This window comes from Ovis canadensis, chromosome 4, assembly GCF_042477335.2.
Source record: "Ovis canadensis isolate MfBH-ARS-UI-01 breed Bighorn chromosome 4, ARS-UI_OviCan_v2, whole genome shotgun sequence".
In the NCBI taxonomy this organism is placed as follows: Eukaryota; Metazoa; Chordata; class Mammalia; order Artiodactyla; family Bovidae; genus Ovis; species Ovis canadensis.
Window position 1 is genome coordinate 5,977,748 of NC_091248.1, and position 142,192 is coordinate 6,119,939.

The window sequence follows — 142,192 nt, forward strand, 5'->3', positions numbered from 1 at the left end:
GTCGAGAGCACCTGCCGCAACTCGAGAAAATCCAGGAGGTTTTGCCCTCCAGGCGAGACGAGGCCCATTTCCGCTGAGGCTTCTCGAGGCCAATCACGTCTAACCACTGGAACTTCCAAAGGGTCCTTCACACCCTTGCTGCAACTCAAGAAGTTCCCCGACATACCCGTCTCCTCTCGAGATGAAGCACGTGGTGTCCCGCACACATCCAGGGGAGCCCCGTTTCCGCCTCCTAGCTCGAGATGAGGGATCCTTTCCCTGTTTCGTAGGGAAAGAATTCCCGGCGTTCCCGTCGCATCTCAAGAGGAGGCGCTCTCCACACGAAAGGCGAGAGGAACTCCAGGGTCGTGCCACCATTCCAAGAGTCCCCCAGATGTGTCAGTCCATTCCAGAGGAACCTGTTTTCCCTGCACTGCCTTGACGTTCAAGCCAAGGATCGACTCCCACCACGTGTGCACGTGGGACAGCCCTGTGGGAAAGCCTCGTGGGAAAGCCTCGTGGGAAAGACTCGAGGGAAAACCATAGATCCTTTGATCCACGCAGCGGACTGCGTGACACTGCTGCTACCCCTCTGGAGGAAAGCGCAATTGCATGCCCGCATTCGAGACGAGGACTGACTCCCCTGGGGAGACTCCAGAAGTACCCCAAGATCCATGTCAGCACTGGAGAGAAATCCTCAGGTTCCGGCCCCGACTCCACACAAGGTCTTAGGCCACGGCATCGACGGAAGAGGAATCTCGAGAGGCCCCCGAGGAAATCGCATGGGGACTGGCCTTTCCTGAGGCCACCAGAGCGGGTCCCTGAGGTCCCCGTCGTAAGTCGAGAGCACCTGCTGCAACTCGAGAAAATCCAGGAGGTTTTGCCCTCCAGGCGAGATGAGGCCCATTTCCGCTGAGGCTTCTCGAGGCCAATCACATCTAACCACTGGACCTTCCAAAGGGTCCTTAACACCCTTGCTGCAACTCAAGAAGTTCCCCGACATACCCGGCTCCACTCGAGAGGAAGCACGTGGGGTCACGCACACATCCAGGGGAGCCCCATTTCCGACTCCTTGCTCGAGATGAGGGATCCTTTCCCTGTTTCGTAGGGAAAGAATTCCCGGCGTTCCCGTCGCATCTCAAGAGGAGGCGCTCTCCACAGGAAAGGCGAGAGGAACTCCAGGGTCGTGCCACCATTCCAAGAGTCCCCCAGATGTGTCAGTCCATTCCAGAGGAACCTGTTTTCCCTGCACTGCCTTGACGTCCAAGCCGAGGATCGACTCCCACCACGTGTGCACGTGGGACAGCCCTGTGGGAAAGCCTCGTGGGAAAGCCTCGTGGGAAAGACTCGAGGGAAAACCATAGATCCTTTGATCCACGCGGCGGACTGCGTGACACTGCTGCTACCGCTCTGGAGGAAAGCGCAAGTGCATGCCCGCATTCGAGACGAGGACTGACTCCCCTGGGGAGACTCCAGAAGTACCCCAAGATCCATGTCAGCACTGGAGAGGAATCCTCAGGTTCCGGCCCCGACTCCACACAAGGTCTTAGGCCCTGGCATCGACGGGAGAGGAATCCCGAGAGGCCCCCGAGGTACTCGCATGGGGACTGGCCTTTCCCGAGGCCACCAGAGCGGGTCCCTGAGGTCCCCGTCGTAAGTCGAGAGCACCTGCCGCAACTCGAGAAAATCCAGGAGGTTTTGCCCTCCAGGCGAGATGAGGCCCATTTCCGCTGAGGCTTCTCGAGGCCAATCACATCTAACCACTGGACCTTCCAAAGGGTCCTTCACACCCTTGCTGCAACTCAAGAAGTTCCCCGACATACCCGTCTCCACTCGAGAGGAAGCACGTGGGGTCCCGCACACATCCAGGGGAGCCCCGTTTCCGCCTCCTAGCTCGAGATGAGGGATCCTTTCCCTGTTTCGTAGGGAAAGAATTCCCGGCGTTCCCGTCGCATCTCAAGAGGAGGCGCTCTCCACAGGAAAGGCGAGAGGAACTCCAGGGTCGTGCCACCATTCCAACAGTCCCCCAGATGTGTCAGTCCATTCCAGAGGAACCTGTTTTCCCTGCACTGCCTTGACGTTCAAGCCGAGGATCGACTCCCACCACGTGTGCACGTGGGACAGCCCTGTGGGAAAGCCTCGTGGGAATGCCTTGTGGGAAAAACTCGAGGGAAAACCATAGATCCTTTGATCCACGCGGCGGACTGCGTGACACTGCTGCTACCGCTCTGGAGGAAAGCGCAAGTGCATGCGCGCATTCGAGACGAGGACTGACTATCCTGGGGAGACTCCAGAAGTACCCCAAGATCCATGTCAGCACTGGAGAGGAATCCTCAGGTTCCGGCCCCGACTCCACACAAGGTCTTAGGCCCCAGCATCGACGGGAGAGGAATCCCGAGAGGCCCCCGAGGAACTCGCATGGGGACTGGCCTTTCCTGAGGCCACCAGAGCGGGTCCCTGAGGTCCCCGTCGTAAGTCGAGAGCACCTGCGGCAACTCGAGAAAATCCAGGAGGTTTTGCCCTCCAGGCGAGATGAGGCCCATTTCCGCTGAGGCTTCTCGAGGCTAATCACGTCTGACCACTGGAACTTCCAAAGGGTCCTTCACACCATCGCTGCAACTCAAGAAGTTCCCCGACATACCCGTCTCCACTCGAGAGGAAGCACGTGGGTCCCGCACACATCCAGGGGAGCCCCGTTTCCGCCTCCTAGCTCGAGATGAGGGATCCTTTCCCTGTTTCGTAGGGAAAGAATTCCCGGCGTTCCCGTCGCATCTCAAGAGGAGGCGCTCTCCACAGGAAAGGCGAGAGGAACTCCAGGGTCGTGACACCATTCCAAGAGTCCCCCAGATGTGTCAGTCCATTCCAGAGGAACCTGTTTTCCCTGCACTGCCTTGACGTTCAAGCCGAGGATCGACTCCGACCACGTGTGCACGTGGGACAGCCCTGTGGGAAAGCCTCGTGGGAAAGCCTCGTGGGAAAGACTCGAGGGAAAACCATAGATCCTTTGATCCACGCGGCGGACTGCGTGACACTGCTGCTACCGCTCTGGAGGAAAGCGCAAGTGCATGCCCGCATTCGAGACGAGGACTGACTCCCCTGGGGAGACTCCAGAAGTACACCAAGATCCATGTCAGCACTGGAGAGGAATCCTCAGGTTCCGGCCCCGACTCCACACAAGGTCTTAGGCCCCGGCATCGACGGGAGAGGAATCCCGAGATGCCCCCGAGGAACTCGCATGGGGACTGGCCTTTCCTGAGGCCACCAGAGCGGGTCCCTGAGGTCCCCGTCGTAAGTCGAGAGCACCTGCCGCAAATCGAGAAAATCCAGGAGGTTTTGCCCTCCAGGCGCGATGAGGCCCATTTCCGATGAGGCTTCTCGAGGCTAATCACGTCTAACCACTGGAACGTCCAAAGGGTCCTTCACACCCTTGCTGCAACTCAAGAATTTCCCCGACATACCCGTCTCCACTCGAGAGGAAGTACGTGGTGTCCCGCACACATCCAGGGGAGCCCCGTTTCCGCCTCCTAGCTCGAGATGAGGGATCCTTTCCCTGTTTCGTAGGGAAAGAATTCCCGGCGTTCCCGTCGCATCTCAAGAGGAGGCGCTCTCCACACGAAAGGCGAGAGGAACTCCAGGGTCGTGCCACCATTCCAAGAGTCCCCCAGATGTGTCAGTCCATTCCAGAGGAACCTGTTTTCCCTGCTGTGCCTTGACGTTCAAGCCGAGGATCGACTCCCACCACGTGTGCACGTGGGACAGCCCTGTGGGAAAGCCTCGTGGGAAAGCCTCGTGGGAAAGACTCGAGGGAAAACCATAGATCCTTTGATCCACGCGGCGGACTGCGTGACACTGCTGCTACCGCTCTGGAGGAAAGCGCAAGTGCATGCCCGCATTCGAGACGAGGACTGACTCCCCTGGGGAGACTCCAGAAGTACCCCAAGATCCATGTCAGCACTGGAGAGGAATCCTCAGGTTCCGGCCCCGACTCCACACAAGGTCTTAGGCCCCGGCATCGACGGGAGAGGAATCCCGAGAGGCCCCCGAGGAACTCGCATGGGGACTGGCATTTCCTGAGGCCACCAGAGCGGGTCCCTGAGGTCCCCGTCGTAAGTCGAGAGCACCTGCCGCAACTTGAGAAAATCCAGGAGGTTTTGCCCTCCAGGCGCGATGAGGCCCATTTCCGCTGAGGCTTCTCGAGGCTAATCACGTCTAACCACTGGAACGTCCAAAGGGTCCTTCACACCCTTGCTGCAACTCAAGAAGTTCCCCGACCTACCCGTCTCCACTCGAGAGGAAGCACGTGGGTCCCGCACACATCCAGGGGAGCCCCGTTTCCGCCTCCTAGCTCGAGATGAGGGATCCTTTCCCTGTTTCGTAGGGAAAGAATTCCCGGCGTTCCCGTCGCATCTCAAGAGGAGGCGCTCTCCACAGGAAAGGCGAGAGGAACTCCAGGGTCGTGCCACCATTCCAAGAGTCCCCCAGATGTGTCAGTCCATTCCAGAGGAACCTGTTTTCCCTGCACTGCCTTGACGTTCAAGCCGAGGATCGACTCCCACCACGTGTGCACGTGGGACAGCCCTGTGGGAAAGCCTCGTGGGAAAGCCTCGTGGGAAAGACTCGAGGGAAAACCATAGATCCTTTGATCCACGCGGCGGACTGCGTGACACTGCTGCTACCGCTCTGGAGGAAAGCGCAAGTGCATGCCCGCATTCGAGACGAGGACTGACTCCCCTGGGGAGACTCCAAAAGTACCCCAAGATCCATGTCAGCACTGGAGAGGAATCCTCAGGTTCCGGCCCCGACTCCACACAAGGTCTTAGGCCCCGGCATCGACGGGAGAGGAATCCCGAGAGGCCCCCGAGGAACTCGCATGGGGACTGGCCTTTCCTGAGGCCACCAGAGCGGGTCCCTGAGGTCCCCGTCGTAAGTCGAGATCACCTGCCGCAAATCGAGAAAATCCAGGAGGTTTTGCCCTCCAGGCGCGATGAGGCCCATTTCCGCTGAGGCTTCTCGAGGCTAATCACGTCTAACCACTGGAACGTCCAAAGGGTCCTTCACACCCTTGCTGCAACTCAAGAATTTCCCCGACATACCCGTCTCCACTCGAGAGGAAGCACGTGGTGTCCCGCACACATCCAGGGGAGCCCCGTTTCCGCCTCGTAGCTCAAGATGAGGGATCCTTTCCCTGTTTCGTAGGGAAAGAATTCCCGGCGTTCCCGTCGCATCTCAAGAGGAGGCGCTCTCCACAGGAAAGGCGAGAGGAACTCCAGGGTCGTGCCACCATTCCAAGAGTCCCCCAGATGTGTCAGTCCATTCCAGAGGAACCTGTTTTCCCTGCACTGCCTTGACGTTCAAGCCGAGGATCGACTCCCACCACGTGTGCACGTGGGACAGCCCTGTGGGAAAGCCTCGTGGGAAAGCCTCGTGGGAAAGACTCGAGGGAAAACCATAGATCCTTTGATCCACGCGGCGGACTGCGTGACACTGCTGCTACCGCTCTGCAGGAAAGCGCAAGTGCATGCCCGCATTCGAGACGAGGACTGACTCCCCTGGGGAGACTCCAGAAGTACCCCAAGATCCATGTCAGCACTGGAGAGGAATCCTCAGGTTCCGGCTCCGACTCCACACAAGGTCTTAGGCCCCGGCATCGACGGGAGAGGAATCCCGAGAGGCCCCCGAGGAACTCGCATGGGGACTGGCATTTCCTGAGGCCACCAGAGCGGGTCCCTGAGGTCCCCGTAGTAAGTCGAGAGCACCTGCCGCAACTCGAGAAAATCCAGGAGGTTTTGCCCTCCAGGCGAGATGAGGCCCATTTCCAATGAGGCTTCTCGAGGCCAATCACATCTAACCACTGGAACTTCCAAAGGGTCCTTCACACCATTGCTGCTACTCAAGATGTTCCACGACACACCCGTCTCCACTCGAGAGGAAGCACGTGGGGTCCCGCACACATCCAGGGGAGCCCCGTTTCCGCCTCCTAGCTCGAGATGAGGGATCCTTTCCCTGTTTCGTAGGGAAAGAATTCCCGGCGTTCCCGTCGCATCTCAAGAGGAGGCGCTCTCCACAGGAAAGGCGAGAGGAACTCCAGGGTCGTGCCACCATTCCAACAGTCCCCCAGATGTGTCAGTCCATTCCAGAGGAACCTGTTTTCCCTGCACTGCCTTGACGTTCAAGCCGAGGATCGACTCCCACCACGTGTGCACGTGGGACAGCCCTGTGGGAAAGCCTCGTGGGAATGCCTCGTGGGAAAGACTCGAGGGAAAACCATAGATCCTTTGATCCACGCGGCGGACTGCGTGACACTGCTGCTACCGCTCTGGAGGAAAGCGCAAGTGCATGCGCGCATTCGAGACGAGGACTGACTATCCTGGGGAGACTCCAGAAGTACCCCAAGATCCATGTCAGCACTGGAGAGGAATCCTCAGGTTCCGGCCCCGACTCCACACAAGGTCTTAGGCCCCAGCATCGACGGGAGAGGAATCCCGAGAGGCCCCCGAGGAACTCGCATGGGGACTGGCCTTTCCTGAGGCCACCAGAGCGGGTCCCTGAGGTCCCCGTCGTAAGTCGAGAGCACCTGCGGCAACTCGAGAAAATCCAGGAGGTTTTACCCTCCAGGCGAGATGAGGCCCATTTCCGCTGAGGCTTCTCGAGGCTAATCACGTCTAACCACTGGAACTTCCAAAGGGTCCTTCACACCCTTGCTGCAACTCAAGAAGTTCCCCGACATACCCGTCTCCACTAGAGAGGAAGCACGTGGGTCCCGCACACATCCAGGGGAGCCCCTTTTCCGCCTCCTAGCTCGAGATGAGGGATCCTTTCCCTGTTTCGTAGGGACAGAATTCCCGGCGTGCCCGTCGCATCTCAAGAGGAGGCGCTCTCCACAGGAAAGGCGAGAGGAACTCCAGGGTCGTGCCACCATTCCAAGAGTCCCCCAGATGTGTCAGTCCATTCCAGAGAAACCTGTTTTCCCTGCACTGTCTTGACGTTCAAGCCGAGGATCGACTCCCACCACGTGTGCACGTGGGACAGCCCTGTGGGAAAGCCTCGTGGGAAAGCCTCGTGGGAAAGACTCGAGGGAAAACCATAGATCCTTTGATCCACGCGGCAGACTGCGTGACACTGCTGCTACCGCTCTGGAGGAAAGCGCATGTGCATGCCCGCATTCGAGACGAGGACTGACTCCCCTGGGGAGACTCCAGAAGTACCCCAAGATCCATGTCAGCACTGGAGAGGAATCCTCAGGTTCCGGCCCCGACTCCACACAAGGTCTTAGGCCCCAGCATCGACGGGAGAGGAATCCCGAGAGGCCCCCGAGGAACTCGCATGGGGACTGGCCTTTCCTGAGGCCACCAGAGCGGGTCCCTGAGGTCCCCGTCGTAAGTCGAGAGCACCTGCCACAACTCGAGAAAATCCAGGAGGTTTTGCCCTCCAGGCGAGATGAGGCCCATTTCCGCTGAGGCTTATCGAGGCTAATCACGTCTAACCACTGGAACTTCCAAAGGGTCCTTCACACCCTTGCTGCAACTCAAGAAGTTCCCCGACATACCCGTCTGCACTCGAGAGGAAGCACGTGGTGTCCCGCACACATCCAGGGGAGCCCCGTTTCCGCCTCCTAGCTCGAGATGAGGGATCCTTTCCCTGTTTCGTAGGGAAAGAATTCCCGGCGTTCCCGTCGCATCTCAAGAGGAGGCGCTCTCCACAGGAAAGGCGAGAGGAACTCCAGGGTCGTGCCACCATTCCAAGAGTCCCCCAGATGTGTCAGTCCATTCCAGAGGAACCTGTTTTCCCTGCACTGCCTTGACGTTCAACCCTAGGATCGACTCCGACCACGTGTGCACGTGGGACAGCCCTGTGGGAAAGCCTCGTGGGAAAGCCTCGTGGGAAAGACTCGAGGGAAAGCCATAGATCCTTTGATCCACGCGGCAGACTGCGTGACACTGCTGCTACCGCTCTGGAGGAAAGCGCAAGTGCATGCCCGCATTCGAGACGAGGACTGACTCCCCTGGGGAGACTCCAGAAGTACCCCAAGATCCATGTCAGCACTGGAGAGGAATCCTCAGGTTCCGGCCCCGACTCCATACAAGGTCTTAGGCCCCGGCATCGACGGGAGAGGAATCCCGAGAGGCCCCCGAGGAACTCGCATGGGGACTGGCCTTTCCTGAGGCCACCAGAGCGGGTCCCTGAGGTCCCCATCGTAAGTCGAGAGCACCTGCCGCAACTCGAGAAAATCCAGGAGGTTTTGCCCTCCAGGCGAGATGAGGCCCATTTCCGCTGAGGCTTCTCGAGGCCAATCACGTCTAACCACTGGAACTTCCAAAGGGTCCTTCACACCCTTGCTGCAACTCAAGAAGTTCCCCCACATACCCGTCTCCACTCGAGAGGAAGCACGTGGGGTCCCGCACACATCCAGGGGAGCCCCGTTTCCGCCTCCTAGCTCGAGATGAGGGATCCTTTCCCTGTTTCGTAGGGAAAGAATTCCCGGCGTTCCCGTCGCATCTCAAGAGGAGGCGCTCTCCACAGGAAAGGCGAGAGGAACTCCAGGGTCGTGCCACCATTCCAAGAGTCCCCCAGATGTGTCAGTCCATTCCAGAGGAACCTGTTTTCCCTGCACTGCCTTGACGTTCAAGCCGAGGATCGACTCCCACCACGTGTGCACGTGGGACAGCCCTGTGGGAAAGCCTCGTGGGAAAGCCTCGTGGGAAAGACTCGAGGGAAAACCATAGATCCTTTGATCCACGCAGCGGACTGCGTGACACTGCTGCTACCGCTCTGGAGGAAAGCGCAATTGCATGCCCGCATTCGAGACGAGGACTGACTCCCCTGGGGAGACTCCAGAAGTACCCCAAGATCCATGTCAGCACTGGAGAGAAATCCTCAGGTTCCGGCCCCGACTCCACACAAGGTCTTAGGCCACGGCATCGACGGAAGAGGAATCTCGAGAGGCCCCCGAGGAAATCGCATGGGGACTGGCCTTTCCTGAGGCCACCAGAGCGGGTCCCTGAGGTCCCCGTCGTAAGTCGAGAGCACCTGCCGCAACTCGAGAAAATCCAGGAGGTTTTGCCCTCCAGGCGAGATGAGGCCCATTTCCGCTGAGGCTTCTCGAGGCCAATCACATCTAACCACTGGACCTTCCAAAGGGTCCTTCACACCCTTGCTACAACTCAAGAAGTTCCCCGACATACCCGGCTTCACTCGAGAGGAAGCACGTGGGGTCCCGCACACATCCAGGGGAGCCCCATTTCCGACTCCTTGCTCGAGATGAGGGATCCTTTCCCTGTTTCGTAGGGAAAGAATTCCCGGCGTTCCCGTCGCATCTCAAGAGGAGGCGCTCTCCACAGGAAAGGCGAGAGGAACTCCAGGGTCGTGCCACCATTCCAAGAGTCCCCCAGATGTGTCAGTCCATTCCAGAGGAAACTGTTTTCCCTGCACTGCCTTGACGTTCAAGCCGAGGATCGACTCCCACCACGTGTGCACGTGGGACAGCCCTGTGGGAAAGCCTCGTGGGAAAGCCTCGTGGGAAAGACTCGAGGGAAAACCATAGATCCTTTGCTCCACGCATCGGACTGCGTGACACTGCTGCTACCGCTCTGGAGGAAAGCGCAAGTGCATGCCCGCATTCGAGACGAGGACTGACTCCCCTGGGGAGACTCCAGAAGTACCCCAAGATCCATGTCAGCACTGGAGAGGAATCCTCAGGTTCCTGCCCCGACTCCACACAAGGCCTTAGGCCCCAGCATCGACGGGAGAGGAATCCCGAGAGGCCCCCGAGGAACTCGCATGGGGACTGGCCTTTCCTGAGGCCACCAGAGCGGGTCCCTGAGGTCCCCGTCGTAAGTCGAGAGCACCTGCCGCAACTCGAGAAAATCCAGGAGGTTTTGCACTCCAGGCGAGACGAGGCCCATTTCCGCTGAGGCTTCTCGAGGCCAATCACGTCTAACCACTGGAACTTCCAAAGGGTCCTTCACACCCTTGCTGCAACTCAAGAAGTTCCCCGACATACCCGTCCCCACTCGAGAGGAAGCACGTGGGGTCCCGCACACATCCAGGGGAGCCCCGTTTCCGCCTCCTAGCTCGAGATGAGGGATCCTTTCCCTGTTTCGTAGGGAAAGAATTCCCGGCGTTCCCGTCTCATCTCAAGAGGAGGCGCTCTCCACAGGAAAGGCGAGAGGAACTCCAGGGTCGTGCCACCATTCCAAGAGTCCCCCAGATGTGTCAGTCCATTCCAGAGGAACCTGTTTTCCCTGCACTGCCTTGACGTTCAAGCCGAGGATCGACTCCCACCACGTGTGCACGTGGGACAGCCCTGTGGGAAAGCCTCGTGGGAAAGCCTCGTGGGAAAGACTCGAGGGAAAACCATAGATCCTCTGATCCACGCGGCGGACTGCGTGACACTGCTGCTACCGCTCTGGAGGAAAGCGCAAGTGCATGCCCGCATTCGAGACGAGGACTGACTCCCCTGGGGAGACTCCAGAAGTACCCCAAGATCCATGTCAGCACTGGAGAGGAATCCTCAGGTTCCGGCCCCGACTCCACACAAGGTCTTAGGCCCCGGCATCGACGGGAGAGGAATCCCGAGAGGCCCCCGAGGAACTCGCATGGGGACTGGCCTTTCCTGAGGCCACCAGAGCGGGTCCCTGAGGTCCCCGTCGTAAGTCGAGAGCACCTGCCGCAACTCGAGAAAATCCAGGAGGTTTTGCCCTCCAGGCGAGATGAGGCCCATTTCCGCTGAGGCTTCTCGAGGCTAATCACGTCTAACCACTGGAACTTCCAAAGGGTCCTTCACACAATTGCTGCAACTCAAGAAGTTCCCCGACATACCCGTCTCCACTCGAGAGGAAGCACGTGGGTCCCGCACACATCCAGCGGAGCCCCGTTTCCGCCTCCTAGCTCGAGATGAGGGATCCTTTCCCTGTTTCGTAGGGAAAGAATTCCCGGCGTTCCCGTCGCATCTCAAGAGGAAGCGCTCTCCACAGGAAAGGCGAGAGGAACTCCAGGGTCGTGCCACCATTCCAAGAGTCCCCCAGATGTGTCAGTCCATTCCAGAGGAACCTGTTTTCCCTGCACTGCCTTGACGTTCAAGCCGAGGATCGACTCCCACCACGTGTGCACGTGGGACAGCCCTGTGGGAAAGCCTCGTCGGAAAGCCTCGTGGGAAAGACTCGAGGGAAAACCATAGATCCTTTGATCCACGCGGCGGACTGCGTGACACTGCTGCTACCGCTCTGGAGAAAAGCGCAAGTGCATGCCCGCATTCGAGACGAGGACTGACTCCCCTGGGGAGACTCCAGAAGTACCCCAAGATCCATGTCAGCACTGGAGAGGAATCCTCAGGTTCCGGCCCCGACTCCACACAAGGTCTTAGGCCCCGGCATCGACGGGAGAGGAATCACGAGACGCCCCCGAGGAACACGTATGGGGACTGGCCTTTCCTGAGGCCACCAGAGCGGTTCCCTGATGTCCTCGTCGGAAGTAGAGAGCACCTGCCGCAACTCGAGAAAATCCAGGAGGTTTTGCCCTCCAGGCGCGATGAGGCCCATTTCCGCTGAGGCTTCTCGAGGCCAATCACATCTAACCACTGGAACTTCCAAAGGGTCCTTCACACCCTTGCTGCAACTCAAGAAGTTCCCCGACATACCCGTCTCCACTCGAGAGGAAGCACGAGGGTCCTGCACACATCCAGGGGAGCCCCTTTTCCGCCTCCTTGCTCGAGATGAGGGATCCTTTCCCTGTTTCGTAGGGAAAGAATTCCCGGCGTTCCCGTCGCATCTCAAGAGGAGGCACTCTCCACAGGAAAGGCGAGAGGAACTCCAGGGTCGTGCCACCATTCCAAGAGTCCCCCAGCTGTGTCAGTCCATTCCAGAGGAACCTGTTTTCCCTGCACTGCCTTGACGTTCAAGCCGAGGATCGACTCCCACCACGTGTGCACGTGGGACAGCCCTGTGGGAAAGCCTCGTGGGAAAGCCTCGTGGGAAAGACTCGAGGGAAAACCATAGATCCTTTGATCCACGCGGCGGACTGCGTGACACTGCTGCTACCGCTCTGGAGGAAAGCGCAAGTGCATGCCCGCATTCGAGACGAAGACTGACTCCCCTGGGGAGACTCCAGAAGTACCCCAAGATCCATGTCAGCACTGGAGAGGAATCCTCAGGTTCCGGCCCCGACTCCACACAAGGTCTTAGGCCCCGGCATCGACGGGAGAGGAATCCCGAGAGGCCCCCGAGGAACTCGCATGGGGACTGGCCTTTCCTGAGGCCACCAGAGCGGGTCCCTGAGGTCCCCGTCGTAAGTCGAGAGCACCTGCCGCAACTCGAGAAAATCCAGGAGGTTTTGCCCTCCAGGCGAGATGAGGCCCATTTCCGCTGAGGCTTCTCCAGGCCAATCACGTCTAACCACTGGAACTTCCAAAGGGTCCTTCACACCCGTGCTGCAACTCAAGAAGTTCCCCGACATACCCGTCTCCACTCGAGAGCAAGAACGTGGCGTCCCGCACACATCCAGGGGAGCCCCGTTTCCGCCTCCTAGCACGAGATGAGGGATCCTTTCCCTGTTTCGTAGGGAAAGATTCCCGGCGTTCCCGTCGCATCTCAAGAGGAGGCGCTCTCCACAAGAAAGGCGAGAGGAACTCCAGGGTCGTGCCACCATTCCAAGAGTCCCCCAGATGTGTCAGTCCATTCCAGAGGAACCTGTTTTCCCTGCACTGCCTTGACGTTCAAGCCGAGGATCGACTCCCACCACGTGTGCACGTGGGACAGCCCTGTGGGAAAGCCTCGTGGGAAAGCCTCGTGGGAAAGACTCGAGGGAAAACCATAGATCCTTTGATCCACGCGGCGGACTGCGTGACACTGCTGCTACCGCTCTGGAGGAAAGCGCAAGTGCATGCCCGCATTCGAGACGAGGACTGACTCCCCTGGGGAGACTCCAGAAGTACCCCAAGATCCATGTCACCACTGGAGAGGAATCCTCAGGTTTCGGCCCCGACTCCACACAAGGTCTTAGGCCCCGGCATCGACGGGAGAGGAATCCCGAGAGGCCCCCGAGGAACTCGCATGGGGACTGGCCTTTCCTGAGGCCACCAGAGCGGGTCCCTGAGGTCCCCGTCGTAAGTCGAGATCACCTGCCGCAACTCGAGAAAATCCAGGAGGTTTTGCCCTCCAGGCGAGATGAGGCCCATTTCCGCTGAGGCTTCTCCAGGCCAATCACGTCTAACCACTGGAACTTCCAAAGGGTCCTTCACACCCGTGCTGCAACTCAAGAAGTTCCCCGACATACCCGTCTCCACTCGAGAGCAAGAACGTGGGGTCCCGCACACATCCAAGGGAGACCCGTTTCCGCCTCCTAGCTCGAGATGAGGGATCCTTTCCCTGTTTCGTAGGGAAAGATTCCCGGCGTTCCCGTCGCATCTCAAGAGGAGGCGCTCTCCACACGAAAGGCGAGAGGAACTCCAGGGTCGTGCCACCATTCCAAGAGTCCCCCAGATGTGTCAGTCCATTCCAGAGGAACCTGTTTTCCCTGCACTGCCTTGACGTTCAAGCCGAGGATCGACTCCCACCACGTGTGCACGTGGGACAGCCCTGTGTGAAAGCCTCGTGGGAAAGCCTCGTGGGAAAGACTCGAGGGAAAACCATAGATCCTTTGATCCACGCGGCGGACTGCGTGACACTGCTGCTACCGCTCTGGAGGAAAGCGCAAGTGCATGCGCGCATTCGAGTCGAGGACTGACTCCCCTGGGGAGACTCCAGAAGTACCCCAAGATCCATGTCAGCACTGGAGAGGAATCCTCAGGTTCCGGCCCCGACTCCACACAAGGTCTTAGGCCCCGGCATCGACGGGAGAGGAATCCCGAGAGGCCCCCGTGGAACTCGCATGGGGACTGGCCTTTCCTGAGGCCACCAGAGCGGGTCCCTGAGGTCCCTGTCGTAAGTCGAGAGCACCTGCCGCAACTCGAGAAAATCCAGGAGGTTTTGCCCTCCAGGCGAGATGAGGCCCATTTCCGCTGAGGCTTCTCGAGGCCAATCACATCTAACCACTGGAACTTCCAAAGGGTCCTTCACACCCTTGCTGCAACTCAAGAAGTTCCCCGACATACCCGTCTCCACTCGAGAGGAAGCACGTGGGGTCCCGCACACATCCAGGGGAGCCCCGTTTCCGCCTCCTAGCTCGAGATGAGGGATCCTTTCCCTGTTTCGTAGGGAAAGAATTCCCGGCGTTCCCGTCGCATCTCAAGAGGAGGCGCTCTCCACAGGAAAGGCGAGAGGAACTCCAGGGTTATGCCACCATTCCAAGAGTCCCCCAGATGTGTCAGTCCATTCCAGAGGAACCTGTTTTCCCTGCACTGCCTTGACGTTCAAGCCGAGGATCGAGTCCCACCACGTGTGCATGGGGTACAGCCCTGTGTGAAAGCCTCGTGGGAAAGCCTCGTGGGAAAGACTCGAGGGAAAACCATAGATCCTTTGATCCACGCGGCGGACTGCGTGACACTGCTGCTACCGCTCTGGAGGAAAGCGCAAGTGCATGCCCGCATTCGAGACGAGGACTGACTCCCCTGGGGAGACTCCAGAAGTACCCCAAGATCCATGTCAGCACTGGAGAGGAATCCTCAGGTTCCGGCCCCGACTCCACACAAGGTTTAGGCCCCGGCATCGACGGGAGAGGAATCCCGAGAGGCCCCCGAGGAACTCGCATGGGGACTGGCCTTTCCTGAGGCCACCAGAGCGGGTCCCTGAGGTCCCCGTCGTAACTCGAGAGCACCTGCCGCAACTCGAGAAAATCCAGGAGGTTTTGCCTCCAGGCGAGATGAGGCCCATTTCCGCTGAGGCTTCTCGAGGCTAATCACGTCTAACCACTGGAACTTCCAAAGGGTCCTTCACACCCTTGCTGCAACTCAAGCAGTTCCGCGACGTACCCGTCTCCACTGGAGAGGAAGCACGTGGGGTCCCGCACACATCCAGGGGAGCCGCGGTTCCGCCTCCTAGTTCGAGATGAGGGATCCTTTCCCTGTTTCGTAGGGAAAGAATTCCCGGCGTTCCCGTCGCATCTCAAGAGGAGGCACTCTCCACAGGAAAGGCGAGAGGAACTCCAGGGTCGTGCTACCATTGCAAGAGTCCCCCAGCTGTGTCAGTCCATTCCAGAGGAACCTGTTTTCCCTGCACTGCCTTGACGTTCAAGCCGAGGATCGAGTCCCACCACCTGTGCACGTGGGACAGCCCTGTGGGAAAGCCTCGTGGGAAAGCCTCGTGGGAAAGACTCGAGGGAAAACCATAGATCCTTTGATCCACGCGGCGGACTGCGTGACACTGCTGCTACCGCTCTGGAGGAAAGCGCAAGTGCATGCCCGCATTCGAGACGAGGACTGACTCCCCTGGGGAGACTCCAGAATTACCCCAAGATCCATGTCAGCACTGGAGAGGAATCCTCAGGTTCCGGCCCCGACTCCACACAAGGTTTTAGTCCCCGGCATCGACGGGAGAGGAATCCGCAGAGGCCTCCGAGGAACTCGCATGGAAACTGGCCTTTCCTGAGGCCACCAGAGCGGGTCCCTGAGGTCCCCGTCGTAAGTCGAGAGCACCTGCCGCAACTCGAGAAAATCCAGGAGGTTTTGCCCTCCAGGCGAGATGAGGCCCATTTCCGCTGAGGCTTATAGAGGCCAATCACGTCTAACCACTGGAACTTCCAAAGGGTCCTTCACACCCTTGCTGCAACTCAAGATGTTCCCCGACATACCCGTCTCCACTCGAGAGGAAGCACGTGGGGTCCCGCACACATCCAGGGGAGCCCCGTTTCCGCCTCCTAACTCGAGATGACGGATCCTTTCCCTGTTTCGTAGGGAAAGATTCCCGGCGTTCCCGTCGCATCTCAAGAGGAGGCGCGCTCCACAGGAAAGGCGAGAGGAACTCCAGGGTCGTGCCACCATTCCAAGAGTCCCCCAGATGTGTCAGTCCATTCCAGAGGAACCTGTTTTCCCTGCACTGCCTTGACGTTCAAGCCGAGGATCGACTCCCACCACGTGTGCACGTGGGACAGCCCTGTGGGAAAGCCTCGTGGGAAAGCCTCGTGGGAAAGACTCGAGGGAAAACCATAGATCCTTTGATCCACGCGGCGGACTGCGTGACACTGCTGCTACCGCTCTGGAGGAAAGCGCAAGTGCATGCCCGCATTCGAGACGAGGACTGACTCCCCTGGGGAGACTCCAGAAGTACCCCAAGATCCATGTCAGCACTGGAGAGGAATCCTCAGGTTCCGGCCCCGACTCCACACAAGGTCTTAGGCCCCGGCATCGACGGGAGAGGAATCCCGAGAGGCCCCCGAGGGACTCGCATGGGGACTGGCCTTTCCTGAGGCCACCAGAGCGGGTCCCCGAGGTCCCCGTCGTAAGTCGAGAGCACCTGCCGCAACTCGAGAAAATCCAGGAGGTTTTGCCCTCCAGGCGAGATGAGGCCCATTTCCGCTGAGGTTTCTCGAGGCCAATCACATCTAACCACTGGAACTTCCAAAGGGTCCTTCACACACTTGCTGCAACTCAAGCAGTTCCGCGACATACCTGTCTCCACTCGAGGGGAAACACGTGGGGTCCCGCACACATCAACGGGAGCCCATTTTCCGCCTCCTAGCTCGAGATGAGGGATCCTTTCCCTGTTTCGTAGGGAAAGAATTCCCGGCGTTCCCGTCGCATCTCAAGAGGAGGCGCTCTGCACAGGAAAGGCGAGAGAAACTCAAGGGTCGTGCCACCATTCCAAGAGACCCCCAGATGTGTCAGTCCATTCCAGAGGAACCTGTTTTCCCGGCCCTGCCTTGACGTTCAAGCCGAGGATCGAGTCCCACCACGTGTGAATGTGGTACAGCCCTGTGGGTAAGCCTCGTGGGAAAGCCTCGTGGGAAAGACACGAGGGAAAGACTCGAGGGAAAACCATAAATCCTTTGATCCACGCGGCGGACTGCGTGACACTGCTGCTACCGGTCTGGAGGAAAGCGCAAGTGCATGCCCGCATTCGAGACGAGGACTGACTCCCCTGGGGAGACTCCAGAAGTACCGCAAGATCCATGTCAGCACTGGAGAGGAATCCTCAGGTTCCGGCCCCGACTCCACACAAGGTCTTAGGCCCCGGCATCGACGGGAGAGGAATCCCGAGAGGCCCCCGAAGAACTCGCATGGGGACTGGCCTTTCCTGAGGCCACCAGAGCGGGTCCCTGAGGTCCCCGTCGTAAGTCGAGAGCACCTGCCGCAACTCGAGAAAATCCAGGAGGTTTTGCCCTCCAGGCGAGATGAGGCCCATTATCGCTGAGGCTTCTCGAGGCTAATCACATCTAACCACTGGAACTTCCAAAGGGTCCTTCACACCCTTGATGCAACTCAAGAAGTTCCCCGACATACCCGTCTCCACTCGAGAGGAAGAACGAGGGTCCCGCACACATCCAGGGGAGCCACGTTTCCGCCTCCTAGCTCGAGATGAGGGATCCTTTCCCTGTTTCGTAGGGAAAGAATTCCCGGCGTTCCCGTCGCATCTCAGGAGGAGGCGCTCTCCACAGGAAAGGCGAGAGGAACTTCAGGGTCGTGCCACAATTCCAAGAGTCCCCCAGATATGTCAGTCCATTCCATAGGAACCTGTTTTCCCTGCACTGCCTTGACGTTCAAGGCGAGGATCGAGTCCCACCACGTGTGCACGTGAGACAGCCCTGTGGGAAAGCCTCGTGGGAATGCCTCGTGGGAAAGACTCGAGGGAAAACCATAGATCCTTTGATCCACGCGACGGAGTGCGTGACACTGCTGCTACCGCTCTGGAGGAAAGCGCAAGTGCATGCCCGCATTCGAGACGAGGACTGACTCCCCTGGGGAGACTCCAGAAGTACCCCAAGATCCATGTCAGCACAGGAGAGGAATCCTCAGGTACCGGCCCCGACTCCACACAAGGTCTTAGGCCCCGGCATCGACGGGAGAGGAATCCCGAGAGGCCCCCGAGGAACTCGCATGGGGACTGGCCTTTCCTCAGGCCACCAGAGCGGGTTCCTGAGGTCCCCGTCGTAAGTCGAGAGCACCTGCCGCAACTCGAGAATATCCAGGAGGTTTTGCCCTCCAGGCGACATGAGGCCCATTTCCGCTGAGGCTTCTCGAGGCTAATCACATCTAACCACTGGAACTTCCAAGGGGTCCTTCACATCCTTGCTGCAACTCAAGAAGTTCCCCGACATACCCGTCTCCACACGAGAGGAAGTACGTGGGGTCACGCACACATCCAGGGGAGCCCCGTTTCCGCCTCCTAGCTCGAGATGAGGGATCCTTTCCCTGTTTCGTAGGGAAAGAATTCCCGGCGTTCCAGTCGCATCTCAAGAGGAGGCACTCTCCACAGGAAAGGCGAGAGGAACTCCAGGGTCGTGCCACCATTCCAAGAGTCCCCCAGATGTGTCATTCCATTCCAGAGGAAACTGTTTTCCCAGCACTGCCTTGACGTTCAAGCCGAGGATCGACTCCCAACACGTGTGCACGTGGGACAGCCCTGTGGGAAAGCCTCGTGAGAAAGCCTCGTGGGAAAGACTCGAGGGAAAACGATAGATCCCTTGATCCACGCGGCGGACTGCGTGACACTGCTGCTACCGCTCTGGAGGAAAGCGCAAGTGCATGCCAGCATTCGAGACGAGGACTGACTCTCCTGGGGAGACTCAAGAAATACCCCCAAGATCCATGTCAGCACTGGAGAGGAATCCTCAGGTTCCGGCCCCGACTCCACACAAGGTTTAGGCCCCGGCATCGACGGGAGAGGAATCCCGAGAGGCCCCCGAGGAACTCGCATGGGGACTGGCCTTTCCTGAGGCCACCAGAGCGGGTCCCTGAGGTCCCCGTCGTAAGTTGAGACCACCTGCCGCAACTCGAGAAAATCCAGGAGGTTTTGCCCTCCAGGCGAGATGAGGCCCATTTCCGCTGAGGCTTCTCGAGGCTAATCACATCTAACCACTGGAACTTCCAAAGGGTCCTTCACACCCTTGCTGCAACTCAAGAAGTTCCCCGACATACCCGTCTCCACTCGAGAGGAAGCACGAGGGTCCGGCACACATCCAGGGGAGCCCCTTTTCCGCCTCCTTTTCGAGATGTGGGATCCTTTCCCTGTTTCGTAGGGAAAGAATTCCCGGCGTTCCCGTCGCATCTCAAGAGGAGGCACTCTCCACAGGAAAGGCGAGAGGAACTCCAGGGTCGTGCCACCATTCCAAGAGTCCCCCAGCTGTGTCAGTCCATTCCAGAGGAACCTGTTTTCCCTGCACTGCCTTGACGTTCAAGCCGAGGATCGACTCCCACCACGTGTGCACGTGGGACAGCCCTGTGGGAAAGCCTCGTGGGAAAGCCTCGTGGGAAAGACTCGAGGGAAAACCATAGATCCTTGGATCCACGCGGCGGACTGCGTGACACTGCTGCTACCGCTCTGGAGGAAAGCGCAAGTGCATGCCCGCATTTGAGACGAAGACTGACTCCCCTGGGGAGACTCCAGAAGTACCCCAAGATCCATGTCAGCACTGGAGAGGAATCCTCAGGTTCCGGCCCCGACTCCACACAAGGTCTTAGGCCCCGGCATCGACGGGAGAGGAATCCCGAGAGGCCCCCGAGGAACTCGCATGGGGACTGGCCTTTCCTGAGGCCACCAGAGCGGGTCCCCGAGGTCCCCGTCGTAAGTCGAGAGCACCTGTCGCAACTCGAGAATATCCAGGAGGTTTTGCCCTCCAGGAGACATGAGGCCCATTTCCGCTGAGGCTTCTCGAGGCTAATCACATCTTACCACTGGAACTTCCAAAGGGTCCTTCACACCCTTGCTGCAACTCAAGAAGTTCCCCAACATACCCGTCTCCACTCGAGAGGAAGCACGTGGGGTCACGCACACATTAAGGGGAGCCCCGTTTCAGCCTGCTAGCTCGAGATGAGGGATCCTTTCCCTGTTTCGTAGGGAAAGAATTCCCGGCGTTCCCGTCGCATCTCAAGAGGAGGCGCTCTCCACAGGAAAGGCGAGAGGAACTCCAGGGTCGTGCCACCATTCCAAGAGTCCCCCAGATGTGTCAGTCCATTCCAGAGGAACCTGTTTTCCCTGCACTGCCTTGACGTTCAAGCCGAGGATCGACTCCCACCACGTGTGCACGTGGGACAGCCCTGTGGGAAACCTCGTGGGAAAGCCTCGTGGGAAAGACTCGAGGGAAAACCATAGATCCTTTGATCCATGCGGCGGACTGCGTGACACTGCTGCTACCGCTCTGGAGGAAAGCGCAAGTGCATGCCCGCATTCGAGACGAGGACTGACTCCCCTGGGGAGACTCCAGAAGTACCCCAAGATCCATGTCAGCACTGGAGAGGAAACCTCAGGTTCCGGCCCCGACTCCACACAAGGTCTTAGGCCCCGGCATCGACGGGAGAGGAATCCCGAGAGGCCCCCGAGGAACTCGCATGGGGACTGGCCTTTCCTGAGGCCACCAGAGCGGGTCCCCGAGGTCCCCGTCGTAAGTCGAGAGCACCTGCCGCAACTCGAGAAAATCCAGGAGGTTTTGCCCTCCAGGCGAGATGAGGCCCATTTCCGCTGAGGCTTCTCAAGGCCAATCACATCTAACCACTGGAACTTCCAAAGGGTCCTTCACACACTTGCTGCAACTCAAGCAGTTCCGCGACATACCGGTCTCCACTCGAGGGGAAACACGTGGGGTCCCGCACATATCCACGGGAGCCCCGTTTCCGCCGCCTAGCTCGAGATGAGGGATCCTTTCCCTGTTTCGTAGGGAAAGAATTCCCGCCGTTCCCGTCGCAACTCAAGAGGAGGCGCTCTCCACTGGAAAGGCTAGAGGAACTCCAGGGTCGTGCCACCATTCCAAGAGTCCCCCAGATGTGTCAGTCCATTCCAGAGGAACCTGTTTTCCCTGCACTGCCTTGAGGTTCAAGCCGAGGATCGACTCCCACCACGTGTGCACGTGGGACAGCCCTGTGGGAAAGCCTCGTGGGAAAGCCTCTTAGGAAAGACTCGAGGGAAAACCATAGATCCTTTGATCCACGCGGCGGACTGCGTGACACTGCTGCTACCGCTCTGGAGGAAAGTGCAAGTGCATGTCCGCATTCGAGACGAGAACTGACTCCCCTGGGGAGACTCCAGAAGTACCCCAAGATCCATGTCAGCACTGGAGAGGAATCCTCAGGTTCCGGCCCCGACTCCACACAAGGTCTTAGGCCCCGGCATCGCCGTGAGAGGAATCCCGAGAGGCCCCCGAGGAACTCGCATGGGGACTGGCATTTCCTGAGGCCACCAGAGCGGGTCCCTGAGGTCCCCGTCGTAAGTCGAGAGCACCTACCGCAACTCGAGAAAATCCAGGAGGTTTTGCCCTCCAGGCGAGATGAGGCCCATTTCCGCTGAGGCTTCTGGAGGCTAATCACATCTAACCACTGGAACTTCCAAAGGGTCCTTCACACCCTTGCTGCAACTCAAGAAGTTCCCCGACATACCCGTCTCCACTCGAGAGGAAGCACCAGGGTCCCGCACACATCCAGGGGAGCCCCGTTTCCGCCTCCTAGCTCGAGATGAGGGATCCTTTCCCTGTTTCGTAGGGAAAGAATTCCCGGCGTTCCCGTCGCATCTCAAGAGGAGGCGCTCTCCACAGGAAAGGCGAGAGGAACTCCAGGGTCGTGCCACCATTCCAAGAGTCCCCCAGATGTGTCAGTCCATTCCAGAGGAACCTGTTTTCCCTGCACTGCCTTGACGTTCAAGCCGAGGATTGACTCCCACCACGTGTGCACGTGGGACAGCCCAGTGGGAAAGCCTCGTGGGAAAGCCTCGTGGGAAAGACTCGAGGGAAAAACATAGATCCTTTGATCCACGCGGCGGACTGCGTGACACTGCTGCTACCGCTGTGGAGGAAAGCGCAAGTGCATGCCCGCATTCGAGACGAGGACTGACTCCCCTGGGGAGACTCCAGAAGTACCCCAAGATCCATGTCAGCACTGGAGAGGAATCCTCAGGTTCCGGCCCCGACTCCGCACAAGGTCTTAGGCCCCGGCATCGACGGGAGAGGAATCCCGAGACGCCCCCGAGGAACTCGCATGGGGACTGGCCTTTCCTGAGGCCACCAGAGCGGTTCCCTGAGGTCCCCGTCGTAAGTCGAGAGCACCTGCCGCAACTCGAGAAAATCCAGGAGGTTTTGCCCTCCAGGCGAGATGAGGCCCATTTCCGCTGAGGCTTCTCGAGGCCAATCACGTCTAACCACTGGAACTTCCAAAGGGTCCTTCACACCCTTGCTGCAACTCAAGAAGTTCCCCGACATACCCGTCTGCACTCGAGAGGAAGCATGTGGTGTCCCGCACACATCCAGGGGTGCCCCGTTTCCGCCTCCTAGCTCGAGATGAGGGATCCTTTCCTTGTTTCGTAGGGAAAGAATTCCCGGCGTTCCCGTCGCATCTCAAGAGGAGGCGCTCTCCACAGGAAAGGCGAAAGGAACTCCAGGGTCGTGCCACCATTCCAAGAGTCCCCCAGATGTGTCAGTCCATTCCAGAGGAACCTGTTTTCCCTGCACTGCCTTGACGTTCAAGCCGAGGATCGACTCCCAACACGTGTGCACGTGGGACAGCCCTGTGGGAAAGCCTCGTGGGAAAGCCTCGTGGGAAAGACTCGAGGGAAAACCATAGATCCTTTGATCCACGCGGCGGACTGCGTGACACTGCTGCTACCGCTCTGGAGGAAAGCGCAAGTGCATGCCCGCATTCGAGACGAGGACTGACTCCCCTGGGGAGACTCCAGAAGTACCCCAAGATCCATGTCAGCACTGGAGAGGAATCCTCAGTTTCCGGCCCCGACTCCACACAAGGTCTTAGTCCCCGGCATCGACGGGAGAGGAATGCCGAGAGGTCCCCGAGGAACTCGCATGGGGACTGGCCTTTCCTGAGGCCACCAGAGCGGTTCCCTGAGGTCCCCGTCGTAAGTCGAGAGCACCTGCCGCAACTCGATAAAATCCAGGAGGTTTTGCCCTCCAGGTGAGATGAGGCCCATTTCCGCTGAGGCTTCTCGAGGCCAATCACATCTAACCACTGGAACTTCCAAAGGGTCCTTCACACCCTTGCTGCAACTCAGGAAGATCCCCGACATACCCGTCTGCACTCGAGAGGAAGCACGTGGTGTCCCGCACACATCCAGGGGAGCCCCGTTTCCGCCTCCTAGCTCGAGATGAGGGATCCTTTCCCTGTTTCGTAGGGAAAGAATTCCCGGCGTTCCCGTTGCATCTCAAGAGCAGGCGCTCTCCACAGGAAAGGCGAGAGGAACTCCAAGGTCGTGACACCATTCCAAGAGTCTCCCAGATGTGTTAGTCCATTCCAGAGGAACCTGTTTTCCCTGCACTGCCTTGACGTTCAAGCCGAGGATCGACTCCCACCACGTGTGCACGTGGGACAGCCCTGTGGGAAAGCCTCGTGGGAAAGCCTCGTGGGAAAGACTCGAGGGAAAACCATAGATCCTTTGATCCACGCGGCGGACTGCATGACACTGCTGCTACCACTCTGGAGGAAAGCGCAAGTGCATGCCCGCATTCGAGACGAGGACTGACTAACCTGGGGAGACTCCAGAAGTACCCCAAGATCCATGTCAGCACTGGAGAGGAATCCTCAGGTTCCGGCCCCGACTCCACACAAGGTCTTAGGCACCGGCATCGACGGGAGAGGAATCCCGAGACGCCCCCGAGGAACTCGCATGGGGACTGGCCTTTCCTGAGGCCACCAGAGCGGTTCCCTGAGGTCCCCGTCGTAAGTCGAGAGCACCTGCCGCAACTCGAGAAAATCCAGGAGGTTTTGCCCTCCCGGCGAGATGAGGCCCATTTCCGCTGAGGATTCTCGAGGCCAATCACGTCTAACCAGTGGAACTTCCTAAGGGTCCTTCACACCCTTGCTGCAACTCAAGAAGTTCCCCGATATACCCGTCTCCACTCGAGAGGAAGCACATGGAGTCCCGCACACATCCAGGGGAGCCCCGTTTCCGCCTCCTAGCTCGAGATGAGGGATCCTTTCCCTGTTTCGTAGGGAAAGAATTCCCGGCGTTCCCGTCGCATCTCAAGAGGAGGCGCTCTCCACAGGAAAGGCGAGAGGAACTCCAGGGTCGTGCCACCATTCCAAGAGTCCCCCAGATGTGTCAGTCCATTCCAGAGGAACCTGTTTTCCCTGCACTGCCTTGACGTTCAAGCCGAGGATCGACTCCCACCACGTGTGCACGTGGGACAGCCCTGTGGGAAAGCCTCGTGGGAAAGCCTCGTGGGAAAGACTCGAGGGAAAACCATAGATCCTTTGATCCACGCGGCGGACTGCGTGACACTGCTGCTACCCCTCTGGAGGAAAGCGCAAGTGCATGCCCGCATTCGAGACGAGGACTGACTCCCCTGGGGAGACTCCAGAAGTACCCCAAGATCCATGTCAGCACTGGAGAGGAATCCTCAGGTTCCGGCCCCGACTCCACACAAGGTCTTAGGCCCCGGCATCGACGGGAGATGAATGCCGAGAGGTCCCCGAGGAACTCGCAAGGGGACTGGCCTTTCCTGAGGCCACCAGAGCGGGTCCCTGAGGTCCCCGTCATAAGTCGAGAGCACCTGCCGCAACTCGAGAAAATCCAGGAGGTTTTGCCCTCCAGGCGAGATGAGGCCCATTTCGGCTGAGGCTTCTCGAGGCCAATCACGTCTAACCACTGGAACTTCCAAAGGGTCCTTCACACCCGTGCTGCAACTCAAGAAGTTCCCCGACATACCCGTCTGCACTCGAGAGGAAGCACGTGGTGTCCCGCACACATCCAGGGGAGCCCCGTTTCCGCCTCCTAGCTCGAGATGAGGGATCCTTTCCCTGTTTCGTAGGGAAAGAATTCCCGGCGTTCCCGTCGCATCTCAAGAGGAGGCGCTCTCCACAGGAAAGGCGAGAGGAACTCCAGGGTCGTGCCACCATTCCAAGAGTCCCCCAGATGTGTCAGTCCATTCCAGAGGAACCTGTTTTTCCTGCACTGCCTTGACGTTCAAGCCGAGGATCGACTCCCACCACGTGTGCACGTGGGACAGCCCTGTGGGAAAGCCTCGTGGGAAAGCCTCGTGGGAAAGACTCGAGGGAAAACCATAGATCCTTTTGTCCACGCGGCGGACTGCGTAACACTGCTGCTCCGCTCTGAAGGAAAGCGCAAGTGCATGCCCGCATTCGAGACGAGGACTGACTCCCCTGGGGAGACTCCAGAAGTACCCCAAGATCCATGTCAGCACTGGAGAGGAATCCTCAGGTTCCGGCCCCGACTCCACACAAGGTCTTAGGCCCCGGCATCGACGGGAGAGGAATCCCGAGAGGCCCCCGAGGAACTCGCATGGGGACTGGCCTGTCCTGAGGCCATCAGAGCGGGTCCCTGAGGTCCCCGTCGTAAGTCGAGAGCACCTGCCGCAACTCGAGAAAATCCAGGAGGTTTTGCCCTCCAGGCGAGATGAGGCCCATTTCCGCTGAGGCTTCTCGAGGCCAATCACATCTAACCACTGGAACTTCCAAAGGGTCCTTCACACCCTTGCTGCAACTCAAGAAGTTCCCAGACATACCCGTCTGCACTCGAGGGGAAGCACGTGGTGTCCCGCACACATCCAGGGGAGCCCCGTTTCCGCCTCCTAGCTCGAGATGAGGGATCCTTTCCCTGTTTCGTAGGGAAAGAATTCCCGGCATTCCCGTCGCATCTCAAGAGGAGGCGCTCTCCACAGGAAAGGCGAGAGGAACTCCAGGGTCGTGCCACCATTCCAAGAGTCCCCCAGATGTGTCAGTCCATTCCAAAGGAACCTGTTTTCCCTGCACTGCCTTGACGTTCAAGCCGAGGATCGACTCCCACCACGTGTGCACGTGGGACAGCCCTGTGGGAAAGCCTCGTGGGAAAGCCTCGTGGGAAAGACTCGAGGGAAAACCATAGATCCTTTGATCCACGCGGCGGACTGCGTGACACTGCTGCTACCGCTCTGGAGGAAAGCGCAAGTGCATGCCCGCATTCGAGACGAGGACTGACTCCCCTGGGGAGACTCCAGAAGTACCCCAAGATACATGTCAGCACTGGAGAGGAATCCTCAGGTTCCGGCCCCGACTCCACACAAGGTCTTAGGCCCTGGCATCGACGGGAGAGGAATCCCGAGAGGCCCCCGAGGAACTCGCATGGGGACTGGCCTTTCCTGAGGCCACCAGAGCGGGTCCCTGAGGTCCCCGTCGTAAGTCGAGAGCACCTGCCCCAACTCGAGAAAATCCAGGAGGTTTTGCCCTCCAGGCGAGATGAGGCCCATTTCCGCTGAGGCTTCTCGAGGCCAATCACATCTAACCACTGGAACTTCCAAAGGGTCCTTCACACCCTTGCTGCAACTCAAGAAGTTCCCCGACATACCCGTCTGCACTCGAGAGGAAGCACGTGGTGTCCCACACACATCCAGGGGAGCCCCGTTTCCGCCTCCTAGCTCGAGATGAGGGATCCTTTCCCTGTTTCGTAGGGAAAGAATTCCCGGCGTTTCCGTCGCATCTCAAGAGGAGGCGCTCTCCACAGGAAAGGCGAGAGGAACTCCAGGGTCATGCCACCATTCCAAGAGTCCCCCAGATGTGTCAGTCCATTCCAGAGGAACCTTTTTTCCCTGCACTGCCTTGACGTTCAAGCCGAGGATCGACTCCCACCACGTGTGCACGTGGGACAGCCCTGTGGGAAAGCCTCGTGGGAAAGCCTCGTGGGAAAGACTCGAGGGAAAACCATAGATCCTTTGATCCACGCGGCGGACTGCGTGACACTGCTGCTACCGCTCTGGAGGAAAGCGCAAGTGCATGCCCGCATTCGAGACGAGGACTGACTCCCCTGGGGAGACTCCAGAAGTACCCCAAGATCCATGTCAGCACTGGAGAGGGATCCTCAGGTTCCGGCCCCGACTCCACACAAGGTCTTAGGCCCCGGCATCGACGGGAGAGGAATACCGAGAGGCCCCGAGGAAATCGCATGGGGACTGGCCTTTCCTGAGGCCACCAGAGCGGGTCCCTGAGGTCCCCGTCGTAAGTCGAGAGCACCTGCCGCAACTCGAGAAAATCCAGGAGGTTTTGCCCTCCAGGCGAGATGAGGCCCATTTCGGCTGAGGCTTCTCGAGGCCAATCCCGTCTAACCACTGGAACTTCCAAAGGGTCCTTCACATCCTTGCTGCAACTCAAGAAGTTCCCAGACATACCCGTCTCCACTCGAGAGGAAGCATGTGGTGTCCCGCACACATCCAGGGGAGCCCCGTTTCCGCCTCCTAGCTCGAGATGAGGGATCCTTTCCCTGTTTCGTAGGGAAAGAATTCCCGGCGTTCCCGTCGCATCTCAAGAGGAGGCGCTCTCCACAGGAAAGGCGAGAGGAACTCCAGGGTCGTGCCACCATTCCAAGAGTCCCCCAGATGTGTCAGTCCATTCCAGAAGAACCTGTTTTCCCTGCACTGCCTTGACGTTCAAGCCGAGGATCGACTCCCACCACGTGTGCACGTGGGACAGCCCTGTGGGAAAGCCTCGTGGGAAAGCCTCGTGGGAAAGACTCGAGGGAAAACCATAGATCCTTTGATCCACGCGGCGGACTGCGTGACACTGCTGCTACCGCTCTGGAGGAAAGCGCAAGTGCATGCCCGCATTCGAGACGAGGACTGACTCCCCTGGGAAGACTTCAGAATTACCCCAAGATCCATGTCAGCACTGGAGAGGAATCCTCAGTTTCCGGCCCCGACTCCACACAAGGTCTTAGTCCCCGGCATCGACGGGAGAGGAATGCCGAGAGGTCCCCGAGGAACTCGCATGGGGACTGGCCTTTCCTGAGGGAACCAGAGCGGTTCCCTGAGGTCCCCGTCGTAAGTCGAGAGCACCTGCCGCAACTCGAGAAAATCCAGGAGGTTTTGCCCTCCAGGCGAGATGAGGCCCATTTCCGCTGAGGCTTCTCGAGGCCAATCACATCTAACCACTGGAACTTCCAAAGGGTCCTTCACACCCTTGCTGCAACTCAAGAAGTTCCCCGACATACCCGTCTCCACTCGAGAGGAAGCACGTGGGGTCCCGCACACATCCAGGGGAGCCCCGTTTCTGCCTCCTAGCTGGAGATGAGGGATCCTTTCCCTGTTTCGTGGGGAAAGAATTCCCGGCGTTCCCGTCGCATCTCAAGAGGAGGCACTCTCCACAGGAAAGGCGAGAGGAACTCCAGGGTCGTGCCACCATTCCAAGAGTCCCCCAGCTGTGTCAGTCCATTCCAGAGGAACCTGTTTTCCCTGCACTGCCTTGACGTTCAAGCCGAGGATCGACTCCCACCACGTGTGCACGTGGGACAGCCCTGTGGGAAAGCCTTGTGGGAAAGCCTCGTGGGAAAGACTCGAGGGAAAACCATAGATCCTTTGATTCATGCGGCGGACTGCGTGACACTGCTGCTACCGCTCTGGAGGAAAGCGCAAGTGCATGCCCGCATTCGAGACGAGGACTGACTCCCCTGGGGAGACTCCAGAAGTACCCCAAGATCCATGTCAGCACAGGAGAGGAATCCTCAGGTACCGGCCCCGACTCCACACAAGGTCTTAGGCCCCGGCATCGACGGGAGAGGAATCCCGAGAGGCCCCCGAGGAACTCGCATGGGGACTGGCCTTTCCTGAGGCCACCAGAGCGGGTTCCTGAGGTCCCCGTCGTAAGTCGAGAGCACCTGCCGCAACTCGAGAATATCCAGGAGGTTTTACCCTCCAGGCGACATGAGGCCCATTTCCGCTGAGGCTTCTCGAGGCTAATCACATCTAACCACTGGAACTTCCAAGGGGTCCTTCACATCCTTGCTGCAACTCAAGAAGTTCCCCGACATACCCGTCTCCACACGAGAGGAAGTACGTGGGGTCACGCACACATCCAGGGGAGCCCCGTTTCCGCCTGCTAGCTCGAGATGAGGGATCCTTTCCCTGTTTCGTAGGGAAAGAATTCCCGGCGTTCCAGTCGCATCTCAAGAGGAGGCACTCTCCACAGGAAAGGCGAGAGGAACTCCAGGGTCGTGCCACCATTCCAAGAGTCCCCCAGATGTGTCATTCCATTCCAGAGGAAACTGTTTTCCCAGCACTGCCTTGACGTTCAAGCCGAGGATCGACTCCCACCACGTGTGCACGTGGGACAGCCCTGTGGGAAAGCCTCGTGAGAAAGCCTCGTGGGAAAGACTCGAGGGAAAACGATAGATCCCTTGATCCACGCGGCGGACTGCGTGACACTGCTGCTACCGCTCTGGAGGAAAGCGCAAGTGCATGCCAGCATTCGAGACGAGGACTGACTCTCCTGGGGAGACTCCAGAAATACCCCCAAGATCCATGTCAGCACTGGAGAGGAATCCTCAGGTTCCGGCCCCGACTCCACACAAGGTTTAGGCCACGGCATCGACGGGAGAGGAATCCCGAGAGGCCCCCGAGGAACTCGCATGGGGACTGGCCTTTCCTGAGGCCACCAGAGCGGGTCCCTGAGGTCCCCGTCGTAAGTTGAGACCACCTGCCGCAACTCGAGAAAATCCAGGAGGTTTTGCCCTCCAGGCGAGATGAGGCCCATTTCCGCTGAGGCTTCTCGAGGCTAATCACATCTAACCACTGGAACTTCCAAAGGGTCCTTCACACCCTTGCTGCAACTCAAGAAGTTCCCCGACATACCCGTCTCCACTCGAGAGGAAGCAGGTGGGGTCCTGCACACATCCAGGGGAGCCCCTTTTCCGCCTCCTTTTCGAGATGTGGGATCCTTTCCCTGTTTCGTAGGGAAAGAATTCCCGGCGTTCCCGTCGCATCTCAAGAGGAGGCACTCTCCACAGGAAAGGCGAGAGGAACTCCAGGGTCGTGCCACCATTCCAAGAGTCCCCCAGCTGTGTCAGTCCATTCCAGAGGAACCTGTTTTCCCTGCACTGCCTTGACGTTCAAGCCGAGGATCGACTCCCACCACGTGTGCACGTGGGACAGCCCTGTGGGAAAGCCTCGTGGGAAAGCCTCGTGGGAAAGACTCGAGGGAAAACCATAGATCCTTGGATCCACGCGGCGGACTGCGTGACACTGCTGCTACCGCTCTGGAGGAAAGCGCAAGTGCATGCCCGCATTTGAGACGAAGACTGACTCCCCTGGGGAGACTCCAGAAGTACCCCAAGATCCATGTCAGCACTGGAGAGGAATCCTCAGGTTCCGGCCCCGACTCCACACAAGGTCTTAGGCCCCGGCATCGACGGGAGAGGAATCCCGAGAGGCCCCCGAGGAACTCGCATGGGGACTGGCCTTTCCTGAGGCCACCAGAGCGGGTCCCCGAGGTCCCCGTCGTAAGTCGAGAGCACCTGTCGCAACTCGAGAATATCCAGGAGGTTTTGCCCTCCAGGAGACATGAGGCCCATTTCCGCTGAGGCTTCTCGAGGCTAATCACATCTAACCACTGGAACTTCCAAAGGGTCCTTCACACCCTTGCTGCAACTCAAGAAGTTCCCCAACATACCCGTCTCCACTCGAGAGGAAGCACGTGGGGTCACGCACACATTAAGGGGAGCCCCGTTTCAGCCTGCTAGCTCGAGATGAGGGATCCTTTCCCTGTTTCGTAGGGAAAGAATTCCCGGCGTTCCCGTCGCATCTCAAGAGGAGGCGCTCTCCACAGGAAAGGCGAGAGGAACTCCAGGGTCGTGCCACCATTCCAAGAGTCCCCCAGATGTGTCAGTCCATTCCAGAGGAACCTGTTTTCCCTGCACTGCCTTGACGTTCAAGCCGAGGATCTACTCCCACCACGTGTGCACGTGGGACAGCCCTGTGGGAAACCTCGTGGGAAAGCCTCGTGGGAAAGACTCGAGGGAAAACCATAGATCCTTTGATCCATGCGGCGGACTGCGTGACACTGCTGCTACCGCTCTGGAGGAAAGCGCAAGTGCATGCCCGCATTCGAGACGAGGACTGACTCCCCTGGGGAGACTCCAGAAGTACCCCAAGATCCATGTCAGCACTGGAGAGGAAACCTCAGGTTCCGGCCCCGACTCCACACAAGGTCTTAGGCCCCGGCATCGACGGGAGAGGAATCCCGAGAGGCCCCCGAGGAACTCGCATGGGGACTGGCCTTTCCTGAGGCCACCAGAGCGGGTCCCCGAGGTCCCCGTCGTAAGTCGAGAGCACCTGCCGCAACTCGAGAAAATCCAGCAGGTTTTGCCCTCCAGGCGAGATGAGGCCTATTTCCGAAGAGGATTCTCGAGGGTAATCACATCTAACCACTGGAACTTCCAAAGGGTCCTTCACACCCTTGCTGCAAGTCCAGAAGTAACCCGACATACCCGTCTCCACTCGAGAGGAAGCACGAGGGTCCCGCACACATCCAGGGGAGCCCCGTTTCCGCCTCCTAGCTCGAGATGAGGGATCCTTTCCCTGTTTCGTAGGGAAAGAATTCCCGGCGTTCCCGTCGCATCACAAGAGGAGGCGCTCTCCACAGGAAAGGAGAGAGGAACTCCAGGGTCGTGCCACCATTCCAAGAGTCCCCCAGATGTGTCAGTCCATTCCAGAGGAACCTGTTTTCCATGCACTGCCTTGACGTTCAAGCCGAGGATCGACTCCCACCACGTGTGCACGTGGGACAGCCCTGTGGGAAAGCCTCGTGGGAAAGCCTCGTGGGAAAGACTCGAGGGAAAACCATAGATCCTTTGATCCACGCGGCGGACTGCGTGGCACTGCTGCTACCGCTCTGGAGGAAAGCGCAAGTGCATGCCCGCATTCGAGACGAGGACTGACTCCCCTGGGGAGACTCCAGAAGTACCCCAAGATCCATGTCAGCACTGGAGAGGAATCCTCAGGTTCCGGCCCCGACTCCACACAAGGTCTTAGGCCCCGGCATCGACGGGAGAGGAATCCCGAGAGGCCCCCGAGGAACTCGCATGGGGACTGGCCTTTCCTGAGGCCACCAGAGCGGGTCCCTGAGGTCCCCGTCGTAAGTCGAGAGCACCTGCCGCAACTCGAGAAAATCCAGGAGGTTGTGCCCTCCAGGCGAGATGAGGCCCATTTCCGCTGAGGCTTCTCGAGGCCAATCACGTCTAACCACTGGAACTACCAAAGGGTCCTTCACACCCTTGCTGCACTTCAAGAAGTTCCCCGACATACCCGTCTCCACTCGAGAGGAAGCATGTGGTGTCCCGCACACATCCAGGGGAGCCCCGTTTCCGCCTCCTAGCTCGAGATGAGGGATCCTTTCCCTGTTTCGTAGGGAAAGAATTCCCGGCGTTCCCGTCGCATCTCAAGAGGAGGCGCTCTCCACAGGAAAGGCGAGAGGAACTCCAGGGTCGTGCCACCATTCCAAGAGTCCCCCAGATGTGTCAGTCCATTCCAGAGGAAACTGTTTTCCCTGCACTGCCTTGACGTTCAAGCCGAGGATTGACTCCCACCACGTGTGCACGTGGGACAGCCCAGTGGGAAAGCATCGTGGGAAAGCCTCGTGGGAAAGACTCGAGGGAAAAACATAGATCCTTTGATCCACGCGGCGGACTGCGTGACACTGCTGCTACCGCTCTGGAGGAAAGCGCAAGTGCATGCCCGCATTCGAGACGAGGACTGACTCCCCTGGGGAGACTCCAGAAGTACCCCAAGATCCATGTCAGCACTGGAGAGGAATCCTCAGGTTCCGGCCCCGACTCCGCACAAGGTCTTACGCCCCGGCATCGACGGGAGAGGAATCCCGAGACGCCCCCGAGGAACTCGCATGGGGACTGGCCTTTCCTGAGGCCACCAGAGCGGTTCCCTGAGGTCCCCGTCGTAAGTCGAGAGCACCTGCCGCAACTCGAGAAAATCCAGGAGGTTTTGCCCTCCAGGCGAGATGAGGCCCATTTCCGCTGAGGCTTCTCGAGGCCAATCACGTCTAACCAGTGGAACTTCCTAAGGGTCCTTCACACCCTTGCTGCAACTCAAGAAGTTCCCCGATATACCCGTCTCCACTCGAGAGGAAGCACATGGAGTCCCGCACACATCCAGGGGAGCCCCGTTTCCGCCTCCTAGCTCGAGATGAGGGATCCTTTCCTTGTTTCGTAGGGAAAGAATTCCCGGCGTTCCCGTCGCATCTCAAGAGGAGGCGCTCTCCACAGGAAAGGCGAGAGGAACTCCAGGGTCGTGCCACCATTCCAAGAGTCCCCCAGATGTGTCAGTCCATTCCAGAGGAACCTGTTTTCCCTGCACTGCCTTGACGTTCAAGCCGAGGATCGACTCCCACCACGTGTGCACGTGGGACAGCCCTGTGGGAAAGCCTCGTGGGAAAGCCTCGTGGGAAAGACTCGAGGGAAAACCATAGATCCTTTGATCCACGCGGCGGACTGCGTGACACTGCTGCTACCCCTCTGGAGGAAAGCGCAAGTGCATGCCCGCATTCGAGACGAGGACTGACTCCCCTGGGGAGACTCCAGAAGTACCCCAAGATCCATGTCAGCACTGGAGAGGAATCCTCAGGTTCCGGCCCCGACTCCACACAAGGTCTTAGGCCCCGGCATCGACGGGAGATGAATGCCGAGAGGTCCCCGAGGAACTCGCAAGGGGACTGGCCTTTCCTGAGGCCACCAGAGCGGGTCCCTGAGGTCCCCGTCATAAGTCGAGAGCACCTGCCGCAACTCGAGAAAATCCAGGAGGTTTTGCCCTCCAGGCGAGATGAGGCCCATTTCCGCTGAGGCTTCTCGAGGCCAATCACGTCTAACCACTGGAACTTCCAAAGGGTCCTTCACACCCGTGCTGCAACTCAAGAAGTTCCCCGACATACCCGTCTGCACTCGAGAGGAAGCACGTGGTGTCCCGCACACATCCAGGGGAGCCCCGTTTCCGCCTCCTAGCTCGAGATGAGGGATCCTTTCCCTGTTTCGTAGGGAAAGAATTCCCGGCGTTCCCGTCGCATCTCAAGAGGAGGCGCTCTCCACAGGAAAGGCGAGAGGAACTCCAGGGTCGTGCCACCATTCCAAGAGTCCCCCAGATGTGTCAGTCCATTCCAGAGGAACCTGTTTTTCCTGCACTGCCTGGACGTTCAAGCCGAGGATCGACTCCACCACGTGTGCACGTGGGACAGCCCTGTGGTAAAGCCTTGTGGGAAAGCCTCGTGGGAAAGACTCGAGGGAAAACCATAGATCCTTTTGTCCACGCGGCGGACTGCGTAACACTGCTGCTACCGCTCTGAAGGAAAGCGCAAGTGCATGCCCGCATTCGAGACGAGGACTGACTCCCCTGGGGAGACTCCAGAAGTACCCCAAGATCCATGTCAGCACTGGAGAGGAATCCTCAGGTTCCGGCCCCGACTCCACACAAGGTCTTAGGCCCTGGCATCGACGGGAGAGGAATCCCGAGAGGCCCCCGAGGAACTCGCATGGGGACTGGCCTGTCCTGAGGCCATCAGAGCGGGTCCCTGAGGTCCCCGTCGTAAGTCGAGAGCACCTGCCGCAACTCGAGAAAATCCAGGAGGTTTTGCCCTCCAGGCGAGATGAGGCCCATTTCCGCTGAGGCTTCTCGAGGCCAATCACATCTAACCACTGGAACTTCCAAAGGGTCCTTCACACCCTTGCTGCAACTCAAGAAGTTCCCCGACATACCCGTCTGCACTCGAGAGGAAGCACGTGGTGTCCCGCACACATCCAGGGGAGCCCCGTTTCCGCCTCCTAGCTCGAGATGAGGGATCCTTTCCCTGTTTCGTAGGGAAAGAATTCCCGGCATTCCCGTCGCATCTCAAGAGGAGGCGCTCTCCACAGGAAAGGCGAGAGGAACTCCAGGGTCGTGCCACCATTCCAAGAGTCCCCCAGATGTGTCAGTCCATTCCAAAGGAACCTGTTTTCCCTGCACTGCCTTGACGTTCAAGCCGAGGATCGACTCCCACCACGTGTACACGTGGGACAGCCCTGTGGGAAAGCCTCGTGGGAAAGACTCGAGGGAAAACCATAGATCCTTTGATCCACGCGGCGGACTGCGTGACACTGCTGCTACCGCTCTGGAGGAAAGCACAAGTGCATGCCCGCATTCGAGACGAGGACTGACTCCCCTGGGGAGACTCCAGAAGTACCCCAAGATACATGTCAGCACTGGAGAGGAATCCTCAGGTTCCGGCCCCGACTCCACACAAGGTCTTAGGCCCTGGCATCGACGGGAGAGGAATCCCGAGAGGCCCCCGAGGAACTCGCATGGGGACTGGCCTTTCCTGAGGCCACCAGAGCGGGTCCCTGAGGTCCCCGTCGTAAGTCGAGAGCACCTGCCCCAACTCGAGAAAATCCAGGAGGTTTTGCCCTCCAGGCGAGATGAGGCCCATTTCCGCTGAGGCTTCTCGAGGCCAATCACATCTAACCACTGGAACTTCCAAAGGGTCCTTCACACCCTTGCTGCAACTCAAGAAGTTCCCCGACATTCCCGTCTGCACTCGAGAGGAAGCACGTGGTGTCCCACACACATCCAGGGGAGCCCCGTTTCCGCCTCCTAGCTCGAGATGAGGGATCCTTTCCCTGTTTCGTAGGGAAAGAATTCCCGGCGTTTCCGTCGCATCTCAAGAGGAGGCGCTCTCCACAGGAAAGGCGAGAGGAACTCCAGGGTCATGCCACCATTTCAAGAGTCCCCCAGATGTGTCAGTCCATTCCAGAGGAACCTTTTTTCCCTGCACTGCCTTGACGTTCAAGCCGAGGATCGACTCCCACCACGTGTGCACGTGGGACAGCCCTGTGGGAAAGCCTCGTGGGAAAGCCTCGTGGGAAAGACTCGAGGGAAAACCATAGATCCTTTGATCCACGCGGCGGACTGCGTGACACTGCTGCTACCGCTCTGGAGGAAAGCGCAAGTGCATACCCGCATTCGAGACGAGGACTGACTCCCCTGGGGAGACTCCAGAAGTACCCCAAGATCCATGTCAGCACTGGAGAGGAATCCTCAGGTTCCGGCCCCGACTCCACACAAGGTCTTAGGCATCGGCATCGACGGGAGAGGAATCCCGAGACGCCCCCGAGGAACTCGCATGGGGACTGGCCTTTCCTGAGGCCACCAGAGCGGTTCCCTGAGGTCCCCGTCGTAAGTCGAGAGCACCTGCCGCAACTCGAGAAAATCCAGGAGGTTTTGCCCTCCAGGCGAGATGAGGCCCATTTCCGCTGAGGCTTCTCGAGGCCAATCACGTCTAACCAGTGGAACTTCCTAAGGGTCCTTCACACCCTTGCTGCAACTCAAGAAGTTCCCCGATAAACCCGTCTCCACTCGAGAGGAAGCACATGGAGTCCCGCACACATCCAGGGGAACCCCGTTTCCGCCTCCTAGCTCGAGATGAGGGATCCTTTCCCTGTTTCGTAGGGAAAGAATTCCCGGCGTTCCCGTCGCATCTCAAGAGGAGGCGCTCTCCACAGGAAAGGCGAGAGGAACTCCAGGGTCGTGCCACCATTCCAAGAGTCCCCCAGATGTGTCAGTCCATTCCAGAGGAACCTGTTTTTCCTGCACTGCCTTGACGTTCAAGCCGAGGATCGACTCCCACCACGTGTGCACGTGGGACAGCCCTGTGGGAAAGCCTCGTGGGAAAGCCTCGTGGGAAAGACTCGAGGGAAAACCATAGATCCTTTGATCCACGCGGCGGACTGCGTGACACTGCTGCTACCCCTCTGGAGGAAAGCGCAAGTGCATGCCCGCATTCGAGGCGAGGACTGACTCCCCTGGTGAGACTCCAGAAGTACCCCAAGATCCATGTCAGCACTGGAGAGGAATCCTCAGGTTCCGGCCCCGACTCCACACAAGGTTTTAGGCCCCGGCATCGACGGGAGATGAATGCCGAGAGGTCCCCGAGGAACTCGCAAGGGGACTGGCCTTTCCTGAGGCCACCAGAGCGGGTCCCTGAGGTCCCCGTCATAAGTCGAGAGCACCTGCCGCAACTCGAGAAAATCCAGGAGGTTTTGCCCTCCAGGCGAGATGAGGCCCATTTCCGCTGAGGCTTCTCGAGGCCAATCACGTCTAACCACTGGAACTTCCAAAGGGTCCTTCACACCCGTGCTGCAACTCAAGAAGTTCCCCGACATACCCGTCTCCACTCGAGAGGAAGCACGTGGTGTTCCGCACACATCCAGGGGAGCCCCGTTTCCACCTCCTAGCTCGAGATGAGGGATCCTTTCCCTGTTTCGTAGGGAAAGAATTCCCGGCGTTCCCGTCGCATCTCAAGAGGAGGCGCTCTCCACAGGAAAGGCGAGAGGAACTCCAGGGTCGTGCCACCATTCCAAGAGTCCCCCAGATGTGTCAGTCCATTCCAGAGGAACCTGTTTTTCCTGCACTGCCTTGACGTTCAAGCCGAGGATCGACTCCCACCACGTGTGCACGTGGGACAGCCCTGTGGGAAAGCCTCGTGGGAAAGCCTCGTGGGAAAGACTCGAGGGAAAACCATAGATCCTTTGATCCACGCGGCGGACTGCGTAACACTGCTGCTACCGCTCTGAAGGAAAGCGCAAGTGCATGCCCGCATTCGAGACGAGGACTGACTCCCCTGGGGAGACTCCAGAAGTACCCCAAGATCCATGTCAGCACTGGAGAGGAATCCTCAGGTTCCGGCCCCGACTCCACACAAGGTCTTAGGCCCCGGCATCGACGGGAGAGGAATCCCGAGAGGCCCCCGAGGAACTCGCATGGGGACTGGCCTGTCCTGAGGCCATCAGAGCGGGTCCCTGAGGTCCCCGTCGTAAGTCGAGAGCACCTGCCGCAACTCGAGAAAATCCAGGAGGTTTTGCCCTCCAGGCGAGATGAGGCCCATTTCGGCTGAGGCTTCTCGAGGCCAATCCCGTCTAACCACTGGAACTTCAAAAGGGTCCTTCACATCCTTGCTGCAACTCAAGAAGTTCCCAGACATACCCGTCTCCACTCGAGAGGAAGCATGTGGTGTCCCGCACACATCCAGGGGAGCCCCGTTTCCGCCTCCTAGCTCGAGATGAGGGATCCTTTCCCTGTTTCGTAGGGAAAGAATTCCCGGCGTTCCCGTCGCATCTCAAGAGGAGGCGCTCTCCACAGGAAAGGCGAGAGGAACTCCAGGGTCGTGCCACCATTCCAAGAGTCCCCCAGATGTGTCAGTCCATTCCAGAAGAACCTGTTTTCCCTGCACTGCCTTGACGTTCAAGCCGAGGATCGACTCCCACCACGTGTGCACGTGGGACAGCCCTGTGGGAAAGCCTCGTGGGAAAGCCTCGTGGGAAAGACTCGAGGGAAAACCATAGATCCTTTGATCCACGCGGCGGACTGCGTGACACTGCTGCTACCGCTCTGGAGGAAAGCGCAAGTGCATGCCCGCATTCGAGACGAGGACTGACTCCCCTGGGGAAACTCCAGAAGTACCCCAAGATCCATGTCAGCACTGGAGAGGAATCCTCAGGTTCCGGCCCCGACTCCACACAAGGTCTTAGGCCCCGGCATCGACGGGAGAGGAATCCCGAGAGGCCCCCGAGGAACTCGCATGGGGACTGGCCTGTCCTGAGGCCATCAGAGCGGGTCCCTGAGGTCCCCGTCGTAAGTCGAGAGCACCTGCCGCAACTCGAGAAAATCCAGGAGGTTTTGCCCTCCAGGCGAGATGAGGCCCATTTCCGCTGAGGCTTCTCGAGGCCAATCACATCTAACCACTGGAACTTCCAAAGGGTCCTTCACACCCTTGCTGCAACTCAAGAAGTTCCCCGACATACCCGTCTGCACTTGAGAGGAAGCACGTGGTGTCCCGCACACATCCAGGGGAGCCCCGTTTCCGCCTCCTAGCTCGAGATGAGGGATCCTTTCCCTGTTTCGTAGGGAAAGAATTCCCGGCGTTCCCGTCGCATCTCAAGAGGAGGCGCTCTCCACAGGAAAGGCGAGAGGAACTCCAGGGTCGTGCCACCATTCCAAGAGTCCCCCAGATGTGTCAGTCCATTCCAAAGGAACCTGTTTTCCCTGCACTGCCTTGACGTTCAAGCCGAGGATCGACTCCCACCACGTGTGCACGTGGGACAGCCCTGTGGGAAAGCCTCGTGGGAAAGCCTCGTGGGAAAGACTCGAGGGAAAACAATAGATCCTTTGATCCACGCGGCGGACTGCGTGACACTGCTGCTACCGCTCTGGAGGAAAGCGCAAGTGCATGCCCGCATTCGAGACGAGGACTGACTCCCCTGGGGAGACTCCAGAAGTACCCCAAGATACATGTCAGCACTGGAGAGGAATCCTCAGGTTCCGGCCCCGACTCCACACAAGGTCTTAGGCCCTGGCATCGACGGGAGAGGAATCCCGAGAGGCCCCCGAGGAACTCGCATGGGGACTGGCCTTTCCTGAGGCCACCAGAGCGGATCCCTGAGGTCCCCGTCGTAAGTCGAGAGCACCTGCCCCAACTCGAGAAAATCCAGGAGGTTTTGCCCTCCAGGCGAGATGAGGCCCATTTCCGCTGAGGCTTCTCGAGGCCAATCACATCTAACCACTGGAACTTCCAAAGGGTCCTTCACACCCTTGCTGCAACTCAAGAAGTTCCCCGACATACCCGTCTGCACTCGAGAGGAAGCACGTGGTGTCCCACACACATCCAGGGGAGCCCCGTTTCCGCCTCCTAGCTCGAGATGAGGGATCCTTTCCCTGTTTCGTAGGGAAAGAATTCCCGGCGTTTCCGTCGCATCTCAAGAGGAGGCGCTCTCCACAGGAAAGGCGAGAGGAACTCCAGGGTCATGCCACCATTCCAAGAGTCCCCCAGATGTGTCAGTCCATTCCAGAGAAACCTTTTTTCCCTGCACTGCCTTGACGTTCAAGCCGAGGATCGACTCCCACCACGTGTGCACGTGGGACAGCCCTGTGGGAAAGCCTCGTGGGAAAGCCTCGTGGGAAAGACTCGAGGGAAAACCATAGATCCTTTGATCCACGCGGCGGACTGCGTGACACTGCTGCTACCGCTCTGGAGGAAAGCGCAAGTGCATGCCCGCATTCGAGACGAGGACTGACTCCCCTGGGGAGACTCCAGAAGTACCCCAAGATCCATGTCAGCACTGGAGAGGGATCCTCAGGTTCCGGCCCCGACTCCACACAAGGTCTTAGGCCCCGGCATCGACGGGAGAGGAATCCCGAGAGGCCCCGAGGAAATCGCATGGGGACTGGCCTTTCCTGAGGCCACCAGAGCGGGTCCCTGAGGTCCCCGTCGTAAGTCGAGAGCACCTGCCGCAACTCGAGAAAATCCAGGAGGTTTTGCCCTCCAGGCGAGATGAGGCCCATTTCGGCTGAGGCTTCTCGAGGCCAATCCCGTCTAACCACTGGAACTTCCAAAGGGTCCTTCACATCCTTGCTGCAACTCAAGAAGTTCCCAGACATACCCGTCTCCACTCGAGAGGAAGCATGTGGTGTCCCGCACACATCCAGGGGAGCCCCGTTTCCGCCTCCTAGCTCGAGATGAGGGATCCTTTCCCTGTTTCGTAGGGAAAGAATTCCCGGCGTTCCCGTCGCATCTCAAGAGGAGGCGCTCTCCACAGGAAAGGCGAGAGGAACTCCAGGGTCGTGCCACCATTCCAAGAGTCCCCCAGATGTGTCAGTCCATTCCAGAGGAACCTGTTTTTCCTGCACTGCCTTGACGTTCAAGCCGAGGATCGACTCCCACCACGTGTGCACGTGGGACAGCCCTGTGGGAAAGCCTCGTGGGAAAGCCTCGTGGGAAAGACTCGAGGGAAAACCATAGATCCTTTGATCCACGCGGCGGACTGCGTGACACTGCTGCTACCGCTCTGGAGGAAAGCGCAAGTGCATGCCCGCATTCGAGACGAGGACTGACTCCCCTGGGGAGACTCCAGAAGTACCCCAAGATCCATGTCAGCACTGGAGAGGAATCCTCAGGTTCCGGCCACGACTCTACACAAGGTCTTAGGCCCCGGCATCGACGGGAGAGGAATCCCGAGAGGCCCCCGAGGAACTCGCATGGGGACTGGCCTTTCCTGAGGCCACCAGAGCGCGTCCCTGAGGTCCCCGTCGTAAGTCGAGAGCACCTGCCGCAACTCGAGAAAATCCAGGAGGTTTTGCCCTCCAGGCGAGATGAGGCCCATTTCCGCTGAGGCTTCTCGAGGCCAATCACATCTAACCACTTGAACTTGCGAAGGGTCCTTCACACCCTTGCTGCAAGTCAAGAAGGTCCCCGACATAGCCGTCTCCACTCGAGAGGAAGCACGAGGGTCCCGCACACATCCAGGGGAGCCCCGTTTCCGCCTCCTAGCTCGAGATGAGGGATCCTTTCCCTGTTTCGTAGGGAAAGAATTCCCGGCGTTCCCGTCGCATCTCAAGAGGAGGCGCTCTCCACAGGAAAGGCGAGAGGAACTCCAGGGTCGTGCCACCATTCCAAGAGTCCCCCAGATGTGTCAGTCCATTCCAGAGGAACCTGTTTTCCCTGCACTGACTTGACGTTCAAGACGAGGATCGACTCCCACCACCTGTGCACTTGGGAGAGCCCTGTGGGAAAGCCTCGTGGGAAAGCCTCGTGGGAAAGCCTCGTGGGAAAGACTCGAGGGAAAACCATAGATCCCTTGATCCACGCAGCGGAATGCGTGACACTGCTGCTACCGTCCTGGAGGAAAATGCAAGTGCATGCCTGCATTGGAGACGAGGACTGACTCCCCTGGGGAGACTCCAGAAGTACCCGAAGATCCATGTCAGCACTGGAGAGGAATCCTCAGGTTCCGACCCCGAGTCCACACAAGGTCTTAGGCACCGGCATCGACGGGAGAAGAATCCCGAGAGGCCCCCGAGTAACTCGCATGGAGACAGGCCTTGCCTGAGGCCACCAGAGCGGGTCCCTGAGGTCCCCGTCGTAAGTCGAGAGCACCTGCGGCAACTCGAGAAAATTCAGGAGGTTTTGGCCTCCAGGCGAGATGAGGCCCATTTCCGCTGAGGCTTCTCGAGGCTAATCACATCTAACCACTGGAACTTTCAAAGGGTCCTTCACACCCTTGCTGCAACTCAAGAAGGTCCCCGACATAGCCGTCTCCACTCGAGAGGAAGCCCGAGGGTCCCGCACACATCCAGGGGCGCCCCGTTTCCGCCTCCTAGCTCGAGATGAGGGATCCTTTCCCTGTTTCGTAGGGAAAGAATTACCGGCGTTCGCGTCGCATCTCAAGAGGAGGCGCTCTCCACAGGAAAGGCGAGAGGAACTCCAGGGTCGTGCCACGATTCCAAGAGTCGCCCAGATGTGTCAGTCCATTCCAGAGGAACCTGTTTTCCCTGCACTGCCTTGACGTTCAAGCCGAGGATCGACTCCCACCACGTGTGCACGTGGGACAGCCCTGTGGGAAAGCCTCGTGGGAAAGCCTCGAGGGAAAGCCATAGATCCCTTGATCCACGCGGCGGACTGCGTGACACTGCTGCTACCGCTCTAGAGGAAAGCGCACGTGCATGCCCGCATTCGAGACGAGGACTGACTCCCCTGGGGAGACTGCAGAAGTACCCCAAGATCCATGTCAGCACTGGAGAGGAATCCTCAGGTTCCGGCCCCGACTCCACACAAGGTCTTAGGCCCCGGCATCGACGGGAGATGAATCCCGAGAGGCCCCGGAGGAACTCGCATATGGACTGGCCTTTCCTGAGGCCACCAGAGCGGGTCCCTGAGGTCCCCGTCGTAAGTCGAGAACACCTGCCGCAACTCGAGAAATCCAGGAGGTTTTGCCCTCCAGGCGAGATGAGGCCCATTTCCGCTGAGGCTTCTCGAGGCTAATCACATCTAACCACTGGAACTTCCAAAGGGTCCTTCACACCTTGCTGCAAGTCAAGAAGGTTCCCGACATACCCGTCTCCACTCGAGAGGAAGCACGAGGGTCCCGCACACATCCAGGGGAGCCCCGTTTCCGCCTCCTAGCTCGAGATGAGGGATCCTTTCCCTGTTTCGTAGGGAAAGAATTCCCGGCGTTCCCATCGTATCTCAAGAGGAGGCGCTCTCCACAGGAAAGGCGAGAGGAACTCCAGGGTCGTGCCACCATTCCAAGAGTCCCCCAGATGTGTCAGTCCATTTCAGAGGAACCTGTTTTCCCTGCACTGCCTTGACGTTCAAGCCGAGGATCGACTCCTACCACGTTTGCACGTGGGAAAGCCCTGTGGGAAAGCCTCGTGGGAAAGCCTCTTGGGAAAGCCTCTTGGGAAAGACTCGAGGGAAAACCATAGATCCTTTGATCCACGCCGCGGACTGCGTGACACTGCTGCTACCGCTCTGGAGGAAAGCGCAAGTGCGTGCCCGCATTCGAGACGAGGACTGACTCCCCTGGGGAGACTCCAGAAGTACCCCAAGATCCATGTCAGCACTGGAGAGGAATCCTCAGGTTCCGGCCCCGACTCCACACAAGGTCTTAGGACCCGGCATCGACGGGAGAGGAATCCCGAGAGGCCCCCGAGGAACTCGCATGGGGACTGGCCTTTCCTGAGGCCAGCAGAGAGTGTCCCTGAGGTCCCCGTCGTAAGTCGAGAGCACCTGCCGCAACTCGAGAAAATCCAGGAGGTTTTGCCCTCCAGGCGAGATGAGGCCCATTCCCGCTGAGGCTTCTCGAGGCTAATCACATCTAACCACTGGAACTTCCAAAGGGTCCTTCACACCCTTGCTTCAACTCAAGAAGTTCCCCGACGTACCCGTCTCCACTCGAGAGGAAGCACGAGTGTACCGCACAAATCAAGGGGAGCCCCGTTTCCGCCTCCTAGCTCGAGATGAGGGATCCTTTCCCTGTTTCATAGGGAAAGAATTCAAGGCGTTCCTGTCACATCTCAAGAGGAGGCGCTCTCCACAGGAAAGGCGAGAGGAACTCCAGGGTCGTGCCACCATTCCAAGAGTCCCCCAGATGTGTCAGTCCATTCCAGAGGAACCTGTTTTCCCTGCACTGCCTTGACGTTCAAGCCGAGGATCGACTCCCACCACGTGTGCACGTGGGACAGCCCTGTGGGAAAGCCTCGTGGGAAAGCCTCTTGGGAAAAACTCGAGGGAAAACCATAGATCCTTTGATCCACGCGGCAGACTGCGTGACACTGCTGCTACCGCTCTGGAGGAAAGCGCAAGTGCATGCCCGCATTCGAGACGAGGACTGACTCCCCTGGGGAGACAACAGAACTACCCCAAGATCCATGTCAGCACTGGAGAGGAATCCTCAGGTTCCGGCCCCGACTCCACACAAGGTCTTAGGCCCCGGCATCAACGGGAGAGGAATCCCGAGAGGCCACCGAGGAACTCGCATGGGGACTGGCCTTTCCTGAGGCCACCAGAGCGGGTCCCTGATGGTCCCGACGTAAGTCGACAGCACCTGCCGCAACTGGAGAAAATCCAGGAGGTCCTCCCCTCCAGGCGAGATGAGGCCCATTTCCGCTGAGGCTTCTCGAGGCTAATCACATCTAACCACTTGAACTTGCGAAGGGTCCTTCACACCCTTGCTGCAAGTCAAGAAGGTCCCCGACATAGCCGTCTCCACTCGAGAGGAAGCACGAGGGTCCCGCACACATCCAGGGGAGCCCCGTTTCCGCCTCCTAGCTCGAGATGAGGGATCCTTTCCCTGTTTCGTAGGGAAAGAATTCCCGGCGTTCCCGTCGCATCTCAAGAGGAGGCGCTCTCCACAGGAAAGGCGAGAGGAACTCCAGGGTCGTGCCACCATTCCAAGAGTCCCCCAGATGTGTCAGTCCATTCCAGAGGAACCTGTTTTCCCTGCACTGACTTGACGTTCAAGACGAGGATCGACTCCCACCTCCTGTGCACTTGGGAGAGCCCTGTGGGAAAGCCTCGTGGGAAAGCCTCGTGGGAAAGCCTCGTGGGAAAGACTCGAGGGAAAACCATAGATCCCTTGATCCACGCAGCGGAATGCGTGACACTGCTGCTACCGCCCTGGAGGAAAATGCAAGTGCATGCCCGCATTCGAGACGAGGACTGACTCCCCTGGGGAGACTCCAGAAGTACCCGAAGATCCATGTCAGCACTGGAGAGGAATCCTCAGGTTCCGACCCCGAGTTCACACAAGGTCTTAGGCACCGGCATCGACGGGAGAGGAATCCCGAGAGGCCCCCGAGTAACTCGCATGGAGACAGGCCTTGCCTGAGGCCACCAGAGCGGGTCCCTGAGGTCCCCGTCGTAAGTCGAGAGCACCTGCGGCAACTCGAGAAAATTCAGGAGGTTTTGCCCTCCAGGCGAGATGAGGCCCATTTCCGCTGAGGCTTCTCGAGGCTAATCACATCTAACCACTGGAACTTTCAAAGGGTCCTTCACACCCTTGCTGCAACTCAAGAAGGTCCCCGACATAGCCGTCTCCACTCGAGAGGAAGCCCGAGGGTCCCGCACACATCCAGGGGCGCCCCGTTTCCGCCTCCTAGCTCGAGATGAGGGATCCTTTCCCTGTTTCGTAGGGAAAGAATTCCCGGCGTTCCCATCGCATCTCAAGAGGAGGCGCTCTCCACAGGAAAGGCGAGAGGAACTCCAGGGTCGTGCCACCATTCCAAGAGTCGCCCAGATGTGTCAGTCCATTCCAGAGGAACCTGTTTTCCCTGCACTGCCTTGACGTTCAAGCCGAGGATCGACTCCCACCACGTGTGCACGTGGGACAGCCCTGTGGGAAAGCCTCGTGGGAAAGCCTCGAGGGAAAGCCATAGATCCCTTGATCCACGCGGCGGACTGCGTGACACTGCTGCTACCGCTCTAGAGGAAAGCGCACGTGCATGCCCGCATTCGAGACGAGGACTGACTCCCCTGGGGAGACTGCAGAAGTACCCCAAGATCCATGTCAGCACTGGAGAGGAATCCTCAGGTTCCGGCCCCGACTCCACACAAGGTCTTAGGCCCCGGCATCGACGGGAGATGAATCCCGAGAGGCCCCGGAGGAACTCGCATATGGACTGGCCTTTCCTGAAGCCACCAGAGCGGGTCCCTGAGGTCCCCGTCGTAAGTCGAGAACACCTGCCGCAACTCGAGAAATCCAGGAGGTTTTGCCCTCCAGGCGAGATGAGGCCCATTTCCGCTGAGGCTTCTCGAGGCTAATCACATCTAACCACTGGAACTTCCAAAGGGTCCTTCACACCTTGCTGCAAGTCAAGAAGGTCCCCGACATACCCGTCTCCACTCGAGAGGAAGCACGAGGGTCCCGCACACATCCAGGGGAGCCCCGTTTCCGCCTCCTAGCTCGAGATGAGGGATCCTTTCCCTGTTTCGTAGGGAAAGAATTCCCGGCGTTCCCATCGTATCTCAAGAGGAGGCGCTCTCCACAGGAAAGGCGAGAGGAACTCCAGGGTCGTGCCACCATTCCAAGAGTCCCCCAGATGTGTCAGTCCATTTCAGAGGAACCTGTTTTCCCTGCACTGCCTTGACGTTCAAGCCGAGGATCGACTCCTACCACGTTTGCACGTGGGACAGCCCTGTGGGAAAGCCTCGTGGGAAAGCCTCTTGGGAAAGCCTCTTGGGAAAGACTCGAGGGAAAACCATAGATCCTTTGATCCACGCCGCGGACTGCTTGACACTGCTGCTACCGCTCTGGAGGAAAGCGCAAGTGCATGCCCGCATTCGAGACGAGGACTGACTCCCCTGGGGAGACTCCAGAAGTACCCCAAGATCCATGTCAGCACTGGAGAGGAATCCTCAGGTTCCGGCCCCGACTCCACACAAGGTCTTAGGCCCCGGCATCGACGGGATAGGAATGCCGAGAGGTCCCCGAGGAACTCGCAAGGGGACTGGCCTTTCCTGAGGCCACCAGAGCGGGTCCCTGAGGTCCCCGTCATAAGTCGAGAGCACCTGCCGCAACTCGAGAAAATCCAGGAGGTTTTGCCCTCCAGGCGAGATGAGGCCCATTTCCGCTGAGGCTTCTAGAGGCCAATCACGTCTAACCACTGGAACTTCCAAAGGGTCCTTCACACCCTTGCTGCAACTCAAGAAGTTCCCCGACATACCCGTCTGCACTCGAGAGGAAGCACGTGGTGTCCCGCACACATCCAGGGGAGCCCCGTTTCCGCCTCCTAGCTCGAGATGAGGGATCCTTTCCCTGTTTCGTAGGGAAAGAATTCCCGGCGTTCCCGTCGCATCTCAAGAGGAGGCGCTCTCCACAGGAAAGGCGAGAGGAACTCCAGGGTCGTGCCACCATTCCAAGAGTCCCCCAGATGAGTCAGTCCATTCCAGAGGAACCTGTTTTTCCTGCACTGCCTTGACGTTCAAGCCGAGGATCGACTCCCACCACGTGTGCACGTGGGACAGCCCTGTGGGAAAGCCTCGTGGGAAAGCCTCGTGGGAAAGACTCGAGGGAAAACCATAGATCCTTTGATCCACGCGGCGGACTGCGTAACACTGCTGCTACCGCTCTGAAGGAAAGCGCAAGTGCATGCCCGCATTCGAGACGAGGACTGACTCCCCTGGGGAGACTCCAGAAGTACCCCAAGATCCATGTCAGCACTGGAGAGGAATCCTCAGGTTCCGGCCCCGACTCCACACAAGGTCTTAGGCCCCGGCATCGACGGGAGAGGAATCCCGAGAGGCTCCCGAGGAACTCGCATGGGGACTGACCTGTCCTGAGGCCATCAGAGCGGGTCCCTGAGGTCCCCGTCGTAAGTCGAGAGCACCTGCCGCAACTCGAGAAAATCCAGGAGGTTTTGCCCTCCAGGCGAGATGAGGCCCATTTCCGCTGAGGCTTCTCGAGGCCAATCACATCTAACCACTGGAACTTCCAAAGGGTCCTTCACACCCTTGCTGCAACTCAAGAAGTTCCTCGACATACCCGTCTGCACTCGAGAGGAAGCACGTGGTGTCCCGCACACATCCAGGGGAGCCCCGTTTCCGCCTCCTAGCTCGAGATGAGGTATCCTTTCCCTGTTTCGTAAGGAAAGAATTCCCGGCGTTCCCGTCGCATCTCAAGAGGAGGCGCTCTCCACAGGAAAGGTGAGAGGAACTCCAGGGTCATGCCACCATTCAAAGAGTCCCCCAGATGTGTCAGTCCATTTCAGAGGAACCTGTTTTCCCTGCACTGCCTTGACGATCAAGCCGAGGATCGACTCCCACCACGTGTGCACGTGGGACAGCCCTGTGGGAAAGCCTCGTGGGAAAGCCTCGTGGGAAAGACTCGAGGGAAAACCATAGATCCTTTGATCCACGCGGCGGACTGCTTGACACTGCTGCTAGCGCTCTGGAGGAAAGCGCAAGTGCATGCCCGCATTCGAGACGAGGACTGACTCCCCTGGGGAGACTCCAGAAGTACCCCAAGATCCATGTCAGCACTGGAGAGGAATCCTCAGGTTCCGGCCCCGACTCCACACAAGGTCTTAGGCCCCGGCATCGACGGGAGATGAATGCCGAGAGGTCCCCGAGGAACTCGCATGGGGACTGGCCTTTCCTGAGGCCACCAGAGCGGGTCCCTGAGGTCCCCGTCGTAAGTCGAGAGCACCTGCCGCAACTCGAGAAAATCCAGGAGGTTTTGCCCTCCAGGCGAGATGAGGCCCATTTCCGCTGAAGCTTCTTGAGGCCAATCACGTCTAACCACTGGAACTTCCAAAGGGTCCTTCACACCCTTGCTGCAACTCAAGAAGTTCCCCGACATACCCGTCTCCACTCGAGAGGAAGCACGTGGGTCCCGCACACATCCAGGGGAGCCCCGTTTCCGCCTCCTAGCTCGAGATGAGGGATCCTTTCCCTGTTTCGTAGGGAAAGAATTCCCGGCGTTCCCGTCGCATCTCAAGAGGAGGCGCTCTCCACAGGAAAGGCGAGAGGAACTCCAGGGTCATGCCACCATTCCAAGAGTCCCCCAGATGTGTCAGTCCATTCCAGAGGAACCTGTTTTCCCTGCACTGCCTTGACGTTCAAGCCGAGGATCGACTCCCACCACGTGTGCACGTGGGACAGCCCTGTGGGAAAGCCTCGTGGGAAAGCCTCGTGGGAAAGACTCGAGGGAAAACCATAGATCCTTTGATCCACGCGGCGGACTGTGTGACACTGCTGCTACCGCTCTGGAGGAAAGCGCAAGTGCATGCCCGCATTCGAGACGAGGACTGACTCCCCTGGGGAGACTCCAGAAGTACCCCAAGATCCATATCAGCACTGGAGAGGAATCCTCAGGTTCCGGCCCCGACTCCACACAAGGTCTTAGGCCCCGGCATCGACGGGAGAGGAATCCCGAGAGGCCCCCGAGGAACTCGCATGGGGACTGGCCTTTCCTGAGGCCACCAGAGCGGTTCCCTGAGGTCCCCGTCGTAAGTCGAGAGCACCTGCCGCAACTCGAGAAAATCCAGGAGGTTTTGCCCTCCAGGCGAGATGAGGCCCATTTCCGCTGAGGCTTCTCGAGGCCAATCACGTCTAACCACTGGAACTTCCAAAGGGTCCTTCACACCCTTGCTGCAACTCAAGAAGTTCCCCGACATACCCGTCTCCACTCGAGAGGAAGCATGTGGTGTCCCCACACATCCAGGGGAGCCCCGTTTCCGCCTCCTAGCTCGAGATGAGAGATCCTTTCCCTGTTTCGTAGGGAAAGAATTCCCGGCGTTCCCGTCGCATCTCAAGAGGAGGCGCTCTCCACAGGAAAGGCGAGAGGAACTCCAGGGTCGTGCCACCATTCCAAGAGTCCCCCAGATGTGTCAGTCCATTCCAGAGGAACCTGTTTTCCCTGCACTGCCTTGACGTTCAAGCCGAGGATCGACTCCCACCACGTGTGCACGTGGGACAGCCCTGTGGGAAAGCCTCGTGGGAAAGCCTCGTGGGAAAGACTCGAGGGAAAACCATAGATCCTTTGATCCACGCGGCGGACTGCGTGACACTGCTGCTACCGCTCTGGAGGAAAGCGCAAGTGCATGCCCGCATTCGAGACGAGGACTGACTCCCCTGGGGAGACTCCAGAAGTACCCCAAGATCCATGTCAGCACTGAAGAGGAATCCTCAGGTTCCGGCCCCGACTCCACACAAGGTCTTAGGCCCCGGCATCGACGGGAGAGGAATCCCGAGAGGCCCCCGAGGAACTCGCATGGGGACTGGCCTTTCCTGAGGCCACCAGAGCGGGTCCCTGAGGTCCCCGTCGTAAGTCGAGAGCACCTGCCGCAACTCGAGAAAATCCAGGAGGTTTTGCCCTCCAGGCGAGATGAGGCCCATTTCCGCTGAGGCTTCTCGAGGCCAATCACGTCTAACCACTGGAACTTCCAAAGGGTCCTTCACACCCTTGCTGCAACTCAAGAAGTTCCCCGACATACCAGTCTCCACTCGAGAGGATGCATGTGGTGTCCCGCACACATCCAGGGGAGCCCCGTTTCCGCCTCCTAGCTCGAGATCAGGGATCCTTTCCCTGTTTCGTAGGGAAAGAATTCCCGGCGTTCCCGTCGCATCTCAAGAGGAGGCGCTCTCCACAGGAAAGGCGAGAGGAACTCCAGGGTCGTGCCACCATTCCAAGAGTCCCCCAGATGTGTCAGTCCATTCCAGAGGAACCTGTTTTCCCTGTACTGCCTTGACGTTCAAGCCGAGGATCGACTCCCACCACGTGTGCACGTGGGACAGCCCTGTGGGAAAGCCTCGTGGGAAAGCCTCGTGGGAAAGACTCTAGGGAAAATCATAGATCCTTTGATCCACGCGGCGGACTGCGTGACACTGCTGCTACCGCTCTGGAGGAAAGCGCAAGTGCATGCGCGCATTCGAGACGAGGACTGACTCCACTGGGGAGACTCCAGAAGTACCCCAAGATCCATGTCAGCACTGGAGAGGAATCCTCAGGTTCCGGCCCCGACTCCACACAAGGTCTTAGGCCCCGGCATCGACGGGAGAGGAATCCCGAGACGCCCCCGAGGAACTCGCATGGGGACTGGCCTTTCCTGAGGCCACCAGAGCGGTTCCCTGAGGTCCCCGTCGTAAGTCGAGAGCACCTGCCGCAACTCGAGAAAATCCAGGAGGTTTTGCCCTCCAGTCGAGATGAGGCCCATTTCCGCTGAGGCTTCTCGAGGCCAATCACGTCTAACCACTGGAACTTCCAAAGGGTCCTTCACACCCTTGCTGCAACTCAAGAAGTTCCCCGACATACCCGTCTCCACTCGAGAGGAAGCATGTGGTGTCCCTCACACATCCAGGGGAGCCCCGTTTCCGCCTCCTAGCTCGAGATGAGGGATCCTTTCCCTGTTTCGTAGGGAAAGAATTCCCGGCGTTCCCGTCGCATCTCAAGAGGAGGCGCTCTCCACAGGAAAGGCGAGAGGAACTCCAGGGTCGTGACACCATTCCAAGAGTCCCCCAGATGTGTCAGTCCATTCCAGAGGAACCTGTTTTCCCTGCACTGCCTTGACGTTCAAGCCGAGGATCGACTCCCACCACGTGTGCACGTGGGACAGCCCTGTGGTAAAGCCTCGTGGGAAAGCCTCATGGGAAAGACTCGAGGGAAAACCATAGATCCTTTGATCCACGCGGCGGACTGCGTGACACTGCTGCTACCGCTCTGGAGGAAAGCGCAAGTGCATGCCCGCATTCGAGACGAGGACTGACTCCCCTGGGGAGACTCCAGAAGTACCCCAAGATCCATGTCAGCACTGGAGAGGAATCCTCAGGTTCCGGCCCCGACTCCACACAAGGTCTTAGGCCCCGGCATCGACGGGAGAGGAATCCCGAGAGTTCCCCGAGGAACTCGCATGGGGACTGGCCTTTCCTGAGGCCACCAGAGCGGGTCCCTGAGGTCCCCGTCGTAAGTCGAGAGCACCTGCCGCAACTCGAGAAAATCCAGGAGGTTTTGCCCTCCAGGCGAGATGAGGCCCATTTCCGCTGAGGCTTCTCGAGGCCAATCACGTCTAACCACTGGAACTTCCAAAGGGTCCTTCACACCCTTGCTGCAACTCAAGAAGTTCCCCGACATACCCGTCTGCACTCGAGAGGAAGCATGTGGTGTCCCGCACACATCAAGGGGAGCCCCGTTTCCGCCTCCTAGCTCGAGATGAGGGATCCTTTCCCTGTTTCGTAGGGAAAGAATTCCCGGCGTTCCCGTCGCATCTCAAGAGGAGGCGCTCTCCACAGGAAAGGCGAGAGGAACTCCAGGGTCGTGCCACCATTCCAAGAGTCCCCCAGATGTGTCAGTCCATTCCAGAGGAACCTGTTTTCCCTGCACTGCCTTGACGTTCAAGCCGAGGATCGACTCCCACCACGTGTGCACGTGGGACAGCCCTGTGGGAAAGCCTCGTGGGAAAGCCTCGTCGGAAAGACTCTAGGGAAAACCATAGATCCTTTGATCCACGCGGCGGACTGCGTGACACTGCTGCTACCGCTCTGGAGGAAACCGCAAGTGCATGCCCGCATTCGAGACGAGGACTGACTCCCCTGGGGAGACTCCAGAAGTACCCCAAGATCCATGTCAGCACTGGAGAGGAATCCTCAGGTTCCGGCCCCGACTCCACACAAGGTTTTAGGCCCCGGCATCGACGGGAGATGAATGCCGAGAGGTCCCCGAGGAACTCGCATGGGGACTGGCCTTTCCTGAGGCCACCAGAGCGGGTCCCTGAGGTCCCCGTCGTAAGTCGAGAGCACCTGCCGCAACTCGAGAAAATCCAGGAGGTTTTGCCCTCCAGGCGAGATGAGGCCCATTTCCGCTGAGGCTTCTCGAGGCCAATCACGTCTAACCACTGGAACTTCCAAAGGGTCCTTCACACCCTTGCTGCAACTCAAGAAGTTCCCCGACATACCCGTCTCCACTCGAGAGGAAGCACGTGGGTCCCGCACACATCCAGGGGAGCCCCGTTTCCGCCTCCTAGCTCGAGATGAGGGATCCTTTCCCTGTTTCGTAGGGAAAGAATTCCCGGCGTTCCCGTCGCATCTCAAGAGGAGGCGCTCTCCACAGGAAAGGCGAGAGGAACTCCAGGGTCATGCCACCATTCCAAGAGTCCCCCAGATGTGTCAGTCCATTCCAGAGGAACCTGTTTTCCCTGCACTGCCTTGACGTTCAAGCCGAGGATCGACTCCCACCACGTGTGCACGTGGGACAGCCCTGTGGGAAAGCCTCGTGGGAAAGCCTCGTGGGAAAGACTCGAGGGAAAACCATAGATCCTTTGATCCACGCGGCGGACTGCGTGACACTGCTGCTACCGCTCTGGAGGAAAGCGCAAGTGCATGCCCGCATTCGAGACGAGGACTGACTCCCCTGGGGAGACTCCAGAAGTACCCCAAGATCCATGTCAGCACTGGAGAGGAATCCTCAGGTTCCGGCCCCGACTCCACACAAGGTCTTAGGCCCCGGCATCGACGGGAGAGGAATCCCGAGAGGCCCCCGAGGAACTCGCATGGGGACTGGCCTTTCCTGAGGCCACCAGAGCGGTTCCCTGAGGTCCCCGTCGTAAGTCGAGAGCACCTGCCGCAACTCGAGAAAATCCAGGAGGTTTTGCCCTCCAGGCGAGATGAGGCCCATTTCCGCTGAGGCTTCTCGAGGCCAATCACGTCTAACCACTGGAACTTCCAAAGGGTCCTTCACACCCTTGCTGCAACTCAAGAAGTTCCCCGACATACCCGTCTCCACTCGAGAGGAAGCATGTGGTGTCCCCACACATCCAGGGGAGCCCCGTTTCCGCCTCCTTGCTCGAGATGAGAGATCCTTTCCCTGTTTCGTAGGGAAAGAATTCCCGGCGTTCCCGTCGCATCTCAAGAGGAGGCGCTCTCCACAGGAAAGGCGAGAGGAACTCCAGGGTCGTGCCACCATTCCAAGAGTCCCCCAGATGTGTCAGTCCATTCCAGAGGAACCTGTTTTCCCTGCACTGCCTTGACGTTCAAGCCGAGGATCGACTCCCACCACGTGTGCACGTGGGACAGCCCTGTGGGAAAGCCTCGTGGGAAAGCCTCGTGGGAAAGACTCGAGGGAAAAACATAGATCCTTTGATCCACGCGGCGGACTGCGTGACACTGCTGCTACCGCTCTGGAGGAAAGCGCAAGTGCATGCCCGCATTCGAGACGAGGACTGACTCCCCTGGGGAGACTCCAGAAGTACCCCAAGATCCATGTCAGCACTGAAGAGGAATCCTCAGGTTCCGGCCCCGACTCCACACAAGGTCTTAGGCCCCGGCATCGACGGGAGAGGAATCCCGAGACGACCCCGAGGAACTCGCATGGGGACTGGCCTTTCCTGAGGCCACCAGAGCGGGTCCCTGAGGTCCCCGTCGTAAGTCGAGAGCACCTGCCGCAACTCGAGAAAATCCAGGAGGTTTTGCCCTCCAGGCGAGATGAGGCCCATTTCCGCTGAGGCTTCTCGAGGCCAATCACATCTAACCACTGGAACTTCCAAAGGGTCCTTCACACCCTTGCTGCAACTCAAGAAGTTCCCCGACATACCCGTCTGCACTCGAGAGGAAGCACGTGGTGTCCCGCACACATCCAGGGGAGCCCCGTTTCCGCCTCCTAGCTCGAGATGAGGGATCCTTTCCCTGTTTCGTAGGGAAAGAATTCCCGGCGTTCCCGTCGCATCTCAAGAGGATGCGCTCTCCACAGGAAAGGCGAGAGGAACTCCAGGGTCATGCCACCATTCCAAGAGTCCCCCAGATGTGTCAGTCCATTCCAGAGGAACCTGTTTTCCCTGTACTGCCTTGACGTTCAAGCCGAGGATCGACTCCCACCACGTGTGCACGTGGGACAGCCCTGTGGGAAAGCCTCGTGGGAAAGCCTCGTCGGAAAGACTCTAGGGAAAACCATAGATCCTTTAATCCACGCGGCGGACTGCGTGACACTGCTGCTACCGCTCTGGAGGAAAGCGCAAGTGCATGCGCGCATTCGATACGAGGACTGACTCCCCTGGGGAGACTCCAGAAGTACCCCAAGATCCATGTCAGCACTGGAGAGGAATCCTCAGGTTCCGGCCAGGACTCCACACAAGGTCTTAGGCCACGGCATTGACGGGAGAGGAATCCCGAGACGACCCCGAGGAACTCGCATGGGGACTGGCCTTTCCTGAGGCCACCAGAGCGGGTCCCTGAGGTCCCCGTCGTAAGTCGAGAGCACCTGCCGCAACTCGAGAAAATCCAGGAGGTTTTGCCCTCCAGGCGAGATGAGGCCCATTTCCGCTGAGGCTTCTCGAGGCCAATCACATCTAACCACTGGAACTTCCAAAGGGTCCTTCACACCATTGCTGCAACTCAAGAAGTTCCCCGACATACCCGTCTGCACTCGAGAGGAAGCACGTGGTGTCCCGCACACATCCAGGGGAGCCCCGTTTCCGCCTCCTAGCTCGAGATGAGGGATCCTTTCCCTGTTTCGTAGGGAAAGAATTCCCGGCGTTCCCGTCGCATCTCAAGAGGATGCGCTCTCCACAGGAAAGGCGAGAGGAACTCCAGGGTCATGCCACCATTCCAAGAGTCCCCCAGATGTGTCAGTCCATTCCAGAGGAACCTGTTTTCCCTGTACTGCCTTGACGTTCAAGCCGAGGATCGACTCCCACCACGTGTGCACGTGGGACAGCCCTGTGGGAAAGCCTCGTGGGAAAGCCTCGTCGGAAAGACTCTAGGGAAAACCATAGATCCTTTAATCCACGCGGCGGACTGCGTGACACTGCTGCTACCGCTCTGGAGGAAAGCGCAAGTGCATGCGCGCATTCGATACGAGGACTGACTCCCCTGGGGAGACTCCAGAAGTACCCCAAGATCCATGTCAGCACTGGAGAGGAATCCTCAGGTTCCGGCCAGGACTCCACACAAGGTCTTAGGCCACGGCATTGACGGGAGAGGAATCCCGAGACGCCCCCGAGGAACTCGCATGGGGACTGGCCTTTCCTGAGGCCACCAGAGCGGTTCCCTGAGGTCCCCGTCGTAAGTCGAGAGCACCTGCCGCAACTCGAGAAAATCCAGGAGGTTTTGCCCTCCAGGCGAGATGAGGCCCATTTCCGCTGAGGCTTCTCGAGGCCAATCACGTCTAACCACTGGAACTTCCAAAGGGTCCTTCACACCCTTGCTGCAACTCAAGAAGTTCCCCGACATACCCGTCTCCACTCGAGAGGATGCATGTGGTGTCCCGCACACATCCAGGGAAGCCCCGTTTCCGCCTCCTAGCTCGAGATCAGGGATCCTTTCCCTGTTTCGTAGGGAAAGAATTCTCGGCGTTCCCGTCGCATCTCAAGAGGAGGCGCTCTCCACAGGAAAGGCGAGAGGAACTCCAGGGTCGTGCCACCATTCCAAGAGTCCCCCAGATGTGTCAGTCCATTCCAGAGGAACCTGTTTTCCCTGTACTGCCTTGACGTTCAAGCCGAGGATCGACTCCCACCACGTGTGCACGTGGGACAGCCCTGTGGGAAAGCCTCGTGGGAAAGCCTCGTGGGAAAGACTCTAGGGAAAACCATAGATCCTTTGATCCACGCGGCGGACTGCGTGACACTGCTGCTACCGCTCTGGAGGAAAGCGCAAGTGCATGCGCGCATTCGAGACGAGGACTGACTCCCCTGGGGAGACTCCAGAAGTACCCCAAGATCCATGTCAGCACTGGAGAGGAATCCTCAGGTTCCGGCCCCGACTCCACACAAGGTCTTAGGCCCCGGCATCGACGGGAGAGGAATCCCGAGACGCCCCCGAGGAACTCGCATGGGGACTGGCCTTTCCTGAGGCCACCAGAGCGGTTCCCTGAGGTCCCCGTCGTAAGTCGAGAGCACCTGCCGCAACTCGAGAAAATCCAGGAGGTTTTGCCCTCCAGTCGAGATGAGGCCCATTTCCGCTGAGGCTTCTCGAGGCCAATCACGTCTAACCACTGGAACTTCCAAAGGGTCCTTCACACCCTTGCTGCAACTCAAGAAGTTCCCCGACATACCCGTCTCCACTCGAGAGGAAGCATGTGGTGTCCCTCACACATCCAGGGGAGCCCCGTTTCCGCCTCCTAGCTCGAGATGAGGGATCCTTTCCCTGTTTCGTAGGGAAAGAATTCCCGGCGTTCCCGTCGCATCTCAAGAGGAGGCGCTCTCCACAGGAAAGGCGAGAGGAACTCCAGGGTCGTGACACCATTCCAAGAGTCCCCCAGATGTGTCAGTCCATTCCAGAGGAACCTGTTTTCCCTGCACTGCCTTGACGTTCAAGCCGAGGATCGACTCCCACCACGTGTGCACGTGGGACAGCCCTGTGGGAAAGCCTCGTGGGAAAGCCTCGTGGGAAAGACTCGAGGGAAAACCATAGATCCTTTGATCCACGCGGCGGACTGCGTGACACTGCTGCTACCGCTCTGGAGGAAAGCGCAAGTGCATGCCCGCATTCGAGACGAGGACTGACTCCCCTGGGGAGACTCCAGAAGTACCCCAAGATCCATGTCAGCACTGGAGAGGAATCCTCAGGTTCCGGCCCCGACTCCACACAAGGTCTTAGGCCCCGGCATCGACGGGAGAGGAATCCCGAGAGTTCCCCGAGGAACTCGCATGGGGACTGGCCTTTCCTGAGGCCACCAGAGCGGGTCCCTGAGGTCCCCGTCGTAAGTCGAGAGCACCTGCCGCAACTCGAGAAAATCCAGGAGGTTTTGCCCTCCAGGCGAGATGAGGCCCATTTCCGCTGAGGCTTCTCGAGGCCAATCACGTCTAACCACTGGAACTTCCAAAGGGTCCTTCACACCCTTGCTGCAACTCAAGAAGTTCCCCGACATACCCGTCTGCACTCGAGAGGAAGCATGTGGTGTCCCGCACACATCCAGGGGAGCCCCGTTTCCGCCTCCTAGCTCGAGATGAGGGATCCTTTCCCTGTTTCGTAGGGAAAGAATTCCCGGCGTTCCCGTCGCATCTCAAGAGGAGGCGCTCTCCACAGGAAAGGCGAGAGGAACTCCAGGGTCGTGCCACCATTCCAAGAGTCCCCCAGATGTGTCAGTCCATTCCAGAGGAACCTGTTTTCCCTGCACTGCCTTGACGTTCAAGCCGAGGATCGACTCCCACCACGTGTGCACGTGGGACAGCCCTGTGGGAAAGCCTCGTGGGAAAGCCTCGTGGGAAAGACTCGAGGGAAAACCATAGATCCTTTGATCCACGCGGCGGACTGCGTGACACTGCTGCTACCCCTCTGGAGGAAAGCGCAAGTGCATGCCCGCATTCGAGACGAGGACTGACTCCCCTGGGGAGACTCCAGAAGTACCCCAAGATCCATGTCAGCACTGGAGAGGAATCCTCAGGTTCCGGCCCCGACTCCACACAAGGTCTTAGGCCCCGGCATCGACGGGATAGGAATGCCGAGAGGTCCCCGAGGAACTCGCAAGGGGACTGGCCTTTCCTGAGGCCACCAGAGCGGGTCCCTGAGGTCCCCGTCATAAGTCGAGAGCACCTGCCGCAACTCGAGAAAATCCAGGAGGTTTTGCCCTCCAGGCGAGATGAGGCCCATTTCCGCTGAGGCTTCTAGAGGCCAATCACGTCTAACCACTGGAACTTCCAAAGGGTCCTTCACACCCTTGCTGCAACTCAAGAAGTTCCCCGACATACCCGTCTGCACTCGAGAGGAAGCACGTGGTGTCCCGCACACATCCAGGGGAGCCCCGTTTCCGCCTCCTAGCTCGAGATGAGGGATCCTTTCCCTGTTTCGTAGGGAAAGAATTCCCGGCGTTCCCGTCGCATCTCAAGAGGAGGCGCTCTCCACAGGAAAGGCGAGAGGAACTCCAGGGTCGTGCCACCATTCCAAGAGTCCCCCAGATGTGTCAGTCCATTCCAGAGGAACCTGTTTTTCCTGCACTGCCTTGACGTTCAAGCCGAGGATCGACTCCCACCACGTGTGCACGTGGGACAGCCCTGTGGGAAAGCCTCGTGGGAAAGCCTCGTGGGAAAGACTCGAGGGAAAACCATAGATCCTTTGATCCACGCGGCGGACTGCGTAACACTGCTGCTACCGCTCTGAAGGAAAGCGCAAGTGCATGCCCGCATTCGAGACGAGGACTGACTCCCCTGGGGAGACTCCAGAAGTACCCCAAGATCCATGTCAGCACTGGAGAGGAATCCTCAGGTTCCGGCCCCGACTCCACACAAGGTCTTAGGCCCCGGCATCGACGGGAGAGGAATCCCGAGAGGCCCCCGAGGAACTCGCATGGGGACTGACCTGTCCTGAGGCCATCAGAGCGGGTCCCTGAGGTCCCCGTCGTAAGTCGAGAGCACCTGCCGCAACTCGAGAAAATCCAGGAGGTTTTGCCCTCCAGGCGAGATGAGGCCCATTTCCGCTGAGGCTTCTCGAGGCCAATCACATCTAACCACTGGAACTTCCAAAGGGTCCTTCACACCCTTGCTGCAACTCAAGAAGTTCCTCGACATACCCGTCTGCACTCGAGAGGAAGCACGTGGTGTCCCGCACACATCCAGGGGAGCCCCGTTTCCGCCTCCTAGCTCGAGATGAGGTATCCTTTCCCTGTTTCGTAAGGAAAGAATTCCCGGCGTTCCCGTCGCATCTCAAGAGGAGGCGCTCTCCACAGGAAAGGTGAGAGGAACTCCAGGGTCATGCCACCATTCAAAGAGTCCCCCAGATGTGTCAGTCCATTTCAGAGGAACCTGTTTTCCCTGCACTGCCTTGACGATCAAGCCGAGGATCGACTCCCACCACGTGTGCACGTGGGACAGCCCTGTGGGAAAGCCTCGTGGGAAAGCCTCGTGGGAAAGACTCGAGGGAAAACCATAGATCCTTTGATCCACGCGGCGGACTGCTTGACACTGCTGCTACCGCTCTGGAGGAAAGCGCAAGTGCATGCCCGCATTCGAGACGAGGACTGACTCCCCTGGGGAGACTCCAGAAGTACCCCAAGATCCATGTCAGCACTGGAGAGGAATCCTCAGGTTCCGGCCCCGACTCCACACAAGGTCTTAGGCCCCGGCATCGACGGGAGATGAATGCCGAGAGGTCCCCGAGGAACTCGCATGGGGACTGGCCTTTCCTGAGGCCACCAGAGCGGGTCCCTGAGGTCCCCGTCGTAAGTCGAGAGCACCTGCCGCAACTCGAGAAAATCCAGGAGGTTTTGCCCTCCAGGCGAGATGAGGCCCATTTCCGCTGAAGCTTCTTGAGGCCAATCACGTCTAACCACTGGAACTTCCAAAGGGTCCTTCACACCCTTGCTGCAACTCAAGAAGTTCCCCGACATACCCGTCTCCACTCGAGAGGAAGCACGTGGGTCCCGCACACATCCAGGGGAGCCCCGTTTCCGCCTCCTAGCTCGAGATGAGGGATCCTTTCCCTGTTTCGTAGGGAAAGAATTCCCGGCGTTCCCGTCGCATCTCAAGAGGAGGCGCTCTCCACAGGAAAGGCGAGAGGAACTCCAGGGTCATGCCACCATTCCAAGAGTCCCCCAGATGTGTCAGTCCATTCCAGAGGAACCTGTTTTCCCTGCACTGCCTTGACGTTCAAGCCGAGGATCGACTCCCACCACGTGTGCACGTGGGACAGCCCTGTGGGAAAGCCTCGTGGGAAAGCCTCGTGGGAAAGACTCGAGGGAAAACCATAGATCCTTTGATCCACGCGGCGGACTGTGTGACACTGCTGCTACCGCTCTGGAGGAAAGCGCAAGTGCATGCCCGCATTCGAGACGAGGACTGACTCCCCTGGGGAGACTCCAGAAGTACCCCAAGATCCATATCAGCACTGGAGAGGAATCCTCAGGTTCCGGCCCCGACTCCACACAAGGTCTTAGGCCCCGGCATCGACGGGAGAGGAATCCCGAGAGGCCCCCGAGGAACTCGCATGGGGACTGGCCTTTCCTGAGGCCACCAGAGCGGTTCCCTGAGGTCCCCGTCGTAAGTCGAGAGCACCTGCCGCAACTCGAGAAAATCCAGGAGGTTTTGCCCTCCAGGCGAGATGAGGCCCATTTCCGCTGAGGCTTCTCGAGGCCAATCACGTCTAACCACTGGAACTTCCAAAGGGTCCTTCACACCCTTGCTGCAACTCAAGAAGTTCCCCGACATACCCGTCTCCACTCGAGAGGAAGCATGTGGTGTCCCCACACATCCAGGGGAGCCCCGTTTCCGCCTCCTAGCTCGAGATGAGAGATCCTTTCCCTGTTTCGTAGGGAAAGAATTCCCGGCGTTCCCGTCGCATCTCAAGAGGAGGCGCTCTCCACAGGAAAGGCGAGAGGAACTCCAGGGTCGTGCCACCATTCCAAGAGTCCCCCAGATGTGTCAGTCCATTCCAGAGGAACCTGTTTTCCCTGCACTGCCTTGACGTTCAAGCCGAGGATCGACTCCCACCACGTGTGCACGTGGGACAGCCCTGTGGGAAAGCCTCGTGGGAAAGCCTCGTGGGAAAGACTCGAGGGAAAACCATAGATCCTTTGATCCACGCGGCGGACTGCGTGACACTGCTGCTACCGCTCTGGAGGAAAGCGCAAGTGCATGCCCGCATTCGAGACGAGGACTGACTCCCCTGGGGAGACTCCAGAAGTACCCCAAGATCCATGTCAGCACTGAAGAGGAATCCTCAGGTTCCGGCCCCGACTCCACACAAGGTCTTAGGCCCCGGCATCGACGGGAGAGGAATCCCGAGAGGCCCCCGAGGAACTCGCATGGGGACTGGCCTTTCCTGAGGCCACCAGAGCGGGTCCCTGAGGTCCCCGTCGTAAGTCGAGAGCACCTGCCGCAACTCGAGAAAATCCAGGAGGTTTTGCCCTCCAGGCGAGATGAGGCCCATTTCCGCTGAGGCTTCTCGAGGCCAATCACGTCTAACCACTGGAACTTCCAAAGGGTCCTTCACACCCTTGCTGCAACTCAAGAAGTTCCCCGACATACCAGTCTCCACTCGAGAGGATGCATGTGGTGTCCCGCACACATCCAGGGGAGCCCCGTTTCCGCCTCCTAGCTCGAGATCAGGGATCCTTTCCCTGTTTCGTAGGGAAAGAATTCCCGGCGTTCCCGTCGCATCTCAAGAGGAGGCGCTCTCCACAGGAAAGGCGAGAGGAACTCCAGGGTCGTGCCACCATTCCAAGAGTCCCCCAGATGTGTCAGTCCATTCCAGAGGAACCTGTTTTCCCTGTACTGCCTTGACGTTCAAGCCGAGGATCGACTCCCACCACGTGTGCACGTGGGACAGCCCTGTGGGAAAGCCTCGTGGGAAAGCCTCGTGGGAAAGACTCTAGGGAAAATCATAGATCCTTTGATCCACGCGGCGGACTGCGTGACACTGCTGCTACCGCTCTGGAGGAAAGCGCAAGTGCATGCGCGCATTCGAGACGAGGACTGACTCCACTGGGGAGACTCCAGAAGTACCCCAAGATCCATGTCAGCACTGGAGAGGAATCCTCAGGTTCCGGCCCCGACTCCACACAAGGTCTTAGGCCCCGGCATCGACGGGAGAGGAATCCCGAGACGCCCCCGAGGAACTCGCATGGGGACTGGCCTTTCCTGAGGCCACCAGAGCGGTTCCCTGAGGTCCCCGTCGTAAGTCGAGAGCACCTGCCGCAACTCGAGAAAATCCAGGAGGTTTTGCCCTCCAGTCGAGATGAGGCCCATTTCCGCTGAGGCTTCTCGAGGCCAATCACGTCTAACCACTGGAACTTCCAAAGGGTCCTTCACACCCTTGCTGCAACTCAAGAAGTTCCCCGACATACCCGTCTCCACTCGAGAGGAAGCATGTGGTGTCCCTCACACATCCAGGGGAGCCCCGTTTCCGCCTCCTAGCTCGAGATGAGGGATCCTTTCCCTGTTTCGTAGGGAAAGAATTCCCGGCGTTCCCGTCGCATCTCAAGAGGAGGCGCTCTCCACAGGAAAGGCGAGAGGAACTCCAGGGTCGTGACACCATTCCAAGAGTCCCCCAGATGTGTCAGTCCATTCCAGAGGAACCTGTTTTCCCTGCACTGCCTTGACGTTCAAGCCGAGGATCGACTCCCACCACGTGTGCACGTGGGACAGCCCTGTGGTAAAGCCTCGTGGGAAAGCCTCATGGGAAAGACTCGAGGGAAAACCATAGATCCTTTGATCCACGCGGCGGACTGCGTGACACTGCTGCTACCGCTCTGGAGGAAAGCGCAAGTGCATGCCCGCATTCGAGACGAGGACTGACTCCCCTGGGGAGACTCCAGAAGTACCCCAAGATCCATGTCAGCACTGGAGAGGAATCCTCAGGTTCCGGCCCCGACTCCACACAAGGTCTTAGGCCCCGGCATCGACGGGAGAGGAATCCCGAGAGTTCCCCGAGGAACTCGCATGGGGACTGGCCTTTCCTGAGGCCACCAGAGCGGGTCCCTGAGGTCCCCGTCGTAAGTCGAGAGCACCTGCCGCAACTCGAGAAAATCCAGGAGGTTTTGCCCTCCAGGCGAGATGAGGCCCATTTCCGCTGAGGCTTCTCGAGGCCAATCACGTCTAACCACTGGAACTTCCAAAGGGTCCTTCACACCCTTGCTGCAACTCAAGAAGTTCCCCGACATACCCGTCTGCACTCGAGAGGAAGCATGTGGTGTCCCGCACACATCAAGGGGAGCCCCGTTTCCGCCTCCTAGCTCGAGATGAGGGATCCTTTCCCTGTTTCGTAGGGAAAGAATTCCCGGCGTTCCCGTCGCATCTCAAGAGGAGGCGCTCTCCACAGGAAAGGCGAGAGGAACTCCAGGGTCGTGCCACCATTCCAAGAGTCCCCCAGATGTGTCAGTCCATTCCAGAGGAACCTGTTTTCCCTGCACTGCCTTGACGTTCAAGCCGAGGATCGACTCCCACCACGTGTGCACGTGGGACAGCCCTGTGGGAAAGCCTCGTGGGAAAGCCTCGTCGGAAAGACTCTAGGGAAAACCATAGATCCTTTGATCCACGCGGCGGACTGCGTGACACTGCTGCTACCGCTCTGGAGGAAACCGCAAGTGCATGCCCGCATTCGAGACGAGGACTGACTCCCCTGGGGAGACTCCAGAAGTACCCCAAGATCCATGTCAGCACTGGAGAGGAATCCTCAGGTTCCGGCCCCGACTCCACACAAGGTTTTAGGCCCCGGCATCGACGGGAGATGAATGCCGAGAGGTCCCCGAGGAACTCGCATGGGGACTGGCCTTTCCTGAGGCCACCAGAGCGGGTCCCTGAGGTCCCCGTCGTAAGTCGAGAGCACCTGCCGCAACTCGAGAAAATCCAGGAGGTTTTGCCCTCCAGGCGAGATGAGGCCCATTTCCGCTGAGGCTTCTCGAGGCCAATCACGTCTAACCACTGGAACTTCCAAAGGGTCCTTCACACCCTTGCTGCAACTCAAGAAGTTCCCCGACATACCCGTCTCCACTCGAGAGGAAGCACGTGGGTCCCGCACACATCCAGGGGAGCCCCGTTTCCGCCTCCTAGCTCGAGATGAGGGATCCTTTCCCTGTTTCGTAGGGAAAGAATTCCCGGCGTTCCCGTCGCATCTCAAGAGGAGGCGCTCTCCACAGGAAAGGCGAGAGGAACTCCAGGGTCATGCCACCATTCCAAGAGTCCCCCAGATGTGTCAGTCCATTCCAGAGGAACCTGTTTTCCCTGCACTGCCTTGACGTTCAAGCCGAGGATCGACTCCCACCACGTGTGCACGTGGGACAGCCCTGTGGGAAAGCCTCGTGGGAAAGCCTCGTGGGAAAGACTCGAGGGAAAACCATAGATCCTTTGATCCACGCGGCGGACTGCGTGACACTGCTGCTACCGCTCTGGAGGAAAGCGCAAGTGCATGCCCGCATTCGAGACGAGGACTGACTCCCCTGGGGAGACTCCAGAAGTACCCCAAGATCCATGTCAGCACTGGAGAGGAATCCTCAGGTTCCGGCCCCGACTCCACACAAGGTCTTAGGCCCCGGCATCGACGGGAGAGGAATCCCGAGAGGCCCCCGAGGAACTCGCATGGGGACTGGCCTTTCCTGAGGCCACCAGAGCGGTTCCCTGAGGTCCCCGTCGTAAGTCGAGAGCACCTGCCGCAACTCGAGAAAATCCAGGAGGTTTTGCCCTCCAGGCGAGATGAGGCCCATTTCCGCTGAGGCTTCTCGAGGCCAATCACGTCTAACCACTGGAACTTCCAAAGGGTCCTTCACACCCTTGCTGCAACTCAAGAAGTTCCCCGACATACCCGTCTCCACTCGAGAGGAAGCATGTGGTGTCCCCACACATCCAGGGGAGCCCCGTTTCCGCCTCCTTGCTCGAGATGAGAGATCCTTTCCCTGTTTCGTAGGGAAAGAATTCCCGGCGTTCCCGTCGCATCTCAAGAGGAGGCGCTCTCCACAGGAAAGGCGAGAGGAACTCCAGGGTCGTGCCACCATTCCAAGAGTCCCCCAGATGTGTCAGTCCATTCCAGAGGAACCTGTTTTCCCTGCACTGCCTTGACGTTCAAGCCGAGGATCGACTCCCACCACGTGTGCACGTGGGACAGCCCTGTGGGAAAGCCTCGTGGGAAAGCCTCGTGGGAAAGACTCGAGGGAAAAACATAGATCCTTTGATCCACGCGGCGGACTGCGTGACACTGCTGCTACCGCTCTGGAGGAAAGCGCAAGTGCATGCCCGCATTCGAGACGAGGACTGACTCCCCTGGGGAGACTCCAGAAGTACCCCAAGATCCATGTCAGCACTGAAGAGGAATCCTCAGGTTCCGGCCCCGACTCCACACAAGGTCTTAGGCCCCGGCATCGACGGGAGAGGAATCCCGAGACGACCCCGAGGAACTCGCATGGGGACTGGCCTTTCCTGAGGCCACCAGAGCGGGTCCCTGAGGTCCCCGTCGTAAGTCGAGAGCACCTGCCGCAACTCGAGAAAATCCAGGAGGTTTTGCCCTCCAGGCGAGATGAGGCCCATTTCCGCTGAGGCTTCTCGAGGCCAATCACATCTAACCACTGGAACTTCCAAAGGGTCCTTCACACCCTTGCTGCAACTCAAGAAGTTCCCCGACATACCCGTCTGCACTCGAGAGGAAGCACGTGGTGTCCCGCACACATCCAGGGGAGCCCCGTTTCCGCCTCCTAGCTCGAGATGAGGGATCCTTTCCCTGTTTCGTAGGGAAAGAATTCCCGGCGTTCCCGTCGCATCTCAAGAGGATGCGCTCTCCACAGGAAAGGCGAGAGGAACTCCAGGGTCATGCCACCATTCCAAGAGTCCCCCAGATGTGTCAGTCCATTCCAGAGGAACCTGTTTTCCCTGTACTGCCTTGACGTTCAAGCCGAGGATCGACTCCCACCACGTGTGCACGTGGGACAGCCCTGTGGGAAAGCCTCGTGGGAAAGCCTCGTCGGAAAGACTCTAGGGAAAACCATAGATCCTTTAATCCACGCGGCGGACTGCGTGACACTGCTGCTACCGCTCTGGAGGAAAGCGCAAGTGCATGCGCGCATTCGATACGAGGACTGACTCCCCTGGGGAGACTCCAGAAGTACCCCAAGATCCATGTCAGCACTGGAGAGGAATCCTCAGGTTCCGGCCAGGACTCCACACAAGGTCTTAGGCCACGGCATTGACGGGAGAGGAATCCCGAGACGACCCCGAGGAACTCGCATGGGGACTGGCCTTTCCTGAGGCCACCAGAGCGGGTCCCTGAGGTCCCCGTCGTAAGTCGAGAGCACCTGCCGCAACTCGAGAAAATCCAGGAGGTTTTGCCCTCCAGGCGAGATGAGGCCCATTTCCGCTGAGGCTTCTCGAGGCCAATCACATCTAACCACTGGAACTTCCAAAGGGTCCTTCACACCATTGCTGCAACTCAAGAAGTTCCCCGACATACCCGTCTGCACTCGAGAGGAAGCACGTGGTGTCCCGCACACATCCAGGGGAGCCCCGTTTCCGCCTCCTAGCTCGAGATGAGGGATCCTTTCCCTGTTTCGTAGGGAAAGAATTCCCGGCGTTCCCGTCGCATCTCAAGAGGATGCGCTCTCCACAGGAAAGGCGAGAGGAACTCCAGGGTCATGCCACCATTCCAAGAGTCCCCCAGATGTGTCAGTCCATTCCAGAGGAACCTGTTTTCCCTGTACTGCCTTGACGTTCAAGCCGAGGATCGACTCCCACCACGTGTGCACGTGGGACAGCCCTGTGGGAAAGCCTCGTGGGAAAGCCTCGTCGGAAAGACTCTAGGGAAAACCATAGATCCTTTAATCCACGCGGCGGACTGCGTGACACTGCTGCTACCGCTCTGGAGGAAAGCGCAAGTGCATGCGCGCATTCGATACGAGGACTGACTCCCCTGGGGAGACTCCAGAAGTACCCCAAGATCCATGTCAGCACTGGAGAGGAATCCTCAGGTTCCGGCCAGGACTCCACACAAGGTCTTAGGCCACGGCATTGACGGGAGAGGAATCCCGAGACGCCCCCGAGGAACTCGCATGGGGACTGGCCTTTCCTGAGGCCACCAGAGCGGTTCCCTGAGGTCCCCGTCGTAAGTCGAGAGCACCTGCCGCAACTCGAGAAAATCCAGGAGGTTTTGCCCTCCAGGCGAGATGAGGCCCATTTCCGCTGAGGCTTCTCGAGGCCAATCACGTCTAACCACTGGAACTTCCAAAGGGTCCTTCACACCCTTGCTGCAACTCAAGAAGTTCCCCGACATACCCGTCTCCACTCGAGAGGATGCATGTGGTGTCCCGCACACATCCAGGGAAGCCCCGTTTCCGCCTCCTAGCTCGAGATCAGGGATCCTTTCCCTGTTTCGTAGGGAAAGAATTCTCGGCGTTCCCGTCGCATCTCAAGAGGAGGCGCTCTCCACAGGAAAGGCGAGAGGAACTCCAGGGTCGTGCCACCATTCCAAGAGTCCCCCAGATGTGTCAGTCCATTCCAGAGGAACCTGTTTTCCCTGTACTGCCTTGACGTTCAAGCCGAGGATCGACTCCCACCACGTGTGCACGTGGGACAGCCCTGTGGGAAAGCCTCGTGGGAAAGCCTCGTGGGAAAGACTCTAGGGAAAACCATAGATCCTTTGATCCACGCGGCGGACTGCGTGACACTGCTGCTACCGCTCTGGAGGAAAGCGCAAGTGCATGCGCGCATTCGAGACGAGGACTGACTCCCCTGGGGAGACTCCAGAAGTACCCCAAGATCCATGTCAGCACTGGAGAGGAATCCTCAGGTTCCGGCCCCGACTCCACACAAGGTCTTAGGCCCCGGCATCGACGGGAGAGGAATCCCGAGACGCCCCCGAGGAACTCGCATGGGGACTGGCCTTTCCTGAGGCCACCAGAGCGGTTCCCTGAGGTCCCCGTCGTAAGTCGAGAGCACCTGCCGCAACTCGAGAAAATCCAGGAGGTTTTGCCCTCCAGTCGAGATGAGGCCCATTTCCGCTGAGGCTTCTCGAGGCCAATCACGTCTAACCACTGGAACTTCCAAAGGGTCCTTCACACCCTTGCTGCAACTCAAGAAGTTCCCCGACATACCCGTCTCCACTCGAGAGGAAGCATGTGGTGTCCCTCACACATCCAGGGGAGCCCCGTTTCCGCCTCCTAGCTCGAGATGAGGGATCCTTTCCCTGTTTCGTAGGGAAAGAATTCCCGGCGTTCCCGTCGCATCTCAAGAGGAGGCGCTCTCCACAGGAAAGGCGAGAGGAACTCCAGGGTCGTGACACCATTCCAAGAGTCCCCCAGATGTGTCAGTCCATTCCAGAGGAACCTGTTTTCCCTGCACTGCCTTGACGTTCAAGCCGAGGATCGACTCCCACCACGTGTGCACGTGGGACAGCCCTGTGGGAAAGCCTCGTGGGAAAGCCTCGTGGGAAAGACTCGAGGGAAAACCATAGATCCTTTGATCCACGCGGCGGACTGCGTGACACTGCTGCTACCGCTCTGGAGGAAAGCGCAAGTGCATGCCCGCATTCGAGACGAGGACTGACTCCCCTGGGGAGACTCCAGAAGTACCCCAAGATCCATGTCAGCACTGGAGAGGAATCCTCAGGTTCCGGCCCCGACTCCACACAAGGTCTTAGGCCCCGGCATCGACGGGAGAGGAATCCCGAGAGTTCCCCGAGGAACTCGCATGGGGACTGGCCTTTCCTGAGGCCACCAGAGCGGGTCCCTGAGGTCCCCGTCGTAAGTCGAGAGCACCTGCCGCAACTCGAGAAAATCCAGGAGGTTTTGCCCTCCAGGCGAGATGAGGCCCATTTCCGCTGAGGCTTCTCGAGGCCAATCACGTCTAACCACTGGAACTTCCAAAGGGTCCTTCACACCCTTGCTGCAACTCAAGAAGTTCCCCGACATACCCGTCTGCACTCGAGAGGAAGCATGTGGTGTCCCGCACACATCCAGGGGAGCCCCGTTTCCGCCTCCTAGCTCGAGATGAGGGATCCTTTCCCTGTTTCGTAGGGAAAGAATTCCCGGCGTTCCCGTCGCATCTCAAGAGGAGGCGCTCTCCACAGGAAAGGCGAGAGGAACTCCAGGGTCGTGCCACCATTCCAAGAGTCCCCCAGATGTGTCAGTCCATTCCAGAGGAACCTGTTTTCCCTGCACTGCCTTGACGTTCAAGCCGAGGATCGACTCCCACCACGTGTGCACGTGGGACAGCCCTGTGGGAAAGCCTCGTGGGAAAGCCTCGTGGGAAAGACTCGAGGGAAAACCATAGATCCTTTGATCCACGCGGCGGACTGCGTGACACTGCTGCTACCCCTCTGGAGGAAAGCGCAAGTGCATGCCCGCATTCGAGACGAGGACTGACTCCCCTGGGGAGACTCCAGAAGTACCCCAAGATCCATGTCAGCACTGGAGAGGAATCCTCAGGTTCCGGCCCCGACTCCACACAAGGTCTTAGGCCCCGGCATCGACGGGATAGGAATGCCGAGAGGTCCCCGAGGAACTCGCAAGGGGACTGGCCTTTCCTGAGGCCACCAGAGCGGGTCCCTGAGGTCCCCGTCATAAGTCGAGAGCACCTGCCGCAACTCGAGAAAATCCAGGAGGTTTTGCCCTCCAGGCGAGATGAGGCCCATTTCCGCTGAGGCTTCTAGAGGCCAATCACGTCTAACCACTGGAACTTCCAAAGGGTCCTTCACACCCTTGCTGCAACTCAAGAAGTTCCCCGACATACCCGTCTGCACTCGAGAGGAAGCACGTGGTGTCCCGCACACATCCAGGGGAGCCCCGTTTCCGCCTCCTAGCTCGAGATGAGGGATCCTTTCCCTGTTTCGTAGGGAAAGAATTCCCGGCGTTCCCGTCGCATCTCAAGAGGAGGCGCTCTCCACAGGAAAGGCGAGAGGAACTCCAGGGTCGTGCCACCATTCCAAGAGTCCCCCAGATGTGTCAGTCCATTCCAGAGGAACCTGTTTTTCCTGCACTGCCTTGACGTTCAAGCCGAGGATCGACTCCCACCACGTGTGCACGTGGGACAGCCCTGTGGGAAAGCCTCGTGGGAAAGCCTCGTGGGAAAGACTCGAGGGAAAACCATAGATCCTTTGATCCACGCGGCGGACTGCGTAACACTGCTGCTACCGCTCTGAAGGAAAGCGCAAGTGCATGCCCGCATTCGAGACGAGGACTGACTCCCCTGGGGAGACTCCAGAAGTACCCCAAGATCCATGTCAGCACTGGAGAGGAATCCTCAGGTTCCGGCCCCGACTCCACACAAGGTCTTAGGCCCCGGCATCGACGGGAGAGGAATCCCGAGAGGCCCCCGAGGAACTCGCATGGGGACTGACCTGTCCTGAGGCCATCAGAGCGGGTCCCTGAGGTCCCCGTCGTAAGTCGAGAGCACCTGCCGCAACTCGAGAAAATCCAGGAGGTTTTGCCCTCCAGGCGAGATGAGGCCCATTTCCGCTGAGGCTTCTCGAGGCCAATCACATCTAACCACTGGAACTTCCAAAGGGTCCTTCACACCCTTGCTGCAACTCAAGAAGTTCCTCGACATACCCGTCTGCACTCGAGAGGAAGCACGTGGTGTCCCGCACACATCCAGGGGAGCCCCGTTTCCGCCTCCTAGCTCGAGATGAGGTATCCTTTCCCTGTTTCGTAAGGAAAGAATTCCCGGCGTTCCCGTCGCATCTCAAGAGGAGGCGCTCTCCACAGGAAAGGTGAGAGGAACTCCAGGGTCATGCCACCATTCAAAGAGTCCCCCAGATGTGTCAGTCCATTTCAGAGGAACCTGTTTTCCCTGCACTGCCTTGACGATCAAGCCGAGGATCGACTCCCACCACGTGTGCACGTGGGACAGCCCTGTGGGAAAGCCTCGTGGGAAAGCCTCGTGGGAAAGACTCGAGGGAAAACCATAGATCCTTTGATCCACGCGGCGGACTGCTTGACACTGCTGCTACCGCTCTGGAGGAAAGCGCAAGTGCATGCCCGCATTCGAGACGAGGACTGACTCCCCTGGGGAGACTCCAGAAGTACCCCAAGATCCATGTCAGCACTGGAGAGGAATCCTCAGGTTCCGGCCCCGACTCCACACAAGGTCTTAGGCCCCGGCATCGACGGGAGATGAATGCCGAGAGGTCCCCGAGGAACTCGCATGGGGACTGGCCTTTCCTGAGGCCACCAGAGCGGGTCCCTGAGGTCCCCGTCGTAAGTCGAGAGCACCTGCCGCAACTCGAGAAAATCCAGGAGGTTTTGCCCTCCAGGCGAGATGAGGCCCATTTCCGCTGAGGCTTCTTGAGGCCAATCACGTCTAACCACTGGAACTTCCAAAGGGTCCTTCACACCCTTGCTGCAACTCAAGAAGTTCCCCGACATACCCGTCTGCACTCGAGAGGAAGCACGTGGTGTCCCGCACACATCCAGGGGAGCCCCGTTTCCGCCTCCTAGCTCGAGATGAGGGATCCTTTCCCTGTTTCGTAGGGAAAGAATTCCCGGCGTTCCCGTCGCATCTCAAGAGGAGGCGCTCTCCACAGGAAAGGCGAGAGGAACTCCAGGGTCGTGCCACCATTCCAAGAGTCCCCCAGATGTGTCAGTCCATTCCAGAGGAACCTGTTTTTCCTGCACTGCCTTGACGTTCAAGCCGAGGATCGACTCCCACCACGTGTGCACGTGGGACAGCCCTGTGGGAAAGCCTCGTGGGAAAGCCTCGTGGGAAAGACTCGAGGGAAAACCATAGATCCTTTGATCCACGCGGCGGACTGCGTAACACTGCTGCTACCGCTCTGAAGGAAAGCGCAAGTGCATGCCCGCATTCGAGACGAGGACTGACTCCCCTGGGGAGACTCCAGAAGTACCCCAAGATCCATGTCAGCACTGGAGAGGAATCCTCAGGTTCCGGCCCCGACTCCACACAAGGTCTTAGGCCCCGGCATCGACGGGAGAGGAATCCCGAGAGGCCCCCGAGGAACTCGCATGGGGACTGACCTGTCCTGAGGCCATCAGAGCGGGTCCCTGAGGTCCCCGTCGTAAGTCGAGAGCACCTGCCGCAACTCGAGAAAATCCAGGAGGTTTTGCCCTCCAGGCGAGATGAGGCCCATTTCCGCTGAGGCTTCTCGAGGCCAATCACATCTAACCACTGGAACTTCCAAAGGGTCCTTCACACCCTTGCTGCAACTCAAGAAGTTCCTCGACATACCCGTCTGCACTCGAGAGGAAGCACGTGGTGTCCCGCACACATCCAGGGGAGCCCCGTTTCCGCCTCCTAGCTCGAGATGAGGTATCCTTTCCCTGTTTCGTAAGGAAAGAATTCCCGGCGTTCCCGTCGCATCTCAAGAGGAGGCGCTCTCCACAGGAAAGGTGAGAGGAACTCCAGGGTCATGCCACCATTCAAAGAGTCCCCCAGATGTGTCAGTCCATTTCAGAGGAACCTGTTTTCCCTGCACTGCCTTGACGATCAAGCCGAGGATCGACTCCCACCACGTGTGCACGTGGGACAGCCCTGTGGGAAAGCCTCGTGGGAAAGCCTCGTGGGAAAGACTCGAGGGAAAACCATAGATCCTTTGATCCACGCGGCGGACTGCTTGACACTGCTGCTACCGCTCTGGAGGAAAGCGCAAGTGCATGCCCGCATTCGAGACGAGGACTGACTCCCCTGGGGAGACTCCAGAAGTACCCCAAGATCCATGTCAGCACTGGAGAGGAATCCTCAGGTTCCGGCCCCGACTCCACACAAGGTCTTAGGCCCCGGCATCGACGGGAGATGAATGCCGAGAGGTCCCCGAGGAACTCGCATGGGGACTGGCCTTTCCTGAGGCCACCAGAGCGGGTCCCTGAGGTCCCCGTCGTAAGTCGAGAGCACCTGCCGCAACTCGAGAAAATCCAGGAGGTTTTGCCCTCCAGGCGAGATGAGGCCCATTTCCGCTGAGGCTTCTTGAGGCCAATCACGTCTAACCACTGGAACTTCCAAAGGGTCCTTCACACCCTTGCTGCAACTCAAGAAGTTCCCCGACATACCCGTCTCCACTCGAGAGGAAGCAAGTGGGTCCCGCACACATCCAGGGGAGCCCCGTTTCCGCCTCCTAGCTCGAGATGAGGGATCCTTTCCCTGTTTCGTAGGGAAAGAATTCCCGGCGTTCCCGTCGCATCTCAAGAGGAGGCGCTCTCCACAGGAAAGGCGAGAGGAACTCCAGGGTCATGCCACCATTCCAAGAGTCCCCCAGATGTGTCAGTCCATTCCAGAGGAACCTGTTTTCCCTGCACTGCCTTGACGTTCAAGCCGAGGATCGACTCCCACCACGTGTGCACGTGGGACAGCCCTGTGGGAAAGCCTCGTGGGAAAGCCTCGTGGGAAAGACTCGAGGGAAAACCATAGATCCTTTGATCCACGCGGCGGACTGTGTGACACTGCTGCTACCGCTCTGGAGGAAAGCGCAAGTGCATGCCCGCATTCGAGACGAGGACTGACTCCCCTGGGGAGACTCCAGAAGTACCCCAAGATCCATATCAGCACTGGAGAGGAATCCTCAGGTTCCGGCCCCGACTCCACACAAGGTCTTAGGCCCCGGCATCGACGGGAGAGGAATCCCGAGAGGCCCCCGAGGAACTCGCATGGGGACTGGCCTTTCCTGAGGCCACCAGAGCGGTTCCCTGAGGTCCCCGTCGTAAGTCGAGAGCACCTGCCGCAACTCGAGAAAATCCAGGAGGTTTTGCCCTCCAGGCGAGATGAGGCCCATTTCCGCTGAGGCTTCTCGAGGCCAATCACGTCTAACCACTGGAACTTCCAAAGGGTCCTTCACACCCTTGCTGCAACTCAAGAAGTTCCCCGACATACCCGTCTCCACTCGAGAGGAAGCATGTGGTGTCCCCACACATCCAGGGGAGCCCCGTTTCCGCCTCCTAGCTCGAGATGAGAGATCCTTTCCCTGTTTCGTAGGGAAAGAATTCCCGGCGTTCCCGTCGCATCTCAAGAGGAGGCGCTCTCCACAGGAAAGGCGAGAGGAACTCCAGGGTCGTGCCACCATTCCAAGAGTCCCCCAGATGTGTCAGTCCATTCCAGAGGAACCTGTTTTCCCTGCACTGCCTTGACGTTCAAGCCGAGGATCGACTCCCACCACGTGTGCACGTGGGACAGCCCTGTGGGAAAGCCTCGTGGGAAAGCCTCGTGGGAAAGACTCGAGGGAAAACCATAGATCCTTTGATCCACGCGGCGGACTGCGTGACACTGCTGCTACCGCTCTGGAGGAAAGCGCAAGTGCATGCCCGCATTCGAGACGAGGACTGACTCCCCTGGGGAGACTCCAGAAGTACCCCAAGATCCATGTCAGCACTGAAGAGGAATCCTCAGGTTCCGGCCCCGACTCCACACAAGGTCTTAGGCCCCGGCATCGACGGGAGAGGAATCCCGAGAGGCCCCCGAGGAACTCGCATGGGGACTGGCCTTTCCTGAGGCCACCAGAGCGGGTCCCTGAGGTCCCCGTCGTAAGTCGAGAGCACCTGCCGCAACTCGAGAAAATCCAGGAGGTTTTGCCCTCCAGGCGAGATGAGGCCCATTTCCGCTGAGGCTTCTCGAGGCCAATCACGTCTAACCACTGGAACTTCCAAAGGGTCCTTCACACCCTTGCTGCAACTCAAGAAGTTCCCCGACATACCAGTCTCCACTCGAGAGGATGCATGTGGTGTCCCGCACACATCCAGGGGAGCCCCGTTTCCGCCTCCTAGCTCGAGATCAGGGATCCTTTCCCTGTTTCGTAGGGAAAGAATTCCCGGCGTTCCCGTCGCATCTCAAGAGGAGGCGCTCTCCACAGGAAAGGCGAGAGGAACTCCAGGGTCGTGCCACCATTCCAAGAGTCCCCCAGATGTGTCAGTCCATTCCAGAGGAACCTGTTTTCCCTGTACTGCCTTGACGTTCAAGCCGAGGATCGACTCCCACCACGTGTGCACGTGGGACAGCCCTGTGGGAAAGCCTCGTGGGAAAGCCTCGTGGGAAAGACTCTAGGGAAAATCATAGATCCTTTGATCCACGCGGCGGACTGCGTGACACTGCTGCTACCGCTCTGGAGGAAAGCGCAAGTGCATGCGCGCATTCGAGACGAGGACTGACTCCCCTGGGGAGACTCCAGAAGTACCCCAAGATCCATGTCAGCACTGGAGAGGAATCCTCAGGTTCCGGCCCCGACTCCACACAAGGTCTTAGGCCCCGGCATCGACGGGAGAGGAATCCCGAGACGCCCCCGAGGAACTCGCATGGGGACTGGCCTTTCCTGAGGCCACCAGAGCGGTTCCCTGAGGTCCCCGTCGTAAGTCGAGAGCACCTGCCGCAACTCGAGAAAATCCAGGAGGTTTTGCCCTCCAGTCGAGATGAGGCCCATTTCCGCTGAGGCTTCTCGAGGCCAATCACGTCTAACCACTGGAACTTCCAAAGGGTCCTTCACACCCTTGCTGCAACTCAAGAAGTTCCCCGACATACCCGTCTCCACTCGAGAGGAAGCATGTGGTGTCCCTCACACATCCAGGGGAGCCCCGTTTCCGCCTCCTAGCTCGAGATGAGGGATCCTTTCCCTGTTTCGTAGGGAAAGAATTCCCGGCGTTCCCGTCGCATCTCAAGAGGAGGCGCTCTCCACAGGAAAGGCGAGAGGAACTCCAGGGTCGTGACACCATTCCAAGAGTCCCCCAGATGTGTCAGTCCATTCCAGAGGAACCTGTTTTCCCTGCACTGCCTTGACGTTCAAGCCGAGGATCGACTCCCACCACGTGTGCACGTGGGACAGCCCTGTGGGAAAGCCTCGTGGGAAAGCCTCATGGGAAAGACTCGAGGGAAAACCATAGATCCTTTGATCCACGCGGCGGACTGCGTGACACTGCTGCTACCGCTCTGGAGGAAAGCGCAAGTGCATGCCCGCATTCGAGACGAGGACTGACTCCCCTGGGGAGACTCCAGAAGTACCCCAAGATCCATGTCAGCACTGGAGAGGAATCCTCAGGTTCCGGCCCCGACTCCACACAAGGTCTTAGGCCCCGGCATCGACGGGAGAGGAATCCCGAGAGTTCCCCGAGGAACTCGCATGGGGACTGGCCTTTCCTGAGGCCACCAGAGCGGGTCCCTGAGGTCCCCGTCGTAAGTCGAGAGCACCTGCCGCAACTCGAGAAAATCCAGGAGGTTTTGCCCTCCAGGCGAGATGAGGCCCATTTCCGCTGAGGCTTCTCGAGGCCAATCACGTCTAACCACTGGAACTTCCAAAGGGTCCTTCACACCCTTGCTGCAACTCAAGAAGTTCCCCGACATACCCGTCTGCACTCGAGAGGAAGCATGTGGTGTCCCGCACACATCAAGGGGAGCCCCGTTTCCGCCTCCTAGCTCGAGATGAGGGATCCTTTCCCTGTTTCGTAGGGAAAGAATTCCCGGCGTTCCCGTCGCATCTCAAGAGGAGGCGCTCTCCACAGGAAAGGCGAGAGGAACTCCAGGGTCGTGCCACCATTCCAAGAGTCCCCCAGATGTGTCAGTCCATTCCAGAGGAACCTGTTTTCCCTGCACTGCCTTGACGTTCAAGCCGAGGATCGACTCCCACCACGTGTGCACGTGGGACAGCCCTGTGGGAAAGCCTCGTGGGAAAGCCTCGTCGGAAAGACTCTAGGGAAAACCATAGATCCTTTGATCCACGCGGCGGACTGCGTGACACTGCTGCTACCGCTCTGGAGGAAACCGCAAGTGCATGCCCGCATTCGAGACGAGGACTGACTCCCCTGGGGAGACTCCAGAAGTACCCCAAGATCCATGTCAGCACTGGAGAGGAATCCTCAGGTTCCGGCCCCGACTCCACACAAGGTTTTAGGCCCCGGCATCGACGGGAGATGAATGCCGAGAGGTCCCCGAGGAACTCGCATGGGGTCTGGCCTTTCCTGAGGCCACCAGAGCGGGTCCCTGAGGTCCCCGTCGTAAGTCGAGAGCACCTGCCGCAACTCGAGAAAATCCAGGAGGTTTTGCCCTCCAGGCGAGATGAGGCCCATTTCCGCTGAGGCTTCTCGAGGCCAATCACGTCTAACCACTGGAACTTCCAAAGGGTCCTTCACACCCTTGCTGCAACTCAAGAAGTTCCCCGACATACCCGTCTCCACTCGAGAGGAAGCACGTGGGTCCCGCACACATCCAGGGGAGCCCCGTTTCCGCCTCCTAGCTCGAGATGAGGGATCCTTTCCCTGTTTCGTAGGGAAAGAATTCCCGGCGTTCCCGTCGCATCTCAAGAGGAGGCGCTCTCCACAGGAAAGGCGAGAGGAACTCCAGGGTCATGCCACCATTCCAAGAGTCCCCCAGATGTGTCAGTCCATTCCAGAGGAACCTGTTTTCCCTGCACTGCCTTGACGTTCAAGCCGAGGATCGACTCCCACCACGTGTGCACGTGGGACAGCCCTGTGGGAAAGCCTCGTGGGAAAGCCTCGTGGGAAAGACTCGAGGGAAAACCATAGATCCTTTGATCCACGCGGCGGACTGCGTGACACTGCTGCTACCGCTCTGGAGGAAAGCGCAAGTGCATGCCCGCATTCGAGACGAGGACTGACTCCCCTGGGGAGACTCCAGAAGTACCCCAAGATCCATGTCAGCACTGGAGAGGAATCCTCAGGTTCCGGCCCCGACTCCACACAAGGTCTTAGGCCCCGGCATCGACGGGAGAGGAATCCCGAGAGGCCCCCGAGGAACTCGCATGGGGACTGGCCTTTCCTGAGGCCACCAGAGCGGTTCCCTGAGGTCCCCGTCGTAAGTCGAGAGCACCTGCCGCAACTCGAGAAAATCCAGGAGGTTTTGCCCTCCAGGCGAGATGAGGCCCATTTCCGCTGAGGCTTCTCGAGGCCAATCACGTCTAACCACTGGAACTTCCAAAGGGTCCTTCACACCCTTGCTGCAACTCAAGAAGTTCCCCGACATACCCGTCTCCACTCGAGAGGAAGCATGTGGTGTCCCCACACATCCAGGGGAGCCCCGTTTCCGCCTCCTTGCTCGAGATGAGAGATCCTTTCCCTGTTTCGTAGGGAAAGAATTCCCGGCGTTCCCGTCGCATCTCAAGAGGAGGCGCTCTCCACAGGAAAGGCGAGAGGAACTCCAGGGTCGTGCCACCATTCCAAGAGTCCCCCAGATGTGTCAGTCCATTCCAGAGGAACCTGTTTTCCCTGCACTGCCTTGACGTTCAAGCCGAGGATCGACTCCCACCACGTGTGCACGTGGGACAGCCCTGTGGGAAAGCCTCGTGGGAAAGCCTCGTGGGAAAGACTCGAGGGAAAAACATAGATCCTTTGATCCACGCGGCGGACTGCGTGACACTGCTGCTACCGCTCTGGAGGAAAGCGCAAGTGCATGCCCGCATTCGAGACGAGGACTGACTCCCCTGGGGAGACTCCAGAAGTACCCCAAGATCCATGTCAGCACTGAAGAGGAATCCTCAGGTTCCGGCCCCGACTCCACACAAGGTCTTAGGCCCCGGCATCGACGGGAGAGGAATCCCGAGACGACCCCGAGGAACTCGCATGGGGACTGGCCTTTCCTGAGGCCACCAGAGCGGGTCCCTGAGGTCCCCGTCGTAAGTCGAGAGCACCTGCCGCAACTCGAGAAAATCCAGGAGGTTTTGCCCTCCAGGCGAGATGAGGCCCATTTCCGCTGAGGCTTCTCGAGGCCAATCACATCTAACCACTGGAACTTCCAAAGGGTCCTTCACACCCTTGCTGCAACTCAAGAAGTTCCCCGACATACCCGTCTGCACTCGAGAGGAAGCACGTGGTGTCCCGCACACATCCAGGGGAGCCCCGTTTCCGCCTCCTAGCTCGAGATGAGGGATCCTTTCCCTGTTTCGTAGGGAAAGAATTCCCGGCGTTCCCGTCGCATCTCAAGAGGATGCGCTCTCCACAGGAAAGGCGAGAGGAACTCCAGGGTCATGCCACCATTCCAAGAGTCCCCCAGATGTGTCAGTCCATTCCAGAGGAACCTGTTTTCCCTGTACTGCCTTGACGTTCAAGCCGAGGATCGACTCCCACCACGTGTGCACGTGGGACAGCCCTGTGGGAAAGCCTCGTGGGAAAGCCTCGTCGGAAAGACTCTAGGGAAAACCATAGATCCTTTAATCCACGCGGCGGACTGCGTGACACTGCTGCTACCGCTCTGGAGGAAAGCGCAAGTGCATGCGCGCATTCGATACGAGGACTGACTCCCCTGGGGAGACTCCAGAAGTACCCCAAGATCCATGTCAGCACTGGAGAGGAATCCTCAGGTTCCGGCCAGGACTCCACACAAGGTCTTAGGCCACGGCATTGACGGGAGAGGAATCCCGAGACGACCCCGAGGAACTCGCATGGGGACTGGCCTTTCCTGAGGCCACCAGAGCGGGTCCCTGAGGTCCCCGTCGTAAGTCGAGAGCACCTGCCGCAACTCGAGAAAATCCAGGAGGTTTTGCCCTCCAGGCGAGATGAGGCCCATTTCCGCTGAGGCTTCTCGAGGCCAATCACATCTAACCACTGGAACTTCCAAAGGGTCCTTCACACCATTGCTGCAACTCAAGAAGTTCCCCGACATACCCGTCTGCACTCGAGAGGAAGCACGTGGTGTCCCGCACACATCCAGGGGAGCCCCGTTTCCGCCTCCTAGCTCGAGATGAGGGATCCTTTCCCTGTTTCGTAGGGAAAGAATTCCCGGCGTTCCCGTCGCATCTCAAGAGGATGCGCTCTCCACAGGAAAGGCGAGAGGAACTCCAGGGTCATGCCACCATTCCAAGAGTCCCCCAGATGTGTCAGTCCATTCCAGAGGAACCTGTTTTCCCTGTACTGCCTTGACGTTCAAGCCGAGGATCGACTCCCACCACGTGTGCACGTGGGACAGCCCTGTGGGAAAGCCTCGTGGGAAAGCCTCGTCGGAAAGACTCTAGGGAAAACCATAGATCCTTTAATCCACGCGGCGGACTGCGTGACACTGCTGCTACCGCTCTGGAGGAAAGCGCAAGTGCATGCGCGCATTCGATACGAGGACTGACTCCCCTGGGGAGACTCCAGAAGTACCCCAAGATCCATGTCAGCACTGGAGAGGAATCCTCAGGTTCCGGCCAGGACTCCACACAAGGTCTTAGGCCACGGCATTGACGGGAGAGGAATCCCGAGACGCCCCCGAGGAACTCGCATGGGGACTGGCCTTTCCTGAGGCCACCAGAGCGGTTCCCTGAGGTCCCCGTCGTAAGTCGAGAGCACCTGCCGCAACTCGAGAAAATCCAGGAGGTTTTGCCCTCCAGGCGAGATGAGGCCCATTTCCGCTGAGGCTTCTCGAGGCCAATCACGTCTAACCACTGGAACTTCCAAAGGGTCCTTCACACCCTTGCTGCAACTCAAGAAGTTCCCCGACATACCCGTCTCCACTCGAGAGGATGCATGTGGTGTCCCGCACACATCCAGGGAAGCCCCGTTTCCGCCTCCTAGCTCGAGATCAGGGATCCTTTCCCTGTTTCGTAGGGAAAGAATTCTCGGCGTTCCCGTCGCATCTCAAGAGGAGGCGCTCTCCACAGGAAAGGCGAGAGGAACTCCAGGGTCGTGCCACCATTCCAAGAGTCCCCCAGATGTGTCAGTCCATTCCAGAGGAACCTGTTTTCCCTGTACTGCCTTGACGTTCAAGCCGAGGATCGACTCCCACCACGTGTGCACGTGGGACAGCCCTGTGGGAAAGCCTCGTGGGAAAGCCTCGTGGGAAAGACTCTAGGGAAAACCATAGATCCTTTGCTCCACGCGGCGGACTGCGTGACACTGCTGCTACCGCTCTGGAGGAAAGCGCAAGTGCATGCGCGCATTCGAGACGAGGACTGACTCCCCTGGGGAGACTCCAGAAGTACCCCAAGATCCATGTCAGCACTGGAGAGGAATCCTCAGGTTCCGGCCCCGACTCCACACAAGGTCTTAGGCCCCGGCATCGACGGGAGAGGAATCCCGAGACGCCCCCGAGGAACTCGCATGGGGACTGGCCTTTCCTGAGGCCACCAGAGCGGTTCCCTGAGGTCCCCGTCGTAAGTCGAGAGCACCTGCCGCAACTCGAGAAAATCCAGGAGGTTTTGCCCTCCAGTCGAGATGAGGCCCATTTCCGCTGAGGCTTCTCGAGGCCAATCACGTCTAACCACTGGAACTTCCAAAGGGTCCTTCACACCCTTGCTGCAACTCAAGAAGTTCCCCGACATACCCGTCTCCACTCGAGAGGAAGCATGTGGTGTCCCTCACACATCCAGGGGAGCCCCGTTTCCGCCTCCTAGCTCGAGATGAGGGATCCTTTCCCTGTTTCGTAGGGAAAGAATTCCCGGCGTTCCCGTCGCATCTCAAGAGGAGGCGCTCTCCACAGGAAAGGCGAGAGGAACTCCAGGGTCGTGACACCATTCCAAGAGTCCCCCAGATGTGTCAGTCCATTCCAGAGGAACCTGTTTTCCCTGCACTGCCTTGACGTTCAAGCCGAGGATCGACTCCCACCACGTGTGCACGTGGGACAGCCCTGTGGGAAAGCCTCGTGGGAAAGCCTCGTGGGAAAGACTCGAGGGAAAACCATAGATCCTTTGATCCACGCGGCGGACTGCGTGACACTGCTGCTACCGCTCTGGAGGAAAGCGCAAGTGCATGCCCGCATTCGAGACGAGGACTGACTCCCCTGGGGAGACTCCAGAAGTACCCCAAGATCCATGTCAGCACTGGAGAGGAATCCTCAGGTTCCGGCCCCGACTCCACACAAGGTCTTAGGCCCCGGCATCGACGGGAGAGGAATCCCGAGAGTTCCCCGAGGAACTCGCATGGGGACTGGCCTTTCCTGAGGCCACCAGAGCGGGTCCCTGAGGTCCCCGTCGTAAGTCGAGAGCACCTGCCGCAACTCGAGAAAATCCAGGAGGTTTTGCCCTCCAGGCGAGATGAGGCCCATTTCCGCTGAGGCTTCGCGAGGCCAATCACGTCTAACCACTGGAACTTCCAAAGGGTCCTTCACACCCTTGCTGCAACTCAAGAAGTTCCCCGACATACCCGTCTGCACTCGAGAGGAAGCATGTGGTGTCCCGCACACATCCAGGGGAGCCCCGTTTCCGCCTCCTAGCTCGAGATGAGGGATCCTTTCCCTGTTTCGTAGGGAAAGAATTCCCGGCGTTCCCGTCGCATCTCAAGAGGAGGCGCTCTCCACAGGAAAGGCGAGAGGAACTCCAGGGTCGTGCCACCATTCCAAGAGTCCCCCAGATGTGTCAGTCCATTCCAGAGGAACCTGTTTTCCCTGCACTGCCTTGACGTTCAAGCCGAGGATCGACTCCCACCACGTGTGCACGTGGGACAGCCCTGTGGGAAAGCCTCGTGGGAAAGCCTCGTGGGAAAGACTCTAGGGAAAACCATAGATCCTTTGATCCACGCGGCGGACTGCGTGACACTGCTGCTACCGCTCTGGAGGAAACCGCAAGTGCATGCCCGCATTCGAGACGAGGACTGACTCCCCTGGGGAGACTCCAGAAGTACCCCAAGATCCATGTCAGCACTGGAGAGGAATCCTCAGGTTCCGGCCCCGACTCCACACAAGGTCTTAGGCCCCGGCATCGAAGGGAGATGAATGCCGAGAGGTCCCCGAGGAACTCGCATGGGGACTGGCCTTTCCTGAGGCCACCAGAGCGGGTCCCTGAGGTCCCCGTCGTAAGTCGAGAGCACCTGCCGCAACTCGAGAAAATCCAGGAGGTTTTGCCCTCCAGGCGAGATGAGGCCCATTTCCGCTGAGGCTTCTCGAGGCCAATCACGTCTAACCACTGGAACTTCCAAAGGGTCCTTCACACCCTTGCTGCAACTCAAGAAGTTCCCCGACATACCCGTCTCCACTCGAGAGGAAGCACGTGGGTCCCGCACACATCCAGGGGAGCCCCGTGTCCGCCTCCTAGCTCGAGATGAGGGATCCTTTCCCTGTTTCGTAGGGAAAGAATTCCCGGCGTTCCCGTCGCATCTCAAGAGGAGGCGCTCTCCACAGGAAAGGCGAGAGGAACTCCAGGGTCATGCCACCATTCCAAGAGTCCCCCAGATGTGTCAGTCCATTCCAGAGGAACCTGTTTTCCCTGCACTGCCTTGACGTTCAAGCCGAGGATCGACTCCCACCACGTGTGCACGTGGGACAGCCCTGTGGGAAAGCCTCGTGGGAAAGCCTCGTGGGAAAGACTCGAGGGAAAACCATAGATCCTTTGATCCACGCGGCGGACTGCGTGACACTGCTGCTACCGCTCTGGAGGAAAGCGCAAGTGCATGCCCGCATTCGAGACGAGGACTGACTCCCCTGGGGAGACTCCAGAAGTACCCCAAGATCCATGTCAGCACTGGAGAGGAATCCTCAGGTTCCGGCCCCGACTCCACACAAGGTCTTAGGCCCCGGCATCGACGGGAGAGGAATCCCGAGAGGCCCCCGAGGAACTCGCATGGGGACTGGCCTTTCCTGAGGCCACCAGAGCGGTTCCCTGAGGTCCCCGTCGTAAGTCGAGAGCACCTGCCGCAACTCGAGAAAATCCAGGAGGTTTTGCCCTCCAGGCGAGATGAGGCCCATTTCCGCTGAGGCTTCTCGAGGCCAATCACGTCTAACCACTGGAACTTCCAAAGGGTCCTTCACACCCTTGCTGCAACTCAAGAAGTTCCCCGACATACCCGTCTCCACTCGAGAGGAAGCATGTGGTGTCCCCACACATCCAGGGGAGCCCCGTTTCCGCCTCCTAGCTCGAGATGAGAGATCCTTTCCCTGTTTCGTAGGGAAAGAATTCCCGGCGTTCCCGTCGCATCTCAAGAGGAGGCGCTCTCCACAGGAAAGGCGAGAGGAACTCCAGGGTCGTGCCACCATTCCAAGAGTCCCCCAGATGTGTCAGTCCATTCCAGAGGAACCTGTTTTCCCTGCACTGCCTTGACGTTCAAGCCGAGGATCGACTCCCACCACGTGTGCACGTGGGACAGCCCTGTGGGAAAGCCTCGTGGGAAAGCCTCGTGGGAAAGACTCGAGGGAAAACCATAGATCCTTTGATCCACGCGGCGGACTGCGTGACACTGCTGCTACCACTCTGGAGGAAAGCGCAAGTGCATGCCCGCATTCGAGACGAGGACTGACTCCCCTGGGGAGACTCCAGAAGTACCCCAAGATCCATGTCAGCACTGAAGAGGAATCCTCAGGTTCCGGCCCCGACTCCACACAAGGTCTTAGGCCCCGGCATCGACGGGAGAGGAATCCCGAGACGACCCCGAGGAACTCGCATGGGGACTGGCCTTTCCTGAGGCCACCAGAGCGGGTCCCTGAGGTCCCCGTCGTAAGTCGAGAGCACCTGCCGCAACTCGAGAAAATCCAGGAGGTTTTGCCCTCCAGGCGAGATGAGGCCCATTTCCGCTGAGGCTTCTCGAGGCCAATCACATCTAACCACTGGAACTTCCAAAGGGTCCTTCACACCATTGCTGCAACTCAAGAAGTTCCCCGACATACCCGTCTGCACTCGAGAGGAAGCACGTGGTGTCCCGCACACATCCAGGGGAGCCCCGTTTCCGCCTCCTAGCTCGAGATGAGGGATCCTTTCCCTGTTTCGTAGGGAAAGAATTCCCGGCGTTCCCGTCGCATCTCAAGAGGATGCGCTCTCCACAGGAAAGGCGAGAGGAACTCCAGGGTCATGCCATCATTCCAAGAGTCCCCCAGATGTGTCAGTCCATTCCAGAGGAACCTGTTTTCCCTGTACTGCCTTGACGTTCAAGCCGAGGATCGACTCCCACCACGTGTGCACGTGGGACAGCCCTGTGGGAAAGCCTCGTGGGAAAGCCTCGTCGGAAAGACTCTAGGGAAAACCATAGATCCTTTAATCCACGCGGCGGACTGCGTGACACTGCTGCTACCGCTCTGGAGGAAAGCGCAAGTGCATGCGCGCATTCGATACGAGGACTGACTCCCCTGGGGAGACTCCAGAAGTACCCCAAGATCCATGTCAGCACTGGAGAGGAATCCTCAGGTTCCGGCCAGGACTCCACACAAGGTCTTAGGCCACGGCATTGACGGGAGAGGAATCCCGAGACGCCCCCGAGGAACTCGCATGGGGACTGGCCTTTCCTGAGGCCACCAGAGCGGTTACCTGAGGTCCCCGTCGTAAGTCGAGAGCACCTGCCGCAACTCGAGAAAATCCAGGAGGTTTTGCCCTCCAGGCGAGATGAGGCCCATTTCCGCTGAGGCTTCTCGAGGCCAATCACGTCTAACCACTGGAACTTCCAAAGGGTCCTTCACACCCTTGCTGCAACTCAAGAAGTTCCCGGACATACCCGTCTCCACTCGAGAGGATGCATGTGGTGTCCCGCACACATCCAGGGGAGCCCCGTTTCCGCCTCCTAGCTCGAGATCAGGGATCCTTTCCCTGTTTCGTAGGGAAAGAATTCCCGGCGTTCCCGTCGCATCTCAAGAGGAGGCGCTCTCCACAGGAAAGGCGAGAGGAACTCCAGCGTCGTGCCACCATTCCAAGAGTCCCCCAGATGTGTCAGTCCATTCCAGAGGAACCTGTTTTCCCTGTACTGCTTTGACGTTCAAGCCGAGGATCGACTCCCACCACGTGTGCACGTGGGACAGCCCTGTGGGAAAGCCTCGTGGGAAAGCCTCGTGGGAAAGACTCTAGGGAAAACCATAGATCCTTTGATCCACGCGGCGGACTGCGTGACACTGCTGCTACCGCTCTGGAGGAAAGCGCAAGTGCATGCGCGCATTCGAGACGAAGACTGACTCCCCTGGGGAGACTCCAGAAGTACCCCAAGATCCATGTCAGCACTGGAGAGGAATCCTCAGGTTCCGGCCCCGACTCCACACAAGGTCTTAGGCCCCGGCATCGACGGGAGAGGAATCCTGAGACGCCCCCGAGGAACTCGCATGGGGACTGGCCTTTCCTGAGGCCACCAGAGCGGTTCCCTGAGGTCCCCGTCGTAAGTCGAGAGCACCTGACGCAACTCGAGAAAATCCAGGAGGTTTTGCCCTCCAGGTGAGATGAGGCCCATTTCCGCTGAGGCTTCTCGAGGCCAATCACATCTAACCACTGGAACTTCCAAAGGGTCCTTCACACCCTTGCTGCAACTCAAGAAGTTCCCCGACATACCCGTCTCCACTCGAGAGGAAGCACGTGGGGTCCCGCACACATCCAGGGGAGCCCCGTTTCCGCCTCCTAGCTCGAGATGAGGGATCCTTTCCCTGTTTCGTAGGGAAAGAATTCCCGGCGTTCCCGTCGCATCTCAAGAGGAGGCGCTCTCCACAGGAAAGGCGAGAGGAACTCCAGGGTCATGCCACCATTCCAAGAGTCCCCCAGATGTGTCAGTCCATTCCAGAGGAACCTGTTTTCCCTGCACTGCCTTGACATTCAAGCCGAGGATCGACTCCCACCACGTGTGCACGTGGGACAGCCCTGTGGGAAAGCCTCGTGGGAAAGCCTCGTGGGAAAGCCTCGAGGGAAAACCATAGATCCTTTGATCCACGCGGCGGACTGCGTGACACTGCTGCTACCGATCTGGAGGAAAGCGCAAGTGCATGCCCGCATTCGAGACGAGGACTGACTCCCCTGGGGAGACTCCAGAAGTACCCCAAGATCCATGTCAGCACTGGAGAGGAATCCTCAGGTTCCGGCCCCGACTCCACACAAGGTCTTAGGCCCCGGCATCGACGGGAGAGGAATCCCGAGAGGCCCCCGAGGAACTCGCATGGGGACTGGCCTTTCCTGAGGCCACCAGAGCGGGTCCCTGAGGTCCCCGTCGTAAGTCGAGAGCACCTGCCGCAACTCGAGAAAATCCAGGAGGTTTTGCCCTCCAGGCGAGATGAGGCCCATTTCCGCTGAGGCTTCTCGAGGCCAATCACGTCTAACCACTGGAACTTCCAAAGGGTCCTTCACACCATTGCTGCAACTCAAGAAGTTCCCCGACATACCCGTCTCCACTCGAGAGGAAGCACGTGGTGTCCCGCAGACATCCAGGGGAGCCCCGTTTCCGCCTTCTAGCTCGAGATGAGGGATCCTTTCCCTGTTTCGTAGGGAAAGAATTCCCGGCGTTCCCGTCGCATCTCAAGAGGAGGCGCTCTCCACAGGAAAGGCGAGATGAACTCCAGGGTCGTGACACCATTCCAAGAGTCCCCCAGATGTGTCAGTCCATTCCAGAGGAAACTGTTTTCCCTGTACTGCCTTGACGTTCAAGCCGAGGATCGACTCCCACCACGTGTGCACATGGGACAGCCCTGTGGGAAAGCCTCGTGGGAAAGCCTCGTGGGAAAGACTCGAGGGAAAACCATAGATCCTTTGATCCACGCGGCGGACAGCGTGACACTGCTGCTACCGCTCTGGAGGAAAGCGCAAGTGCATGCCCGCATTCGAGACGAGGACTGACTCCCCTGCCGAGACTCCAGAAGTACCCCAAGATCCATGTCAGCACTGGAGAGGAATCCTCAGGTTCCGGCCCCGACTCCACACAAGGTCTTAGGCCCCGGCATCGACGGAAGAGGAATCCCGAGACCCCCCCGAGGAACTCGCATGGGGACTGGCCTTTCCTGAGACCACCAGAGCGGGTCCCTGAGGTCCCCGTCGTAAGTCGAGAGCACCTGCCGCAACTCGAGAAAATCCAGGAGGTTTTGCCCTCCAGGCGAGATGAGGCCCATTTCCGCTGAGGCTTCTCGAGGCCAATCACGTCTAACCACTGGAACTTCCAAAGGGTCCTTCACACCCTTGCTGCAACTCAAGAAGTTCCCCGACATACCCGTCTCCACTCGAGAGGAAGCATGTGGTGTCCCGCACACATCCAGGGGAGCCCCGTTTCCGCCTCCTAGCTCGAGATGAGGGATCCTTTCCCTGTTTCGTAGGGAAAGAATTCCCGGCGTTCCCGTCGCATCTCAAGAGGAGGCGCTCTCCACAGGAAAGGCGAGAGGAACTCCAGGGTCGTGCCACCATTCCAAGAGTCCCCCAGATGTGTCAGTCCATTCCAGAGGAACCTGTTTTCCCTGCACTGCATTGACGTTCAAGCCGAGGATCCACTCCCACCACGTATGCACGTGGGACAGCCCTGTGGGAAAGCCTCGTGGGAAAGCCTCGTGGGAAAGACTCGAGGGAAAACCATAGATCCTTTGATCCACGCGGCGGACTGCGTGACACTGCTGCTACCGCTCTGGAGGAAAGCGCAAGTGCATGCCCGCATTCGAGACGAGGACTGACTCCCCTGGGGAGACTCCAGAAGTACCCCAAGATCCATGTCAGCACTGGAGAGGAATCCTCAGGTTCCGGCCCCGACTCCACACAAGGTCTTAGGCCCCGGCATCAACGGGAGAGGAATCCCGAGACGCCCCCGAGGAACTCGCATGGGGCCTGGCCTTTCCTGAGGCCACCAGAGCGGTTCCCTGAGGTCCCCGTCGTAAGTCGAGAGCCCCTGCCGCAACTCGAGAAAATCAAGGAGGTTTTGCCCTCCAGGCGAGATGAGGCCCATTTCCGCTGAGGCTTCTCGAGGCCAATCACATCTAACCACTGGAACTTCCAAAGGGTCCTTCACACCATTGCTGCAACTCAAGAAGTTCCCCGACATACCCGTCTGCACTCGAGAGGAAGCACGTGGTGTCCCGCACACATGCAGGGGAGCCCCGTTTCCGCCTCCTAGCTCGAGATGAGGGATCCTTTCCCTGTTTCGTAGGGAAAGAATTCCCGGCGTTCCCGTCGCATCTCAAGAGGAGGCGCTCTCCACAGGAAAGGCGAGAGGAACTCCAGGGTCGTGCCACCATTCCAAGAGTCCCCCAGATGTGTCAGTCCATTCCAGAGGAACCTGTTTTCCCTGCACTGCCTTGACGTTCAAGCCGAGGATCGACTCCCACCACGTGTGCACGTGGGACAGCCCTGTGGGAAAGCCTCGTGGGAAAGCCTCGTGGGAAAGACTCGAGGGAAAACCATAGATCCTTTGATCCATGCGGCGGACTGCGTAACACTGCTGCTACCGCTCTGGAGGAAAGCGCAAGTGCATGCCCGCATTCGAGACGAGGACTGACTCCCATGGGGAGACTCCAGAAGTACCCCAAGATCCATGTCAGCACTGGAGAGGAATCCTCAGGTTCCGGCCCCGACTCCACACAAGGTCTTAGGCCCCGGCATCGACGGGAGAGGAATCCCGAGACGCCCCCGAGGAACTCGCATGGGGACTGGCCTTTCCTGAGGCCACCAGAGCGGGTCCCTGAGGTCTCCATCGTAAGTCGAGAGCACCTGCCGCAACTCGAGAAAATCCAGGAGGTTTTGCCCTCCAGGCGAGATGAGGCCCATTTCCGCTGAGGCTTCTCGAGGCCAATCACATCTAACCACTGGAACTTCCAAAGGGTCCTTCACACCATTGCTGCAACTCAAGAAGTTCCCCGACATACCCGTCTCCACTCGAGAGGAAGCACGTGGGGTCCCGCACACATCCAGGGGAGCCCCGTTTCCGCCTCCTAGCTGGAGATGAGGGATCTTTTCCCTGTTTCGTAGGGAAAGAATTCCCGGCGTTCCCGTCGCATCTCAAGAGGAGGCGCTCTCCACAGGAAAGGCGAGAGGAACTCCAGGGTCGAGACACCATTCCAAGAGTCCCCCAGATGTGTCAGTCCATTCCAGAGGAACCTGTTTTCCCTGCACTGCCTTGACGTTCAAGCCGAGGATCGACTCCCACCACGTGTGCACGTGGGACAGCCCTGTGGGAAATCCTCGTGGGAAAGCCTCGTGGGAAAGACTCGAGGGAAAACCATAGATCCTTTGATCCACGCGGCGGACTGCGTGACACTGCTGCTACCGCTCTGGAGGAAAGCGCAAGTGCATGCCCGCATTCGAGACGAGGACTGACTCCCCTGGGGAGACTCCAGAAGTACCCCAAGATCCATGTCAGCCCTGGAGAGGAATCCTCAGGTTCCGGCCCCGACTCCACACAAGGTCTTAGGCCCTGGCATCGACGGGAGAGGAATCCCGAGAGGCCCCCGAGGAACTCGCATGGGGACTGGCCTTTCCTGAGGCCACCAGAGCGGGTCCCTGAGGTCCCCGTCGTAAGTCGAGAGCACCTGCCGCAACTCGAGAAAATCCAGGAGGTTTTGCCCTCCAGGCGAGATGAGGCCCATTTCCACTGAGGCTTCTCGAGGCTAATCACGTCTAACCACTGGAACTTCCAAAGGGTCCTTCACACCATTGCTGCAACTCAAGAAGTTCCCCGACATACCCGTCTCCACTCGAGAGGAAGCACGTGGGGTCCCGCACACATCCAGGGGAGCCCCGTTTCCGCCTCCTAGCTCGAGATGAGGGATCCTTTCCCTGTTTCGTAGGGAAAGAATTCCCGGCGTTCCCGTCGCATCTCAAGAGGAGGCGCTCTCCACAGGAAAGGCGAGAGGAACTCCAGGGTCGAGACACCATTCCAAGAGTCCCCCAGATGTGTCAGTCCATTCCAGAGGAACCTGTTTTCCCTGCACTGCCTTGACGTTCAAGCCGAGGATCGACTCCCACCACGTGTGCACGTGGGACAGCCCTGTGGGAAAGCCTCGTGGGAAAGCCTCGTGGGAAAGACTCCAGGGAAAACCATAGATCCTTTGATCCACGCGGCGGACTGCGTGACACTGCTGCTACCGCTCTGGAGGAAAGCGCAAGTGCATGCCCGCATTCGAGACGAGGACTGACTCCCCTGGGGAGACTCCAGAAGTACCCCAAGATCCATGTCAGCCCTGGAGAGGAATCCTCAGGTTCCGGCCCCGACTCCACACAAGGTCTTAGGCCCCGGCATCGACTGGAGAGGAATCCCGAGAGGCCCCCGAGGAACTCGCATGGGGACTGGCCTTTCCTGAGGCCACCAGAGCGGGTCCCTGAGGTCCCCGTCGTAAGTCGAGAGCACCTGCCGCAACTCGAGAAAATCCAGGAGGTTTTGCCCTCCAGGCGAGATGAGGCCCATTTCCGCTGAGGCTTCTCGAGGCCAATCACATCTAACCACTGGAACTTCCAAAGGGTCCTTCACACCATTGCTGCAACTCAAGAAGTTCCCCGAGATACCCGTCTCCACTCGAGAGGAAGCACGTGGGTCCCGCACACATCCAGGGGAGCCCCATTTCCGCCTCCTAGCTCGAGATGAGGGATCCTTTCCCTGTTTCGTAGGGAAAGAATTCCCGGCGTTCCCGTCGCATCTCAAGAGGAGGCGCTCTCCACAGGAAAGGCGAGAGGAACTCCAGGGTCGTGACACCATTCCAAGAGTCCCCCAGATGTGTCAGTCCATTCCAGAGGAACCTCTTTTCCCTGCACTGCCTTGACGTTCAAGCCGAGGATCGACTCCCACCACGTGTGCACGTGGGACAGCCCTGTGGGAAAGCCTCGTGGGAAAGCCTCGTGGGAAAGACTCGAGGGAAAATCATAGATCCTTTGATCCACGCGGCGGACTGCGTGACACTGCTGCTACCGCTCTGGAGGAAAGCGCAAGTGCATGCCCGCATTCGAGACGAGGACTGACTCCCCTGGGGAGACTCCAGAAGTACCCCAAGATCCATGTCAGCACTGGAGAGGAATCCTCAGGTTTGGCCCCGACTCCACACAAGGTCTTAGGCCCCGGCATCGACGGGAGAGGAATCCCGAGACGCCCCCGAGGAACTCGCATGGGGACTGGCCTTTCCTGAGGCCACCAGAGCGGGTCCCTGAGGTCCCCGTCGTAAGTCGAGAGCACCTGCCGCAACTCGAGAAAATCCAGGAGGTTTTGCCCTCCAGGCGAGATGAGGCCCATTTCCGCTGTGGCTTCTCGAGGCCAATCACATCTAACCACTGAAACTTCCAAAGTGTCCTTCACACCCTTGCTGCAACTCAAGAAGTTCCCCGACATACCCGTCTGCACTCGCGAGGAAGCACGTGGTGTCCCGCACACATCCAGGGGAGCCCCGTTTCCGCCTCCTAGCTCGAGATGAGGGATCCTTGCCCTGTTTCGTAGGGAAAGAATTCCCGGCGTTCTCGTCGCATCTCAAGAGGACGCGCTCTCCACAGGAAAGGCGAGAGGAACTCCAGGGTCATGCCACCATTCCAAGAGTCCCCCAGATGTGTCAGTCCATTCCAGAGGAACCTGTTTTCCCTGTACTGCCTTGACGTTCAAGCCGAGGATCGACTCCCACCACGTGTGCACGTGGGACAGCCCTGTGGGAAAGCCTCGTGGGAAAGCCTCGTGGGAAAGACTCGAGGGAAAACCATAGATCCTTTGATCCACGCGGCGGACTGCGTGACACTGCTGCTACCGCTCTGGAGGAAAGCGCAAGTGCATGTCCGCATTCGAGACGAGGACTGACTCCCCTGGGGAGACTCCAGAAGTACCCCAAGATCCATGTCAGCCCTGGAGAGGAATCCTCAGGTTCCGTCGCCACTCCACACAAGGTCTTAGGCCCCGGCATCGGCTGGAGTGGAATCCCGAGAGGCCCCCGAGGAACTCGCATGGGGACTGGCCTTTCCTGAGGCCACCAGAGCGGTTCCCTGAGGTCCCCGTCGTAAGTCGAGAGCATCTGCCGCAACTCGAGAAAATCCAGGAGGTTTTGCCCTCCAGGCGAGATGAGGCCCATTTCCACTGAGGCTTCTCGAAGCTAATCACGTCTAACCACTGGAACTTCCAAAGGGTCCTTCACACCATTGCTGCAACTCAAGAAGTTCCCCGACATACCCCTCTCCACTCGAGAGGAAGCACCTGGGTCCCGCACACATCCAGGGGAGCCCCGTTTCCGCCTCCTAGCTCGAGATGAGGGATCCTTTCACTGTTTCGTAGGGAAAGAATTCCCGGCGTTCCCGTCGCATCTCAAGAGGAGGCGCTCTCCACAGGAAAGGCGAGAGGAACACCAGGGTCGAGACACCATTCCAAGAGTCCCCCAGATGTGTCAGTCCATTCCAGAGGAAACTGTTTTCCCTGCACTGCCTTGACGTTCAAGCCGAGGATCGACTCCCACCACGTGTGCACGTGGGACAGCCCTGTGGGAAAGCCTCGTGGGAAAGCCTCGTGGGAAAGACTCGAGGGAAAACCATAGATCCTTTGATCCACGCGGCGGACTGCGTGACACTGCTGCTACCGCTCTGGAGGAAAGCGCAAGTGCATGCCCGCATTCGAGACGAGGACTGACTCCCCTGGGGAGACTCCAGAAGTACCCCAAGATCCATGTCAGCACTGGAGAGGAATCCTCAGGTTCCGGCCCCGACTCCACACAAGGTCTTAGGCCCCGGCATCGGCTGGAGTGGAATCCCGAGAGGCCCCCGAGGAACTCGCATGAGGACTGGCCTTTCCTGAGGCCACCAGAGCGGTTCCCTGAGGTCCCCGTCGTAAGTCGAGAGCATCTGCCGCAACTCGAGAAAATCCAGGAGGTTTTGCCCTCCAGGCGAGATGAGGCCCATTTCCACTGAGGCTTCTCGAAGCTAATCACGTCTGACCACTGGAACTTCCAAAGGGTCCTTCACACCATTGCTGCAACTCAAGAAGTTCCCCGACATACCCCTCTCCACTCGAGAGGAAGCACCTGGGTCCCGCACACATCCAGGGGAGCCCCGTTTCCGCCTCCTAGCTCGAGATGAGGGATCCTTTCCCTGTTTCGTAGGGAAAGAATTCCCGGCGTTCCCGTCGCATCTCAAGAGGAGGCGCTCTCCACAGGAAAGGCGAGAGGAACACCAGGGTCGAGACACCATTCCAAGAGTCCCCCAGATGTGTCAGTCCATTCCAGAGGAACCTGTTTTCCCTGCACTGCCTTGACGTTCAAGCCGAGGATCGACTCCCACCACGTGTGCACGTGGGACAGCCCTGTGGGAAAGCCTCGTGGGAAAGCCTCGTGGGAAAGACTCGAGGGAAAACCATAGATCCTTTGATCCACGCGGCGGACTGCGTGACACTGCTGCTACCGCTCTGGAGGAAAGCGCAAGTGCATGCCCGCATTCGAGACGAGGACTGACTCCCCTGGGGAGACTCCAGAAGACCCCAAGATCCATGTCAGCCCTGGAGAGGAATCCTCAGGTTCCGGCCCCGACTCCACACAAGGTCTTAGGCCCCGGCATCGACGGGAGAGGAATCCCGAGAGGCCCCCGAGGAACTCGCATGGGGACTGGCCTTTCCTGAGGCCACCGGAGCGGGTCCCTGAGCTCCCCGTCGTAAGTCGAGAGCACCTGCCGCAACTCGAGAAAATCCAGGAGGTTTTGCGCTCCAGGCGAGATGAGGCCCATTTCCGCTGAGGCTTCTCGAGGCCAATCACGTCTAACCACTGGAACTTCCAAAGGGTCCTTCACACCCTTGCTGCAACTCAAGAAGTTCCCCGACATACCCGTCTCCACTCGAGAGGAATCACGTGGTGTCCCGCACACATCCAGGGGAGCCCCGTTTCCGCCTCCTAGCTCGAGATGAGGGATCCTTTCCCTGTTTCGTAGGGAAAGAATTCCCGGCGTTCCCGTCGCATCTCAAGAGGAGGCGCTCTCCACAGGAAAGGCGAGAGGAACTCCAGGGTCGTGCCACCATTCCAAGAGTCCCCCAGATGTGTCAGTCCATTCCAGAGGAACCTGTTTTCCCTGCACTGCCTTGACGTTCAAGCCGAGGATCGACTCCCACCACGTGTGCACGTGGGACAGCCCTGAGGGAAAGCCTCGTGGGAAATCTTCGTGAGAAAGACTCGAGGGAAAACCATAGATCCTTTGATCCATTGGGCGGACTGCGTGACACTGCTGCTACCGCTCTGGAGGAAAGCGCAAGTGCATGCCCGCATTAGAGACGAGGACTGACTCCCCTGGGGAGACTCCAGAAGTACCCCAAGATCCATGTCAGCACTGGAGAGGAATCCTCAGGTTCCGGCCCCGACTTCACACAAGGTCTAAGGCCCCGGCATTGACGGGAGAGGAATCCCCAGAGGAACTCGCATGGGGTCTGGCCTTTCCTGAGGCCACCAGAGCGGTTCCCTGAGGTCCCCGTCGTAAGTCGAGAGCACCTGCGGCAACTGGAGAAAATCCAGGAGTTTTTGCCCTCCAGGCGAGATGCGGCCCATTTCCGCTGAGGCTTCTCGAGGCTAATCACATCTAACCACTGGAACTTCCAAAGGGTCCTTCACACCCTTGCTGCAACTCAAGAAGTTCCTCGACATCCTGGTCTCCACTGTAGAGGAAGCACGAGGGTCCCGCCCACATTCAGAGGAGCAACGTTTCTGCTTCGTTGCTCGAGATGTGGGATCCTTTCCCTGCTTCGTCGGGCAAGAATTCCCGGCGTTCCCTTCGCATCTCAAGTGGAGGCGCTCTCCATAGGGAAGGCGAGAGGAACTCCAGCGTCGTGCCACCATTCCAAGAGTCGGCTAGATGTCTTAGTCCATTCCAGAGGAATCTGTTTTCCCTGCACTGCCTCGAAATTCAAGCCGAGGATCGACTCACAACTCGGTGGCACGTGGGACAGCCCTGTGGGAAGGACTGGTGGGAACACCTCGTGGGAAATCCTCAAGGGAAAGGCACAGATCACTTGATGTAGGCGATGGGAAGAATGACACTGCTGCTACAGCTGTTGAGGAAAGCGCACGTGCATGCCCCCATTCGAGACGAGGACTTACTCCAATGGGGAGACTCCAGACGTACCCGAAAATCCATGTCAGCACTGCAGAGGAATCCTCAGGTTCTGGGCCCGACTCCACACAAGGACTTAGGCCCCGGCATCGACGGGAAAGTAATCCCGAGAGGCCCCCGAGCAACTCGATTGGGGACTGGCCAGTCCTGAGGCCACCAGAGCAGGTCCCTGATGTCCCCGCCTTAAGTCGAGAGCACCTGCCACAACTCGAGAAAATCCAAGCGGTTTTGCCCTCCAGGCGAGATGAGGCCCATTTCCGCTGAGGCTTCTCGAGGCTAATCACACCTAACCTCTGGAACTTCCAAAAGGTACTTCACACCCTTGCTGCAACTCAAGAAGTTCCCCGACATCTCCGTCTCCACTGTAGAGGAAGCACGAGGGTCCCGCCCACATCCAGAGGAGCCCCCGTTTACGCCTTGTAGCTCGAGATGAGGGATCCTTCCCATGCTTCCTCGGGAAAGAATTCCCGGGGTTCCCATCGCATCTCAAGAGGAGGCGCTCTCGACAGCAAAAGCGAGGGGAATTCGAGGGCCGTGCCGCTATCCCAAAGTCCCCCAGATATCTCAGTCCATTTAAGAGGAACATGTTTTCCTTGCACTGCCACGACTTTCACGCTGAGGATCTACTCACACAATGGTGGCACGTGGGACAGCCCTGTTGGATAGCCTCGTGAGAACACCTCGGGGGAAAGCCTCGAGGGAAAGATACAGATCCCTTGATCCAGGCGATGGGAAGCGTGACACTGCTGGTACAGTCTTGAGGAAAGCGCTCGTGCATGCCGCCATTCGAGACGAGGACTTACTCCCCTGGGGAGACTCCAGACATACTCGAAGATCCATGTCAGCACAGGAGAGGAATCCTAAGGTTCCGGGCCCGACACCACACAAGGACTTAGGCCGCGGCATCGAAAGGAGAGGAATCCCGAGAGGCCCCCGTGCAACTCGCATTTGGACTGGCCTTTCCTGAGGCCACCAGAGCGGGTCCCTGAGGTCCCCGTCGTAAGTCGAGAGCACCTGCCACAACTCGAGAAAATCTAGGAGGTTTTGCCCTCCAGGCGAGATGAGGCCCATTTCCACTGAGGCTTCTCGAGGCTAATCACACCTAACCTCTGGAACTTCCGAAAGGTCCTTCACACCCTTGCTGCAACTCAAGATGTTCCCTGACATACCCGTCTCCAATCTAGAGGAAGCACGAGGGTCCCGGCCACATTCAGAGAAGCCCTGTTTCCGCCTCGTACCTCGAGATGAGTGATCTTTCGCGGCTTGGACGGGAAAGAATTCTTGGCATTCCCGTCGCTTCTCAAGAGGAGCCGCTCTCCACAGGAAAGGCGAGAGGAACTCCAGCGTCGTGTCACTATTCCAAGAGTCCCCCAGAATTCTAGGTCCATTCCAGAGGAACCTGTTTTCCCTGCACTGCCTCGACTTTCTCGCCGAGGTACGACTCCACCACGGTGGCACGTGGGACAGCCCTGTGGGAAAGCCTCGTGGGAAAGCCTCGTGGGAAAGCCTCGAGGGAAAGCCACAGATCCCTTGAACCACGCAACGGGAAGCGTGACATTCCTGCTACCGCTCGGGAGGAAAGGGCACGTTCATGCCCCCATTCGAGACGAGGACTTACTCCCCTGGGGAGACTCCAGAAGTACCCCAAGATCCATGTCAGCACTGGAGAGGAATCCTCAGGTTCCAGCCCCAAGTCCACACAATGTCTTAGGCCCCGTTATAGAAGGTAGAGGAATCATGAGAGGTCCCCTTTCAACTCGCATGGGGACTGGCCTTTCCTGAGGCCACCAGAGTGTGTCCCTGAGGTCCCCGTCGTAAGTCGAGAGCACCTGCCGCAACTCGAGTAAATCCAGGAGGTTTTGCCCTCCAGGAGAGATGGGGCCGATTTCCTCGGAGGTTTCTCAAGGCTAATCACATCTAAGCTCTGGAACATCCAAAAGTTCCTTCACACCCTTGCTGCAGCTCAAGAAGTTCCCCGACATACCCGTCTCCCTTCGAGCGGAAGCACGAGGGTCCCGCCCACATCCAGAGGAGCCCCGTTTCCGCCTCGTAGCTCGAGATGAGGGATCCTTTCACTGCTTTGTCGGGAAAGAATTCTGGGCATTCCCGTCCAATCTCAAGAGGAGGCGGTCTCCACAGGAAACGCGGGAGGAACTACAGCATCGTTCCACCATTCCAAGAGTCCTCCAGAAGTCTCAGTCCATTCCAGAGGAACCTGTTTTCCCTGCACTGCCTCGACTTTCAAGCCGAGGTTCGACTCCCACCTCGGTGATACGTGGGAGAGCACTGTGGGAGAGCCTGTTGGGAAAGCCTCGTGGGAAATCCTCAAAGGAAAACCAGAGATCCCATGATCAACGCGACAGGAAACGTGACACTGCTGGTACATCTCGGGAGGACAGCACACGTGAATACCTCCTCTGGAGACAATGACTGACTCCCCTGGGGAGACTCCAGAAGTACCCCAAGATCCATGTCAGCACTGGGGAGGAATCCGCAGGTTCCGGCCCCAACTCCACACAAGGTCTTGAGTCCCGGCATCGATGGTACAGGAATCCCGAGAGGCCCCTGAGCAACTCGCATACGGACTGGCCTTTCCTGAGGCCACTAGAGAGGGTCCCTGAGGTCGCCGTGGTAAGTCGAGAGCAGCTGCCACAACTGGATAAAATCCAGGAAGTTTTGCCCTCCAGGCGAGGTGATGCCCATTTCCACTGAGGCTTCTCGAAGCTAATGACACCTAAACTCTGGAACTTCAAAAAGGTCCTTCACACCCTTGCTTCAACTCACGAGGTTCCCTGACATAACCGTTTACACTAGAGAGGAAGCACGAGGGTCCTGGCCACATCCAGGAGAGCCCCGTTTCCTCCTCGTAGCTCGAGATGAGGGATCCTTTCCCTGCTTGGTCGAGAAAGAATTCGGGGCATTCCCGTCGCATCTTAAGAGGAGAAGCTCTCCACAGGAAAGGAGAGAAGAACTCCAGTGTCGTGCGACCATTCCCAGAGTCCCCCAGATGTCTTCGTCCATTCCAGAGGAACCTGTTTTCCCTGCACTGCCTTGACTTTCACGCCGAGGATCGACTCCCACCACAGTGGCACTTGGGACCGCCCTGTGGGAAAGCCTCGTGGAAAATCCTCGTTGGAAAACCTCGAGGGAAAGCCACAGATCTCATGATCCATGCTCCTGGAACCAGACACTGCTGCTACCGTTCTGGAGGAAAGCGCACGTGCATGACCCCCTCTCGAGACGAGGACTTACTCCCCTGGGGAGACTCCAGAAGTTCCCCCAAGATCCATGTCAGCACTGAAGAGGAATCCTCATGTTCCGCCCCGACGCCACACAAGGTCTCAGGCCCCGGCATCGAAGCGAGAGGAATCCCGAGAGGCAACCGAGCAACTCGCATGAGGACTGGCATTGCCTGAGGCCACCAGAGCGAGTCCCTGAGGTCCCCGTCGTAAATCGAGAGCACCTGCCGCACTCGAAAAATCTAGGAGGTATTGCCCTCCAGGCGAGAAGAGCCCATTTCCGCTGAGGCTTCTCGAAGCTAATCAAACCTAACCTCTGTAACTTCCAAAAGTTCCTTCACACCCTTGCTGTAACTCAAGAAGTTGCCTGTCATACCCGTCTCCACTCTATAGGAAGCACAAGGGTCCCGGCCACATCCAGAGGAGACCCGTTTCCGCCTCGAGATGAGGGACATTTCGCTGCTTTGTCGGGAAAGAATTCCCGGCGTTCCACTCTCACCTCAAGAGGAGGTGCTCTCCACAGGAAAGGCGAGAGGAACTCCAGCGTCGTGCCACCATTCCAAGAGTTCCCCAGAAGTCTCAGTCCATTCCAGTGGAACCTGTTTTCCCTGCACTGCCTCGACTTTCACGCCGAGGATTGACTCCCACCACAGTGGCACGTGTGACAGCCCTGTGGGAAAGCCTCGTGGGAAAGCCTCGAGGGAAAGCCACAGATCCCTTGTTCCAGGCTATGGAAAGCATGACACTGCTGCTACTGCTCTGGAGGAAAGCACACGTGCATGCCCCCATTTGAGACGAGGACTTACTCCCCTGGGGAGACTCCAGAATTACCCCATTATCCATGTCAGCACTGGAGAGGAATCCTCCGATTCCGGCCCCGCCTCCACATAAGGTATTAGGCGCAGGCATCGAAGGGAGAGGTATCCCGAGAGGCCCACGTGCAACTCGCATGGGGACTGGCCTTTCCTGAGGCCACCAGAGCGGGTCCCAGAGGTCCCCGTCGTATGTCGAGAGCACCTGCGGCAACTCGAGAAAATCCAGGAGGATTTGCCCTCCAGGCGAGATGAGGACCATTTCCGCTGAGGCTTCTCAAGGCTAATCACACCTAAGCTCTGGAACTTCCAAAAGGTCTTTCACACCCTTGCTGCAACTCAAGTAGTTCCCCGACATACCCCTCTCCACTCTAGAGGAAGCACGAGGGTCCCGCCCACATCCAGAGGAGCCCCATTTCCGCCTCGCACCTTGAGATGAGGGATCCTTTCCCTGCTTGGTCGGGAAAGAATTCTGGGCATTCCCGTCGCATCTCAAGAGGAGGCACTCTCCACAGGAAAGGCGAGAGGAACTCCAGCGCAGCGTCGTGCCGCCATTCCAAGAGTCCCCCAAATATCTCAGTCCATTCTAGAGGAACCTGTTTTCCCTGCACTGCCTCGACTTTCACGCCGAGGATCGACTACCACCACGGTGGCACGTGGGAGAGCCCTGTGGGAAAGCCTCGTGGGAAAGCTTTGAGGGAAAGCCACAGATCCCTTGATCCACGCGACGGTAGCGTGACACTGCTGCTACCACTCTGGAGGAAAGCGCACGTGCATGCCCCCATTGGAGACGAGGACTTACTCCCCTTGGAAGACTCCAGAAGTACCCCAAGATCCATGTCAGCACTGGAGAGGAATCCTCAGGTTCCGGCCCGGATTCCACACAAGGTTTTAGGCCCTGGCATCAAAGGGAGAGGAATCCTGAGAGGACCCCGAGAAACTCGCATGGGGACTGGCCTTTCCTGAGGCCACCAGAGCGGGTCCCTGAGGTCCCCGTCGTAAGTCGAGAGCACCTGCCGCAACTCGAGAAAATCCACGAGGTTTTGCCCTCCAGGTGAGATGAGGCCCATTTCCGCTGAGGCGTTTCGAGGCTAATCACACCTAACATCTGGGACTTTCAAAAGGTCCTTCACACCCTTGCTGCAACTGAAGAAGTTCCCCGACTTACCTGTCTCCACTCGAGAGGAAGCACGAAGGTCCCGCCCACATCCAGAGGAGCCCCGTTTCCGCCTCCTAGCTTGACATGAGGGATCCTTTCCCTGCTTGGTCGGGAAAGAATTCTGGGCATTCCCGTCCCATCTCAAGAGGATGCGTTCTCCACAGGAAACGCGAAAGGAACACCAGGGTCGTGCCACCAAACCAAGAGTCCCCCATTGTCTCAGTCCATTCCAGAGGACCTGTTTTCCCTGTGCTGCCTCTACTTTCACGCCGAGGATCGACTCCGACCACGGTGGCACGTTGGACAGCTCTGTACGAAATCCTCGTGAGAAAGCTTCGAGGGAAATCCTCGAGGGAAAGCCACAGATCCCATGATCGACGCGATGGCAAGCGTCACACTGCTGCTACAGCTCGGGAGGAAAGCGCACGTGCATGTCCCTTAGAGCGGAGGGCTGACTTCCCTGGGGAGACTCCAGAATTACCCCAATATCCATTTCAGCACTGGAGAGGAATTCTCAGGTTCCGGCCCCGACTCCACACAACAACTTAGGCCCTGGCATCGACTGGAGTGTAATCCCAGGAGGCCACCGAACACGTCGTATGGGGACTGGCCAGTCCTGAGGTCACCAGAGCGGGTTCCTTAGGTCACCGTCGTAAGACGAGACCACCTGCCAAAACTCGAGAAAATCCAGGAAGTTCTCCCATCCAGGCTCGATGAGGCCCATTTCCGCTGAGGCGTCTCGAGGCTAATCACATCTAACCTCTGGAACTTCCAAAGGGTCCTTCACACCCTTGTTGCAACTCAAGAAGTTCCCCGACATACCCCTCTCCACTCGAGAGAAAGCACGTGGGTCCCGCCCACATCCAGAAGAGCTCCGTTTCCGCCTCGTAGCTGGAGATGAGGGATCCTTTCGCTGATTGTTCGGGAGAGAATCCTGGGCATTCCCGTCGCATCGCAAGAGGAGGTGCTCTCCACAGGAAAGGTGAGAGCAACTCCAGTGTCGTGCCACCATTCCAAGAGTCCCCCAGATGTCTCAGTCCATTCCGGAGTAACCTGTTTTCCCTGCACAGCCTCGACTTTCACGCCGAGGATCGACTCCCACCACAGTCTCACGTGGGACAGCCCTGTGGGAAAGCCTCGTGGGAAAGCCTCGAGGGAAAGCCACAGATCCCTTGATCCACGCGGCGGACTGCGTGACACTGCTGCTACAGGTCGGAAGGAAAGCGCACGTGCATGCCCCCTCTCGAGACGAGGACTCACTCCCCTGGGGAGACTCCAGAAGTGACCCAAGATCCATTTCAACACTGGAGAGGAATCCTCATGTTCCGGGCCCAACTCCACACAAGGTCTTAGGCCCCGGCATCAAAGTGAGAGGAATCCCAAGATGCCCACGAGAAACCTGCATGGGGACTGGCCTTTCCTGAGGCCACCAGATCATGTCCCTGAGGTCCCCGTGGTAAGTCGAGAGCACCAGCCGCAACTCGAAAAAATCCAGGAGGTTTTGCCCTCCAGGCGAGAAGAGTCCCATTTCCACTGATGCTTCTCGAGGCTAATCACACCTAACCTCTGGAACTTCCAAAAGGTCCTTCACTCCCTTGCTGCCACTCGAGAAGTTCCCCGACTTACCCGTCTCCACTCTAGAGGAAGCACGAGGGTCCTGGGCACATCCAGAGGAGCCTCGTTTCCGCCTAGTGGCTCGAGATGAGGCATCCTTTCGCTTCTTGGTTGGGGAAGAATTCTCGGCGTTCCCGTTGCATTTCAAGAGGAGGCGGTCGCAATAGGAAAGGCGAGAGGAGCTCCAGCGTCGTGCCACCATTCCGAGAGCCCCCAGATGTCTCAGTCCATTCCAGAGGAACCTATTTTCCATGCACTGCCTCGACATTCACGCCGAGGATCGACTCCCACCACGGTGGCAGGTGGGACAGCCCTGTGTTAAAGCCTCGTGGGAAAGCCACGTGGGAAAGTCTCGTGGGAAAGCCACGTGGGAAAACCTCGTGGGAAAGACTCGAGGGAAGCCACAGATCCCTTGATCCGCGCGATAGGAAGCGTGACACTGCTGCTACTGCTCTGAAGGAAAGCGCACGTGCATGCCCCCATTCGAGACGAGGACTTACTCTCCTGGGGAGACTCCAAAAGTACCCCAAGATCCATGTCAGCCCTGGAGAGGAATCCTCAGGTTCTGGCCCCGACTCCACACAAGGTCTTAGGCCCCGGCATCGAACGGAGAGGAATGCCGAGAGGCCCCCGAGCAACTCGCATGGGGACTGGCCTTTCCTAAGGCCACCGGAGAGTGTCCCTGAGGTCCCCGTCGTAAGTCGAGAGCACCTGCCGCAACTCGAGAAAATCCAGGAGGTTTTTCCCTCCAGGCGAGATGAGGCCCATTTCCGTTGAGGCTTCTCGAAGCTCTTCAAACCTAAAGTCTGTAACTTCCAAAAGGTCCTTCACACCCTTGCTGCAACTCAAGAAGTTGCCTGACATACCCGTCTCCACTCGAGAGGAAGCACGAGGGTCCGGCCCACATCCAGAAGAGCCCCGTTTCCGCTCGTAGCTCGTGATGAGGGATCCTTTCGCTGGTGGCCGGGAAAGAATTCCCGGCGTTCCCGTCACATCTCAAGAGGAGGCGCTCTCCACAGGAAAGGCGAGAGGTATGCCAGCGTCGTTCCACCATTCCAAGAGTCCCCCAGATGTCTCAGTCCATTCCAGAGGAACCTGTTTTCCCTGCACTGCCTCGACTTTCACGCCGAGGATCGACTGCCACCAAGGTGGCACGTGAGACAGCCCTGTGCGAAAGCCTAGTGGGACAGCCCTGTGGGAAAGCCTCGTGGGAAAGCCTCGTGGAAAATCCTGGAGGGAAAGCCGCAGATCCCATGAATCACGAGATGGGAAGCGTGACACTGCTGCTACAGATCAGGAGGAAAGCGCACCTGCATGCCCCCTCTCGAGACGAGGACTGACTCCCCTGGGGAGACTCCATAATTACCCCATGATCCATGTCAGCATTGGTGAGGAATCCTCAGGTTCCGGCCCCGACTCCACACAACTTCTTAGGCCCCGGCACCGACGGGAGAGGAATCACGAGAGGCCCCCTAGCAACACGCATGATGACTGGCCTTTCCTGAGGCCGCCAGAGCGGGTCCCTGAAGTCCCCGTGGTAACTTGAGAGCACCTGCTGAAACTGGGGAATATCCAGAAGCCTCTCCATTCCAGGCGACATGAGGCCCATTTCTGCTGAGGCATCTCGAGACTAACCACACCTAACCTCTGGAATTCGAAAGGGTCCTTCACACCTTTGCTGCAACTCAAGAAGTTCCCCGACATACGCGTTCCTCTTCCCATTCTGCCATAATGGTGGTGACATCTGCATATCTAAGTTTATTGCTATTTCTTCCGGCAATCTTGATTCCAGCTCAGGTATCTTCCATCCCAGCATTTTTCATGATGTAGTCTGCATATAAGCTAAATAAACAGGGTGACAATATACAGCCTTGACATACTCCTTTTCCTTTTTGGAACCAGTATGTTGTTCCATGTCCTGCTCTAACTGTTGCTTCCTGACCTTCATACAGATTTCTCAAGAGGCAGGTTAGGTGGTCTAGTATTCCCTTCTCTTTCAGAATTGTGGCTAAAACAACAGTATAAGGACCTTTCCGATGTCAGGCCAAGGAATTGTGTTTCCAGTCATTGAGCCACACCTGATCACTGAGCACAAATTCATGAATCTGTTCCTCAAGGGGGAATGATATTTTTTTTTACACAAACTTAGTTACCTGATTTATTACCTTACCTAATTGTTCCAGCTGCTGTGAAATCCCACCTCCTTACTTGTGGCAAATCTGCTAACACCTGCCTCATTTGGGGTGGGGGGTTCTCCCATAGAAAATTTCATAAGGACAACAACTATGGGAATGTGCAGTTACCCGTAATATGAGTAAGTCTGCCAGAAGCAAGCCCATCCATGTACAGTCAGTCTCTATGATCCATTTTGAAAGAGTCTCTTCAAGAGTTTGTTTGTTTCTTTCCACCATTCCAGAACACTGGGGCCTATATGCTGTATGTAATTTCCAATGATATTTAGAGCTTCACATACCTGTTAATTAACGCGGCTACAAAGACAGGGCCATTGTCGGATTCTATACTGGTTGGAAACCCAAGTCTGGGAATTATTTCTCAAATCAGCGAGCTACTTCATTTTCTTTTTCAGATCAGGTAGGGAAGGCCTCTGCCCAACCAGAGAAGGTACCTACTATTCTAGTAAGTAATGATAACAGGTGACTGCCTTTGCTTCCCCGAAGGGACACTCGCTTTCCCTGCATCCTGAGAACTCCACGTCTCAGCCAGTTGGAAAAGCGCTTCTTGGAGGTCATTATTCAGGGGCAATTTCCCCTGGAGCCCGGGGCCATAGGGAGTGGCTCCACACTCCCAGGGAAAGGCAGAGCCACAGCCACACATCTGTCCCATCCCCTTTGCTCTGTAGGAGAGCTCTAGTGAGCCTAGGTCTGTCAGGAAAATTCTTGGCTCCTATGGGGACACATTCTATGTGTGAAACTGCATACAGGACCGAGGGGCCACAGGGCGCCTGTTTCTCTCGGGGCCGGAGGGGTGGGGGGCCTGAAGCAGTGCGGCCCAGCAACAGCTTCCACATCCATCCAATTGCTCTTTTCTTACCTCTGATAGAACTAGCTTTGTTCCAGCCTTTGGCAATTTGGAGGCAAGCGGGCCCCACTTCCTCCCCAAGGAGGCATGGGACCTACTTTGAGTGGAAAGGCCCCTCACGGAGCTGAACCCAGGAAGGCACCCAGTCATGTCTGACACATTCCTGCATCCTGCTTCTTCATGAGCAATACCGCTATAAGCTAGGAATGTCTTTCCAAGGCTCAGAAAGGACAGGGGAGATGCATGGTGCTGCCTCTGGAATTTCGGTCCTCTGAGCAGACCTGGAGGTCTCCCCTTGAAGAAGCAAACCAGTTTCTTCCAAATACAGGCTTGCAAACACACACTGGGTGGCTGCCTCTTCTTCCCTGAAGGACGATCACTTTCCCCACATCCTGTGAACTCTGCATCCCAGCCTGCTGGAAAAGCGCTTCTTGGAGGTCATTTTTCAGGGACAATTTTCCCTGGAGCCCGGGGCCGTAGGGAGGGCCCCATGCTCGCTGGGAAAGGCAGAGTCACATCCACAGTCTGTTCTATCCCTTTTGCCCTGTAGGAGAGCTCTAGTGAGCCTAGGTCTGTCAGGAAAATTCTTGGCTCCTATGGGGACACATCCTGTGTGTTAACCTGCATATGGGACCGAGGGGCCACAGGGCGCCTGCTCCTCTCGGGGGGTAACCTGAAGTGGTGCGGCCCAGCAACAGCCTGAACATCCATCTAATTGCTCTTTTCTTCCTTCTGATAGAGCTAGCTTTGCTTCTCGCTTTGGCATTTCGGAAGCCAGGGGGAGCCCCACCGCTGTTGTCCTGGGGTCTATTGGAGGTACCAGGTCTACTGGACCCCAGCATGGCACCCGACCCCCTCAGACACACTCCCGCAGCCTCCTTCCCCATGGGCAGGACTGTTCTGACCTAGGAATGTGTTCCCAAGGCTCAGAAAATGCAGGGAGACACACGGCCCTGACTCTGGAACTGAGGCCGTTGGAGCAGGCCTGGAGGTCTGACGTCTGAGACGGCAAACGCTTGCTGCGAGATACAGGTGTGAAAACACACTCTCTGGGGCTGCCTTTCCTTCCTCCAAGGAAGATAGCTTTTCCAGTCTCCTCCGTGCTGAGTCATACAAGGCTGGAAAGGTCTGGCTTAGAGGGCATTTCTCAGCGGCAATGGCCCCTGAGGCCCTGCACCCAGGGAGGGATCCTACCCTCCCAGGGGAAGTCAAAGCAACCTCCAAACAGCTGTTCTATCATGTTTCCTCTGCAGGAGGGAGCTAGTGAGCCCAGGTCTGTCTGGAACGTTCTTGGATCCTGCGGGGAAATCATCCTGGGAGCCCACCTGGATACCAGTCGTAGGGGCTAACATCTGCATTTTTCTTCCTTGGAGCCCTAACGCAGTACAGCCTAGCAACTGCTTGAAAATCCATCCTGTTGCTGTTTTCTTCCCTCTGACAGAGCGAGCTTTGCTCCCCACTTTGGGATTTCAGAAGCAAGGTGGTGGCCTGCAACTCCTTGCCTGGGGTCCATTGGAGGTGCAAGGTGCCCTCGACCAGGTGACCCCAGCATGGCACCTGGCCCCCTCAGACACACTCCCGCAGCCTGCTTCCCCATGGGCAGGACTGCTCTCCCCTAGGAATGTGTTTGCGAGGCCAGGAAACTGCAGGGAGACACAAGGCCCTGATTCTGGAATGGAGTCTGTTGGAGCAGGCCTGCAGGTCTTATGTCTAACAAGCCAAACACTTGCTGCAAGATACAGGCCTGAAAACACACTCTTGGGCTGCCTTTCCTTCCTCCAAGGAAGAGAGTTTTCTCAGCCTCCTGTGGGCTGAGAGTCACAGGGCTGAAAAGCACTTACTGGGAGATTAGTTTTCATTGGCCATGGCCCCTGAGGCCCTGTGCTCAGGGAGGGCTCCCTCCCTCCCAGGGAAAGTCAAAGGAAGCTCCAAACGGCTGTTCAATCATGTTTCGGAGAGAGTCATTGCCAAGGCAGGTTTATAAGAAGTTCGAGGGTCCCCAAGGAGAGAGGGGTCTAGAATTCTCAAGGAGGAAGAAAGGGCACACTTTTTTCCCTCTACATTCCTTCGGATTACATAACAATCATGCATCCTTCTTGAGGACGGTCTCTGGAAAAACCTTCTGGCTAATCCTGTTATCTTAAAATGTAAATGATGGGAGTAGGTCTAGTGAGTCTTTACAACCTCCAGACATTCTTTTGTTCGTTGTAATAACTTATTGGAGAGTATATAACTCCATTACTAACACTAGCAAGGGGGTACACTTTCTGCCCCTTGTGATGTCTCTGTCAGAAGCTTTCTCTATCTCCTTTCTACTTGAATAAAACTCGATTGCACAAAAGCTCTGAGCAATCAAGCCTCGTCTTGGGCCCTGGATTGAATTCTTCTCCTCCATAAGCCAAGAATCCCAGCATCTTTTCGTGGTTCAGCAACAATATTTCATTTCCTCTGCAGGAGAGAGCTAGTGAGCTTAGGTCTGTCTGGAACATTCTTGGATCCTGTGGGGAAAATATCCTGTGCACACATCTGGATACTGGGCCTAGAGGCCAAAATTCGCATTTCTTTCCCGCGGAGCCCTCACGTGGTGTGACTTAGCAACTGCTTGAAAATCCATCCCATTGCTGTTTTCCTCCTTCTGACAGAGCTAGCTTTGTTCCCTGCTTTGGGATATCTCAACCGAGGGGCCGGTCCATAGCTACTCGCCTGGGGCCCATTGGATGTGCAAGGTGCCCTCGACTAGGTGACCCTAGCATGGCACTCAGCCCGCTCAGACACACTCCCGAGGCTTCTTTCTCATGGGAAGCACTGCTCCAACCTAGGAATGTGTCTGCAATGCTTGGAAAGTGCAGTGAGACACACAGCCCTGACTCTGGAATTGAGGCCCTCAGAGCAAGCCTGCAGCTCTGATGTCTGAGAAGCAAAACACTTGCTGCAAAGAGAGGCCTGAAAACACACTCTCTGTGGATGACTTTCCTTCCTCTAAGGAAGACAGATGTCCCAGTCTCCTGCTTCCTGCATGTCACACAGCTGGAATGCGCTTGCTTGGATGTCATGATTCAGTGGCAATGACCCCTGAGGCCCTTTGCCCAGGGAGGGCTCCCACACTCATAGGCAAATCAAAGCAACTTCCAAGTGAGTCAGCTCTTCACATCAAGTGGCCAAAGTATTGGAGTTTCAGGTTCAGTATTAGTCCTTCCAATGGATATTCAGACCTGATTTCCTTTAGGATGGAGTGGTTGCGTCTCCTTGTAGTCTAAGCGACCTACAAGTATCTTCTCCAACACCACAGTTCAAAAGCATCACATTTTCAGCTGTCACTTTCTTTATAGTGCATCTTTCATATCCATCCATGACATATGGAAAAACCATAGCCTTGACCGGATGGATCTTTGTTGGCAAAGCAACGTCTCGGCTTTTTAATATGCTGTCTAGTTTGGTCATCACTTTTCTTCCAAGTCATAAATATGTTTTAAGTTCATGGAGGCAGCCATCACCTGCAGTGATTCCCAAGCCCCCCAAAATAGTCTGCTGCTGTTTCCAATGTTTTCCCATCTATTTGCCATGAAGTGATGAGACTGGATGCAATGATTGTAGTTTTCTGAATGCTGAGCTTTAAGCTAACTTTTTCACTCTCCTCTTTCACTTTCATCAGGAGACTCTTTAGCTCTTCTTCACTTTCTGCCATAAGGGTGGTGTCATCTGAATATCTGAGATTATTGATATTTCTCCCAGCAACCTTGATTCCAGCGTGTGCTTCCTCCAGCCCAGTGTTTCTCATGCTGTACTCTGCATATAAGTTAAATAAGCAGGGTGACAATATACAGCCTTGACATGTTCCTTTTCCTATGTAGAACCAGTCTGTTGTTCCATGTCCAGTTCGAACTGTTTCTTCCTGACCTGCATACAGGTTTCTCAAGAGACAGGTCAGGTGGTCTGGTATTCCCATCTCTTTCAGAATTTTTCCCAGTTTCTTGTGATCCACACAGTCAAAGGCTTTGGCATTGTCAATAAAGCAGAAATAGATGGGTTTTTTTTTTTCCGGAACTCTCTTGCTTTTTCAATGATCCAGTGGATGTTGGCAATTTGATCTCTGGTTTCTCTGCATTTTTTAAATCCCTCTTGAACATCTGGAAGTTCACAGTTCATGTGAACTTGGAGAATTTTGAGCATTACTTTACTAGTGTGTGAGATGAGTGCAATTGTGCAGCAGCTTGAATAATCTTTGTCATTGCCTTTCTTTGGGATTGGAATGAAAACTGACCTAATGACTAGATGTTTTCAATTGCATATGCTGAAAGAACTGGGTGTGCAGTTTTGAAGGAAAAAAAAATCATTTTAACCCATTTTCTCTGAAGTGCAAGGCATATCATGGCCATCCCTGAATCATAAAGTCACCTTTTCTTTATGTAGTCATAGTTTCATGCCTAAATTATAGGCCAACTCGTGCTCAACTTGACTCTGATGTCAGGGGCAGATCAACTGATAAAAAGCTTGGATTGTCCCTCTGGAGGAAAGTGAGATCTTGGTCCCACGAGAAGAATCTGAAGGGTTAAGGGAACTTGCAAGAGTGGGGAAAGCTTAGTCCATCCTACATGTACCAAAATCTTAAATAAGGCTTATTTACTTTACCGAAGTAAAAAAACAGATGATGAAAACAATTATAAATCAATGAAAGGTAGAGAAACTCATAGTCTGTGATCAAAAATTGCATTCTAAGAAAACTTAGTTCTCTTAACCTAGAGAGGAGACTAAATTCCATCTGGTAGCAGCTTACCAGAAGACAAGCAAACAAACAAACAAATTATCAGTAAGCTTAAAAAAAGTATTTTCCATGTATCTTGAAGTAGCAGTATTTCTGCAAAGGCATCAGTGTGAAACCACAGAGGACATGGTTAAAACCTGATGAAATAGAAATTGACAATGTCATCTGGTCACTGCTGCGACTTGAAATGCTTTAATATGATAACTAGAATGATAACTGACAGCATTTGACCAGGACATATCAGATTTTCACGGATGTCATATCATTTCTAGGATATCTATATTAGGAACTGAAGGAATCTTTGAACCTAGGAAAGAAAACAACAGTCTCAAAGGCCCTTGCTGAGTCATCTAGCAGCAAGGAATGTCTTTGCAAGGATCGCAAAGTGAAGGGAAGATACACCGACCTGCCTCTGCAACTTCGGTCCTCTGAGCAGATCTGGAGGTCTCCCTTTGTATAAGCTAACCTGTTCCTTCCAAATAGAGGTTTGCAACACAAAACAAGTGGCCGCCTATTCTTCCCCGAAGGAGGCTCTCTTTCCCCACATCCTGCAAACTCCCTTTCCCAGCCTCCTGGAAAAGTGCTTCTTGCAGTTCCTTTCAGAAAATCCTATGGACAGAGAAGCCTGGTAGGCTGCAGTCCATGGGGTCGCTGAGGGTCGGACACGACTGAGCGACTGCACTTTCATTTTCACTTTCATGCATTGGAGAAGGCAATGGCAACCCACTTACTGTTCTTGCCTGGAGAATCCCAGGGACGGGGGAGCCTAGTGGGCTACCGTCTATGGCGTCGCACAGAGTCGAACACGACTGAACCAACTTAGCAGCAGCAGCAGCAGCAGCAGCAGCAGCAGCAGCAGCAGCAGCAGCAGCAGCAGCAGTTCCTTTCTTAGGGGCAGTTATCCCTGAGATTGGGACCTGGAAAGGCAGAGCCACCTCCACACACACATCTTTTCTGTCCCCTTTCCTCTGGAGGAGAGCTCTAGTGAGCCTAGGTCTGTCAGGAAAATTCTTGGCTTTGACGGGATCACACCCGGTGTGTGAACCTGCATACCCGACCTAGGGGCCACAGGGCACCTGTTTTGCTCGAGTGGGTCCTGGAGGGGTGCAGCATAGCAAGAGCTTAAAGATCCATCCAATTTGTCTTTCTTTTACCTCGGAGAGAACGAGTTTGCTCCACCTCCACCCTTTGGCAGTGTGGAGGGAAGAGGGCACAACCCTCTCCCAAAGGGGACATAGGGCCTACCAGGAGAGAAAGGCCCCTTGAGGAGCTGAGCCCAGGTAGGCAGCCAGTGATGTCAAGCACACTCCCGCTGCTTGCTTCTTCATGGGCACTCCGACAATCTGCTAGGAATGTCTTGGCAAGGATCTCAAAGGGAAGGGGAGATACATGGCCCTGTCTCTGGAACTTCAGTCCTCTGAGCAGATCTGGAGGTCTTGAGTTGTATAAGCAAACGTGTTCCTTCCAAATAGAGGCTTGCGAACACACCCCCGGTGGTTGCCTCTTCTTCCCCGAAGAAGTCTTTCTTTCCCCACATGCTGCGAACTCCCTGTCCCAACCTCCAAGATTAGCGCTTCTTGCCATTCCTTTCTTAGAGGCAGTTATCCCTGAGCTTGGGGCCGTAGGGAGTAGCCCCACACTCACAGGGAAAGGCAACGACTCCTCCATACATCTCCTCTATCCCCTTTGCTCTGGAGGAGAGCTTTAGTGAGCCTAGGTCTTCAGGAAAATTGTTGGCTTGGACAGGATCTCACCCTGTTTGTGAACCTGCATACCCAACCGGGGGCCACAGAGCACCTGTTTCAGTAAAGTGGGCCCTGAAAGGGTGCAGCCTAGCAAGAGCTTGAAAATCCATTCAATTGCTGTTTTTGTACCTCTGACAGAGCGAGCTTTGCTCCACCCTTTGGCAGTGTGGAGAAAAGAGGCATGACACCCTCCCCAAGGGGACATGGGGCCTACTTCGAGAGGAAAGGCCCCTTGTGGAGTTGAGGCACACAGTCGTGTCAAACACACTCCCACTGCTTGCTTCTTCATGGGCACTCCCGCTATCAGCTAGGAATGTCTTTGCAATGATCACAAAGGGAAGGGGAGATACACGGCCCTGCCTCTGGACCTCCGGTGCTCTGAGCAAATCTGGTCTCCCGTTGTTGGTCAAGTTCAAGTTCAAGTTCAAGGTCAAGGTCAAGTTCAAGTTCAAGGTCAAGTTCAAGTTCAAGTTCAAGGTCAAGGTCAAAGTGAAGGTCAAGTTCAAGTTCAAGGTCAAAGTCAAGTTCAAGGTCAAGGTCAAGTTCAAGTTCAAGGTCAAAGTCAAGGTCAAGTTCAAGTTCAAGGTCAAAGTAAAGGTCAAGTTCAAGTTCAAGGTCAAAGTCAAGGTCAAGTTCAAGGTCACGTTCAAGTTCAAGGTCAAAGTCAAGGTCAAGGTCAAGTTCAAGGTCAAAGTCAAGGTCAAGTTCAAGTTCAAGGTCAAAGTCAGGTCAAGTTTAAGTTTAAGGGCAAGGACAAGGTAAGGGCAAGGACAAGGTAAGGCCAAGGACAAGGCCTAGGGAAGGCCAAGCCGAAGGCCAAGGGCAAGGGCAAGGGCAACACCAAGGGTAAGGCCAAGGCCCAGGCCAAGGCCAAGGCCAAGGCCGCCAAAGCGAAGCCCAAACCCCGTAACGACTGACAGAAGGCAGAAGGCACTAAGCCCGTGTGCAGAGGAAACCACTGAAGGCAGCAAGGCCACAGAGCTCCCCGACTCCCATTCCCACAGGAAGATGTGAGGATAAAGGGCCTCATCCCAGCACAGCACCCGCTCCCACCGGCCCCTGACTCCCACAGCACGCCCCCTAAAACAACACTGTCTTCCCAGAAAAGAGAACGGAGAAGCCATGTGTGTGCCAAAGGAGCAAGATGAACGAACGATGCAACGCCCTCCAACTTTGGGCACACCTGACGCCTGGGAACCCCGGGCCCGGCCGATGGGTCCCCGCCGTTCTCGGGCGGGAGCGGGGGTCGACACGTGGGCCGAGAGCCCTTGCCCGGGCCACCCGCAAATCCCCTGAGACGTGATCCGACCCCAGGGACCGAGGGCAAACGTACCGCTTGAGGTGCTGGAGGAGCTGGACGAAGCCATGGTGGGAGAGGCACACAGGAGCGCTGCAGACTGCTGGCCGAGTGGGCGGGGACCCAGCAGCCCAGGACTCTGGAGAGCGGGAGGCGTCTCCACCCCCATTGACGTCAATAGGGTTTGGGTGCGTAGATGGAGGGGGCCGCCCCTGGCCTCTTTCCAAGCAGAGACCCTGGACGGAGTCCCGTGGAGTGAGTGGGCTTTTCCCGGGCACAGCTGTGCCCCAGACCGCCAAGATCCCCGTTGGTGTGGGTGGGCAGTTCGGGGGCTTTGGTTTGTGGCCCTCCCTCGCAGCGGATGGTGGGATCAACCCCGGGTGGATCAATCAGGGGCCCTCAGCAGTGCCAAGGGAGCTCACTGCCCAGGAAACGCCCCCTAGGTCCCTTTGAATTGGCCGCCCACGCCCCCTTTCCCAGCCTGCCTTGTTCTGGGGTTTCCCACCTTTTCACATACCACAGGTCCCTGGGCCTGGACTGTCCCCCGCTGGCTCCTCCGAGGCATTCCGGGACAACGGACTCTCTCTCCAGCGCCTCCACCTAGATCCCACGCTGTCCTCACCTCCATATGCCACCTGCGCCTCCCCAACTCCTCCGTGGGCTCCTGGCGTCCTTTCCCTACAGCAGTCCCAGAGCACCAGCCCCGAGGGCTTTGAGTTGCCTGGAGCCCAAGGCTCCGGCCAGAGACCTGAGGGGCCAGCGTCTGGACCGGCAGCTAATGCCATTAGGGGCTTTTCTCATGTGGAGCCTGAGGCCAACATCCGTGGCAACCCCCAAGCGCGAATGCCCCGGAGATACACGCCCAAGGGGACAGTGTACCCCCTATGTGGGGAAGGAGGTTCCTGTTTTCCCAGCACTGCATGGTGGCACGTGGAATAGCCCTGTGGGAAAGCCCATGGAAAAGCCTCGAGGGAAAGACACAGATCCCTTGATCCACAAGACGGGAAGCGAGACACTGTTGCTACTGCTCAGGAGGAAAGCACACCTGCATGACCCCACTCGAGACGAGGACTGACGCCCCTTGGGAGACTCCAGAAGTACGCCAAGATCCATGTGAGCACGGGAGAGGAATCCTCAGGTTCTGGTCTGACTCCACACAAGGTCTTAGGCGCCGGCATGAACGGGCGAGGAATCCTGAAAGGCCACCGAGCAACTCGCATGGGGAATGACCTTTCCTGAGGCCAACAGAGCGGGTCCATGAGGTCCCCGTCGTAAGTCGAGAGCACAAGCCGCAACTCGAGAAAACCAGGAGGTTCCCCCCTCCGGGCGAGATGTGGCCCATTTTGGCTGAGGCGTCTCGAGGCTAATCACATCTAACCTCTGGAATTTCCAAAGGGTCCTTGACACCCTTACTGCAACTCAAGAAGTTCCCCGACATACCCGTCTCCAATCGAAAGAAACCACGGGGTTCGGCCCACATCCAGAGGAGCCCCGTTTCCGCCTCGTAGCTCGAGATGAGGGATCCTTTCCCTGCTTGGTCGGGAAAGAATTCCCGTCGTTCCCGTCGCATCTCAAGAGCAGGCGCTCTCCAAAGGAAAGGCGAGAGGAACTCCAGGGTCGTGCCACCATTCCCAGAGTCCCCCAGATGTCCCAGTCCATTCCAGAGGAAACTCCTTTCACTGCACTGCCTCGACTTTCACGCCGAGGATCGACTCACACCAGGGTGGCACGTGAGACAGCCCTGTGGGAAAGCCTCGTGGGAAAGCCTCGTGGGAAAGCCTAGAGGGAAAGCCACAGATCCCATGATCGACACGACGGGAAGCGTGACACTGCTACTACAGCTCGGGAGGAAAGCGCACGTGCATGCCCCCTCTCGAGACGAGGACTGACTCTCCTGGGCAGACTCCAGAAGTACCCCAAGATCCATGTCAGCACTGGAGAGGAATCCTCAGGTTCCGGCCCCGACTCCACACAAGGTCTTAGTCCCCGGCATCGACGGGAGAGGAATCCCGAGAGGCCCCCGAGGAACTCGCATGGGGACTGGCCTTTCCTGAGGCCACCAGAGCGGGTCCCTGAGGTCCCCGTCGTAAGTCGAGAGCACCTGCCGCAACTCGAGAAAATCCAGGAGGTTTTGCCCTCCAGGCGAGATGAGGCCCATTTCCGCTGAGGCTTCTCAAGGCCAATCACGTCTAACCACTGGAACTTCCAAAGGGTCCTTCACACCCTTGCTGCAACTCAAGAAGTTCCCCGACATACCCGTCTCCACTCGAGAGGAAGCACGTGGGTCCCGCACACATCCAGGGGAGCCCCGTTTCCGCCTCCAAGCTCGAGATGAGGGATCCTTTCCCTGTTTCGTAGGGAAAGAATTCCCGGCGATCCCGTCACATCTCAAGAGGAGGCGCTCTCCACAGGAAAGGCGAGAGGAACTCCAGGGTCGTGCCACCATTCCAAGAGTCCCCCAGATGTGTCAGTCCATTCCAGAGGAACCTGTTTTCCCTGCACTGCCTTGACGTTCAAGCCGAGGGTCGACTCCCAGCAACGTGTGCACGTGGGATAGCCCTGTGGGAAAGACTCGTGGGAAAGCCTCGTGGGAAAGACTCGAGGGAAAACCATAGATCCTTTGATCCACGCGGCGGACTGCGTGACACTGCTGCTACCGCTCTGGAGGAAAGCGCAAGTGCATGCCCGCATTCGAGACGAGGACTGACTCCCCTGGGGAGACTCCAGAAGTACCCCAAGATCAATGTCAGCACTGGAGAGGAATCCTCAGGTTCCGGCCCCGACTCCACACAAGGTCTTAGGCCCCGGCAACGACGGGAGAGGAATCCCGAGAGGCCCCCGAGGAACTCGCATGGGGACTGGCCTTTCCTGAGGCCACCAGAGCGGGTCCCTGAGGTCCCCGTCGTAAGTCGAGAGCACCTGCCGCAACTCGAGAAAATCCAGGAGGTTTTGCACTCCAGGCGAGATGAGGCCCATTTCCGCTGAGGCTTCTCGAGGCCAATCACATCTAACCACTGGACCTTCCAAAGGGTCCTTCACACCCTTGCTGCAACTCAAGAAGTTCCCCGACATACCCGTCTCCACTCGAGAGGAAGCACGTGGTGTCCCGCACACGTCCAGGGGAGCCCCGTTTCCGCCTCCTAGCTCGAGATGAGGGATCCTTTCCCTGTTTCGTAGGGAAAGAATTCCCGGCGTTCCCGTCGCATCTCTAGAGGAGGCGCTCTCCACAGGAAAGGCGAGAGGAACTCCAGGGTCATGCCACCATTCCAAGAGTCCCCCAGATGTGTCAGTCCATTCCAGAGGAACCTGTTTTCCCTGCACTGCCTTGACGTTCAAGCCGAGGATCGACTCCCACCACGTGTACACGTGGGAGAGCCCTGTGGGAAAGCCTCGTGGGAAAGCCGCGTGGGAAAGACTCGAGGGAAAATCATAGATCCTTTGATGCACGCGGCGGACTGCGTGACACTGCTGCTACCGCTCTGGAGGAAAGCGCAAGTGCATGCCCGCATTCGAGACGAGGACTGACTCCCCTGCGGAGACTCCAGAAGTACCCCAAGATCCATGTCAGCACTGGAGAGAAATCCTCAGGTTCCGGCCCCGACTCCACACAAGGTCTTAGGCCCCGGCATCGACGGGAGAGGAATCCCGAGAGGCCCCCGTGGAACTCGCATGGGGACTGGCCATTCCTGAGGCCACCAGAGCGGTACCCTGAGGTCCCCGTCGTAAGTCGAGAGCACCTGCCGCAACTCGAGAAAATCCAGGAGGTTTTGCCCTCCAGGCGAGATGAGGCCCATTTCCGCTGAGGCTTCTCGAGGCCAATCACATCTAACCACTGGAACTTCCATAGGGTCCTTCACACCCTTGCTGCAACTCAAGAAGTTCCCCGACATACCCGTCTCCACTCGAGAGGAAGCACGTGGGGTCCCGCACACATCCAGGGGAGCCCTGTTTCCGCCTCCTAGCTCGAGATGAGGGATCCTTTCCCTGTTTCGGAGGGAAAGAATTCCCGGCGTTCCCGTCGCATCTCTAGAGGAGGCGCTCTCCACAGGAAAGGCGAGAGGAACTCCAGGGTCATGCCACCATTCCAAGAGTCCCCCAGATGTGTCAGTCCATTCCAGAGGAACCTGTTTTCCCTGCACTGCCTTGACGTTCAAGCCGAGGATCGACTCCCACCACGTGTGCACGTGGGACAGCCCTGTGGGAAAGCCTCGTGGGAAAGCCGCGTGGGAAAGACTCGAGGGAAAATCATAGATCCTTTGATGCACGCGGCGGACTGCGTGACACTGCTGCTACCGCTCTGGAGGAAAGCACAAGTGCATGCCCGCATTCGAGACGAGGACTGACTCCCCTGCGGAGACTCCAGAAGTACCCCAAGATCCATGTCAGCACTGGAGAGGAATCCTCAGGTTCCGGCCCCGACTCCACACAAGGTCTTAGGCCCCGGCATCGACGGGAGAGGAATCCCGAGACGCCCCAGAGGAACTCGCATGGGGACTGGCCATTCCTGAGGCCACCAGAGCGGTTCCCTGAGGTCCCCGTCGTAAGTCGAAAGCACCTGCCGCAACTCGAGAAAATCCAGGAGGTTTTGCCCTCCAGGCGAGATGAGGCCCATTTCCGCTGAGGCTTCTCGAGGCCAATCACATCTAACCACTGGAACTTACATAGGGTCCTTCACACCATTGCGGCAACTCAAGAAGTTCCCCGACATACCCGTCTCCACTCGAGAGGAAGCACGTGGGGTCCCGCACACATCCAGGGGAGCCCTGTTTCCGCCTCCTAGCTCGAGATGAGGGATCCTTTCCCTGTTTCGTAAGGAAAGAATTCCCGGCGTTCCCGTCGCATCTCAAGAGGAGGCGCTCTCCACAGGAAAGGCGAGAGGAACTCCAGGGTCGTGCCACCATTCCAAGAGTCCCCCAGATGTGTCAGTCCATTCCAGAGGAGCCTGTTTTCCCTGCACTGCCTTGACGTTCAAGCCGAGGATCGACTCCCACCACGTGTGCACGTGGGATAGCCCTGTGGGAAAGCCTCGTGGGAAAGCCTCGTGGGAAAGACTCGAGGGAAAACCATAGATCCTTTGATCCACGCGGCGGACTGCGTGACACTGCTGCTACCGCTCTGGAGGAAAGCGCAAGTGCATGCCCGCATTCGAGACGAGGACTGACTCCCCTGGGGAGACTCCAGAAGTACCCCAAGATCCATGTCAGCACTGGAGAGGAATCCTCAGGTTCCGGCCCCGACTCCACACAAGGTCTTAGGCCCCGGCATCGACGGGAGAGGAATCCCGAGACGCCCCCGAGGAACTCGCATGGGGACTGGCCATTCCTGAGGCCACCAGAGCGCTTCCCTGAGGTCCCCGTCCTAAGTCGAGAGCACCTGCCGCAACTCGAGAAAATCCAGGAGGTTTTGCCCTCCAGGCGAGATGAGGCCCATTTCCGCTGAGGCTTCTCGAGGCCAATCACATCTAACCACTGGACCTTCCAAAGGGTCCTTCACACCCTTGCTGCAACTCAAGAAGTTCCCCGACATACCCGTCTCCACTCGAGAGGAAGCACGTGGTGTCCCGCACACGTCCAGGGGAGCCCCGTTTCCGCCTCCTAGCACGAGATGAGGGATCCTTTCCCTGTTTCGTAGGGAAAGAATTCCCGGCGTTCCCGTCGCATCTCTAGAGGAGGCGCTCTCCACAGGAAAGGCGAGAGGAACTCCAGGGTCATGCCACCATTCCAAGAGTCCCCCAGATGTGTCAGTCCATTCCAGAGGAACCTGTTTTCCCTGCACTGCCTTGACGTTCAAGCCGAGGATCGACTCCCACCACGTGTGCACGTGGGACAGCGCTGTGGGAAAGCCTCGTGGGAAAGCCGCGTGGGAAAGACTCGAGGGAAAATCATAGATCCTTTGATGCACGCGGCGGACTGGGTGACACTGCTGCTACCGCTATGGAGGAAAGCGCAAGTGCATGCCCGCATTCGAGACGAGGACTGACTCCCCTGCGGAGACTCCAGAAGTACCCCAAGATCCATGTCAGCACTGGAGAGGAATCCTCAGGTTCCGGCCCCGACTCCACACAAGGTCTTAGGCCCCGGCATCGACGGGAGAGGAATCCCGAGAGGCCCCCGAGGAACTCGCATGGGGACTGGCCATTCCTGAGGCCACCAGAGCGGTTCCCTGAGGTCCCCGTCGTAAGTCGAGAGCACCTGCCGCAACTCGAGAAAATCCAGGAGGTTTTGCCCTCCAGGCGAGATGAGGCCCATTTCCGCTGAGGCTTCTCGAGGCCAATCACATCTAACCACTGGAACTTCCATAGGGTCCTTCACACCATTGCTGCAACTCAAGAAGTTCCCCGACATACCCGTCTCCACTCGAGAGGAAGCACGTGGGGTCCCGCACACATCCAGGGGAGCCCTGTTTCCGCCTCCTAGCTCGAGATGAGGGATCCTTTCCCTGTTTCGTAGGGAAAGAATTCCCGGCGTTCCCGTCGCATCTCAAGAGGAGGCGCTCTCCAAAGGAAAGGCGAGAGGAACTCCAGGGTCGTGCCACCATTCCAAGAGTCCCCCAGATGTGTCAGTCCATTCCAGAGGAACCTGTTTTCCCTGCACTGCCTTGACGTTCAAGCCGAGGATCGACTCGCAACACGTGTGCACGTGGGATAGCCCTGTGGGAAAGCCTCGTGGGAAAGCCTCGTGGGAAAGACTCGAGGGAAAACCATAGATCCTTTGATCCACGCGGCGGACTGCGTGACACTGCTGCTACCGCTCTGGAGGAAAGCGCAAGTGCATGCCCGCATTCGAGACGAGGACTGACTCCCCTGGGGAGACTCCAGAAGTACCCCAAGATCCATGTCAGCACTGGAGAGGAATCCTCAGGTTCCGGCCCCGACTCCACACAAGGTCTTAGGCCCCGGCAACGACGGGAGAGGAATCCCGAGAGGCCCCCGAGGAACTCGCATGGGGACTGGCCTTTCATGAGGCCACCAGAGCGGGTCCCTGAGGTCCCCGTCGTAAGTCGAGAGCACCTGCCGCAACTCGAGAAAATCCAGGAGGTTTTGCCCTCCAGGCGAGATGAGGCCCATTTCCGCTGAGGCTTCTCGAGGCCAATGACATCTAACCACTGGAACTTCCATAGGGTCCTTCACACCATTGCTGCAACTCAAGAAGTTCCCCGACATACCCTTCTCCACTCGAGAGGAAGCACGTGGGGTCCCGCACACATCCAGGGGAGCCCTGTTTCCGCCTCCTACCTCGAGATGAGGGATCCTTTCCCTGTTTCGTAGGGAAAGAATTCCCGGCGTTCCCGTCGCATCTCAAGAGGAGGTGCTCTCCACAGGAAAGGCGAGAGGAACTCCAGGGTCGTGCCACCATTCCAAGAGTCCCCCAGATGTGTCAGTCCATTCCAGAGGAACCTGTTTTCCCTGCACTGCCTTGACGTTCAAGCCGAGGATCGACTCCCACCACGTGTGCACGTGGGACAGCCCTGTGGGAAAGCCTCGTGGGAAAGACTCGAGGGAAAATCATAGATCCTTTGATGCACGCGGCGGACTGCGTGACACTGCTGCTACCGCTCTGGAGGAAAGCGCAAGTGCATGCCCGCATTCGAGACGAGGACTGACTCCCCTGCGGAGACTCCAGAAGTACCCCAAGATCCATGTCAGCACTGGAGAGGAATCCTCAGGTTCCGGCCCCGACTCCACACAAGGTCTTAGGCCCCGGCATCGACGGGAGAGGAATCCCGAGAGGCCCCCGAGGAACTCGCATGGGGACTGGCCATTCCTGAGGCCACCAGAGCGGTTCCCTGAGGTCCCCGTCGTAAGTCGAGAGCACCTGCCGCAACTCGAGAAAATCCAGGAGGTTTTGCCCTCCAGGCGAGATGAGGCCCATTTCCGCTGAGGCTTCTCGAGGCCAATCACATCTAACCACTGGAACTTCCATAGGGTCCTTCACACCATTGCTGCAACTCAAGAAGTTCCCCGACATACCCGTCTCCACTCGAGAGGAAGCACGTGGGGTCCCGCACACATCCAGGGGAGCCCTGTTTCCGCCTCCTAGCTCGAGATGAGGGATCCTTTCCCTGTTTCGTAGGGAAAGAATTCCCGGCGTTCCCGTCGCATCTCAAGAGGAGGCGCTCTCCAAAGGAAAGGCGAGAGGAACTCCAGGGTCGTGCCACCATTCCAAGAGTCCCCCAGATGTGTCAGTCCATTCCAGAGGAACCTGTTTTCCCTGCACTGCCTTGACGTTCAAGCCGAGGATCGACTCGCAACACGTGTGCACGTGGGATAGCCCTGTGGGAAAGCCTCGTGGGAAAGCCTCGTGGGAAAGACTCGAGGGAAAACCATAGATCCTTTGATCCACGCGGCGGACTGCGTGACACTGCTGCTACCGCTCTGGAGGAAAGCGCAAGTGCATGCCCGCATTCGAGACGAGGACTGACTCCCCTGGGGAGACTCCAGAAGTACCCCAAGATCCATGTCAGCACTGGAGAGGAATCCTCAGGTTCCGGCCCCGACTCCACACAAGGTCTTAGGCCCCGGCAACGACGGGAGAGGAATCCCGAGAGGCCCCCGAGGAACTCGCATGGGGACTGGCCTTTCATGAGGCCACCAGAGCGGGTCCCTGAGGTCCCCGTCGTAAGTCGAGAGCACCTGCCGCAACTCGAGAAAATCCAGGAGGTTTTGCCCTCCAGGCGAGATGAGGCCCATTTCCGCTGAGGCTTCTCGAGGCCAATGACATCTAACCACTGGAACTTCCATAGGGTCCTTCACACCATTGCTGCAACTCAAGAAGTTCCCCGACATACCCTTCTCCACTCGAGAGGAAGCACGTGGGGTCCCGCACACATCCAGGGGAGCCCTGTTTCCGCCTCCTAGCTCGAGATGAGGGATCCTTTCCCTGTTTCGTAGGGAAAGAATTCCTGGCGTTCCCGTCGCATCTCAAGAGGAGGCGCTCTCCACAGGAAAGGCGAGAGGAACTCCAGGGTCGTGCCACCATTCCAAGAGTCCCCCAGATGTGTCAGTCCATTCCAGAGGAACCTGTTTTCCCTGCACTGCCTTGACTTTCAAGCCGAGGATCGACTCCCACCACGTGTGCACGTGGGATAGCCCTGTGGGAAAGACTCGTGGGAAAGCCTCGTGGGAAAGACTCGAGGGAAAACCATAGATCCTTTGATCCACGCGGCGGACTGCGTGACACTGCTGCTACCGCTCTGGAGGAAAGCGCAAGTGCATGCCCGCATTCGAGACGAGGACTGACTCCCCTGGGGAGACTCCAGAAGTACCCCAAGATCCATGTCAGCACTGGAGAGGAATCCTCAGGTTCCGGCCCCGACTCCACACAAGGTCTTAGGCCCCGGCATCGACGGGAGAGGAATCCCGAGACGCCCCCGAGGAACTCGCATGGGGACTGGCCATTCCTGAGGCCACCAGAGCGGTTCCCTGAGGTCCCCGTCGTAAGTCGAAAGCACCTGCCCCAACTCGAGAAAATCCAGGAGGTTTTGCCCTCCAGGCGAGATGAGGCCCATTTCCGCTGAGGCTTCTCGAGGCCAATCACATCTAACCACTGGACCTTCCAAAGGGTCCTTCACACCCTTGCTGCAACTCAAGAAGTTCCCCGACATACCCGTCTCCACTCGAGAGGAAGCACGTGGTGTCCCGCACACGTCCAGGGGAGCCCCGTTTCCGCCTCCTAGCACGAGATGAGGGATCCTTTCCCTGTTTCTTAGGGAAAGAATTCCCGGCGTTCCCGTCGCATCTCTAGAGGAGGCGCTCTCCACAGGAAAGGCGAGAGGAACTCCAGGGTCATGCCACCATTCCAAGAGTCCCCCAGATGTGTCAGTCCATTCCAGAGGAACCTGTTTTCCCTGCACTGCCTTGACGTTCAAGCCGAGGATCGACTCCCACCACGTGTGCACGTGGGACAGCCCTGTGGGAAAGCCTCGTGGGAAAGCCGCGTGGGAAAGACTCGAGGGAAAATCATAGATCCTTTGATGCACGCGGCGGACTGCGTGACACTGCTGCTACCGCTCTGGAGGAAAGCGCAAGTGCATGCCCGCATTCGAGACGAAGACTGATTCCCCTGCGGAGACTCCAGAAGTACCCCAAGATCCATGTCAGCACTGGAGAGGAATCCTCAGGTTCCGGCCCCGACTCCACACAAGGTCTTAGGCCCCGGCATCGACGGGAGAGGAATCCCGAGAGGCCCCCGAGGAACTCGCATGGGGACTGGCCATTCCTGAGGCCACCAGAGCGGTTCCCTGAGGTCCCCGTCGTAAGTCGAGAGCACCTGCCGCAACTCGAGAAAATCCAGGAGGTTTTGCCCTCCAGGCGAGATGAGGCCCATTTCCGCTGAGGCTTCTCGAGGCCAATCACATCTAACCACTGGAACTTCCATAGGGTCCTTCACACCATTGCTGCAACTCAAGAAGTTCCCCGACATACCCGTCTCCACTCGAGAGGAAGCACGTGGGGTCCCGCACACATCCAGGGGAGCCCTGTTTCCGCCTCCTAGCTCGAGATGAGGGATCCTTTCCCTGTTTCGTAGGGAAAGAATTCCCGGCGTTCCCGTCGCATCTCAAGAGGAGGCGCTCTCCACAGGAAAGGCGAGAGGAACTCCAGGGTCGTGCCACCATTCCAAGAGTCCCCCAGATGTGTCAGTCCATTCCAGAGGAACCTGTTTTCCCTGCACTGCCTTGACTTTCAAGCCGAGGATCGACTCCCACCACGTGTGCACGTGGGATAGCCCTGTGGGAAAGCCTCGTGGGAAAGCCTCGTGGGAAAGACTCGAGGGAAAACCATAGATCCTTTGATCCACGCGGCGGACTGCGTGACACTGCTGCTACCGCTCTGGAGGAAAGCGCAAGTGCATGCCCGCATTCGAGACGAGGACTGACTCCCCTGGGGAGACTCCAGAAGTACCCCAAGATCCATGTCAGCACTGGAGAGGAATCCTCAGGTTCCGGCCCCGACTCCACACAAGATCTTAGGCCCCGGCATCGACGGGAGAGGAATCCCGAGACGCCCCCGAGGAACTCGCATGGGGACTGGCCATTCCTGAGGCCACCAGAGCGGTTCCCTGAGGTCCCCGTCGTAAGTCGAAAGCACCTGCCGCAACTCGAGAAAATCCAGGAGGTTTTGCCCTCCAGGCGAGATGAGGCCCATTTCCGCTGAGGCTTCTCGAGGCCAATCACATCTAACCACTGGAACTTCCATAGGGTCCTTCACACCATTGCGGCAACTCAAGAAGTTCCCCGACATACCCGTCTCCACTCGAGAGGAAGCACGTGGGTTCCCGCACACATCCAGGGGAGCCCTGTTTCCGCCTCTTAGCTCGAGATGAGGGATCCTTTCCCTGTTTCGTAAGGAAAGAATTCCCGGCGTTCCCGTCGCATCTCAAGAGGAGGCGCTCTCCAAAGGAAAGGCGAGAGGAACTCCAGGGTCGTGCCACCATTCCAAGAGTCCCCCAGATGTGTCAGTCCATTCCAGAGGAACCTGTTTTCCCTGCACTGCCTTGACGTTCAAGCCGAGGATCGACTCCCACCACGTGTGCACGTGGGACAGCCCTGTGGGAAAGCCTCGTGGGAAAGCCTCGTGGGAAAGACTCGAGGGAAAACCATAGATCCTTTGATCCACGCGGCGGACTGCGTGACACTGCTGCTACCGCTCTGGAGGAAAGCGCAAGTGCATGCCCGCATTCGAGACGAGGACTGACTCCCCTGGGGAGACTCCAGAAGTACCCCAAGATCCATGTCAGCACTGGAGAGGAATCCTCAGGTTCCGGCCCCGACTCCACACAAGGTCTTAGGCCCCTGCATTGACAGGAGAGGAATCCCGAGAGGCCCCCGAGGAACTCGCATGGGGACTGGCCTTTCCTGAGGCCACCAGAGCGGTTCCCTGAGGTCCCCGTCGTAAGTCGAGAGCACCTGCCGCAACTCGAGAAAATCCAGGAGGTTTTGCCCTCCAGGCGAGATGAGGCCCATTTCCGCTGAGGCTTCTCGAGGCCAATCACATCTAACCACTGGACCTTCCAAAGGGTCCTTCACACCCTTGCTGCAACTCAAGAAGTTCCCCGACATACCCGTCTCCACTCGAGAGGAAGCACGTGGTGTCCCGCACACGTCCAGGGGAGCCCCGTTTCCGCCTCCTAGCACGAGATGACGGATCCTTTCCCTGTTTCGTAGGGAAAGAATTCCCGGCGTTCCCGTCGCATCTCAAGAGGAGGCGCTCTCCACAGGAAAGGCGAGAGGAACTCCAGGGTCATGCCACCATTCCAAGAGTCCCCCAGATGTGTCAGTCCATTCCAGAGGAACCTGTTTTCCCTGCACTGCCTTGACGTTCAAGCCGAGGATCGACTCCCACCACGTGTGCACGTGGGACAGCCCTGTGGGAAAGCCTCGTGGGAAAGCCGCGTGGGAAAGACTCGAGGGAAAATCATAGATCCTTTGATGCACGCGGCGGACTGCGTGACACTGCTGCTACCGCTCTGGAGGAAAGCGCAAGTGCATGCCCGCATTCGAGACGAGGACTGATTCCCCTGCGGAGACTCCAGAAGTACCCCAAGATCCATGTCAGCACTGGAGAGGAATCCTCAGGTTCCGGCCCCGATTCCACACAAGGTCTTAGGCCCCGGCATCGACGGGAGAGGAATCCCGAGAGGCCCCCGAGGAACTCGCATGGGGACTGGCCATTCCTGAGGCCACCAGAGCGGTTCCCTGAGGTCCCCGTCGTAAGTCGAGAGCACCTGCCGCAACTCGAGAAAATCCAGGAGGTTTTGCCCTCCAGGCGAGATGAGGCCCATTTCCGCTGAGGCTTCTCGAGGCCAATCACATCTAACCACTGGAACTTCCATAGGGTCCTTCACACCATTGCTGCAACTCAAGAAGTTCCCCGACATACCCGTCTCCACTCGAGAGGAAGCACGTGGGGTCCCGCACACATCCAGGGGGCCCTGTTTCCGCCTCCTAGCTCGAGATGAGGGATCCTTTCCCTGTTTCGTAGGGAAAGAATTCCCGGCGTTCCCGTCGCATCTCAAGAGGAGGCGCTCTCCAAAGGAAAGGCGAGAGGAACTCCAGGGTCGTGCCACCATTCCAAGAGTCCCCCAGATGTGTCAGTCCATTCCAGAGGAACCTGTTTTCCCTGCACTGCCTTGACGTTCAAGCCGAGGATCGACTCCCACCACGTGTGCACGTGGGACAGCCCTGTGGGAAAGCCTCGTGGGAAAGCCTCGTGGGAAAGACTCGAGGGAAAACCATAGATCCTTTGATCCACGCGGCGGACTGCGTGACACTGCTGCTACCGCTCTGGAGGAAAGCGCAAGTGCATGCCCGCATTCGAGACGAGGACTGACTCCCCTGGGGAGACTCCAGAAGTACCCCAAGATCCATGTCAGCACTGGAGAGGAATCCTCAGGTTCCGGCCCCGACTCCACACAAGGTCTTAGGCCCCGGCATCGACGGGAGAGGAATCCCGAGAGGCCCCCGAGGAACTCGCATGGGGACTGGCCTTTCCTGAGGCCACCAGAGCGGGTCCCTGAGGTCCCCGTTGTAAGTCGAGAGCACCTGCCGCAACTCGAGAAAATCCAGGAGGTTTTGCCCTCCAGGCGAGATGAGGCCCATTTCCGCTGAGGCTTCTGGAGGCTAATCACGTCTAACCACTGGAACTTCCAAAGGGTCCTTCACACCCTTGCTGCAACTCAAGAAGTTCCCCGACATACCCGTCTCCACTCGAGAGGAAGCACGTGGGTCCCGCACACATCCAGGGGAGCCCCGTTTCCGCCTCCAAGCTCGAGATGAGGGATCCTTTCCCTGTTTCGTAGGGAAAGAATTCCCGGCGTTCCCGTCACATCTCAAGAGGAGGCGCTCTCCACAGGAAAGGCGAGAGGAACTCCAGGGTCGTGCCACCATTCCAAGAGTCCCCCAGATGTGTCAGTCCATTCCAGAGGAACCTGTTTTCCCTCCACTGCCTTGAAGTTCAAGCCGAGGATCGACTCCCAGCAACGTGTGCACGTGGGATAGCCCTGTGGGAAAGACTCGTGGGAAAGCCTCGTGGGAAAGACTCGAGGGAAAACCATAGATCCTTTGATCCACGCGGCGGACTGCGTGACACTGCTGCTACCGCTCTGGAGGAAAGCGCAAGTGCATGCCCGCATTCGAGACGAGGACTGACTCCCCTGCGGAGACTCCAGAATTACCCCAAGATCCATGTCAGCACTGGAGAGGAATCCTCAGGTTCCGGCCCCGACTCCACACAAGGTCTTAGGCCCCGGCATCGACGGGAGAGGAATCCCGAGAGGCCCCCGAGGAACTCGCATGGGGACTGGCCATTCCTGAGGCCACCAGAGCGGTTCCCTGAGGTCCCCGTCGTAAGTCGAGAGCACCTGCCGCAACTCGAGAAAATCCAGGAGGTTTTGCCCTCCAGGCGAGATGAGGCCCATTTCCGCTGAGGCTTCTCGAGGCCAATCACATCTAACCACTGGAACTTCCATAGGGTCCTTCACACCATTGCTGCAACTCAAGAAGTTCCCTGACATACCCGTCTCCACTCGAGTGAAGCACGTGGGGTCCCGCACACATCCAGGGGAGCCCTGTTTCCGCCTCCTAGCTCGAGATGAGGGATCCTTTCCCTGTTTCGTAGGGAAAGAATTCCCGGCGTTCCCGTCGCATCTCAAGAGGAGGCGCTCTCCACAGGAAAGGCGAGAGGAACTCCAGGGTCGTTCCACCATTCCAAGAGTCCCCCAGATGTGTCAGTCCATTCCAGAGGAACCTGTTTTCCCTGCACTGCCTTGACGTTCAAGCCGAGGATCGACTCCCACCACGTGTGCACGTGGGATAGCCCTGTGGGAAAGCCTCGTGGGAAAGCCTCGTGGGAAAGACTCGAGGGAAAACCATAGATCCTTTGATCCACGCGGCGGACTGTGTGACACTGCTGCTACCGCTCTGGAGGAAAGCGCAAGTGCATGCCCGCATTCGAGACGAGGACTGACTCCCCTGGGGAGACTCCAGAAGTACCCCAAGATCCATGTCAGCACTGGAGAGGAATCCTCAGGTTCCGGCCCCGACTCCACACAAGGTCTTAGGCCCCGGCATCGACGGGAGAGGAATCCCGAGACGCCCCCGAGGAACTCGCATGGGGACTGGCCATTCCTGAGGCCACCAGAGCGGTTCTCTGAGGTCCCCGTCGTAAGTCGAGAGCACCTGCCGCAACTCGAGAAAATCCAGGAGGTTTTGCCCTCCAGGCGAGATGAGGCCCATTTCCGCTGAGGCTTCTCGAGGCCAATCACATCTAACCACTGGAACTTCCATAGGGTCCTTCACACCCTTGCTGCAACTCAAGAAGTTCCCCGACATACCCGTCTCCACTCGAGAGGAAGCACGTGGGGTCCCGCACACATCCAGGGGAGCCCTGTTTCCGCCTCCTAGCTCGAGATGAGGGATCCTTTCCCTGTTTCGTAAGGAAAGAATTCCCGTCGTTCCCGTCGCATCTCAAGAGGAGGCGCTCTCCAAAGGAAAGGCGAGAGGAACTCCAGGGTCGTGCCACCATTCCAAGAGTCCCCCTGATGTGTCAGTCCATTCCAGAGGAACCTGTTTTCCCTGCACTGCCTTGACGTTCAAGCCGAGGATCGACTACCACCACGTGTGCACGTGGGACAGCCCTGTGGGAAAGCCTCGTGGGAAAGCCTCGTGGGAAAGACTCGAGGGAAAACCATAGATCCTTTGATCCAAGCGGCGGACTGCGTGACACTGCTGCTACCGCTCTGGAGGAAAGCGCAAGTGCAAGCCCGCATTCGAGACGAGGACTGACTCCCCTGGGGAGACTCCAGAAGTACCCCAAGATCCATGTCAGCACTGGAGAGGAATCCTCAGGTTCCGGCCCCGACTCCACACAAGGTCTTAGGCCCCGGCATCGACGGGAGAGGAATCCCGAGAGGCCCCCGAGGAACTCGCATGGGGACTGGCCTTTCCTGAGGCCACCAGAGCGGGTTCCTGAGGTCCCCGTCGTAAGTCGAGAGCACCTGCCGCAACTCGAGAAAATCCAGGAGGTTTTGCCCTCCAGGCGAGATGAGGCCCATTTCCGCTGAGGCTTCTCGAGGCTAATCACGTCTAACCAATGGAACTTCCAAAGGGTCCTTCACACCCTTGCTGCAACTCAAGAAGATCCCCGACATACCCATCTCCACTCGAGAGGAAGCACGTGGGTCCCGCACACATCCAGGGGAGCCCCGTTTCCGCCTCCTAGCTCGAGATGAGGGATCCTTTCCCTGTTTCGTAGGGAAAGAATTCCCGGCGTTCCCGTCACATCTCAAGAGGAGGCGTTCTACACAGGAAAGGCGAGAGGAAGTCCAGGGTCGTGCCACCATTCCAAGAGTCCCCCAGATGTGTCAGTCCATTTCAGAGGAACCTGTTTTCCCTGCACTGCCTTGACGTTCAAGCCGAGGATCAACTCCCAGCAACTTGTGCAAGTGGGATAGCCCTGTGGGAAAGACTCGTGGGAAAGCCTCGTGGGAAAGACTCGAGGGAAAACCATAGATCCTTTGATCCACGCGGCGGACTGCGTGACACTGCTGCTACCGCTCTGGAGGAAAGCGCAAGTGCATGCCCGCATTCGAGACGAGGACTGACTCCCCTGGGGAGACTCCAGAAGTACCCCAAGATCCATGTCAGCACTGGAGAGGAATCCTCAGGTTCCGGCCCCGACTCCACACAAGGTCTTAGGCCCCGGAATCGACGGGAGAGGAATCCCGAGACTCCCCCGAGGAACTCGCATGGGGACTGGCCATTCCTGAGGCCACCAGATGTGTCAGTCCATTCCAGAGGAACCTGTTTTCCCTGCACTGCCTTGACGTTCAAGCCGAGGATCGACTCCCACCACGTGTGCACGTGGGATAGCCCTGTGGGAAAGCCTCGTGGGAAAGCCTCGTGGGAAAGACTCGAGGGAAAACCATAGATCCTTTGATCCACGCGGTGGACTGCGTGACACTGCTGCTACCGCTCTGGAGGAAAGCGCAAGTGCATGCCCGCATTCGAGACGAGGACTGACTCCCCTGGGGAGACTCCAGAAGTACCCCAAGATCCATGTCAGCACTGGAGAGGAATCCTCAGGTTCCGGCCCCGACTCCACACAAGGTCTTAGGCCCCGGCATCGACGGGAGAGGAATCCCGAGACGCCCCCGAGGAACTCGCATGGGGACTGGCCATTCCTGAGGCCACCAGAGCGGTTCCCTGAGGTCCCCGACGTAAGTCGAGAGCACCTGCCGCAACTCGAGAAAATCCAGGAGGTTTTGCCCTCCAGGCGAGATGAGGCCCATTTCCGCTGAGGCTTCTCGAGGCCAATCACATCTAACCACTGGAACTTCCATAGGGTCCTTCACACCATTGCGGCAACTCAAGAAGTTCCCCGACATACCCGTCTCCACTCGAGAGGAAGCACGTGGGGTCCCGCACACATCCAGGGGAGCCCTGTTTCCGCCTCCTAGCTCGAGATGAGGGATCCTTTCCCTGTTTCGTAAGGAAAGAATTCCCGGCGTTCCCGTCGCATCTCAAGAGGAGGCGCTCTCCAAAGGAAAGGCGAGAGGAACTCCAGGGTCGTGCCACCATTCCAAGAGTCCCCCAGATGTGTCAGTCCATTCCAGAGGAACCTGTTCTCCCTGCACTGCCTTGACGTTCAAGCCGAGGATCGACTCCCACCACGTGTGCACGTGGGACAGCCCTGTGGGAAAGCCTCGTGGGAAAGCCTCGTGGGAAAGACTCGAGGGAAAACCATAGATCCTTTGATCCACGCGGCGGACTGCGTGACACTGCTGCTACCGCTCTGGAGGAAAGCGCAAGTGCATGCCCGCATTCGAGACGAGGACTGACTCCCCTGGGGAGACTCCAGAAGTACCCCAAGATCCATGTCAGCACTGGAGAGGAATCCTCAGGTTCAGGCCCCGACTCCACACAAGGTCTTAGGCCCCGGCATCGACGGGAGAGGAATCCCGAGAGGCCCCCGAGGAACTCGCATGGGGACTGGCCTTTCCTGAGGCCACCAGAGCGGTTCCCTGAGGTCCCCGTCGTAAGTCGAGAGCACCTGCCGCAACTCGAGAAAATCCAGGAGGTTTTGCCCTCCAGGCGAGATGAGGCCCATTTCCGCTGAGGCTTCTCGAGGCCAATCACGTCTAACCACTGGAACTTCCAAAGGGTCCTTCACACCCTTGCTGCAACTCAAGAAGTTCCCCGACATACCCGTCTCCACTCGAGAGGAAGCACGTGGGTCCCGCACACATCCAGGGGAGCCCCGTTTCCGCCTCCTAGCTCGAGATGAGGGATCCTTTCCCTGTTTCGTAGGGAAAGAATTCCCGGCGTTCCCGTCACATCTCAAGAGGAGGCGCTCTACACAGGAAAGGCGAGAGGAACTCCAGGGTCGTGCCACCATTCCAAGAGTCCCCCAGATGTGTCAGTCCATTCCAGAGGAACCTGTTTTCCCTGCACTGCCTTGACGTTCAAGCCGAGGATCGACTCCCACCACGTGTGCACGTGGGACAGCCCTGTGGGAAAGCCTCGTGGGAAAGCCTCGTGGGAAAGACTCGAGGGAAAACCATAGATCCTTTGATCCACGCGGCGGACTGCGTGACACTGCTGCTACCGCTCTGGAGGAAAGCGCAAGTGCATGCCCGCATTCGAGACGAGGACTGACTCCCCTGGGGAGACTCCAGAAGTACCCCAAGATCCATGTCAGCACTGGAGAGGAATCCTCAGGTTCCGGCCCCGACTCCACACAAGGTCTTAGGCCCCTGCATTGACAGGAGAGGAATCCCGAGAGGCCCCCGAGGAACTCGCATGGGGACTGGCCTTTCCTGAGGCCACCAGAGCGGGTCCCTGAGGTCCCCGTCGTAAGTCGAGAGCACCTGCCGCAACTCGAGAAAATCCAGGAGGTTTTGCCCTCCAGGCGAGATGAGGCCCATTTCCGCTGAGGCTTCTCGAGGCCAATCACATCTAACCACTGGACCTTCCAAAGGGTCCTTCACACCCTTGCTGCAACTCAAGAAGTTCCCCGACATACCCGTCTCCACTCGAGAGGAAGCACGTGGTGTCCCGCACACGTCCAGGGGAGCCCCGTTTCCGCCTCCTAACACGAGATGACGGATCCTTTCCCTGTTTCGTAGGGAAAGAATTCCCGGCGTTCCCGTCGCATCTCAAGAGGAGGCGCTCTCCACAGGAAAGGCGAGAGGAACTCCAGGGTCATGCCACCATTCCAAGAGTCCCCCAGATGTGTCAGTCCATTCCAGAGGAACCTGTTTTCCCTGCACTGCCTTGACGATCAAGCCGAGGATCGACTCCCACCACGTGTGCACGTGGGACAGCCCTGTGGGAAAGCCTCGTGGGAAAGCCTCGTGGGAAAGACTCGAGGGAAAACCATAGATCCTTTGATCCACGCGGTGGACTGCGTGACACTGCTGCTACCGCTCTGGAGGAAAGCGCAAGTGCATGCCCGCATTCGAGACGAGGACTGACTCCCCTGGGGAGACTCCAGAAGTACCCCAAGATCCATGTCAGCACTGGAGAGGAATCCTCAGGTTCCGGCCCCGACTCCACACAAGGTCTTAGGCCCCGGCATCGACGGGAGAGGAATCCCGAGACGCCCCCGAGGAACTCGCATGGGGACTGACCATTCCTGAGGCCACCAGAGCGGTTCCCTGAGGTCCCCGACGTAAGTCGAGAGCACCTGCCGCAACTCGAGAAAATCCAGGAGGTTTTGCCCTCCAGGCGAGATGAGGCCCATTTCCGCTGAGGCTTCTCGAGGCCAATCACATCTAACCACTGGAACTTCCATAGGGTCCTTCACACCATTGCGGCAACTCAAGAAGTTCCCCGACATACCCGTCTCCACTCGAGAGGAAGCACGTGGGGTCCCGCACACATCCAGGGGAGCCCTGTTTCCGCCTCCTAGCTCGAGATGAGGGATCCTTTCCCTGTTTCGTAAGGAAAGAATTCCCGGCGTTCCCGTCGCATCTCAAGAGGAGGCGCTCTCCAAAGGAAAGGCGAGAGGAACTCCAGGGTCGTGCCACCATTCCAAGAGTCCCCCAGATGTGTCAGTCCATTCCAGAGGAACCTGTTCTCCCTGCACTGCCTTGACGTTCAAGCCGAGGATCGACTCCCACCACGTGTGCACGTGGGACAGCCCTGTGGGAAAGCCTCGTGGGAAAGCCTCGTGGGAAAGACTCGAGGGAAAACCATAGATCCTTTGATCCACGCGGCGGACTGCGAGACACTGCTGCTACCGCTCTGGAGGAAAGCGCAAGTGCATGCCCGCATTCGAGACGAGGACTGACTCCCCTGGGGAGACTCCAGAAGTACCCCAAGATCCATGTCAGCACTGGAGAGGAATCCTCAGGTTCAGGCCCCGACTCCACACAAGGTCTTAGGCCCCGGCATCGACGGGAGAGGAATCCCGAGAGGCCCCCGAGGAACTCGCATGGGGACTGGCCTTTCCTGAGGCCACCAGAGCGGTTCCCTGAGGTCCCCGTCGTAAGTCGAGAGCACCTGCCGCAACTCGAGAAAATCCAGGAGGTTTTGCCCTCCAGGCGAGATGAGGCCCATTTCCGCTGAGGCTTCTCGAGGCCAATCACGTCTAACCACTGGAACTTCCAAAGGGTCCTTCACACCCTTGCTGCAACTCAAGAAGTTCCCCGACATACCCGTCTCCACTCGAGAGGAAGCACGTGGGTCCCGCACACATCCAGGGGAGCCCCGTTTCCGCCTCCTAGCTCGAGATGAGGGATCCTTTCCCTGTTTCGTAGGGAAAGAATTCCCGGCGTTCCCGTCACATCTCAAGAGGAGGCGCTCTACACAGGAAAGGCGAGAGGAACTCCAGGGTCGTGCCACCATTCCAAGAGTCCCCCAGATGTGTCAGTCCATTCCAGAGGAACCTGTTTTCCCTGCACTGCCTTGACGTTCAAGCCGAGGATCGACTCCCAGCAACGTGTGCACGTGGGATAGCCCTGTGGGAAAGACTCGTGGGAAAGCCTCGTGGGAAAGACTCGAGGGAAAACCATAGATCCTTTGATCCACGCGGCGGACTGCGTGACACTGCTGCTACCGCTCTGGAGGAAAGCGCAAGTGCATGCCCGCATTCGAGACGAGGACTGACTCCCCTGCGGAGACTCCAGAAGTACCCCAAGATCCATGTCAGCACTGGAGAAGAATAATCAGGTTCCGGCCCCGACTCCACACAAGGTCTTAGGCCCCGGCATCGACGGGAGAGGAATCCCGAGAGGCCCCCGAGGAACTCGCATGGGGACTGGCCATTCCTGAGGCCACCAGAGCGGTTCCCTGAGGTCCCCGTCGTAAGTCGAGAGCACCTGCCGCAACTCGAGAAAATCCAGGAGGTTTTGCCCTCCAGGCGAGATTAGGCCCATTTCCGCTGAGGCTTCTCGAGGCCAATCACATCTAACCACTGGAACTTCCATAGGGTCCTTCACACCATTGCTGCAACTCAAGAAGTTCCCCGACATACCCGTCTCCACTCGAGTGAAGCACGTGGGGTCCCGCACACATCCAGGGGAGCCCTGTTTCCGCCTCCTAGCTCGAGATGAGGGATCCTTTCCCTGTTTCGTAGGGAAAGAATTCCCGGCGTTCCCGTCGCATCTCAAGAGGAGGCGCTCTCCACAGGAAAGGCGAGAGGAACTCCAGGGTCGTTCCACCATTCCAAGAGTCCCCCAGATGTGTCAGTCCATTCCAGAGGAACCTGTTTTCCCTGCACTGCCTTGACGTTCAAGCCGAGGATCGACTACCACCACGTGTGCACGTGGAACAGCCCTGTGGGAAAGCCTCGTGGGAAAGCCTCGTGGGAAAGACTCGAGGGAAAACCATAGATCCTTTGATCCACGCGGCGGACTGCGTGACACTGCTGCTACCGCTCTGGAGGAAAGCGCAAGTGCATGCCCGCATTCGAGACGAGGACTGACTCCCCAGGGGAGACTCCAGAAGTACCCCAAGATCCATGTCAGCACTGGAGAGGAATCCTCAGGTTCCGGCCCCGACTCCACACAAGGTCTTAGGCCCCGGCATCGACGGGAGAGGAATCCCGAGAGGCCCCCGAGGAACTCGCATGGGGACTGGCCTTTCCTGAGGCCACCAGAGCGGGGTCCTGAAGTCCCCGTCGTAAGTCGAGAGCACCTGCCGCAACTCGAGAAAATCCGGGAGGTTTTGCCCTCCAGGCGAGATGAGGCCCATTTCCGCTGAGGCTTCTCGAGGCCAATCACGTCTAACCACTGGAACTTCCAAAGGGTCCTTCACACCCTTGCTGCAACTCAAGAAGATCCCCGACATACCCATCTCCACTCGAGAGGAAGCACGTGGGTCCCGCACAAATCCAGGGGAGCCCCGTTTCCGCCTCCTAGCTCGAGATGAGGGATCCTTTCCCTGTTTCGTAGGGAAAGAATTCCCGGCATTCCCGTCACATCTCAAGAGGAGGCGCTCTACACAGGAAAGGCGAGAGGAAGTCCAGGGTCGTGCCACCATTCCAAGAGTCCCCCAGATGTGTCAGTCCATTCCAGAGGAACCTGTTTTCCCTGCACTGCCTTGACTTTCAAGCCGAGGATCGACTCCCAGCAACGTGTGCACGTGGGATAGCCCTGTGGGAAAGACTCGTGGGAAAGCCTCGTGGGAAAGACTCGAGGGAAAACCATAGATCCTTTGATCCACGCGGCAGAATGCGTGACACTGCTGCTACCGCTCTGGAGGAAAGCGCAAGTGCATGCCCGCATTCGAGACGAGGACTGACTCCCCTGGGGAGACTCCAGAAGTACCCCAAGATCCATGTCAGCACTGGAGAGGAATCTTCAGGTTCCGGCCCCGACTCCACACAAGGTCTTAGGCCCCGGCATCGACGGGAGAGGAATCCCGAGACGCCCCCGAGGAACTCTCATGGGGACTGGCCATTCCTGAGGCCACCAGAGCGGTTCCCTGAGGTCCCCGTCGTAAGGCGAGAGCACCTGCCGCAACTCGAGAAAATCCAGGAGGTTTTGCCCTCCAGGCGAGATGAGGCCCATTTCCGCTGAGGCTTCTCGAGGCCAATCACATCTAACCACTGGAACTTCCATAGGGTCCTTCACACCATTGCTGCAACTCAAGAAGTTCCCCGACATACCCGTCTCCACTCGAGAGGAAGCACGTGGGGTCCCGCACACATCCAGGGGAGCCCCGTTTCCGCCTCCTAGCTCGAGATGAGGGATCCTTTCCCTGTTTCGTAAGGAAAGAATTCCCGGCGTTCCCGTCGCATCTCAAGAGGAGGCGCTCTCCAATGGAAAGGCGAGAGGAACTCCAGGGTCGTGACACCATTCCAAGAGTCCCCCAGATGTGTCAGTCCATTCCAGAGGAACCTGTTTTCCCTGCACTGCCTTGACGTTCAAGCCGAGGATCGACTCCCACCACGTGTGCACGTGGGACAGCCCTGTGGGAAAGCCTCGTGGGAAAGCCTCGTGGGAAAGACTCGAGGGAAAACCATAGATCCTTTGATCCACGCGGCGGACTGCGTGACACTGCTGCTACCGCTCTGGAGGAAAGCGCAAGTGCATGCCCGCATTCGAGACGAGGACTGACTCCACTGGGGAGACTCCAGAAGTACCCCAAGATCCATGTCAGCACTGGAGAGGAATCCTCAGGTTCCGGCCCCGACTCCACACAAGGTCTTAGGCCCCGGCATCGACGGGAGAGGAATCCCGAGAGGCCCCCGAGGAACTCGCATGGGGACTGGCCATTCCTGAGGCCACCAGAGCGTTTCCCTGAGGTCCCCGTCGTAAGTCGAGAGCACCTGCCGCAACTCGAGAAAATCCAGGAGGTTTTGCCCTCCAGGCGAGATGAGGCCCATTTCCGCTGAGGCTTCTCGAGGCCAATCACATCTAACCACTGGAACTTCCATATGGTCCTTCACACCATTGCGGCAAATCAAGAAGTTCCCCGACATACCCGTCTCCACTCGAGAGGAAGCACGTGGGGTCCCGCACACATCCAGGGGAGCCCTGTTTCCGCCTCCTAGCTGGAGATGAGGGATCCTTTCCCTGTTTCGTAAGGAAAGAATTCCCGGCGTTCCCGTCGCATCTCAAGAGGAGGCGCTCTCCAAAGGAAAGGCGAGAGGAACTCCAGGGTCGTGCCACCATTCCAAGAGTCCCCCAGATGTGTCAGTCCATTCCAGAGGAACCTGTTTTCCCTGCACTGCCTTGACGTTCAAGCCGAGGATCGACTCCCACCACGTGTGCACGTGGGACAGCCCTGTGGGAAAGCCTCGTGGGAAAGCCTCGTGGGAAAGACTCGAGGGAAAACCATAGATCCTTTGATCCACGCGGCGGACTGCGTGACACTGCTGCTACCGCTCTGGAGGAAAGCGCAAGTGCATGCCCGCATTCGAGACGAGGACTGACTCCCCTGGGGAGACTCCAGAAGTACCCCAAGATCCATGTCAGCACTGGAGAGGAATCCTCAGGTTCCGGCCCCGACTCCACACAAGGTCTTAGGCCCCGGCATCGACGGGAGAGGAATCCCGAGACGCCCCCGAGGAACTCGCATGGGGACTGGCCTGTCCTGAGGCCACCAGAGCGGGTTCCTGAGGTCCCCGTCGTAAGTCGAGAGCACCTGCCGCAACTCGAGAAAATCCAGGAGGTTTTGCCCTCCAGGCGAGATGAGGCCCATTTCCGCTGAGGCTTCTCGAGGCCAATCACGTCTAACCACTGGAACTTCCAAAGGGTCCTTCACACCCTTGCTGCAACTCAAGAAGATCCCCGACATACCCGTCTCCACTCGAGAGGAAGCACGTGGGTCCCGCACACATCCAGGGGAGCCCCGTTTCCGCCTCCTAGCTCGAGATGAGGGATCCTTTCCCTGTTTCGTAGGGAAAGATTTCCCGGCGTTCCCGTCACATCTCAAGAGGAGGCGCTCTACACAGGAAAGGCGAGAGGAACTCCAGGGTCGTGCCACCATTACAAGAGTCCCCCAGATGTGTCAGTCCATTCCAGAGGAACCTGTTTTCCCTGCACTGCCTTGACGTTCAAGCCGAGGATCGACTCCCAGCAACGTGTGCACGTGGGATAGCCCTGTGGGAAAGCCTCGTGGGAAAGCCTCGTGGGAAAGACTCGAGGGAAAACCATAGATCCTGTGATCCACGCGGCGGACTGCGTGACACTGCTGCTACCGCTCTGGAGGAAAGCGCAAGTGCATGCCCGCATTCGAGACGTGGACTGACTCCCCTGGGGAGACTCCAGAAGTACCCCAAGATCCATGTCAGCACTGGAGAGGAATCCTCAGGTTCCGGCCCCGACTCCACACAAGGTCTTAGGCCCCGGCATCGACGGGAGAGGAATCCCGAGAGGCCCCCGAGGAACTCGCATGGGGACTGGCCTTTCCTGAGGCCACCACAGCGGGTCCCTGAAGTCCCCGTCGTAAGTCGAGAGCACCTGCCGCAACTCGAGAAAATCCAGGAGGTTTTGCCCTCCAGGCGAGATGAGGCCCATTTCCGCTGAGGCTTCTCGATGCCAATCACATCTAACCACTGGAACTTCCAAAGGGTCCTTCACACCATTGCTGCAACTCAAGAAGTTCCCCGACATACCTGTCTCCACTCGAGAGGAAGCACGTGGGATCCCGCACACATCCAGGGGAGCCCCGTTTCCGCCTCCTAGCTCGAGATGAAGGATCCTTTCCCTGTTTCGTAGGAAAGAATTCCCGGCGTTCCCGTCGCATCTCAAGAGGAGGCGCTCTGCACAGGAAAGGCGAGAGGAACTCCAGGGTCGTGACACCATTCCAAGAGTCCCCCAGATGTTTCAGTCCATTCCAGAGGAAACTGTTTTCCCTGCACTGCCTTGACGTTCAAGCCGAGGATCGACTCCCACCACGTGTGCACGTAGGACAGCCCTGTGGGAAAGCCTCGTGGGAAAGCCTCGTGGGAAAGACTCGAGGGAAAACCATAGATCCTTTGATCCACGCGGCGGACTGCGTGACACTGCTGCTACCGCTCTGGAGGAAAGCGCAAGTGCGTGCCCGCATTCGAGACGAGGACTGACTCCCCTGGGGAGACTCCAGAAGTACCCCAAGATCCATGTCAGCACTGGAGAGGAATCCTCAGGTTCGGGCCCCGACTCCACACAAGGTCTTAGGCCCCGGCATCGACGGGAGAGGAATCCCGAGAGGCCCCCGAGGAACTCGCATGGGGACTGGCCTTTCCTGAGGCCACCAGAGCGGGTCCATGAGGTCCCCGTCGTAAGTCGAGAGCACCTGCCGCAACTCGAGAAAATCCAGGAGGTTTTGCCCTCCAGGCGAGATGAGGCCCATTTACGCTGAGGCTTCTCGAGGCCAATCATATCTAACCACTGGAACTTCCAAAGGGTCCTTCACACCCTTGCTGCAACTCAAGAAGATCCCCGACATACCCGTCTCTACTCGAGAGGAAGCACGTGGGTCCCGCACACATCCAGGGGAGCCCCGTTTCCACCTCCTAGCTCGAGATGAGGGATCCTTTCCCTGTTTCGTAGGGAAAGAATTCCCGGCGTTCCCGTCGCATCTTAAGAGGAGGCGCTCTCCACAGGAAAGGCGAGAGGAACTCCAGGGTCGTGCCACCATTCCAAGAGTCCCCCAGATGTGTCAGTCCATTCCAGAGGAACCTGTTTTCCCTGCACTGCCTTGACGTTCAAGCCGAGGATCGACTCCCACCACGTGTGCACGTGGGACAGCCCTGTGGGAAAGCCTCGTGGGAAAGCCTCGTGGGAAAGACTCGAGGGAAAACCATAGATCCTTTGATCCACGCGGCGGACTGCGTGACACTGCTGCTACCGCTCTGGAGGAAAGCGCAAGTGCATGCCCGCATTCGAGACGCGGACTGACTCCCCTGGGGAGACTCCAGAAGTACCCCAAGATCCATGTCAGCACTGGAGAGGAATCCTCAGGTTCCGGCCCCGACTCCACACAAGGTCTTAGGCCCCGGCATCGACGGGAGAGGAATCCCGAGAGGCCCCCGAGGAACTCGCATGGGGACTGGCCTTTCCTGAGGACACCAGAGCGGGTCCCTGAGGTCCCCGTCGTAAGTCGAGAGCACCTGCCGCAACTCGAGAAAATCCAGGAGGTTTTGCCCTCCAGGCGAGATGAGGCCCATTTCCACTGAGGCTTCTCGAGGCCAATCACATCTAACCACTGGAACTTCCAAAGGGTCCTTCACACCCTTGCTGCAACTCAAGAAGTTCCCCGACATACCCGTCTTCACTCGAGAGGAAGCACGTGGGGTCCCGCACACATCCAGGGGAGCCCCGTTTCCTCCTCCTAGCTCGAGATGAGGGATCCTTTCCCTGTTTCATAGGGAAAGAATTCCCGGGGTTCCCGTCGCATCTCAAGAGGAGGCGCTCTCCACAGGAAAGGCGAGAGGAACTCCAGGGTCGTGCCACCATTCCAAGAGTCCCCCAGATGTGTCAGTCCATTCCAGAGGAACCTGTTTTCCCTGCACTGCCTTGACGTTCAAGCCGAGGATCGACTCCCACCACGTGTGCACGTGGGACAGCCCTGTGGGAAAGCCTCGTGGGAAAGCCTCGTGGGAAAGACTCGAGGGAAAACCATAGATCCTTTGATCCACGCGGCGGACTGCGTGACACTGCTGCTACCGCTCTGGAGGAAAGCGCAAGTGCATGCCCGCATTCGAGACGAGGACTGACTCCCCTGGGGAGACTCCAGAAGTACCCCAAGATCAATGTCAGCACTGGAGAGGAATCCTCAGGTTCCGGCCCCGACTCCACACAAGGTCTTAGACCCCGGCATCGACGGGAGAGGAATCCCGAGAGGCCCCCGAGGAACTCGCATGGGGACTGGCCTTTCCTGAGGCCACCAGAGCGGGTCCCTGAGGTCCCCGTCGTAAGTCGAGAGCACCTGCCGCAACTCGAGAAAATCCAGGAGGTTTTGCCCTCCAGGCGAGATGAGGCCCATTTCCGCTGAGGCTTCTCGAGGCCAATGACATGTAACCACTGGAACTTCCAAAGGGTCCTTCACACAATTGCTGCAACTCAAGAAGTTCCCCGACATACCCGTCCCCACTCGAGAGGAAGCACGTGGGGTCCTGCACACATCCAGGGGAGCCCCGTTTCCGCCTCCTAGCTCGAGATGAGGGATCCTTTCCCTGTTTCGTAGGGAAAGAATTCCCGGCGTTCCCGTCGCATCTCAAGAGGAGGCGCTCTCCACAGGAAAGGCCAGAGGAACTCCAGGGTCGTGCCACAATTCCAAGAGTCCCCCAGATGTGTCAGTCCATTCCAGAGGAACCTGTTTTCCCTGCACTGCCTTGACGTTCAAGCCGAGGATCGACTCCCACCACGTGTGCACGTGGGACAGCCCTGTGGGAAAGCCTCGTGGGAAAGCCTCGTGGGAAAGACTCGAGGGAAAACCATAGATCCTTTGATCCACGCGGCGGACTGCGTGACACTGCTGCTACCGCTCTGGAGGAAAGCGCAAGTGCATGCCCGCATTCGAGACGAGGACTGACTCCCCTGGGGAGACTCCAGAAGTACCCCAAGATCCATGTCAGCACTGGAGAGGAATCCTCAGGTTCAGGCCCCGACTCCACACAAGGTCTTAGGCCGCGGCATCGACGGGAGAGGAATCCCGAGAGGCCCCCGAGGAACTCGCATGGGGACTGGCCTTTCCTAAGGCCACCAGAGCGGGTCCCTGAGGTCCCCGTCGTAAGTCGAGAGCACCTGCCGCAACTCGAGAAAATCCAGGAGGTTTTGCCCTCCAGGCGAGATGAGGCCCATTTCCGCTGAGGCTTCTCGAGGCCAATCACGTCTAACCACTGGAACTTCCAAAGGGTCCTTCACACCCTTGCTGCAACTCAAGAAGTTCCCCGACATACCCGTCTCCACTCGAGAGGAAGCACGTGGGGTCCCGCACACATCCAGGGGAGCCCCGTTTCCGCCTCCTAGCTCGAGATGAGGGATCCTTTCCCTGTTTCGTAGGGGAAGAATTCCCGGCGTTCCCGTCGCATCTTAAGAGGAGGCGCTCTCCACAGGAAAGGCGAGAGGAACTCCAGGGTCGTGACACCATTCCAAGAGTCCCCCAGATGTG